This window comes from Falco rusticolus, chromosome 9 (genome assembly GCF_015220075.1).
Source record: "Falco rusticolus isolate bFalRus1 chromosome 9, bFalRus1.pri, whole genome shotgun sequence".
Lineage (NCBI taxonomy): Eukaryota > Metazoa > Chordata > Aves > Falconiformes > Falconidae > Falco > Falco rusticolus.
Window position 1 is genome coordinate 23,783,436 of NC_051195.1, and position 144,179 is coordinate 23,927,614.

Genomic DNA, 144,179 nt, shown 5'->3' on the forward strand with positions numbered 1-144,179 from the left:
CATGGTCTTTTGGTTGACTTTGGTTCCCCTCTCACTGCTGCAGAATTGCAGTAACATTATTGAAGTCATTGTAGCTATGCCAGTTACACGGGTAACATGGCAGTTGGTATTCAGACCTCTGTTTGTGTACATTCAGATGGTTTGGCGGGCACAGCAAAGGTATTTGTGTCTCAAAATGTTGACAAAGGAAAACTGAGGCAAAAAGGCATGAAGTATTGCTTTCCTCTATTGAGGACGTGGCCTCCAGTCTCTACTCAAGTACCTATAGTCTTCATCACCTAAGCAGACCATTGGGAACGCTTTACCTGAGCACTCACTGCACCCACAGGCGGGAGCAAGGCTTTGATAAATGGGTCTGCCTGGGACAATATGTCATTCAAGGTACAGATGGGTCGCTGAGCCAGATCTCACGACAATGTGGACATTTACACATCCTCCCACCCAGCCGGATGCCAGCTTCTAGGACCTGTTGAAGATTTCACAGCTACTGGGAATATGTGAGAGGAATTGTTTGGGTTTGTATTTATTGTTTGCTTATACAACAGCTGCTGCTTTCTAAAAGAAACCAAACTATTTCACTATTTGTTTTTGTAGTAACAAGAACAGAAAACGGGGTAAATAATCTTATAACAAGAAGATTTTTGCATTAAAGGAACTAAAACCAGCAATAGTTCTGCTAAAATGAACAGCCAGTTATCCTTAAGCTGAGGGCTGTAGTCTGGCTGTGTTAGTTGAAAATATTCCAAGTGTTCAAGTTTTTTCTTGGAGACCTGTGCCAGATATGGGGCTGGGAGGGTACACACACCTAAGACCAGCCCCTCTGTGAAACTGAGGTGATTAGCATCCACTGGGTCAAACCAGAGGGGATGTGTTCAGGGTCATGGTAAGAGAAAGAAATCAAAACAAGCTTTCCCAAAAGCCAGACTCGCAGTACCACAGGGTCTCGGTTGAAGAATGGCATGAAGCATTCACTCATGCCTCAACAGACTACCTTGTGCCCCAAACTGTGGGTTATTTTCAGCAGCAATTTTTGTCACAAAGGTGATAAATGAGGGCTGAACGTATCAGACAAGGAATTGTCATCAGCTCATAAATCAGCTCAGTTAGGTGCAAGAACAGAAGGGAACTGATAGTCAGGGCTTGTTTGCCTGGAGGATTTTACTCTGCACATGTCTCAGGGTTGATCTGTGTCTCTTTAATAGGGATGTAGCAACCAGGTCACAGCTCACCAGTGAGTGTTGCCTGTATGAAGTGCAGTGCAGAAAAACACAGCACGGGCTCATGCGCTGCTGCGTCACCAGCTTGACTCTGCGCAGAGGCTGCAAGAGGCAGGGGCATGGCCAAGGAAGTGGTGGCTCTGTGGAAGGTGAAGGAAAGAGCCCGGCAAGAGAGACTGACCATGGAAGGAGCTGAGGGGGGACTGGTTGTGACAGAGGTCTATGAGTGCTGAAAGGAGGAAAAGTGGCACTCCCCAGGTCTGTCCCACGCTTCCTTCATGGGCCATCCTCCAGGAGAAAGAGAGAGCACTGAGACCAGGCTACAGTTACCTCGCTGTGGTTCTGCTGTTGGATGGCCCAGAAATGCTGAACCCATCCTGGTCCAAGAACCGAAACTTAGCGGGAACCATTAGCCATCAGACCATTTTTAATTGCAGAGAGCTGGTTTGGTGCAAGACCAGGCTTAGGAGACAGTCATCTTCTGCAGTGCAAGCATTAGGGAAAGTATCACATTGCCGCGGAAGCTGTGTGATGTTTGGGGGATTACTTTTGTTAGATCGGCATGTCTGGTTCTGGTCCTCTGAGCTTTTGGGAATCTCAGCAGAGACTTGAGCAGTCCTATATAAGCAGCAAAAGTACTGCATTGCATCCCAAGCTAATGGTAACTGGGAAACAACTGAAAACTTTTATCCCAGGGGACTTTTACAATTGTAGTTTCCAGTTTCCATTTCCAAAATGGCATCTCTCCCGATGTGAGCACACGCGCTCCTGGCGTGCATCTGCATGAAGCAGTTCAACCACATAGACACACACGTGCGTGAGCTCCCTTCTAACATTACAGGTGCCCAGCATGACCTACAAAAGCATCTGACCTACCAGGGTGAGCACACACTTCCAGCAGCCAGCTGCTCCCCGCTCCGTCACTCCGCCAGCCCAGCCGGGCGTGTGGGCCGCCCGCTTGCGGGGGCTCAGGCGGGTGCCGGCCCAGCGGTGGAGGTGAGGTGGACCAGAGCGATGTGACCTGCAGGTTGTGCAGCCAGGGAGCTCTCCCCGGCAGGGCAGAGGAGCGGAGGGCACCTGGGCGGCACCTGCACTCGGTGGGCAGCAGACGAGGCTGTTGCTGGAGCGGGCACTGCGGGTTTAGGCAGGGTTTCCACAGCAAAACCAGACTGAAACCGGGTCGTCGTTGGTTTAAGGCAATGCCAGTTTCCCACTCTGCTCTGGAGAAGTGCGGGTGGGCTGCTCTGCTGTGGGAGATAGGCTGTCGAGCCTTGCCCTCCAGCGGCAGCCCGGCCCCCGCCGCCCCCCGCGCCCCGGGGCGCTGCACCAGCTCCAGGGAGCCCCTCCTGGCACCAGCAGGCTGCAGCTCAGGCCCCCGGGGAGCAGGCAGCCACCATCTGTGCGTGCCTCAGGAAAAGCAGAACAGGATTCATGACTGATGCAGAAAACTCACCTTCCAGATATACCTTCCAGAGCCGCTGCCTAAGGCCACCTGGGAAGCATCCTGCTTGCTCTTCCCAGGGCGGTACTGGGTCCGGCTGGATGGGTCAGAGGCAGACCTGCTCCTTCACTCCTGCATGTGGCTGGGGGGGAAATGAGCTATTTCCTATTTTGACCTGTGAGTCACTTCAAGGATATAAACCATTAGCATTGGCAAAAATAGTCAGAGGGCTGGGAAACTCCAGAGCCTGCAGGGAGCCACAGTTTCTTCCTGCCCACTTTGTCCCCTGGAGAAGGACAAATGCTGCGAGGCACCAGCAGTATCTGGCCGTGCCTGCTAGCTTGGGAAGAAACAGACCCACCAGGCTCTCCATGACTGTTCTGGTGGACGGGCTCTCACTTGTGGTGTCTCAGACACGGGCTGTATGCATTCCTGGAGCAGGTGGCTCCTAGTGACACGTGGTAGACCCAAGTTTACCATCATGATGATGATGGCTTGTAAGGATTATTAAATACCTTCTGGAGGCACCTGTCTGCTGAGGACATTGCAGCATTTCCCAGTTGGAAGCAGACCCAACAGCCTCACCGCTGCACTGGCATCCCCTTATCACCAAAGATCCCAACACACCTTACACAGGTGGATCAGAAATCCAGAAAAGAATAGAAAAAAGCCCTAAAGCTGATCAGGACTAATCCCTACCTCTAAGCATGTTCACTTTTAAGTAAGTTATTCCTGCTGCACAAGGAAAGAGGGGCACAAAGCAGCCACAGTGTTTTTGAAGAGGATAAGCTGCCACATATGCTTGCCATATTTTCCCATTTGTTTTGGTTGGCCAAATATGCCTTTGATGATGGAGGGGAATCTTGGGAGTCCTGTTTTCAGTTCAAAACATCTTCCTATGTACTGAAAAAATGGAGACTAGGTAATGTTTGAGGGCACTCGGTATTTTACCCTAACAGTGCATCAGGAATGATCTATAAGGAAAGGGTAATTTTATTTAAGTAACCTGTGTCAAACACATGTGTGTTTATTACATGTGGGTACGTCTTGGCTGGTATCAGTGTCCCCTTGTGCACTCTGGGAAGACACATACTCTAAATCCATACCCCTCTGCCATCAGAGGGAAAAGTGTACAACTCCAGTGTGAGGTGTTCTGCATCACAGGACCTAGGATATTTCTGGAGGGCCCCTTTTTCTATCATGATGAAACAGTCTACACCCAAGAACCATGGCCCAGAGGCTCAGCAGGATGCAGGAGGACACTAGCACGGATGAAGGGCAACTCACCTGCTACATGGCAGTGACAGGCTGGCAGGAGAGCTCACTTCAGTGAACTCTGTGGCAGACACACAGATAGGGTCATCTAAGGACTTTCAGTGAAGTATTTATCCATGCACAACAATCCTGCACCTCTGAAATCTTAAAAGGGAACATTTTTTGATCTATGTCACAGGCAAACTTGTTCAGCAGAATGTTCCCTTTCAGGGAACTCTTTCATCTCATCTTACCTCATCTCATCTCATGGGCTCGCAGTTCTCCTCAGCTGCAGTCAGAAATCAGAGTAATACTTGGCTAGGAAACTCCCAGTGTAACCCCCTTTGCAGTGAAAAGGAGGGTCCTCAGTGTGCAGGGAAGGGGGGAACTTTGCTGCAGAAACAATGAAGCTTGAGATGAGTCCCAACCTAAAGGGCTAAGCACGTTCACAGAGCAAAGATCAGACACCTTCCAGCATGGGCAACATGGTCTGCCTGTGGTTTCTTAAGGAATGGGAAGACAGGGGGAAAGGGCATTTTTTTCAGTTCCTGGCTTAGATTGCTGAAGCCAGTAAAATTCCTGCCGCTTACTTCCTTGTAGCCAAATAGGGTAGGCTGGTGTATGTTCACATGTAAATGCCACTCCTGAGACTGTGAAGTATGTTTGATGAAAGATGCTAAATCAGCACTAGAGGCTATTTATAGACAAGTCTGTAACCAAAGCCCTGGATCTGCACATTCCCAGTCTCTGGGGGAGTTCAGGTCAAATCTGAATTTTGTCGTCTCAGGCATGCATAAGCCTAACCAGCCACAGCTGCAGCCAGTGTTGAGGTTTTGTTAATGCAGAACAAAAATGCCCAGAGCTTTGGCTCCAGGACCACTTTTGTTTATCTGATCTCTTTTGAGAGCTGGAGCCTGCTTTTTGCATAAGAAGCAGATGGAGGAACAAAAAAGAGCGAAGGCCACAAAACCATTCTGGGTGAGTATTGTCTTGCCAGCTTGGGGAGCAGAGTGAGAGCAAGCTGGGCTCTTTGTCAGAGCCCCTGACTCCGCTAGGGAGGAGCACAGCTCCAGGAGAAGGGTTTTGGCTCCCATTAGCATCACAGCCGGTTGGAGCTGCCAAGGAGGGGGATGCCTAGCTTGGCCACCACACAGCTTCCACCTGCTCTGCCACCATGACTTCATGTGGCTACCGGACCCCCCAAAATCAGTGACCACCGTTTCTGCAGATGAGGCTCACATGGGCTCAGGGGGCTGCGTATGTGCAAGGACCAGCTTCCTTCCCCATTGCACACAGGGCTGTGGCTGCCATGCTGGGCAGACTGAGTGTGTAGCACAGCTCAGCAGCTTTGCAGCAGCCTTGATTACCCATAATTGCAGCCTGCTGGTGTTGGACATTTTTGTGGCCTACTCCTGTTGACCTTCTTGCCTGTCTTATGTTTCCAACAGCCCCCGCCCCACCCCCCACCCCCACCCCCAGTCCTCAATGGGGCTCAAAGAGATACAGAGGAAGCATTACAAGCAGGGAGGGGAAAAAAACCCCCTAGCTTCAGAGACAGTGAGGGAGAAGTGGTCTTATGACAGAGTCCCGTGTCCTTCAGGCAAGACTCCTAAAAATCAGTAGTTGTGTTTGAAGCCCAGTGACTCCAGTGTTTTCGTAAGTGTAGGATTTACCACAGACTTTCTCTTTGCTGAAGTCTTGAGCTCTAGCATCTTGCACAGCTTTTACTTTGTCTCTACGCATTAGACAACTTCTCTTCAAGGCAGCAGCAGTAATTTCAGATCCTGCCCCTTGTGTTAATCAATGTTTGAGCGCTGACTCCAATGGAATTTACTTGGCATTTCTACCCTGCTACCTGAAATCTAAAAGGGTTTCCAACAAACGATGGCTTACCTTTGAATTACGGAAAGACTGAAATGCTCAGGCTGGAAGGAGGAAACTGAGGCACAGAACAAACCCTTGTCTCTAGTCAAGTAATGTATCAGTAGCAACTCGGGGATGGGAATTCTGACATGAAACCCTGTGTTTTCCTCCTGACCATGAGATGGCCGAGCTGCTTAGAAACCAGGTACAGGCAAGTTTATCCCCTCTTAAAATGACCCTGCAATGAAATTCTCTGTAGTGTTTAACCAGTAAGCACTTTTATTGTTGATTTTGAATCCATTAAGACTACATTATGTTGGATTATAAAACTTTGGCTACATCTCCCACATTTGCATGCAGGCATTACATTTGCAAGGTTTTCTCAGAAAAATGGAGCAGGCGGATAAAATGCATAAAGGTTATATGATTATAACATGGAAGCGGCATGTCAGTTACAGAAATTTGTACCACATGTACCAGTAACAAACCCACACCCCCATGTAAAACTTCTTTGTCCCTTATAAATCCAACTGCTTCCTCTGTCCCTCATCTCCATGCCCTGGCTGTCAATCAGCCTGCATCCCCACTGTTTATGAAAACACATCTTTTTCTAAAAAAAGTTTAGTACAGTACATTTTTTCCCTTAAAAACTAAAACATTTCTCTTTCACTACCCCCTCCCTCCCCCCAAAATGAAAAATCTATCATAATCTACATATCTGTTCAAGCACTGTTATATGTTAGGAATCTCTATTGCATTACTCAAAAGTATCAGATCAGTAACAAACCTCTAAACAAACTAGGATGACCCAAAAATTCCCCTTGCTCTAAAACTACAGAGAACTGAAAACGCTATACTGCATTATCACACTTGCATGCATGTATCCTGAGCCACCTGTATTTATTTATTCACCTTAAGCCCCTTTTAATAAATAACTGTCCAGCAGTAACATCCAGAAGTGTGCTGTCTCCTCCAAATTAAACTCTATATTTACAGAAGTAGGGCTGTTTTCTCAGTGAAATGTGTAAAAAACAAACAAAAAAATAACAATAATAAAACCAGCAAACAATTAAAGAGAGAAAGCATATTACTGATCATGTTGCCTAAAGACCAACAGGAGTAAAAAGCATTAGGAGCAGCAGGTGCACATGCATTTGAACTGGTACAGTTCATGAAATAGTGTCATTCATTGTTATTCTCACTAATTCAGATGAGGAGCTGTTTCTTTTCCTTCCTTTCTTCCTTTTTTTTTCCATTTAGGACTGTCTGCTCTGCAGGCTACTCCCACAGATGGCAATACATGCACTGAGGTTGAAAGGTGGCCATAAATATGCTTTGACCAATATGGTTCTGTATCATATTTAAACACATGGGGTTTCCCTACCCGCTGCTTTGCACCTTGTGTCATTTCACATCTGTGCTAAGTGTGAGCCAAAGGTCTTCCAAATCCACATTTTTCTCTTGGATTTGGGGAAGCATTAGATACTCACTTTTTGCAGGTTTAAAATGATGCCTGCTATATGCTGGAAAACACAGGAGAATCATCCCACATGAGAACATTTCTTAGCAGTGTAACTACTGTAATTCCAGCTGACATACAAGCACACCAAAACATTGAAATATCAAGCCAGTTAGAGGGATTTTGTCCCTTCATTTATTTTGAGCCAGCTCTCAGCAGACAGACACCAGTATTACTGCCTTGGTTTCAGCTGGCCTACTTTGATTTATACCAGGTAAGGATCAAGCTCAACAGACAGTAAAATACTAACCAGTTTCTTCTACTGCATTGTTACAGTGCCTGAGATCACTGTGAACAGGTACATTTCTATACAACCAAAAGGCCTTTCTGTAGCCAGTGCAGCATATTCATCGCCCCCACCTTTGCAAAGGCAGTTCAGTTCAGGTTCACTTGCTCTTCTTTCCGCTTTATCAGTAAACTCAATCTGCAGTGCTCCCATCACAAAAGCTGCAGCCAAAACTAGTGTTACACATCAAACGCTTAATTTTATATAGTGAAAATGCTAGGAACTCCATTTATGCTGAATACAAATTTCCAATTCATGGTGGTTCCTGTTTTATCATACATGGCTCTGATCACCTGGAAGCCCAAACCACTTCTCACTGCACTTGCAAGTTATGCAGAAATTGTTAGTATCTGTTACCTCTGCAAGACTGGCTGTTCCAGCAAAGAATAATATTCCCCTCAACGGCAAACAACAGGCATGTTGGATGTGTGATTGTGAGAAGCCCCCCTAAGCCAACATCTCCATTCCCACTGGAAGTGAGTCAAATTCTACCAACATTAACATCAATGCAAATCTGCAACAACTCTACGGACCCCCTTCAAGATCTGTACAGGTGCAAGACAATAGAAAATCTGGTTCCCAGGCTTTGCATTAGCTAAAGTTTACTCCTGATCCATCAATTTGACTTTATTAGCAGATACTAATTCTGTACACAAGTTTTTCCTTGTATCATTAGACCATTTGTGAGCTGCACCATTGTTTCAATCTCATCACCACCTGCTGATCAGAAACTTGGCATCTAGAGAAGTGGTCTGCCCCACTCCCTCAAGCAGCTAAAGCTCAAATGCCATGTTTTGTCCTGGCAGAGGAATTGGTTTTATTATCCTCTGCCATTTCAATTCCTGGTTAGCATTTGTTGGCTAATTATTCTTAGACAGCCAGCATGAGAGGCTGGTACGTTCAACTGTACATACACATTACAAATGGTCTTAGACCCAGCAAGTTTATTTCACATAGGCGTCCATATAACCAAAATAAAGCCTGCCACCGACCTCTGTTTCTAAAGCTCCTTCCCCCACATCCAGGTCCCTACTCCCTCACTGCAGTCACCCAGTTTCTTTCACTAGTATTGAAAGTGGAGCTTCACCAGAATTGCAATGGAAAATTGGACATGTTTTAGTTTCACCTTTCAACTGAAAGAAACAGAGGTGAGTGAGTGACAACTGTGTGTTGTCGCACTGGCTGCAAAAGCCTTTCCATTCACAGGAGTGTTGCTCTCCAAGTAATTTTTGTAAAGGAAGAGAAACCAAACAAGACCGCACACAGTTCCCACATACAAACACAGACACACGCACACACATACACACACACTTCTCTCTCTTCCAAAAAGAAATCCACTCTTATGGGCCAAATTATGCAGACCCTATTCAAGTGACTAAAAAGAATGAGGATAGGGTTGACTGCATCCCAATTCTCCCTTCTGATCTCAATAAATTCATAGGTCAGCAAATTAATAGGGAATAAGGATGCTCCTCTTGACCTGCAGGAGATTTTAATGCATGCAGAAGCACTTTGCTGGCTCAGACCTAAATTAGGAACAGCTCCAAGGCCAGCTGGCACCCACAACTGGGATTCCACTACCTGCACCAATATACATGAGGTAAGAGCATAACTCAAGAGAGCAGAGCAGTGCAAGAGAAGGAGGCTCTGTGGTTCTTCTGCATACACACAGCATGTCACAGCGATCAGCATAGACCAATGACAGCTTGGTATGGCGTTCTGCAAGTGGGACATCCACTGGAAATAGTAAGCCTGATTTCTATTTGTACCAGTGCAACTTTATATGCCTGTAACAACCGCATGAAAAGCCCTTAAATCTGGAGTAACTGCATGATACAGTCAGTGTTTTATTTGGATTTATGTGCCAATAACTACTGTGATGTGCTACACACCCACACCTACACACAGATGGAGAAATAGGTATATGCTGTGTCATAATGCAACATAAACATCATTTCTACAACTACTCTAATAACACAGCCAGTGCCAAAGTGAACCAGCACAGGGATTTGCAGCCACCCTCTCCAATATGATAGGTGGTGGTGGTGAAAAAGCAAGCTCAGGTGTTATTTTGATTCATTAGGGAATGATCTGGGCACAACCCACTCAGGTGTTGCTTAGTGAACACTATTTATGGGCTGGCCCGCAGTCCCGCGTCATATATTCCCACATCTGTGTGGGTGCTCACATCACTTTCTGGTGACACACAGAATTGAGGTCATGGGCGCACAGTCAAAAGGTTTGGGAAATCCTCTAGTGAAACACTATATAAAACAGGGATAAAAGCTCATACTGACACTTCAGGCCATGCCTCTGAGCCACGGGTAGACTGCAATGTCAGGTGTTGGTGGGATCCGGGCTGCCTAAAGAAAGCGATACTCAGAGAGGAATTCATGTCTGAATCACAAAAGGATCTCGTTCTGGTTGGCAGCAAGATCAAAAGGAAATTTATCCAATTAAATAGCAATGAAATCAGTCCCTCAATGTTGCTGATAGAAGTAACACATGCTGTTTGCATATTACAGCATTTATGCTCAGATTGCATGTATATTTGCTCCATTTTGGCCCATGTTTTCTATAAATGAAAACTATACACCTTGCCAAAACGTTTTTTCTAAAAATTCCCCTGAACTTTGGGCAAATCTGTACCCAGTCTCATTCAAGGTTTGGGTTTCTAGAACCAGTATCTGGCCTTCAGTGGCTATCCTATGCAAAACAGTCGAAACATAAGCAGAGATGGCAGGCTCAAACCTGATTTTCTCAGGAGAAAAATGCACCCTTTTTCTGTGCTAGATTACTGCCTCTAGATAATTGGCACATAGTCTCATCTTACTTCATTATCGTTCTTATAAACTTTCATGGAAATTCCACTGCAGAACCAAAATCAGAAAGTTATCTTTGCAAGTATTGTTCCATATTAACATCTGGATGCAGTACTGTTGGGGAAAAGAAAGCAAATTCCTCAAAGAACTATGTTTAACCGACTTGCAGGTGGCAGCTATCAAAACAACTGATGCGCATGTACCAGCTAAAATTATTAATGAATGATCTGACATACCAAGTCAGACAAATGTCATATGTAAATAGATCTTCAAATGTCTACATACAAAAGCTGCTACTGTATCTAGATGAACATTTTGGTTTGTTTCTATACCCCATAGCTCTGAATCCTACCCACTGAATGTTTACTCAGCACGTGTGGTATAAATATATTCAAACACTAAAATTGACACTTGGCAATTTTTCATTTCTTTTTTCTTCTTTTTTTTTTGCTGACCAGCAACAAATTCTGATATCTTTAACTGTAAACCGATACTCAATAAATATGCCGTGCTCAGCAAAGAGACATGTTTTGTCAATCAGGATTTTGCCACACTCTAAGCTATGGGCTGTGGGGGTGGGCGCGAAGGAGGAGGTCCAGGAGGCGCTCGGGATGGGGGTGGTCCAGGAGGTGGCTGCCTGGAAGGGGGCTGAAGAGACACAGGAGGAGAAGGATTCCTTGGAGCATTGTTGAGAGGAACATCATTGCGCTGCGGCAGCTTTAGCGGTGGGCTGTAAGGGGCAGAGGTTCCATCTGATTTCACCCGAGTGAAGTTTATGCATCTTCCCTAAAGGGAAAGAAAAAATCATTACTCATAACAAGCAGATGTTTTGATTCAGCAGCAGCTAGCCAAAGGAACTAAAAGCAGAGGGGCCAGGCTGCACTCAGAAATTGTCATCCAGTACCGTTCACTGGGTCCTAGAAATAATATTCAGACCGTGCTGTACTAAAGGTCGGTGCTAGAAACCAATGCTGTCCTTGGGTTTCAGAATCCTGCCTACAGAGAACAGCCTAGGACTGGTTTAAACCAAAATGGACCTCAGTGTAACTCTGCTCACATGTGCCCCCTGCTCTGCTACTAGAGCTACACAGAATACGCCTAAAGCCACAGCTCCACCAAAGTCATGGCTGCCTTGGTGAGATCCCTCACGGACAAAGCTGTGCTTGAAAAAAACTGATAGCAGAGACAGGATTATATCAAAGGAACACCCTTAGCAAAGACACCTCCTGTAGCTTTCTTCTTCACAGTGATGCTAGCCTAGCTAGTGCCCATGCTTTGAGCACTACACTGCAATAACACATCTGCCTTCTGTGCTCTAACGTAGATGCGGCCTCCCTCACAAGCACCGACAAGGTGTGGGACTTGCACAGAGGACACTCCACTGACTGTATTTTCAGAACGGATGTGGGATGCAGGCAGGCAGAACCTGATGAGAGAACTGTGGATGGAGATTTTAGAAAAGTAGCAGCTTGGGTTTGAAAAAACAGCAAGCACTGAGGATGTCCTAGCCAACCAGGGGAAACACATCTGGATTTCCTTTAGCCAAAACCTTTTGCATAGGTTCCCACTAACCAAGTTCCAGACAGGAAGAGAGACAGACAGACCCAAAGACCACCTAGCCTTTCCTGTGGGGAGCAGCCAGAGGCTCCTGGGCACTTCAAAACTTACACGGCAGCCTCAGCCACACACCAAGATCTCTGCTGTCTGCTGTACTTGCTCCTCCACGTGACCTCTCAGTTTTGTTACAAACTGCCCCACTGTTTCTGTGGAGGCCTTACGAAATCCTGTAGACACAAACCTTGTGTGAGGAGATGCAACACTTGGCATCACTGTCTCCACCTTCTCACCTCAGGAGGTGGGAGGAGATGCTTATGCAAGAGCCCAGCTGCCACAAGCTTGGCAGAAACCTGCACCTGGAAGTCAAAAAGACCTCTTATCATCACATACAAAGGCTGGAGACTAAGACTGCCTGAAAATGCAGGAGGGACACTGCCAACAGCCCATTTACAGGAGCTGGGATGTGGTTTCCGAATAAGTAACTGTGGGCTGGAAAGTACCCATCCCATCAGTGATGAACTCCATTTGCAAGCCAGCACCTTTTCTTTTGTACGGCAAGCCTGGTTTGTTCCATGTAGCCATCATCCTAGTGAAAATGGCCTCTGTGGTTTAGCATGGAGGGGAATGTTACCTGTTTCTCCCTTTTCAAGGCAAACACTGTCTGGGGGGAAAAGGAAAAAAAACCCATTTAGTTTGTTTAAAAAATATCTGTCCCAGAAGGCATTTTCCCTCCATTGTTCTGAAAGATCCACAGAGCCACAATGCTGATGAGAGCCAGAGGTTTAGGTTGCATGCTGGCATCAACAAACCAAATTCAGGTGAAGATTACGTCAACATCCCCCAAGCAAAAGGCAGGAGAAGGACTCCAGATTTAGAAAAGCTTATCTCAGAGTTCAGCCGCTGTAGATCACGGTCCCCACAGCTACCAGTGGCTGTGATACCAGGGGAACACTGGAACCCACAGCAGTGACAGATCGCTGCCAGCTCAGTGCTGCCTGGCATGAGGAAAGTCAATCAAGAGAAGCTTGTATAAGCTCGAGAGCTCAGAAAATTATTCAATAAACTTACTAACTCCCAAAGGGCACCCACCCTACCCCTTCGGATCAGATGGCTCAGGGCTTCAAGAGCTCAGCTGCAGCTAAGAGTTGTTTGAATGGGCATGTTGGTGCCTGTACATGAAACGTACTCTGTAGTTCTGCCCCAGCTTTCACCATCACAATTCACCACTACACTTATACATCAGTGTCAATAAGTAGAATAAAATCCCTTTTCTAAAAATATAGGCTTGTTACAGCAGACTTAGGTTATGAACTAGGCTCAAGGCAATACTATACTGGGGCCAGAGCCCTTGCATGGAGGCAAAGGGCAAAAGTCAAGGTCTTGGTTACTTCTGCAACAAAGATAAACCACTGGATCAGAAAAACCAAGTTGACACTTTGCTCTGCCCCGTCATAGAACTCTAGTCCTCACCAGCATTGCAGTGGGCAGCCGTTCTTGTCAGCTCTGTCTTCTGCTGTGCTCCATTGTATTCAGAACTCATTTGGAAACTGAGCAGTATTTACTGTCATGCAATGAATGTTACAGATATATTTAACAACTGTACTGCAAATACATTTAAGAAAACTCAGCCTTGATATTTATAAAGTTATGAATTTAGAACAGCTAAATAATAACCCAGGACACACAAAAAAATAAAATGTTGGAGGTATTCAGATAAGATGCACTGTATGGGGAGGGAAAAAATTAAGAACAAAACTGTCTCCCTTATAGTAAATACAAAGCTGCAAACCCACCACTAGTGCTTTTGCCTACAAGCCTTTCCTGTGTCTCTGTTGTGTCTCTCTCCCAAACATCAATTCCAAATATATTCATAGTCTATAATCAAAGGGGATCCCATAAATCTGTTTGCATTACTTTCACTTCAGTTAAAGTGATAGGCGACGTCAAACTGCTGCCAGTTTCTGCCACACTCGCTGATTTGTCAGACAGATGGGTAATTTAAAGGCCATGCGCTGCATTGTGTCATGAAAAATACGGTTGGGCTGGGAGACTCTGACAGACAGAGGCTTGGATGATCGATGTATGTATTGTGACACTTCCTCACAAAAGATTATCGGTGTTAGCCTGCAATCTCATATATCAAAGACTTCTGGTGAATACTGGAGCAAATCCTCCTCAGCAATTCATGCAGCCATTGATAAAATGAGGCTGAACTCTTAGCCAGTGTTAGGATTAACAGCTGAAAGGGAAAAGGAAGAACAAAGGATAATAAATCATAGTTCATAGTTTAGACTTATTAAGTGTATTTCACCAAAGGATTTCTAGGTTGAAGAATTAAGTTCTCCACTCACCACATCTCCTAACAACAGTGCCACAGCTATTCTACCTAACATGCACATCCCTCCGGGGTTAGTTTATAAAAAAACCCATGATGTTTCTCAAATAAACATGCTAACCACAAGATTTTTAATATTCTGTGTTTGAAAGGATTAAGTAATTTCCTCTCCAACGACACATAAAGGCTTTTAAACCATAGAGAACATGGACAGAAATCAGGTTTCCTGCACACTCACCTACGCACTCCCCATAGAGGGATTCACAGGGATCAAGCGCCACCACCACTCTAGTAATGGTAACAGTATTTTTATTCCAGAAGCATGGTATACACTGACTGTTTTAGGGAAGGTGTCAGAGTTGCAAGGTGCAGTAATACCACAATGATCTCAGGCACAACAGCTGTTGGTAGCTGCTTTATTGTTTTCTAGGAAGCAGATGATCTACATAAATCCAGTTCTGTCTGCTTTCAGCCCCACTCCCAGTGCAGCATCCCTCAGATGGTGCGACCCACATTGAGTACTGTCATTCAGGCACCAACTGAAGGTCAGCAATGTGCCATATGGAGTTACGCCCTTGTGTTGTGCTCACATCTGCACAGTCTTCCTAAAGCACAATTATTTTGCCTCCCCATATGTCCATCCACTTGTTCGGCTCTTGTTATGCTGCTTGCCAAATTGGCTTTTCAAAAAGTACAAATACTGAAGCAGCGGGATCTGCCCTTGTCCTGACTCCAGCTTTTATCCCAGTGTAACAATCACATGTGCAATTTAGGCATTTTGTACTTCCAGGCAATGCCTCCTCGACCACCTAGGATGTGGTTTTTTGTGTCGTTTAAGGCGGGGAAGGAAGGGAGGAACCTCTTGAAAGCCACCATCTTATTTCTGGGCTACTTTCGTCACAGTGCTCAGTACATCACTCCCCAGTGCTTGTTGCCCCAAAATCTTTAGCTGCTACTCAGCAAGTTTTCAATGGAAAGGAACAACTGTTAAAAGGATCCAGGCAATTCAAAAAGTCTCTTCACCCATGATACTAAGAGCACTTCAGCAAAAAAAAATTTAAAAACCACCCCATTTACCAGTAGACGTCACTTTTCTCTGTTCATTTTCATACATACATTGGTGTTTACTTAACAAAATCAAATCCAGTTTCATCTCTGTGCATGCCAGAGTGTTTGTGCACACAAGGTATGTCTGTTTCTTAATTTTAGCTGCATTAGTTGACCTAAATAAAGACAGCCTTCCTATTACAAATTTTTCTGAGTTTTCATTCACTCTTGTTTTTGCTTATGAAGTCTCAGTGCTGCAACTCTGACAGCAGAGGCGGGTATCTGACTGGGGAAGAGTTGGCTTCACTTAAATATTTACTGCAATTTTTTTTTTTTTACTTTGTAAGAATATGATACTTGCTTTTACCTTTCAGAATGGATTAAAATAAAATGATTCGTTTAAAGTTTGAGCATAGCAATCCAAAACACTGGGCCACCAAACTAAAAAAATAAAGTGGCTCTCAGTCAAAAGTAGTACATTTAGGATGCTGAAATCTGTAATGAACGTAATTTCCTTGGGCTCAAATGAGCAGTCACCTTTCTCCCCAATTTTGTTTATGGATGTCACAGGGATGACTCTGCCAGATTGCTAGGGACATGGTTTGTCAGCATGTAGCTTCACTTCCTAAATATCTATGGGTAGTTCATTGTCAAAGCAGAGCTCTCAAACTCAAAAGAATAGGTTCAGGTTTTTAGGCTACCTACAAAACCACGAGAGTAAGCATCTACAAAAAGTCATAATCACTTTAGCTAAGTGAAGGTTTTGATACACACACCCAGAAACCAATGGGATCATTTTCAGATCAGTGACTTTTTCAAAAGCTGAAACTTGGAAAAATTAGAGGACAGGGTAATCCCTGTCCTCTAATATGGACCAAAAGTGTTCTAGCGGAAACACCTACACTGAGCATCCTGAAACAACAACAGCATGGTAAACTTGTTTAGCATATGCATTTATGAATGAGGTAGATTATGGATACAGTAATTTTACAGAGGTGGTACAGAGTTCCCACTATTTGAGTTCCCTGGACAAGTGTCAGGATTAGGAGCTGACTCCTCAGGAGCCAGGATCTATGTGCATCAGCCTTTGCCAAAAGCTTCCTCACACTGCACTGCTTCATGCTGACTGTGCACTGAACATGTCACAGCTCATTAAAACCTTCACGGATTTCCTGGGAATTGCACTGATTACCGTGCAGCATACAGGCTAGAAATTAGTGAGCCACTGAAACAGTTTGTCACGTAAAACCTAAGCCTGCCCAGTTTTCAGGCACATTCAAGTAACTTTTACTAAATCCTACTCTTACATTTGGGACTCAGGTACTGGTTTGGTGTTGAAAAAGTACTGGAAATTTCAGAGATTCCCATATCAGTAGTTTGGTGGTTGATCATACTTTCAGGTCAATAAATATGTAATTTATAAGTAATTTCTAATGATATTATTTAACAATTAAATTTGAATCATAACCATTAATCATACTGTGGCTATTGCATTAATCATGAACAACTAATTTATTAACTGCAATTAATTTTTATATGTAGCCATTTTAAGTTATTAGGTCTCAAATCAAAACATTAAATATCATCAAAATAAAACATTTGTTTGCATCAGAACATGACTCTTTAAATACCTTCCAGTTTAATAAGTCCTTTCTTGTCAATAACAGCTTTCTGGGCATCTATTTGGCTATATCACTTAGCACTGATGCCTAAAATGATAGTAATACAAAACTATGAAGAGATTAAGAGAAAATGGGGTTGACTGAAGAGAGGAGTATTTCAGAAGTAAGGTTCAGTGAAGTGGCAATGTCCAACAAGGAGAATATAATTATTATTTTCTTTAGTGCTCCTTTTAAAAACGAGAATCAGTTCAGCCCACTCTTTATCCAGTGTATCATCTGGCCTCTAGAAGTAAATTTATCATTTCTGTTCCCTCCTCCTTTGATGCGGTTATTGAGGGGAAGGAAATCATTGCATTGTGGGCTGTGAATCACTCATAATGTAACAGTGAGACCCTATAATGGCCTTAGGTACATCAGATAATTTCAAATTGAGAATTACAAAACTATGAATGCAAATGCCCAAGGATGATCTAAGCAGCAGAAACCTCTGTTTACCGCACCGTGTGAGTGAGACGGGGCTGCCAAGGGCTGTAACTTACTGGATACACTCAGTGTCCTTCACACGGCAAAAGGAATTAGACTGAGCTTTAAGATGTGGGAGGTAACGTAACTTTAAACCGAACACATGTCCTGACCCAGAAAGGGGCAGTGATACTTCAAAGCAGATGAGGCACATGTGGAACCTTCGCACAATCCTCAAATACACTCTCATAAGCAAATTTTGTGCCTTTTACTTTTTAGCAATCAAACTAAACCGCCCAGAAGCCTCAGCCACTGGCTCACAGGTGCAGCACCAGGGAGACACAGCACATGAAGTTAATCCCTTCTTCGGAAACTCTGGTGCCCGAGTCGCAAAGGAGAAGACAGCTGCACAGGGCCGAGAGCAGAGCGCGCACTGACAGTGAGACACAGCCAAGCAATGCCTCAGGCTACTGATACGTTCAGAATAAAACCTGTTAGCTTAGCAGAGACATGGTTCATGCTGCTGCCCAGAAAGCCCAGGTGAGAGCCAAGCTGCCTGAGCCCCTCTCACAAAGGGGGACCAGCCTTGCTTCGTAGAGGGGCTGGGAGAAGAGACCCTTCAGAAGCCCAGTATGCCCTCAGACACCCTGGCTATGGGAGCCTGATAGCTGAAAAAATAGGATTTATGGAGTGGGGAAGGGAGGAGTGAGCACAGGAGCTCTTCTGACACCAAGTGTGCAGGGGATCCCCCTGTCCAGGGGATCCCCCAGGGGCTGAGGGAGGTATGTGGCCAGGGCAAACTCACTAAGAGGCCCATGGCATGACCACATAAAAACAGCAATAGAAGTTATCTTCTGGTTCACTTGCTGGCCAAGGGAAAAGTCAACAACAACCAAAAGTCTTCATTTTTCAGGTAAAAGTAGTATGTTACAGTAAGTTTCACTTGGGCTTGAAACACATACGTGGTTCAATTTGAAACACCTTTTCTGTCCAAAACTCAAAGACAAGATATTTCAAAACAAAACCTGAAAATATTGAGACTTTTTCAAGGGTATTTTTTCAACTTCAGCTAATTCCATTAACATGGAAAAATATTTACAGCCCATCTAAAAAAGCAGCTTTTAGCCAAAATGAAGATAGTCACGTGGAGAATGGTGTCCAAATCTACTAGGGAATGAAGATAGGAACTGTTTTGCAGTAATATTAATAGCTGCAGTATCTCAGGCTTCTTTACTGTGTACTGTATTACTACTGTAGCTTATTTAATCACAATACTGAGAGTTGAATACAACCAAGTATTGATAGGTTCCCACGACACATGTCTGCAGACACTGCTCCCCAGTTCACAGCCCCAGCTGTGCATGGCACTGCTTGAAACCAAGGACGGGTACTCTGGGAGCAGTCTATTCAGTTAGCTTTAAGACCAGTGCAGGAATACACTGAAAAGACGACGGCTACTTCCAATTTACCCCTGCAGAAACCAGCCAATAATGAGGCATCTGAGGGAGGAATAGCTCAGTCAGGGTAATCAGCCTTTTAAGCTAGGGCCAGGACCCTTCAGCAAAATAAACTTTGTGCTGAATACATCCCCACCACCCAGCTCTCACGTGTCTGATACCACTTTTCCAGCTTAGGCGCAAAAGGAAAGTGATACAGAGACATGGAGCAGGTGACATGGAGAACCCATCCCAGTATTGAAGGCAGGGCTATTCAAATAATTTGTATCACACTCTATTCAGCAGGGAGCTACATGTTGATTCCAGCCCTGCCTTAGAAGGAAAAGGCAGCAATGGGCTGCAGATACCTCCTGAAAGAATGGCCAGAGTCACAAGATATCTTCCAGGAATGCACAAAACATCACATGTCTTGGACCTTGCTGAGATTGTGGCTGAAGTCACAAACAGTGCAGATCTGTAACAAAGCTTGTTGATTCTGAGCCCTAAAAGTGGCAAAGGGAACAGAAAAGGATAACCGTGGGCATAATCAAAGTTGAGGTCTATCAGGCGTACTTTCTACTCAGTAATGATATCAAAGTACAATCAGGACAGACCAAATCTCACCCAAACCTGAAGCAAATATCTTAACTGAAACCTGCACTCACAATGCATGATTTACTGCCTTCCTCTTTTCTGACAGCTTTTATAGATGAGGCTCCCAGAGCAGAGGAAGTGAGGAGAGCTACTGTCAGGTCATGCCATCTATGCAAGGTTATGCAGCAGCTTTGGGGAAAAAAAATATGGTATTTACAAGTTCAGGACTCGTGACTCACATCCCTTGTTTTACCACAGCACCACACATTTCCACACTTGAATGCTGACCAGACTAGAATGTGGTTCAAGAAAAGAACAGTGGTTGGTTTGCAAAAGAGTTTTCTCTTTCCTTTGGCGTTTTCAGGGAAAAGGAGATTGCATTTGTCCATCATCCGCAATAGGGAGGGCTTTGGAGCATAGCAACAAGAGCAACAAACATTTGCTGGGTGCAACAGACTCATCCTTGAGGTATTGGTGGCTTGCTGGGAGGAGCATATTAGACCACAAAGGACCATAACTGGTCTTACTCAAACTGTAATTAAGTCTCATCATGCTTTCCAGGGTGAATTATTTGATTGTCTCTTCAGGAGCAAGCTGGGATTATGGTGTGCACAGAGGAAAAGCACAATGTTCTTTACCCACCTAGGGTATAAGATAATGCTGGAGACTCATGAGATATTTCTGGTGAGAACAGTTATCATTTTTCCTTGCCACAGCCAAAAATGTAAAATCCTGGCCTACCACACAGTCAAGCTGCCTCTTTGTTTAGGGTCTGGAAACAGATACAAGTACCCCCAACCCATCCCTGGGTACCTGGCCCTTAAATGGTTCTGCTACTACCTAGAGCAAGTAGATGGTAAACCTCCACCAGTTCCTAGGTTGCTCTGGGCTTGTCTCACAACGATTTTCTTCTCCTGGGATGAGACTCATACAGTTCGTTATCATATTTACATATTTACAAGGCACAGAAAACCTCTTGTCCCCCAAAAGCTCCTATGTTAAGTTGGATGGAAGAGCTCCTTAGGACACAAGCACCTTACTGTTTCTAGGAGTGAACACACAGGGAAACAAGTACTAAAATCCTGACATGGAACTCTCCTTCCCATTTCAGGTATGCTACCAAGACCCAACACTCTATGCAAATATCTCGCTGCCATGTTTCTCCTATGCAGCTTGACCAGCCTACCAAGTACCAGCTCTGCATTCTGAAGTTACTCTTTTCCATGAGCACCCCATTGCCACCTCTCTCATACAAACTCTGTTATACACCCAGGTTTCAACTTACCAGAGACAGTGACCTGTTCCCCAGCAGTAGAAAAAAACCCAGGTACACCTCCTCTCATTTTTCAAAAGTCTGCTCCACTCAGAGTGCCCACCCAGCCTTTAGCACTGCAAGAAGGGACACTGCTCTCGGCAGGTCTCGCTTCAAAGTTTCTGTATACCCCACTCCTTAAAGTTACCAGCCACTGAAGACTGAAGTGCCTACCTGGGTAATTGCATTCCCTAGAAGAATCCCCAAAAGGAGGGGAAAAGAAGGAATATGTTTATGTGTGGGGAAAGAAAAAAAAAAAAGAAAGAAAAAAAAAAAGGCAGAAACATCTTAAACGCTGCAGAAACTGCCACTGTTGCTGCAAAGAGCGCAAAGTGTTTGCAGTCTTCTTCCAGGAACAGTTCCTATCCAAGACTAAAACTGGCATATAGAATTGGAGGATTTTATTATTAACTTAATGTTTATATTCAAAGCAAGATTAAGTTAAGACTAAGACTTAAGAGACATAGCTCATAAGCTCTTCAGGCTGCCTAGTATCTTTGCATTACTCACACAATGGCAGACACAGTGATTTGAGTTTTCTTCTGGTGCCACAACATGAACCACAGTAGTTTGTACAAGAACAAAGGCATCCAGAACCACAGCTCCTCTGTAGAAAGTAAGGATGCAATATCTTTTGATTTTTAGTTATCACTCTGTACAATAACTTTAGTATGAATAATAGCATTAATACATTATCTTACACTTTTTTATTTCTAGAGCTCAAACACCTTCAGAGGAAGGCCACAGCATTACATTCTGCATTTGGGCAATCTGATTCCTACACAGTTACTAGAAATACATAAGCAGGGAGTTAAGGAAGGCAGGGTAAATTAGTTTCGGGACCGTTACCCAATGCAGAAGACAATACAGGATGCACAGCTCCCAGCAACCCAACTGGAACAAGGCAATATGGGGTTCAGCACTGATTCCGGGGTGCTGCCAAGAAACAAATACATGTACTGGCCGCAGCACATCTGTTTCATTTGCATGTGCAAATCGTGGATCTGTACAGGCAGTCCAAGTAAGCAACTGCATATGCATTTGTGCACATCTCAAAAAAGATGTATCTTCATTTGTGGGTTTCCTCCTAAGCCCCAAGATAGTCATCTGACTCCAAGCCAGGCCTGCATGGCTTAGGCACACTGTACTCCCAGTACTATTGTGGAGCACCAGTGAAGTGCTGCCTGGAAAACTGTGATAACGAGCCTATTCCCCCAGTCGTGGACAGATCACTAGTTCTACCTGGGGGCAGACAGGCAGCATCTATCCCCAAACCCTATTTGTGAATTCTTCCTCCACATCAGAAATAACATGAGCCTCTTACAAGTGAGAGGTGATGCCAGTCCGTGGGCTTCTTGCCCAACAGGAAATTCATTAGTCACTGATTACATGTTTCCAGCTGCAGTGCTCGGCACATCCTGGGAACTGTGCGTTAGGACATGGGTCCCACACCAGGGAGCTTCCCCCCCCCACGCCATAAGCCTGCTACAGCAGGAATGAACCTCACAGATACTGGCGTCATTTGCAAAAAGTAAAAAATGAAGTAAACCAGGAGCTATGTGTGTCACATTTTCATTGCAAGTGACAAAGGGAGATCACCTGCTGTGGCAGGCAGAGCTCCCCTCTCTGATTTTTCACCAGCTTATGAAGGCAATTGGCTCCACAAAGGTTAAGCAAAGGGAGAAAAGCCCCAGAACCCAGCAGCAGCCACTGAAGGAGCTCAGTGCTGCTGTTCCAGCACCCCCTGTAGCTCTGCCAATTACTACTTGGGCGATGACAACACATCTCCAAGCTAGTGGCAGAGAAGCCTATTAAAGACCATTACTTGAAAATAAGTCACCAGAATGAGCTTCTAACAGCACTGCTACGTGGGCAGCTAGTGTGGAGTGACTGTCATCCTCGTGGGCTGCATTCAAACTGCTGCCCACCTGTAGGTAGCAGCCAGAAAGTAATTACTAGTAATTAATAATCCATAGGTTTGGTGTCCCTCCATTCATTTGAGGAGTCCCAAGTGCCTGGCAGGACTTAACTAAACCTCACAGCTGTATGGAATGTAAATACTGTGTTCTCATGATTATTTTGCAGCTGGGAAATCGAAGGCACATAGAAGTCATGGTAGCATTACAAGGAATCACTCAAAATTTGAGGGTAAACAGACCTTCTGAGCTTTAACAAACCTATCAGCTTAAGAGTGATTACCTTGAAAGGGATGCACAGACTAAGGAACCCAAATAGTCCTCATTTCGGAGGCTAGTGTTTAAAATCCCAGCTGCTGTGCCTTGTTCAAAGTCATGCAGTAAATCAGCAGTGAACACCTGAAAGAACCCAGAAGTCCTGGCTTCCAAAATGACCAGCAGCTCTTATTTTGTGAAATTTTTGGCTGCACAGCAGCCTTTTTACTTTCAATTTTGTAGAACGAAGAAGAAAAATAGGCTTTCAGTTTTTTGTACAACAGTCTGCTTCTAGTTCCCTTCCCCAGAAAAGGGCTTTGCATGTGCAAACCACAGGGCAGTACTGCTAAAGCATTGCTTTTTTCTAAGTAACGTCCCATGAGTACAAAAGGGTGATGGTGACAGCAAAATCCAGCCTACACTCTCACCCCTTCGCAGGTAATTTTCAGTGACAAGAATGAGATCACTTTCTAAAGCTTTAAAGTAAACAAGAGCAGTTCTCTCTGAGGGAAAAGTTATCTTTTTTTTTTCTTAGTTGAGGTTTTTGGTAAACCAAGCCTCTGAGAATTTCCTGTGACAGTATGCGTGGCAATGCTAAACGGAATGGATTGGCTGAAAGCAGCAACTAAGCAGACCATCTGAAAGAAGCATCTCACCTTCCTCTCTGCACATATTGGGGCTTTTAATGTTTACTTGCTGGCATTGGTAACAGCCCCACTTTTGATCCATGAGGCCAAGGGGAAGAGCTTGAAGTTCCATTTCGCAGAGACTACTGACAACCTGCCCCACCAGCTGCTGTGGTTTCTGAGAGACACTTCAAGATAGCCAGACATTATTATTTCCCAAGCTCTAATCTCCATGGCAGTCCCCTGCAAGCTCAGAACGACACCAACACAGTGATGGGGATGTCCTCAAGACAACCTGTCTTCAGCAATACATAGCTCACCAGGCCATGTGGCCACTCTGATATGTTCCCTGTTTCTGGACGAGTAGTGTCCCTGCCACACAGCTGTCAGTCCTTGTCTTGGGCCAAAAGAGTGTCTGCTGGTCTTCTAAGCCTCAAACTTCTGGGGGAAGAAGCAAAGAATGGCAGCCTGGCTCTAAGGGATCCATCACTGCAGCAGTTGCACAAATACCTATAAAGGCTTCACCTTTATACATTACTGCAAGGAAGAAAGATCAGCAATCCACCGCAGAACCACTAGCCCTTTTTCATTTCTTCACTCTTCCGCTGATGCTGTATGAGAGCTCAGCAAAAAGCCATCCTACAAATAGCAGCCTATCTGCTAATGATGGGGTAGAGCTAAGTGTATTTATTCCTTGTTGTCCCATCCTGGTGGAACAGAAGCTCCTGCTAGAGATGACCTGCAGACATCAAGTGAGTGGGGTCCTACGACACTTTACTGAGATACTTGCCAATCTAACAACCAATTTCAGTGGTGGTGCTGTGACATGATCTTGAGTAGAGACCAAGGGGAAAAGCTGCCTGCAGATCCAAGCCAAGCACCATGGGCACAGCTCCCAGGCAAAAAGGCATCAGGGCTTGTGCTTGGCTGTTCCAAAAAGTGCCTGTGATTTTCACAGCCAGTCCTATTAACACAGTCCTGCCTAATACTGATGGGTCATCCATCCCGAGATCCTTTTCTTGATCCACAGAACTCCGTGGAAGGCATTAGCCATGGCAGGGGAGCTCTCAGGAGTCTCAGCCAGCTCTGCAGGGAGGCCATAACTCAGGGCATGCTAGAGTGTGAGAAGAACAGGGGAAGGAGGCTGGTCACCAGCCCATTGCTCCCAGAGGGCAGGACTGCAGGGCACCAGTCTGTCTCATCACGGGGAGGTGCAGGGAAACAAGGACTGAGACAGATATCAAGGAGAGGAAGAAACCACAGAAGGGAATGGAAGGGAACGTGTAGGGCAGGAGTCCAAGGGAGGCACAGGTAAGGAAAAGAGCAGGCGGTTTGAGAAAGAGAATAGGATCATGACGAAGGAAGAAATAAAGATGGAGGATGGACAGCAGCCCTGCCCCCCAGAGCAAAGGGCAACAGAAATCCCCTTGCATCAATCAGCCCTGTATTCTTGCACACATGCTTCAGCCTGAATTTGCACTGCAAGGCTCACAAACACTTTGGAATGGGCCTCACCACATGAAGACACAAAAAACATATGAACAGTGCCATTTTTAACTTTACTTCATGATGGGAGTGGGGGAGAAGTCACGATTTGAAAACATGGGGTAGCAATACCGCCTTTGCTGTATGGTTTGCAGACCCAAAAAGAAGAGGGCTGTGTTGTGGGGGAAGATGCTGAACAGCTCTGAAAAAGTCTAACAGACTTTTGCTTCTTTGTGACATAACCAGACACATTGGTGAACATACCAAAACCATTAACATATTTTGTTTTCCACCAAAACTATCACAGATAAAATTTTCCTACAAGTATTTTTCAGATTTTTTGCGAGAGAAAGCTCAGTACTCACTACAGAAAACCACAGTACTCATTTTCAAATTATGAACAAAATTACAATTTTCAGAAGTTTTAAAGAATGTTTTAATGCCAAAAAAAAATTCTCCTTTGTCATCTTTCCCCTATCCCAAAGCTTTGTGAAAAAAATTTTTCTCCCTGTACTGTGGATATTCTTATCTCTATAATTAGTACTTTCATTATGCAGAAAAAAAAGTGTTTTGCTATAACTTCTCCCAATGGCTACAAAAAGCAAACATATGCCCAAGTGAAGCAATAAAAATGGAAAATGAAAACTGTTTGGTTTCTCTTTCAATGGAGGTAAACTGTGAAACAGAAATTTGGAAAATGTAACTTCAGTGAGTTATCTTGTTCCAGTGGGAAACAACCTCTATCTCTTGCAATCCCTGAAAATGTAAAGATAATAATTTGACTGATTCTGGGAAATTCAGAGATAGGAATTTTCTGAGTTATGAATCTAAATGCCACTCTCAAAACAGTGTTAAATTGTGTTCCTTTGCTTTTCCTGAACAACCAAGACAGCTATGAAATTACCTTCAAGCAAACGATACAAGGCAAACTATAAAACCCAAAGAACCCTTCCCCCTGCTCCCCCAAATCTCTCAAAACCCCACACAGGAAAGCAATCCCTCTCCAAGATCACCGCATAGGCACTGGCCTCTGGATGGCACAGTCTGGAAGAACACCATGCACTGAGGCATGTTGGGCTGTACTTTCATGTCTACCTACCCAACAGTAAACCAAAACCCACTGACTGTGCAGAAGTGTCCTTGTCCCTGCTGGGGATGAGTGGAGCAGAGCTGTGGGCTTGCTCCTGGGGCTGCATGAACGATTTCCCCATTCTTCAGCCAGAAAGTAAGTGTGTGCACGTGTGCATATACTCCTATATACTTAATGTGTACGTTCATGTATATTTATACACTTATCCCCCACCAAAAGCATAAGGAGCCAATTCTCCACTGAGAGACTGCTACTAGAAAAGTCAACCAAACAATAAATAATAACCTTGATCTTTCCTGTGCTAGCTTTCTTCATGAAATACAGGCCTGTGATGTCTTTTTTTTTTTCTTTTTCCGAACAGCACAAGGATGTCTAGTCATTTTTTGTTTCACTTTCAGTATTCTTCAGCTTTAGTTAATTTCACAGGCCAGGGAACAGAGATGATCCTATTCTTCCACAGAATCTAGCTCAATAGGATTCTTTCCACCCTATTTCCCAGATGTACATTTGATTTTTCTAATGTTCTCCCTGATACAATAATCCTTCAGCTCACTCTCTTTTACATTGCCTCTTTTGAGCCCCTTGCCCTCCCTGCAGCAGCGCTGGAAGGCGAGGAACTGAGGATCCCTGTTCAGAGCCAGCCCCCTGCATGTGCCTTGACTGCGCAGGCTAACAGAGGCTCTGTTGTGCTCTGCACTGATAGAAATGTACCAACCGAGGGAGTGAAAGGCAGAGGATAGATTTGTATTATACAACGTTAGCGCTATCAAAATACAGCTGGGCCTAAAGAGCCTATTCAGAAGCTCTAGATCGTGCTTAAAAAGTAAATAAGGTGTCTTGAGCACAGCTGCCTCGAAAATGCAGCTTAGTGCAACAGTTAAGACCACCTTACAAAGTAGCATAGGAAGCCGAGTTTGTTCTCTTAGTTTCCTTAGGCACCAAAAGAAAATTGGAAGAGACTGACCTTCAAATACTGAAGCTGCATGCTTGGTTAATAGCTAGACAAATGGCATAATGGTATTTTGCCAAAAGCCAGAGGGATGCAACATATTTGCCCAGGTGATTCAAGTTCGGGCTACTTTTAAAATCTGTTATTAGGTGTGAAAGTCACCCAACCAAACAAGCCCAGCACAAGGGCCTCTGCACCGCTCCTACCCTGCAAAAACACTTTATGGCCCCTACTGCTGTAACTCTATAACTCTCTCCTGAGAGTAAAGGTGATGACTCTGGCTGGAGAAGGGCCACAGTGGCGAGAAAGCTGCTGCCATCTCTGCCCAGTCCTTATGTTTCAAAGAGCCATAACCAAAAGCCAAATCTGAAAGTGTAACAGCACTCAATACTTATGATAGAACAGTTGGGGTTGGAAGGGACCTCTGGACACCATCTAGGCCAACCCCCTGCCAAAGCAGGTTCACCTACAGCAGGTTGCACAGCACCAAGTCTCAGCAGGTTTTGAATGTCTTCAGGGAAGAAGACTCCACAGCCTCTCTGGGCAGCCTGTGACAGGGCTCTGTCACCCTCAAAGTGAAGACGTTCTTCCCCATATTCAGAAGGAGCTTCCCGTGTTGCAGTTTGTGCCCGCTGCCCCTTGTCCTGTCGCTGGGCACCACTGAAAAGAGCCTGGCCCCGTCCTCTTGGCACCTGCCCTCAAGATATTTGTAGACATTGACAGGTCCCCTCTCAGTCTTCTCCAGGCTGAGCAGGCCCAGCTCTCCCAGCCTTTCGTCACAAGGGAGATGCCCCGGTCCCCTCACTGCCTTTGCAGCCCTGCGCTGGGCCCTCCCCAGCAGTTCCCTGTCCCTCTTGGACTGGGGAGCCCAGCGCTGGACACAGCACTCCAGCTGCAGCCTCCCCAGCGCAGAGCAGAGGGGCAGGATCACCTCCCTCGACCTGCTGGCCATGCTCCTCCTAATGCACCCCAGGGTCCTTCTGGCTGCCTTGGCCACCAGGGCACACTGCTGGCTCGTGGGCAACTTGCTGTCCACCAGCACTCCCACGTCCTTCTCTGCAGAGCTGCCTCCCAGCAGGCCAGCCCCAGCCCGTACCGGTGCATGGGGTTGTTCCTCCCCAGGTGCAGACCCTACACTTGCCTTTGCTGGACTTCATCAGGTTCCTCTCTGCCCGGCTCTCCAGCCTGTCCCGGTCTCACTGAACGGCAGCGCAGCCTCCTGGTGTATCAGCCACTCCTCCCAGCTCTGTGTCACCTGCAAACGCTCTGAGGGTAGCTCTGTCCCTTCATCCTGGTCACTGATGAGTAAGTTGAACAGGACTGGGCCCAGTACTGACCCCTGGGGAACACCGCTAGCTACGGGCCTCCAGCTACGCTCTGTGCTGCTGGTCACAACCCTCTGAGCTGTGACAATCAGCCAGTTCTTAGTCCACCTCACTTGTCTCCTCATCTAACCCACACTTCCTCAGTTTACGTGTAAGGGTGTTATGGGAGACAGTGTCAAAAGCCTTGCTGAGGTCAAGATAGACAACATCCACTGCTGTCCCCTCATCTACCCAGCCAGTCATTCCATCCTAGAAGGTTATCAGGTTGGTCAGGCCTTTTCTCTTTGGTAAATCCATGTTGACTGGTCCTGATAACCTTCTTCCCCTCCATATGCTTAGAGATGACCTCCAGGATGAGCTGTTCCATCACCTTTCCAGGGATGGAGATGAGGCTGACCAGCCTGTAGTTTCCTGGGTCCTCCTTCTTGCCCTTTCTGAAGGCTGGAGTGACACTGGCTTTCCTCCAGTCCTCAGGTACCTCTCCTGTTCTCCACGCCCTTTCAAAGATGATGGAGAGTGGCTTGGCAATAACACCTGCCGGCTCCCTCAGCACTCAGGGGTGCATCCCATCGGGCCCCATGGATTTGTGGGTGTCGGGTTTGCTCAAGTGATCTCTAACATGATCCTCCTCGACCAAGGGAAAGCCTGCCTTTATGGATTTATCCCCCCCGAAAAACAAGATAGGGACAACCATAACAGTGCCAGGCTCTCATGGGCAAATTGAGAGGCCTCTGAACTAAGCATTACAAGTGGCCAAGGGGCAGCACACAGACATGTCTGTGGCTCTGAAAGGCACAGACCCCCTGCTTCCTCCCCAGAGAAATCTACTCCTGACCTATGTTTGGCCAATAGACTTTAACAAGGCAGGAGATACTTTCTACTTACGTATAGGATATGACTGAGAAATATGTCCGTGCACAGAATTCTACAGAAACTTTGTTCTTCATTGACTTTGCTATGATTTTTTTCTTCATCATCAGTTCATGATTTCTCTCACTAATCACTTAACACTATCAGTAAGTCTGAGAAGCTTTTTTATGAATTTGGGTAGGAAGGATAATTACTGTTGTAGAACAACTACTGCATAGTAAATTCAAAACAAGCAGTCCCCAGAACCCACAAAGAACCTATCCTTTAACTTCAACACATGTGCCTATTAAAAAAAGGCTAAGAACTTATATGGCAGCAAATGGTCTCATATGTTACTGTGGCTGGCCAGCTTCTCCCTCAGCCTGCTCAAATCATCACAGGGGAGACATTGCTGTTGACCTCTTGGGGCAATACTTTTAAACAGATGCCACAGCAAACAGTTTACCTCATTTTGAAATCTCTGGTTCTCATGACAAATTTTTAGCCTTAAGTTACTGTGAAAAGAGACAAGCTAACCCCCCCCCCCCCAAAAAAAAAAAATAAATTAAAAAAAGAGAGATGGAGGAAAAAAAAAGGTGGTTGGGAGAGAAGAGCATTGCTGCTCCTAACAGAGAAGTGACATGCCAGTGTGTTTGTGACACCTTACCTTATCCCCTGGCTGTGGTCTCATAAGAGAGACTTGATCATAGCCTCGTCGAACCAAAGCCCACAGTGCATCAAGTTTGCCCTAGAATTAAAAGAAAAACCCAAACAAACAAATTAAAAAAAAAAAAAACATTCACCACTCAACAACAAGACATGACCCAGAAAGATCCAGCCTTTCTGTATTAAACGGCCTGCACAAACATTGCTCCTGTGTCCTTGCGTTCTGTATACTGTTTAGTGGGACAGCCAGAAGACAGACCTCAACGGGGTAACATGTACCTGATATGGAAAAGGGTAAATTCAGCCTGCTCAAAACTCAGAGGATGACTGTAGTTTAATGTGAACAACTCCCCTGAGAGGCACAATTACACAGGTGTTACATTAACAAAAGCGCTGTACTGATGGGAGGCAAGCTGGAGCGTGGATAAACAGCCACAAGACCACCTACCTAGGCAGGCTTTAAAATTCACAGGCACTTCCCAGACAGTAAATTTAAGCACTGTTAAACTGATCTGCGAGCATGGGGGACGACGACGACAATGATCTCATCCCCCAAAGCACTGGTTTGGGACATGGCCACACATTTCTGGGTTGAGCGCAGTGTGCTGCTCACTTGGCCTGCACTAGCCCTCCAGCTTCCTTCTCTGTAAGCGGAGAGAAGGGCTCTGCCCTGCCTCAAGGATGCTGTGAGGATACATACATTAAAAGACAGGAAGACACCAGATAGTATAATGACATAGGAGAAATGGGGATGCAAGTGTGGAGAGACTGAGCGACTTGCCCAAAATCAAACACTATGTCTTGTGGCTAAACTAGAGGGGAACAGAGCTGAATGCCAACCCAGGGCCTTAGCCACAGCGCAGTCAAAGCAAACACGGCACCTTTTATCTGATCTTCTCTGTGTGCTGCCTTCAGATGGCATGGACCAGCAGCTGCCCTCCCCAAGAGTTGAGGTATCTGCTGTTCCAAACCAGGCTGCACGAAAGGACCTGAAAAGGCGGCGTGAGCTGAGAGAGGGAAGATGACCTCATGACCTCGTATTCTCATGACCTCAACACCCTCCACTCTTCCTCAAAAAACTATGGCCACACAGTGCCAGGTGAAATGCACATTCCAAGGAATGGGCAAAGCTGAGGGTTACTGGCCATTTTTCTAAACAGGCTCTCCCAGCTCCACCATAAGAAAGGCGGTGCTAAGGAAGTGGGATGTAGTAACACGCACAACATACGAGACCCGGTGAAACAGAGGGGTAGAGACATTACCTTGATTGGAGTGTACCATTTCCGCTGGGAAGGTGGTTTTCTCACATGGGGCTTTTTTGGCTTGGGTTCCCATGGCTCATACTCCTGTTCAGGCAACTTAATAATAGCATTTTTAGGCTTCTCCAATTTTGCTCCTTCCTCTGTTGACCCCTTGTCTCCCCATCGCACCTGAAGCCAGGAGAGCACACTGTAAGTAGAGGCACTTCAGCAGTCCCCACCAGCAGGTGGTTTTCACAGGCTTTAATCTAGTTCCCATCAGATGACCCAAAGCCATGAGATATGAAGCCAAATTGATGAAGGCACCAAACTCTCACTAATCAAAAATACACATTTAAGAGTCAAATAGTCTCACTCAAAAGCTACTTGAACTACTAGGCTTTGCACCTTCCAGTAACCTAAGACGTTGTTATTCACAGCATTCACATTTGGATGCTGGAATTCACAGCATCCAGGGCAAATTAAGCCATTTTCAAGTGAAATGTGAGGCACTCTGCCCAGCTCTGCGAGGACACAGGTGCAATACACATCCCGTAGTTTCATACAAAAGGCAGGTGGCAGCACCAGATGAAGGCAGGCAGTCTTTACAGCTAGCCCTAACAGCTCCTGCTGTTCAGTTCAGAAGTAAAAAAAGCACCAGTAGAGAAGCACGTGAATGGTGTAAGAGCATCAGTGCTCAAACTTGTGCAGCTACTACTAAAAACAGCTCTTCCAAAGACAACCTTGCATAGTCACAAGAGAGGTCAGAAACTTCATCTTCCCACACTACCCTACTTATTTCAAGCTGAAATTCTGATTTTGTTGTCTGACTTACCTCAAACAGAAATATGACTCTGCATTCAAGGATATATGATCCGTAAGGTTACTCAGCACCAAGGATAAAATTCTCCCAAGGAAAATGGTTAAGGATATTAAGATGAAATACTTCAACTGAAGACTTGCAGGTACCTGCTGAGACACCACTGCTTTCCTTCTGTTATCCCTAGTTTGGTCCAAATCCTCAGCTGGCTTACATTAGCCCCTTTCCCTCAGCTATCAATTAAATCTAGTGGGAGTTGCTGGTGTGACATCCCTAAAAGTCATCATCAGGCCCTTGGCTGACTCCCTGAATGTACATACCACAGGACAGCACAAGGCAAATTTCTTTCACACACATCAAGACTGGCTTGTGCATGAGTCTCAGGGCAGGATTTGCATCATTGGCCAGCTTCAACACAGATGTGGTTTTGTGCATTTGGAAAAAGGGGGGTGGGGGTGGGGCACGGGACATAATTGCTGTTTTAAATTCCCCAAACCAACTGCATCCAGCCAGCCAGGCACAGTGTAGATGGTACCCTCAAATATTCAACACCAGTGTAACTCTGCCTGAGACAAGAAAACTGGACCAGACTGCACTGAAGAGTTTGATTCAGTAAATTAAAACTTCTTTCAGTGCTTATTCCATCTCTTAACCTGCAAATTTTGGTGGCTCATAATTCTAGATTCGATTTATTATTCACGTGAATGATGGCAGCTTGATGTCTGTTACTTGGACAGCAGGTGCAATCGGGTGGTCAAGCCCTAATTAAGTCTCAGTCTCTAGTCCAACAAGGCAGCTTTTTTAAAAAACACGTAAAAATATATTGTTACAATTTATAATTAAATGTGCTGATTTTTACACTAAAGAATAAGCCGAATACCTCCATCCTCTTAATCCCACCAACACCTCGACCTCCATAATAAGACGCATCCACAGTTGGCCACTTTTTCTTTGGCAATCCATCTTCATCATCCGATTCCTATGGAAAAGACAGGAAGATATTACTGCTGTTCTCACAAACAGCATAAACTACAGAAAACAAATTAACATCCTATGATCCAATCCTTTGATATCTAGCTTTGTATGTTACACTTATTTGATGACAAAAAAACAGAAGGCTCTTGTCTCTGCAGCTGCAATTTTAACTAGGGAGGCCAAAGAGGATTGCCTATTCCTCACTCCAGGCAGCTTTTATTTAGTCAAATATGCATTGAGCTTCAAAATCACAACTGACTTGTAAGGGAAGGCAAAGTTTAGCTGAATCGTACATTATACTGGCTTGCCTCTATTCTATGCAGAAAATGCAGCAATCAGCCCCAAAAAATTATTATTAATTGTACTTTTAGAACTTGATGTCACCTAACAGGGAAAAAGGCTATCACTATGAGTTTTCTAACATGTGTATCAGTCCCTCTACTCATGGCAGCTGTAACCAGTAACATTGCTTGATTCTTTGTAGAGCCTGGCTCAAGCTGTACAATTTGGAACCAGGACTCAGACCGGAGCATCTCCAAATTGTCAGGAAGCTCAGATCCACAGGTTTTGATCTGCAATTATAAAGACTACCGATTATTTTTCTCAAATGTGGGGGAGTCTGAATAAGGGATTTACTTCAGGCGCTTTGTTCTGTTCTTGCCTAACTGAGAGCTGGCAAGTGTTTCTGGTTCAACAACCCTGGAAACACATCTCCAGCTCTATCATCGTGAGCCAACAGAAGTCACTGGGGTTTCTCAGGCTCCCTATCATCACACTGAGTGGAGGCAGCTGAAAGTCACATCATGACACTCTCCAAGTACACACATAATTGAGGAAAGGGCCCAACAAGCCTCGTACAATACCATCCTCATTCCTCACACTTTTTAATAAGGAGAAAGAACTACACCTCATGCTGATAGGCAGATGTGCATGCTGCTCTTGAACTGGCCATGCACAGTGCCCTCTACTAATATTCAACAGTACAAGTATGCTCCTAGAAACATTGCCTGGGCTTAGTTTTTACTGAAAAAGAAAATAATCAAATGAAATCCAAATACTGGAGAAGGACACAAATTATTGTCAGATTTCTAGGTGACCTTTTCCTCAAAATTGTCCTACATGTTTCTACTGGAACGTAAAAGGAATTGAAAGTCCAAAAGCCAGTAACTGCTTTTAAAAAACATGCCTTAAATTTTGTTTGTTCATATTTAACTCTTAGATTATACCCTGGAGAAAGGTATTTCCATCAGTTATTTCAGTAACATCTGATCTCTCAGCTATGGCTCATGGGTCAGTTCCTCCAACAAATTCTTCAGTATGGGCAGGCAAGACCAGAGCTGACAACCCCAGTAAGGAGGTTGGGTTTGGGGATTTTTTGTTTGTTTGGGTTGGTTTGGGTCTGGGTTTTTTTTTGTTGTTTTTTTATCCTGTCAGGGAAATAAACATACAAGGAAGGCATTGTGGTTTGTGTTGGGTTTTGTTGTTGTTTTGGTTTAGTGGTTTTTCTGGCGGGTTGTTTTGAAAAGCCTAACAAATACACAATTTTTATCCCATTTTGTGCCACATCTGAAACCCAGTTAACAACTACAGCAGTTTTAACGAATTTATATTTTATTTCATTGTCAACTCGAGTGCTACATAAAATAACCAGCCTCTTCCATACAATGTAACACAGATTTCAAGCGTTCAGGTCTAACAACCCTTATTGCTGGCAAGCCTGGCAGTAGCAGGACACAGTTAATAGTGATGGCTGATACTTTTCCAGCTGGTAAAGGTTTTATACCAAATATCCCCTACAACGAACACAGAAAGCAACATCAACAGCTACCACATACATTTTGAAAAGCAATGGAAATCTAACGCTTGTGGTTTAGAATAAATTTTAGATAACTATATTCAGTTTAATGGACGTAATACCAGATTGCATCAGGTAAAGAGCAGGTCACCATACCTAGGGAGGCTAGTGGTAAGCATAATGAAACAGCAATCCATACTGGATAAAGACAAGGTCAAGTAAAGGGGTGGGTAACATCTGTGTTCAGTGTTATTCCTGGAGGCTCACGTCAGCTCACAGTCTCTTTGATTCCATTTAAAAATCTCTGCTGATCAGAATAATCGCAAAGCACCTGGAAACCCTGCTGCAGGATTGTGATGCTCTCTGAAAGCTCTTTCTAACACAGCATGGCTGCAATTGCATGCTTCATGACGATACTAATCACCCTAAAAGCAGCATGATTTCTGGTGTGTATTCTGAAGTTAAATTGTGACAGTGCTGCTGCCCAGGACAAGCAACAGGATCACATACACAGTAATGGTGGCCTCTGGCAACCTCAAAACAGCAGCTGTGGTTGCCTCCTTGTATTCATGCCAAGCTACAGCAAATCAGCAGCAAACTGTAAGCGTCTCTTGTGGGTTAGGCAAGTATTTTTCCATCATTTAACTGCCTATGCCTAGGAAAGAAATAAAGGGAGGCATGAGTTTTCTCTGGAGGTACTTTTATTTATTACTATTATTTTTATTAAACAAGTACAGTGAAACTAAGCTGAGTTCAGGGCTACTGTCCAAAAAGAACTAAATACAACCCTGCCTCAAACAGCTCACAACCTAAATGGATGAAGGCTAAATGTCCTTCCAAAGGTCACTCTGCAGCAAAGCCACAGCCAGGGCAGGCTCTCGTCTCCCTCTCCTGTAGCAAAACCACAACAACGTGGCTTTGCTGTCCTGTCCTCCAGCTGCCCGATTTTGTTTCTTACTAATAATCTGGGCTAAACTGCTGAGAGCAATGGCAGCTTTACTGGAAGAGGGACAGGTTTCATCACAGCTTGAGAAGCAAAGATTTGCTTACACACCTGTTTGATGTGCAGCAGAAGCAAAAATGAACAACACAGGAACTGTTGTCCGTGGACTTTGAGTTATTTGACTTTTCTCTGTGGATGGAAATAATCTTGCTGTATGTATATAAAGAGGCCAGAAAGCAGAAATAACTGTCCTAACGCAAGAGCCTTCCTCTCACAGCCTTCAAGGTGTCATTAAGACACCTACAGGGCTGACATTCCTGGGCAGCACAACACACTACAGTGGCTGCAGCAGCTCAGAAACAGCACACTTACAGGCTCCGGAGGTGGCGGTGGCGGTGGCTCCTTGATCACCTGCAATATATAAACAATGGGAGAAATCTGAGATAATGGTAGGTTCATCCATCTCAGTGCTATGTCCTTTCTGCTTTCTTGCTGATACCACAGACGGGTTGCTGGGCTCCATTCCCCTACATTCAATCCTTGTTAGCCCCATTACATTTCAGCAGGCATAAAATAAATGTGGACGAGAAGCTAAATCCCTAACATTGAACTATCTGATTAGTCAAGAAGTGCCCTATTAACTCATAATACAGCTCCATGATGGTAGCTCTGCCTAAAAAATGTCATACACCAAGCTAGTGCAAAATATTCACTCCGCATCTGCAGCTCCTCTGAATAAAAGAGAAAGCCTAACTCTTGTCCCTAAAAAAGACTGTTAACAGCTTATGCACACATTCGTAAATCAGTTCCACTACACTTTTCCCGCAGCAGGTTTAAAATCTTTTTCTAAGAAGGTCTCGATCCCTACAGAAATTTGGGCCATGTCCATGAGCTCACCTAAACTTCTCATTCAGGGTCGAAATCATGTAGGCTTTGCAACACTCCAAAACTCAGACCAGAGCGGCTTCAACACATGCCTTCAGCAATTTGTTGAATCAGGGCCTTACAAACCTGCCAGCATTTTTCTTAAAGTTAACCACCCACTCCAACACTGTAACCGTGCTTCTGCAGAGAAGAGATGAAACCAAGTCAAAAGAACAAAACCCTGTACTTACCACTGTGCAGCAAAGGGGCCAGAACCACCACAGAAGAGCCAGAGCCAGCAACAGAAAGAGGATCAGGAGAGCAATGAAAAGGATGGTTCCAGTCAGCTGCAAACAAGATGATTGCTTCTGAGTGACCTGTGCGTGTCACGAACAAGGCAGGAGCCCTGACATCACACATTTAGACTGGGCAAAGTGAGCCAGGTTTCCCTCAGTACAAGGTCTCAGGTAGGTTGTGCAGTCACTCACTGTTATCATTAGGGTCACATCAGCACTTGGTGTGACACATCTGTATTTGAAGTCACAACTCCAGGAAGCACCTCCTGTTTGTGGTGTGTATATATAAAATATATAAATGTATTGTGTTCATAGCGCACTAGATTCAAGGGTGTTGAACTTGAATACCAGCCATTCCCAAATCTGTGCTGTCAGGTCCCTTCATACTGTCAAAGGGGCATTGCAAACTACATGACAACAGACTCTCAGGTGTGAAGAGTAACCTTTCATCACTAGAGATACAGAACATGCAAATGCTGATACTCAAAGAATGGGAATACTGCAGCTAAGAGCTTACGGGTAACTCTGCATATCAACAACAAAGAACACAGCACAACTTACTCGCCCAGGCGCATCAGCTCCCCAGCCTGCCCATATGGCCTCTTGCCTCAAACTGCGCACACAACCCCAGCCGGAATGATTAAGCAAACTAGTACTTAATGCTGCTGGTTCTTGGTATGCTTCCTAGGACTGGTTTGACTATTTTTAATGTGATGCTGTAATCACGATCTTAAGCATTTCTGATTCTTATATTCCATCTATTTCTCTGCAGAGAACAGTGGGACTCTTGGGCTGGATAGCTAAGGGTTTACATTAAAAATCAAAGTTAAATTTTCTTTAAAGTGACTATAATCCAAAAAAATTTCAAGTGTTAGAAATTAGCTTTTGAGAGCAGCCAGGCAACCAAAGATAATCACGGTTTTGATTTTCCTGGGTACATCTTGAGGGATTCTTTGCTTTCAGACCATTTCATGTCAGCGCGTTCAGAAGAGATATTAACTCAGCGTATGCTCTGATGACTACAGGAAAGCAGGTCTTTATATGCTTCTTGGCCCCTGCAGAACATACAGAGCACATGGCTTTTTGGAAATTAAAGGATTTGTGGCAAATGGGCAGCGGCATGCTGGGACATGCTCTTTCCTTGGACTGCACTGGGCTCTGGGATGAGCATCTCTGGTGCTTCAAATATTTCTTTCATACTGGGAAAAGATACCTCTTCAATGATACATTATCAGAGTTTGAGAAAAGGTTAAATTCACCAGCAACAGGAGTACAAGAGAACAGGCAAAATGTGGCAGCAAAGTAGAGGAGAGCCTGGGACTAGAAAGATGTGAAAAGAGCTTGAAGAGAGGTCTGTGAATCAGGCTGAGGAAATAGGGGCTGGTTAGAGAGGAAGCTGCAAGAGATTTATGGAGGATAGGTGGGAGGATAAATGGAAAGAAAGCAAATTCCAAAGAAGATTTATGGAGGATTAAAGTCCATGACATTCACCTTATTAAATCTGAAACTACTTGCTGAATTCACATGACACCAGAAACAGGAGTCCCCTTCACTGTTCCTAGTGGGCTTGTTTACCCCTCACACAATGAAAAAGCTGAGGATGGAAAAGGAAGTACCGGCTGACAAGAGCTTTGCAAAGCCTGGGTGAGATCCCGAGTGGCTAACCTGGGTGGTTGTTTGTCAGGCCAGATCCCAGAGCTATCAGGACCGACATGTTGAAGATGGGACTAACACAACCACAGCTTCTGCTCCATGCTTTTAGGCAGGTAGCCTAGTATCCCATATCTCTGTGTCACAGCATCACCATCCATCCACTGCTCTGTGGCTTCTTGTTATAGATGCCACAAAGTGACCTGTTTTGGGATATGCTATTTAGCTCACCTCATTTAGCTGAAAGCCAAGGTGGCATACTGCAACATGTGCCAAACCCCTGCCCAAAGGAGTCCTGTTAGAAAACAGTTCAGTGCTGCAGCCCCCTTCTCAGGCCCTCCTATAGCCCCCTGCAGCACGAACGCATCTGGAAAGCAGACACTTGAGAGACATGAATTCCCAGTGAAGTCAGTTTGCTGAGAAAAGGACGAGTAAAAGTCAAGCATAACTTTACGGGGTATTGCTGCACTCTTTAAAAACAAATCCAAGCACAGTAGAAACACAGTGCAGGAGCCACAGATGCACATACCACTCCTGTTGTTACTCCAAATACACATTACCTCCTTGTTTTGTAGCCTTTGTTCCCAAGCTCGCTTTTCCCATGCTAAGAGTTCATATAAATTGCTGAGACATTTGCCAGCCGCAGCTCAGGAGCTGCTGGCAGCAAGAAGCTAAAGAGTCTTCTTTTAACGATTAAATATACAAAGCATCATAGTGAAGCTGGACTTCGAAAAGGAAATAGCAGACTTCATGCAGCTGAACAGATACAAGCACAGGGCTCACACAGAGGCTTTAGGAGTAAAGTAGAGAAGATACTTACTGTACAGAAAGGACAGAAGGGCCAGCTGGGGAGGAGAGCTGAGCAGGCCAGCTGACTGCCACCCACAGAAAAGGAAACGGGAGAGGAAAGGAAACGGAGGGAGTCTCTAAAATGAGAAGAGTGAAATGCATGAAATTAAGACAAAGTTGGAAACTGAACTGCCAACCTCCCTACTTATGGGATGTAACTGGAGTGAGACAGTCTTTTTGTACCAGCTGAGAATCAGGCTTCCTGCCTCTTTCACATTCAGTCTGCAAGACTGGTCAAAAATTGTCAGATTGACGGGACTGGAGATCAGATTCCTCTCTTTATCTGAAAGCTACCAAGAGGAAAGCTTCCTCCGTCCATGCTCTGGCCTGTAGGGACCCCAGCTAGGGCTAAGACTTCACTCTTCATCAGCAATAAGTTACATATGGGTAACTAAATGCACCAGTTAACACTCGTGTTTCCCTACAGACACAAAAGGTTTTATTGTACCCAAGGTAGAAGAGGGGAATAAAATGTGAAAATACCAGTCTTCAATGTAGAAAATTTGGAGGAAAGTTTTGGAAAAATGAAAGCAATCAGGTGAAGCAGCAAATACATCTCTGCTAAATTCTGAGTCCCTGCACCCTGGACTGTTCCAGCAACCTGGCACGAGGCTTCCCAGCTTCATTGCTGAAAACATCAGAAAATGAGATTGTAAGTTCCAGTCACTGCCTCTGTCTGCATTCCTGCCCTTCTGTTCTGCAGCTGTCAAAAAGGCCAGCAATGATTACAAACCAATATGACAGCATTTGGCATAGGCTATAAAAGTCCTTTTGACACTAATAACAATAAAGCTCAACTTTGATACCAGGTACTTCAGCCAGCTTGGTTTAGTCCCAAGTACAAGGCCACATCTTTAGCTACTGTACCTGCTTGCACCAGCTATGGGTGTTGCCTATTTTAACTCCAAGGCAAGGAAAAAGACTAATTAACTATTAGCTTCTTCATTTTGACTGATTCTAAAATCTGATTTTGATAAAGGATCACTTCTAGCTGCTGGTCCCTCATGCTTTACCTGGTATTTTTGACCAGCTGATGCTTGTACCACAGCAGCACATTCACCCTTGGCTGGACTGAGCAGCAGCCTTTTATCAAGAAGCTCATCCCAGGATCTGAAGCTGCTGTCTCTTTCTGGTCATCTCCCATGACGCCAAAGAAAAGCAACCAGCCCCTATCACTAAAACTATAAAACCACCGTAGCAAGTCATGAACTAATAAAGGTAAATTGTTGTGGTTTAAGAACAAATGCTGTAAGCACCAACCAAAAAATAACCACGTAAATTTAAGAGGACTTTCCATGCTGTGGCCCTTCCAGATCCAAGTCCTGGCAGTTGCACCTTTCACCCCAGATCTCACAACAGATCCAAAGCTCAACAGTATTGCTTCCTGCTGCTCCTTCCCTCATTTTCTCAGGTTCCCTTGCAGTTGGATTCTAGCTTTAAAGTTCTCCCTTTCCTGGAACAGGAATTGCCAGGGTGCCTTTTGTTGTCATTTTTTATTCACTAAATCTATCATAATCTACCCATCATCAATAACAATTAAATCTTAGCTAGCCATGGTTATTTTTCACAGAACAGCTGGGAATCCAGTCAATGACCGTGATGCAGAAGCTGCAGAGAGCTCATGCTCACTCAAGGCGGCTTTGCCTGAAGAGCTACTGCCTCTTTCCAGGATCTCATGGTTTCTCTGTCAAGCCCCATTGCAATGACTTACACACTGTGTGCTGGTGATGCTGACAGAGCTGGAGATGAATGTTAGCCCGCTGTTCATGCTGACTTGTAGGAAAACCACCCTAAAGCACAAAACAGATACATTTATTTTTAGTGTCATCTTTATACCCATTGTTACCTTTATTCTGGCTCTGTTTTAGCCATTGGCTCATGAACACGCATGGATAGCATGTCCTGCTGAGTCAAGGCATTTTCATGGCTTCAGGTGCTTACCTGAATTTGCATCTCTGCTTGCCCACGAGCTACCCTTTTTATGTTGGTTTAATTGAATTGGGGCATATGCTCGTTATTAAAAAAACCTTCATCCCACCTGGGGAAAAGGGCACCAGGACAGCAAGTCATAACAAAGTCTTAGATATTTGCAATACTACCCTATATAGCACAAAAAAATTTAAGAGCTTTTTTTTTTTTTAAACAAGAACAAAAAAACCTTTTACAGCTCAAAGAGACAGAATGTGCTTTCTTTTATATCCAAGCAAATCCAGGATACCTGTACTGAGGTCAAGGATAAAAATACTGAAATGACGGTGAAATTAAAGAAGAATTTGGCCCTAGCCATTCTACAATATCACAGAAAGGGTCTGAGTAAAGAAAAAAAAAAAAAAAACAAACCAAAAAAGCCAACAAAACTTCACCAAACAACTTTTCCTCACCCATGGACAGGAAAGGAGAAGGAGGCATTCCCCCTCAGCCAGCTATGCTGGCTCACACTAGGACAGGATTTGGCACAAAGGGGATGGCTGTAATCCTGCCATACACACAAAAAAGCTTATTTACTTGATACTTTGGGCAAAATCTGAGCCCTTGGCTCAGCAGTGATATTCTCATCTAGAAGTCCACTCTCTCAACACATCCTGGAAAACAATACTTACTGTCCAGCATCTTCTATCACTGGGGCAGGACAAAGTAAGTAAGTATCATGAACAAGGGTTGGCTTTTCATCTGAAAAGAAATGAATATAACTTTCAGAGATTAAAAACAAGAAGTCGTCCCAAGCAGGCCACCCCCTGGAGAAGTGTTGACACCAATAACAGCTACAGACAAATTCAGTATATAGGCAAGTACCAATATTCCCCAGTGATACTGATTACAAAGCCAAGTACTAGGATGACCATTCTTGTTGACGCCAATATAAAGTTAGCAGGCTAGAGATGCCACAGCTAAGAAATGGAAGCATACCTCTGGTCCTGACAGCAGCGATCAGCCTTTTGGAAACCAGCTTTGAGCAATATTCACCTTATCTATCTGAAAAGTGCACGCAAACTCTGCTCATACTGAATACTCTGACCCCACAAGTTTCTTGAGGGCAAAAGTATAGGGTTTATTTTTTGCCTACTCGCTTCCAAACACACAGACAAGAGAAGCCATGGCTGCACTGTTTGAGCCCAGAGAAAAGGAAGGACAGAGCTGGGGTGGAGCTGAAGCAGACAGACACTAGAAAACAAAACGCCATGGTTGGTCACATACAGGAGACATGTAGAGAGGGGCCATGACTGAGGTTACCACGAGGACCTATCCTGCAGTACCTGCTGCTTCTCCTGCCCCCCACCACCCATCTGTGGCAGCACCATCTGCAAACAGCCCATGTTTATAGGGGTTTGGTGCAGGCAGAGTCAAAAGCAAGGCAATGGGTGTTTTCCTACCCCCTTGCACTCCACTGCTCCAAGAGTCAGCAGTGCCCATCCTGTTGCTTTCAAAAATCACATCCACAAAGCCAAGTCCCATGAACACAGGGAGGAGGCCCAGCAGCAATCCTGGAACAACACTCTACTGAAAGTGTGCAGGCTGAGGCACAAGAGCAGACAAGTCACCGCTGCGACACAGAGCTCAACTCTAAATGGCCAGCAAAGCAGCTACAGTGCTAGTCCAAAGAAAGACTAGTCCACCGGAGTCCAACCCAGGTGAACAGGGGGCAGGTAAAAGATGGCAGTTTATTTGCATTTTAAAGACTGGATTACTCTTTCTACCTAGGGAAAAACAATTATGCAACAACAGAGGTAACAGTTGTTCTTTCATGCTTCACTCACTCCAAGCACACCTGAAGACAAAACTCATTTCCCTGTTTTGGCAGGGATGAGGCCATGAAAATCACAGTGATATGTTTCAGGGCCAGCCTGAGAGCAAAAAGCCAGCAGGCATAGATCAGTGTCTCATCACATCTGTTGCAGATGTAACCCAAGAAAAACACAACAGGGAGGAAGGAGATGTAAAATCAGGGTGGCTTTCCTCCTCTGTACTTCCAGGCCCAGATCAGTGCTCACTGTGTGAATTCCAGTCAAGGTGCTAGTGGATTAGGGACAAGGAAGAAAAAGCAAGAAGGCTGTCTACCTGGTAAACCACAAGAAACAAATCCCTGGCAAAGGGCATCTGTAAGTGGAATCGGAGTGAGACCACCAGAGTTTATTTAATGTAGCCTCCACGTAGGCAACCAGGATGGGAAATGAAGGAGTAATTCATGTGCTCCCTCTTGCAAGTGAATTCACCACTAGTGAAGGTACCAGCCTGACCACGAAAGGATATGAAAGCCTCTACTGTGCTCAGCCAACAAGGGGAGCATATACAGAAAGGGAGCAGAGCTCCTCTCCCCATGCTGTGCTTCACCCTGCCAGGCATACACAGCTCCTCAGGAATGAGAGGACTGCTGAGAAACTGGACACTCGATCTTTTTTGGCCATTCAATCCTTCGCCTGGCTGCTGAGACAGCAAACAGAAGACCCTGTTTAGCATGGCCGTGACAGGGAGTTTGTGTGTTACACACTTGCTGTGATGAGACCAACAACCGGTGTCAGGGAGGAAAGGAGCAGGCTCGGGGGCCCTGCTTCATGGTGAGTGTCTCCTGAACCAGTGAACAGTCTGCAAACATCACCAGGGGATGAAGGCAGCATTATTTCTTTTTAGTAGTGATGAACAAGGGAATAGGGAGCAATTTTATTTCTCTCTCTTCAGTCTTGACACCTGGTCCTCACTGGCTGTATGCATCACTCACATCATTACAATGATGCTGATAATTGTGCAGCTCCACGTAAGCACTCACAACACAATGCTCACAGGTCACAGGACTGAATAAGGGTGAATTTCAAGCTTCTGTTAGGTGTAGATCCCTACCCAGCTCCCCCGATATTCACTGCCATGGACTCCCCTCAACATGGATGAGAGCTGGCCTATGTCTGATGAGGTGACAAAGCCACAGAGGCACTGGAATCCACCAGCCTGCAAACTTACTGATCGTAAGGCTGTCGTTGAGCTTGAAGCTGCAGAGTACCTGGTCGATATTTCTTGCATGATAAAAGCCATTGCCTCTTACCACAACTTGAAAGGATTCTGTAAGTAAAAATACAGAAAAGTTATGAAAAATAACTCAAATACAGCATTTCTGTCCAGAGTGATCTGAAGTACAACATGACAACGGTCGTTTTCTGCCCTATGCCCGAAATAAAACACTCAAACCAACACTCTCACTGTTCAGCAGCAGCAGCCAAGAGTGCTATAGTGGCATTAGGGCTTCACAGCCTTCTTTTTTGTCTCGTTCGCTCCTGCAAGCACACCATATATCACCAATGCCTTAATTAAAGATGCCACAGTAATACTCCAAGTCTGACTTGGCTGATGTCGTCTCATGGCTCCTCCATGTCTTTTGGGACAGACATCTTTGCTAACTACAAGCACCAGTCCTGCCTCCCGTCTCCATGGCAGATGGCACTCAGCTTTCAGCAGCAGCTGTGTTCAGGCAGATGCTGACAAACAGGACTTCCCTCCCAATCCCCTGTGAATCAGAGGGGAAGCTTTGCCTCTGGTACAATCCCTGGAAAAACACAATCCTTCTGCCTATACAAGAACTCTGCCTGTGCACAGTCCCGCTAGCTCCTGCTGCACATTGTAGTAACTAAGAACCCAGGCACTGCCATCTTGTCTATGCTCTCCCTGCGCACCCCTGCTCCAGCAGCAGAAACCACCAGTGGTACAAGACACCTGCTGTGTCCTGATAGTCCTGATAGGGAGGGAACCTGTGATTTTTGTCATTATCATGATAAGCAACTGTGATTTATTCATTCAAGCAGGAGAAGCATCATCAGTTTTTTCAGTGAACTTTCAGTAGTCTTTTTACTGATAGAGCAGTTTTGCATTTAAGTAAAGCCATTCTAGGAAGGGTGCTGTTGGAAGTGACATCCCAGCTGCACATGTCCTCCACCACTGGCGCCACAGATCATGATGCAGTGCACTGAGCTAGCTCAAACACCCGAAAAAGGACCCTGTGTGTTGCCAGAGAGATCAGTAAGGCGATCTGCCCAGCTGAGCATCTGCCAGGAATAGAAGTGTGGAGAAGGGAAGGGATAGAGACAAATAGTGGTAGTACCAGCTGAGTTTATGTCTATCATGAAAGCAGCTGGAGTCACTGTACCTAGAATAAACAGAAAGGCAAGGTAATTGGAAGAAGAAGGTACGTGGGGGTGCACTTCTCCTACTTTTCTGGGCTGTTCTACCACCCCAGGAGCTGCTGGCTAGGCACTCAGCCTCAGCGCCTTGAGTCATGAGTTGGGCAGTTGAGCACCCCTTCACTGTACCAGTAACTCTTACTCGACTAGGGCAGAGAATGGCACTGCCTGTGCTGGAACTCCCATGGACTGGCCAAAGCAGGGAAGAAGAATGGAGACAAGCGCTTCTTCACTGGCAGCCCTGGAACACTCCTGCCTGATTGCAGCCTGAGTGGTACACCCAGAGGAATGGTAACAGTGTTCTTGGAATTCTTGAGAAAATTACGAACTCGGGTTGCAGCCAGGTTGCTGATGACCAAAGCCAACCATCTCACAGCCCCATAAACAGCCGTCCTAAAGTGACACCCCTTGAGCTCTCCTGGACCGCAGCAGGCTGTGCCCAGCATCCCCCTCTGAGCGGGACGCCACTCAGAGCTCACAAACCACCAAGTCTGTGACAACAGGGGGACCGGCGTGGAAAGTCGATGATGGGGCCTGGGCTGATACCCCTGCTCCTCCAGGCTCAACCCTTCAACCGCTGAGGAATGCAAAAGGCACTAGATATATTTCACTGAATGTGGGGGCAAATTTTTAACAGGTATACTGTTGTTATAATACGCATTGCAAGCTTGAAGTAGTTAGGTTATTTTTGTGATTTAAAACAAAAAGTATCTCATTGCTTTGTAGCTAAAATCTTACAGGTAATCTTGAATTGTGAACAAAATTTCTCCTCCCCGCCCCTCTGCCTCTTCCCTTTACATCCAATCCGTTGTCCAAGTCTGAGACTAGGAATAGACCCAGCCGCACCCAAACTCTGTGAGAGTTTAGAAGGGGGGGTCTACTCCAAACCTCGTGACTCAGCAGGAGGATCTCCTTTACCCTCTTACGGCTTTGATATGACTCACTTTCAACTTGATTTATCTCTGTGCATTTATTCCATGTAGTAAGTAATAGAGTGAACCTTGCCATCGAATCTTGTGTAGTCACATTTTCACAAGTTCATATTAAACCTATTTGGCTCAAACTCTTTTGTGGTAATTCTTTAAGCAACCTGACCTAAACCACTCCTTTCTCAACAACGTATTAAGAAATCTGACTTTGTTTTCTCAGCTTCTCCATAGCAAGCTTTTAAAATTATTTCTTAGTAACCTATATAGGTAAGACTTCTTGGAGCCCTTAACAGCACAACTGTTTGCTGCTCCTCCTTCTTTTATACTGCGCACAGGTGGAGCCCAACACCAGGCCATGGTCTTCCTTCCTCTTGGGGCCAATCTGAATTGCTAGGCTAGGCAAAGATGCACCAGGAGGGGAAGCAGCACAGGAGACTTCCCTCTAGGACAATAAATACATCACAGCTACCACGCTGACCACAGAGAAACAGGCAGGCAGATGGAGAGACATGTTACAAATTTGTTCTGTCTCAAATGCATTTTTGAAACTTGCCTTGATGCTACATGCAAGAAGCCAGCTGACAGCCGAGACTCACAGCATGCAGCAAGGGAAAGCACAGAAGTTGCTCTTTCACATATAAATCTACTACTTTAGCCGAATCCTTCACAGGGCTCACTTACATCAGCCCCTGAGCAGCATGTGAGACCAGCCTGATACCAGGGGAACACCAGCACAACACAGGACCAATTAATCCTCAAGCTACACATAGAAAAATAAGAAAAAACTACATAGATGTTCTCCATTAGCAGCAAGTAAAACCATGAACAAGTCCATAAGCATTATAAATTATACTTTGATCAAAATACTAAAATTAGAGGAAAACAATGTTGATAGGGTTGAGGGGAGAAGTACCTGATTTTCAGTGATGTGAGGTCTGACTTTTGATAATGTTTTATACGATGCACTGCCATGTTATTTGTATGCTTTGGAGGAAGGACTTATTGGATAATACTACGTGAGGGCCAAAGGCAGCTGAAATATGTATTCAGCTTAGTCTTCCTGCTTTTCACTACCAAGTTACTGCAAGGCAAGCTAGCATGAGGATGTGGACTGCTGTAACTTTTCCGTACAAACAGCTTGTTCTTGCCAAAAACACATTCTCACTACATTGATGTCTAATGCAACTCTGTGTGAATTCGATAAGGGCACAGACAAGTTATGATCAAGCACTGGAAACCCACACTCTGTTTTCTTCATGGTTAACTTTCCCTCAGAGCTCCCTCTCTGAACTGACACAGGCTGCAAGGAACATGGGAATCGGAGAAGATATTTTGGGAGGGGGAAAAGAAAATATCTACTGGAATTCATACTAAAATGAAACACGTGCTTTGGCACTTTGCTAAAGAAAGATGATCAAATTTGTGACCTCACTGAGCACATCAAGAGCTGAATGCACAAAGCCAACATCAGAATTTGACCTCTTTTTTAAGGGAAGAGTGATACCTCCTGGTTCCCACTGGGGGTGGAAGGCACTTTAAACAAACAAAAATGTACCGTAGGGCTGATACAGCTGCTTCTTACTTCAGTAAGAATGTGCAGTTACTCTGATTCATGCCTTGAGCCATTCCACATCTCACCCAGCTGATATGCTGAGACTTATTCTTTATAAGCATCCCTTTCTTTGCCAGCAGAGCTAAGAGTCATGGCCAGCCTCTGGGGCAAGGCCCCCCACCAGAGCTACCTGCCTGGGACCACACATTACCCCAGGCCTGCTCGTTGCCAGCCCACTCCAGTGTGACTTGAACATCCAGCTAAGGTGATAATATATTCTTTTCTCTTACTTTTATATTAGAAAAGCTGCTTGCTGAAAGAAAATTGCCTGTAGATTTTTCCCCCCTCTCCTGAACTAATGGTCTTCAAAGGCAGCAACCAAAAAGGCTTAATTGATAGCTATTTCAGTGGCTTTAAAAAGATGTAGCCAGTAACACAAAACATCAAAGGTAAAAGCTAATCTAGAATTTTAGTCTTGTCAATACGGTTTACCCCTCCTGCCCTTCTCTTCACTGTCACTGCCGCTTTGCACAGCCAGTTGTGAGTGACTGACGGGGCAGGAACCTGCTCACCAACACAAGCTGACAATGTAGTTCAATACCAGACTTGCATGGAAATGTGAAGAGCTGGTACTGGATTTGGTATCTGCCGTTAAGAAGCCTACCCCTTCGGATGCTCTGGAGCATTAATGTGTTCTGGATGATGGTCTGTTGAAATGGCTAATTCCATTTAATTTTGCGCCCTGGCTCTGGCTGCGTCCTTTTCTTCCTTAGTTACTGTCAGATTGTAGATTGTAGTTTTTGACAAGATAGCGAAGGGAAAAAGGTCAGCACTGAAATAACCGGGCGGTGCTGGCAGCGAGATGGTAGGTTGAAGCTGGTGTGTGCTGGCTGCGCTGTCGGCTTCGCTTCTGTGACTCTGATGAAAAGCTGACGGCTTGCATCCACACCTGGTAGTTGATGTGGCCAGTAGGATGCCACACACAACAAAACCTTTCAATCACATCTGTGTACCATAAGCATAATCAAAGCAATGATGCTGTCAAACAGGATATGAGGCACCTCCAATTCTGCACTGATAGCCTGTTTACAGGCTGCATGTCTCGGTCACTTTATATCAGAGGGAACAGGAAGGACCCAGCTACAGTGCTCCACACTGGCGACGATGAATTTGCAGGGTCAAAAAGCATTAAGCATCAGATAGCTGTCACAACGTGATGAGATCTTGCCAGATTGCTTCGTCACAGAGAGCCACAGTCTCAACTGGAACTGTCACCACATGGAAATAGTTTCACCAGCATTTTACTAAACCTCTGGCAAGTCAAAAATGAAGCCAAGATCACCAGCACCAACACAGCAGTGATTATGAGGTTCAAGAGCAGTTACAAGGAGTGGGTCAGACTCTGCTCTAAGCTCTGATCACAACTGGCTTCCACTGAGCAGCACAAAGCCCTCATGATCTCATACCAGATTCTACAAATTAGTAATAATGCTAAATAAAAGTCAAACTGATTATCAGCTCCTCACTCAGATAAGTTTCATACAAAAAAGCATGGAAAGGGACACATTTCAAGACTATAAACAAGCAAGCTTCTTTGCTGCAGAATGTAATAATGTCTAGCACTCTTCCAAAAGGTCTACTATTTTCAATGAAAAAATTGAAATGCAAATTTCAATTACGTATGGGGTTTTTTTGTTAAAAAAAAAAATCTAACCTCGAAAAAGGGGAAGGAATGTTGCATTTCTAGAAAATACTACATTCTAATTTTCAGCCAGTTCTAAATGCAGATGCATATAAACTTTCATACACGATTCAACGGGTATGTATCTCACTTATACATTAGCAGTAAACAATATTAGTAATTACCCACATTTAAAATGCATTAAAATTCTGAGATTACTTCATAGGCATCAGTATTTTTTACATTGAAGTCCAGATAAAGTACTTATAGAGTAGAACCGTATCTGCCTGCCCAGTGAACTGGATTCAGGATCTGGATTCACACTACCATGAAAAAAGCTGTTCAATCCCAGGAGATTGCTTCCAGGAGATGGTGGTGCACACAGCTATAAAGATGAGCCGCTGGCTACACTGAAGCGGAATAAAACAGGATAATGAAGCCAAGCACAAGAGTAAATATTTGCAGCCTCATGTTGTAAAACCTCTTGCAGAAGTTCGCTTCAGCTAAGGCTTGCAGGACTACATTCATACTAAAAGCTACCACAGGCCTGTAAAGACCATTTAACACAACAGCATGCACCATTTGGATCTGCAGGTTTGGCTTCCTCCTATTTTCAAGCTCCCTGCTGCTATAAACAAACCTTCATGCATGCCAGATCCATGTTTTCATGCCCTGGTGATCACCACCCCACTTTGCTGTGTGCCAGCCTTTGCTGGATGGCTTTGTCAACAGAGTGGACAGAACACACCTCAGAATTTAAGTGAAACAAGTGCTGGTATTTTGCTGAATCAGCAGCAATGCACAGAAACTTGCTCTGCTCGATTTACATCGGTTTTATTTGAAAACCACAAAGACAATGAAAAACTTCTACAGATGCAAGTAATGCAACATATATATATATATTTTTTTAAGAAGGACAAACTATTTTTAAGTGCGCTTGTGTATTTTTAATCACGTCTGTGATAAACTAGTTACTCAATAAGCTTGGCAAAAAATAAAGTGGTTTGAACTCATGAATCAGGAATAAGACTGATTCCCTTTGAAGAAAGAAAGTTTACTCTTTTTGCTAAAATATACCATTTTAGAAAAGCAAATTTTTCCTGAAAATTTATTTTCTCAAATACTTATTAAAAATATTCTTTTAAACCAAAACAATGGTTTCAAATTCAGCCTTTCAACATTCTAAACACTGTTCCAGACAATTACAAGGATACTACTGAAATCCCTCCTATTGGAAACTCATATTTTCATGTAGCTAAAAGCAATTTTTGTTGAACAGGAAAGCTTGCAATAAGCTGTTGCAAAAAAATGTGCCTGGTATACAATAAACAAGCAAAAAAGAAAGAATTTATCACTATGAAATTAAAAAAAGCTTTGAAATGTCAAAGCTTTAAAATTGTTTCTGATCAACTCCACAAGGAGATTTTTAAAAGCAAAATAATTCCTTTTTTATTTTTTCCATAGACTAGATTTAATCACAAATGTCTCGTTCACAATTATATATTTAAGAATAGTTCAAAAGATACAAGGATATTTCATCTTAAATTGAAATACTCAGGGCAAGATCATATTGTGATCGACATGTGGAAATGAAGGGTGAATAATTTCTCTTCTCTGTGATATTTATTTTTGCTGAGTTTCCTATTTTTATCTGTTTTCAAGGTCAGCTTTCATGCATCATTGCTATTTCATTTTTCTGTGCTCATTTTTACAGTGTCTAGGGAAACAAACACAAGACAGTAACATCAGATCTAAATAACCACGCTTTAAACTCTACCTTCCAGCAAACTTACGGTGTCACTCTTACTCTGCTGCAATAGCCTCTTAAACAGACAAAAACACAGCGAGTGAATTGCTAACGTAAACCAGAACAAATCCATGTTAATATACTAGACATGAAAGGCATGAAATTATCAACAGCTCCTCTGGGGATTCTTCACGTTTACCATATACACCAACTGTCCTTTCATTGCAAAAAAGTAAAACGCTAGTACTTTGGAAAAACACATCAGCTATCTCGGCCTATGCAGTCAATTACACCTGGGTCAATAAACCTGAAATTTCTGTGAATGTTTTGCAAAATCTTGTTCTAACTGCTGATGAGCCCTAGCAGATGCCAGGAATGCAGTCTTCCAGAAATTTGTGAGAAGTCACTTTTAGACCTTGAAACACCCCCGGCATCTGGCTTTACATCACTTTTGTCATCTCTTTGTCTCGGATATTTAAAAAGAAGTGGTAACGCCAGTTCCCTGAACACTACCTCAGCCAACTCTCCAAGCTGGTACTCAGTCACTGCAGCTACACGTTTACTGGCACATTTTTTTTACTCAAGCTGAGAAGAAACACACAGGGCTTTAGCCATGGCCTGAGGGGATGCGCTAACACACCCACAGGCTTCAGCTCCCCACCTTAGGTAGGTACTGACATTTCATCAGTGCCACTCATTTGCCTTATCACACTGTTCTCGTGGCAACTTACCTCCTGCACAAACACTCGATGGTTCAGCCGCTAGGATCTCAATGCAAGATTTCTTGAGAATCTAGAAGATTTAGATAATGGCATTTTTGGTAATAATTTTTATCTATGCTTTATTAATACAGGAAAGGGTGCCCCTCTTCTGTGATTCAGAATACCCAACTTACTGAATCAATGGTTCCTCTGAGGGCATAAAAGCCTCCCGTAACTGGAAAAACATGATCGATGCTGTCAGCAATTGTTGACAGCTGCAAAGAAAGACAATCATAAATCATGAGGAAAACAAAATTACAGTGAACAAAACTGTGCCCTTTCATACTTGCTAAAAGACATCATACTGACATGAAATGATTTATGTCTCAAGTAATTAAATAAATGCTTTTATCTGACGCTGCTACTTGTGCAGCAGTGTAACAGAAAAAACAAGAAGAAAGCAAGCAAGTTACCTGAGTTTCATTGAAATCTTTTACTCCAACACAATAAACAATAGCTCCAAAGCTTCTGGCTCTGTTGGCCTAAAATAAAAATAATTGCCATTAAGTGCAAAGCCATATAATCAGTGAGCCAGCAGCAAATGCCTACAGGTTTGACATAAGCTAGTTTGGGTAAACGTGAAGGTGACTTACTTCTTGTTCTGCATAATAAAACTGAACGTCTTGCAATTCTCCATCCGTCAGAGCAATAATCACACTAGCGGTCCGAACTCCTACATGGAGGACAGTTAAGAGATTGCATACATATGACACATGATTCAGCAATGAAAAGCAAGTTTTAAGTGAAGCATTCCTTTTTTGCTGACAAATAATCACAAAACTGTAAGGCCAGACTCTCATCTGATTTGTAGGGACTTTATTGCAGGTATACCAGCATAAAAACTTGCTGCATAAGCCAAAACTTGCGCACCTTCGCGTCACAAGCACCACTGAAGAGGGAGTGCTGCTCTCACAAGGTCTATGCACAAACTTTTCTGTTCGGCATAAAATATAGCACATCCCAAGATTACACCTGGCCTTTTCACATGGAGAAGTGGCAAAATGGATCTACAGAGAAGAGGAAGTTTCCTCTCTTCTCTTAACAAACTTGCCTCTACACAAACCTTGCCAAGCGGTTGTAGCAAGAGATACCTCTGCGAAAGGAGCTTTACTGCCATCCCACCTCCCCCTGCAGTGGACTTTGAAAGAGCAGCCCCACTGAACATGGCACAAGATGTGCCCCTGTAAGAGGTTCAGTCCTACACTTCTCCAGCAACAGCTGTCGCTGAAATTCACAGGAATTGAGTGTGTGAAAAACCTTAAGATCAGGTCCACCGGAGAAAATTCGTGTCTTGTGATAAGACATTTCATACCCCACCTAACCTTAAGTGAAAAGGCCACACAGACTTTGGATAGCTATATATGTAATGCGGTACACAGTACAATACTACCTAGAAAAATCCAACATGTTAACAAAATTAAACCAAATTAACATGCAAACTACAGCTCAACCAACCATTCTGCATCCAGTTCCTAAGCAAAGTAATAAACATACATGTTACTTTCCGGGAACTATTGTTATTTTTTCAAAATAATCTGTTACAATTTCAAGTGTCTTCCCTCATACTGTCTGAAATTAAAGACTGATTAGTTCTGACAGGTTTCTTATGCCATGCAGGCCTTCCCATGTCATGTCAGACACAGACATAAATCTTAAAAAAAAAAAAATGACCTGCAACTTGGGGGGTGGGGGGGGAGGGAATTGCTTGGATTCCCTTATTCCTCTTTTATTTTTTCCCAGCATGTTTGAAAGACTAAAAAATGGGAGATCTTACTTTGTTTTCTTTTGAACGTTTGTTTCTTCGCTGATACTTTAACTTCTAAATCCAGATCTCATCTACTCCTTTTTCCTTCCTAATCAACTTACAGAATACTTGATTAGTTCTTAGCCATATGTTATAATGAGGTAAAATAGTTCTCAGCTGGACTCCTCAGGACTGCTGACTTCACTGGCAGAAGTGCCTGAGAAGCCATGCTGAGCTGCTGTTAAAGACTCTACACTCACAGCCCATTTTATTAAAAAGGCACTGAGTCGTTTCTCCACCTTCCAAAGAGACCATCAGCCCACAAATGAGAACAACCTCATAGACAAGGCACAAACCAGGCAAGAAGTGTTCAGTTTAACTAATTAGGCCTTCTTTTGGCACTGACCAAAACCACAAATACATTTCCGTCTTGAAATTTAGTGAAAAGTTATATTTTAGGAACTCAGAATCTGATCCCAAATCATTCACACTGATGCAAAAACCTCAGCTGGCTGCATTCATTCCTATACTAATGGGAACGAGGACTTGGGCACACAAGGAAGACAGGGCCAAGTGCAACAGGACAGAAGGGTGCAGGAAAATCTGGGTATTCCTGTCCCCTGGGCGCAGGACAGGCAGTTCTGGCTGTAATGTTTTGGTCTGTATTCTTCACTGGGTCAGATCCGTGATCATACTGGTCTCCTCTGGTCTTAATAAATCATGAATCATGCATTTAAAAGTAGGGCTGTAGTCAAAATGGAATGTAGCGATTGTGTAACACCAGTTTCTTCTCCAACACTTCTTTCAACGGGTTTACTGCAGGTCATATAAAGAACTATCATCTGTCTTTTCAATGCAGACATATAACATAAGTGATATACAACATATACCTCCATAGGTTTCATGGTAGATCTGTTCATTTGCCTGCAACGAAGTGTAGAACATTGTTAGCTCTTAAGTACACTGGCAGCCAGCAAAGCAAAGTTTGTATGTATAAATCAAAGAACGGAGGTACTGTGATGTGTACCCTTTTAAATCCTTCATGCATGAACGTGTCTCCTCCAGGCACTTCATACTGAAGAATGTCGAGCCCTCGTCTTATGGCTTCCCTTTGGATTATTAAAAAAAAAAAAAAGAGACAATTTTAATAAAAGTTCTTTTTTTCTTTTGTTGAGATATTCCTGTACCACAGCACCCTGTCAACACATTCTGCATACACATGTATGCATACACAAGAGTACATACACATCAGCTAAAACACTGGTAACGCCAAGATTTTTCAAACACCCCAATTTTTCAGCCAAACACCCATGGGAGCACAAAACCAGATACATGATACAATGTTGGGATTAACATGTTTTAAGGGTGCAATTCTGTCTGTGCTTCCTCATTCCAGTATACCATCAGTCGGAATAAGATTGAATTAAAGCAAATGCCAGATATTAAACTCTGACAAACTGCAGATGGAATGAGAGTTTAAAAGCTTATGACCCTGTCATGAAAGTGTGACAAATTAAAAGTCTGCATTCTATCAGTTATCAGGACAGTGGGATTAGGACTTTTCCATTACAAAGACAGAGGCCAAAAGATAAGAGAACAGCATGGGAATTATGAGAATTTCCTACCCTAGACCAAGGACTTATCAACCCTCCTGGGTCACAGATTGCTGCCTGGTGAGAGGGGGACGTTTATACCATGACCCCTGTTGCATAGCTTCTTACTGCACAATACCTGTTAACCAAGAGGATTGCTCAGGGAAATTTAACTGATCGCTGATCACTAGAAGACCCTGATTCTTGGCAAAGTATTTGTTATATTAATGAAACACAAACAAGGCACAAATATTCAACAGACGAGATGTAGGCAGCGCAAGCATCAGCCCCAGATGCCATGGGACCATCCTTCTCTAAAAAAGGATAGCAAGAGCCTCTCTAAGCTCAATTTTGCAACTGGGTATTTTAGGCAGCACAACCCCAGTTATGCAGGAAACAGGAGTCTGTGGGATGAAGGTAAAACCAGGAGCCGGGACTGGCGATGTCCTTAGGGCAAAAGCACATTCTTACCCTCTCAAAGTGCAAAATGAGCTGGAAAGGCACACCTGATGACACAGAACAGGAATTTTGGAGAGAGAACATTCTAATGCCATAATTAACACATCACCACAGGGTTCCTGGCTACTTTCTGCCTGGCAAAGAGCAAGCTGACCCAGGAGAAGTGAGCAAGTTTGAGCTCTGTTGCCAAGGTACAAGGCAGAGACCTGAGCCAAAACCCAGTGGAGCCGGCAGAAATGCAAGACCCTGGTGAGGTTTCTGGCTGTGGGCAAGGCCCCAGTGTACAAACCAGAGGGAGTGCTGCTCTTCCAAGCTTGCTCCAGAGCCCCCTTTACTTACGTGGTGCACTGTGCTACCTAGGCCCTCTCACACAGACAAGCAGCAGCAAAAGAAAGGGCTTTAAGCTGAAAGAAAATACTTAGTAACGCCTTCAAGAAAAGGATTTGTGTGCATCAGGCAAATTAAATTTAAAATTACTTGGGTTTTTTTGGTTGGTTGGTTGGTTGGTTGGGTTTGGGGTTTTTTTTGGGGTGGGTGGGGGTGGGGGTTGTATGATGTTGTTGGTTTTGTTGGGTTTTTTTTTATTTTAAAAAAGAGGATTTGGTTGTGAAGGTGGCAACAACAATTTTTCTCCAGGGTCAGACTCTCTTTCTCTCAAGAAGACTGTTGCCTGGCTTTGAAAACGACCTCCGGGCCAGGTGCTGCCCAAAGGCAGCCCAGGAGAGGGATATGCTAGCCTGGCAAGGTAGCGCTCCAGCAGCGGGCACAGCCCACGGCTGGCGGAAAGCTCAGGGATCTGGGTCACTTCGAAGGGCACTATAGGACTTCATACAGTCTTTTGCTCATCAGCTCAGAGTCTGAGAAGTCTTACACAAGAACTGCCCTTATGTGGGTAACTGGGGTCAGCAAGTATGGGGATGTGAATCCATGACAGGAAACAGTTTCTCCCCGAAATACTGCTATAAAGAACAGGCAGCCCAGTGCAGCCTTTCTTTTATAAGGCTGGAAAAATAATGGTAATGGGAATCCCAAAGGCCTTCTTTCTAAGCCCTCTTCCAGTTGGGAATGGTGGAAAGGATTTCAGTTGGTGCCCCACTGAAGACAGAGACAGACCTCCAAATTCTGGCTTTGGGGCCATTTGCTTCTTGAGAGGAGGGATGGAGGATATTTCTGGATGAAAGCTGTGGGGAGTACTTGCCTGTTTTCTGTTAGTTTCATGACTGTAGTGCCTCGTGAAGAAAAAACAATGAAAGACATTCGCAACATTGGACTGAAACAGAAGAAAAAACAGATCCACGTCATAGACACACATTACTTCAGCACATTTTCATTTGCTAAGAAGCAGTGAATGAAAATATAAATTTTATATATAGCAATTGAAAGCTTTACCTTATGAACTTCTCAGCTAGGCTTTCCACAAAAGAGTAAATTTCAGTCCAATGATTTCTGACACTTCCAGACCTGTGTACAAAACATAATTGATTATATTAAACTTATTTCACAGTGAAATTTCTTGTTCCACTCTGAATTTTATGCCTGGGCTACTCCAAAGGCGGTCAGGAACAAAAATTACATAAAGGTCTCTGACAATGAGGCAGCCAGCTCTTCTACAGCGGTTGTGTTGGAAGCTGTAACAGGAACCATCCATGACAAAACCCACTGACTCAAAGGGAAGTAGAAATAGGTCTGAAATGATTTACCATACAATTTGGAAATAAATTTGGTAACTCTTCCATCTGCTTTTGTTCCTTTTGTAACATAAAATAGAAATATTTTCTTCTAGTTTAATTTTGAATTCACTAAACCATCTGCTAGCAGATTACTTTCCTAGAGCACAGCTTTGCCCTCGCAGCCACACAGAAAGCAGAAAGTCTTGACTGAGCTATTCCTCCCAGAATGCGTAGGAGAATGTTTCCATGAATTACTGTTTGTTTCAAAAGAGAAAGCTTTTCAAGTAATTCAGCAGGGAAAGGCAGTACTGGTAGCTGATTCGCTGGATTAGCATTCTGGAAGTCACTCCCGGGTTGTGTTACAAATTTCTTGTGAAAACTTGAGCAACTTGGTAACGTGCACAAACTTAGACATTCATGACATTCATGCTGCCATTTCCCATGTATGAAACTGCATTACTGACACTCCCTGGCTTTTTTCTGCTTAGTCTTACATCCTCAGGGACCCCCACAGTCTGGTGGGACTCAGAGCCTTCCACACAGCAGCTCAACTGTAAATGACAGGTGGTTTCTACCATATGGATCTATGCCATACACTCTCAAGCCATTAAAAAGGCTACGAAGCATGAGAAATCAATGGCTTTAAAAGCCCTGCGTAGGACTGTGGTGTTTAAGAAAGAACAGTTCAATTGCTTTCCTTGCTAGGCAAACTCACATATTGGGCGCCTTGGGCCAAAAAAGCAACAGCACATCCAGAAGTATTGCAAGGGCTTAGAGAACTAAAAAATTTCAGAAATTTAACTACTAGTAAAGCAGTAGGTTCCTTCTAACTGCTGCTAAGACATTTTTCTGTGTAAATATATAAAAAAAATAAGTGAGAAAATGATCCTGTATCACAATTCTCAGTTCTACCACAGGCTTTCCAAGCAACCTTACGTCAGTTGCTCATGCCCATGTAGGTCAGGTACAGATCAGCATACAGAAGCCCATGTATGCAATATAACATGGCACTGCCTGCCCTGCCAGCAGTGCTGGCGGAGTGGAGGAGAAGAGCAAAGATAAAGGAACAAGAACCAAAAGGAGACCCCTGAAGTAAATAAGCTAGAATAAGCTTGCTCATGTAACCCTGTGCTTTCATGCTGCTCTTCTGGAGAAATGGCGATTCATTTGCAGAAAAACCTGGTGATCAAAGAATGCAGAAATTGCCAGGCACTGAGGGAGGGCAAAAACACACTGGGGGCTGCTCAAACCAAGGCTCTAGAACCTCTGCAGTCTCTGATTTATATGTGCTGCGCAACAATACACTTACATATTCATGAACAGCAACCAATGAAAGGTGCTGGCACTATTAGCAAATAAGCCCTTTTCTCGTAATTAAAAAATAATTCATACTGATGCAAAGTATGTACTTTAACAACTGCTTTTCCAAAAGGAATCTGAGGCAGCTCAACACCTGTATTCTCCAGGATTTTTCTGGAAGTCCCAGACTAAATCTCCAAACATGATGAACTCAAAGAGATTTTCCTCAAATCTATGCATTTACAGTTCCAAATATTATTTTTATTTAATTCTTCCCCCCCTTGCCAGAGTTGATGCTTTCAGTTTCATTCTGAGCTTGCCATCCCACTTAAATCCAATGCCTGCAACTTCCAGCGGAGCCACTTCCCTACACCAAATAGCCACAGTTTCTTACTTGGCAAAGACCGACCTATGCTGGATGCAGCATCACATTTCTGTCGCCAGCTGCAGAGGCACTGATGCAATCCAGAAAAGAAAGCAGCAGTGAATTTTCTTTATAACAGTAACAAACCATCCTCTCCAGTACCTTCTTAATTACCCCCCCACCCTTCCTTTTAGACACCGAAAATTCAAGAAAATCATAAGCCACTAATGGCTGAAAAACATGAAGACTTTTCAAGTGAAAATGCACAGATAACCTTACTTAATACTGTGCACTTCCACGCACTCTGACTACAATGAGACACCCCTTCTTGGAACGGCTACTGCCAGTGACACTAGGAATTGGTTGTAGGCATCTATAGATGCTCACCTCTGAAAAACTAGGGAGGTCTCTCTGTGTCATCAGCTAATCCTCACAGGAAGCATACTGCGTTCTCAGAGTGCCTGGCTCTACACCACCGAGCTACAACCCCACTGAGCAGAGGTACTTCAGCATGGCAGTGGGTGTCCTTCTTCCCTAACAGGAGTTCTGCACCCACATGTCGCTTATCAGCTGAGGAGTGTTAAAGTGTCCTGATATATCAGCCAAGAAGTGTCAAAGCCAGACAGAAATACTAGCAAGAAAATATTACTGTTTCAAAATCCCATTTAAAGAGTACCAGTGAAGTGGTCAGCACTTAATCACTTCCCCCACCACACTCCTCCAAGCCCAGGTGTGTCATTTCCCACTGCAAATGACGCCCAAATGCCACCAATGCCAGTCATGTCAAGCCCCTCATGCAAACCCGTAGGGGTGGCCTGGGCTATAGAAGAACCCGATTTCCCCTCCCTCCCACCCAAGTTTACCTCTAAAAATCCCTGTTTGTAAAATATTTTTATTTGCTGTTTGATATATATATATATGAATGTACGTATGTAGGTAGGTACGTTTTAGAGGCTTCTGGAGTTTGTCCTGATAGTTTCATCTGTTGCCCCAGAGGCCTGACCCCACACCACCAGCAATGGCAGTTTTAATGGCAGATTAAACAAAAAATTACAACAATAAAAATGTTTGCTAAACTATGTACCAAGTTGCTAAAGGCTGTGAAATATTACTCCCAACACTGAAAGAGAAGCTGCCCACCACTACTGAAAATACAGAGGCATTTCACTGCCTTTGGGATCGACCTTTTCACACTGCAGAACCACTGACAGCATGAACTAACTTGCTGCCATTAATGGCTGGATCAGACTAAGAGGTTCTTGCCTTGGTTTCGCATGGCAAGTGGGAGGCTCTAAGCTCCTTTCTGACCATGGCCAATGCTTGAAAGCCATATTAATTTTTAACCCCACAGTTACAGAACCCAGAGAAAGCCTGGGGTCTTTCAGTGATGCTCTACACCACACATCATTCTTGGATGTCCACACAGCATGATTTTTACAGCAGTTTTGGTGCTTTTGTTGTTTCCCTTAGCACCTTACAGTAACTAAAACCAAACTCCTGCTAATCGGTGTACCTGAGCTGACAGGAGCCTTAGACAGAGCTCCGTGTTGTCCCAAAGTGCTGTCAGTAGACAACCACAGACAGACTCCTTGCCTGGCCTGTCTGGCCACAAAACGATACACTCCTGTAAGATTTCAGAGGAACTGTGAAGACTTCTGAACAATGAGGAATGAATAAATAGAGCATGGAAAAGATCAGTGCTGTGCAGAAGAAGCACTGGGCATGCAACTCGCTCATTCACCCTCACCAACAAGTAGGAGAAGCCTCGGGGAAGAGATGCAGCCAGCGAACCCTATGTACCCTGCTGTGCAGGTTTGTACCAGTAGATCCACCAAGCCAGTGCTGTGCCTGTCTGCAGAGGAAGACTATGTTACAGCCAGACGCATCTTGCTGGCTCACACCTTAGAGATTCCCTGCTTTCAGCCATCAGCTACCTGGTCCAACTCCTCACATCAATCAAATGGCCACTGCCACCCAGCCAAGCCCTGGGCACCTCTCTCTCCCTGCTGAAGAAGCCCAGCAAGCCTGATGTTCCCCACGAAGTACCAAGCCCACAAGCTAAAGACCTCTGCGGATAGTGACCCACAGCCACAAGCTGTTCATGCACCTTTCACGGTGAGGTTTCAGCCCCCGGAGATTACCTAATTCTCATGGTGAAGGAAAATGCAAAGCAATACACAGCTGCTGCGGGCTGCCAGAGCACCACAGAAAGTATTTCAGGGTCTCCTTCTGCTGCCGGTTCCACTGGGGTGAACCTGGAGCGCATCCAGAGGAGTAGCAGAATTTCCCCACGTTCATGCCTATGCAATTAGGATCAGAATTAGGCCCAAGAGAAGTGGAAAAATACCCAAAGCAGCTATTCCCTGGTCTGTGAGCTGCGCTCCCTTTACACATGGGACAAAGAGAAGAGTCAGCAAACCACAACACAGGAAGGAATGTTCTCCCTCATCGGCACTCACTCAGAGGAGCAGCTGCTGCTGCTGCAGCTCCTACTGCTGCTGTTTTCCTGAATTTCACATTGCTACTGCTTGATGGGAGGAGAAAAGAGGAGGTCAGTGAGTATTTCTGGTGGTGAAAGGAAGTGATGCGATTGCAAGGCTTGGTTCTGCTCCTGCTTGCTTTGGAGTGACTCCTCCTAACTTAGCAGAGCTCTATGTCAGTATGAAAACAGTAAGCATGTCAGTCTCATGCCTACTTGTTGTGCCTTTAGCCAGGATAGAGTTAATTTGCTTCCTAGTAGCTGGTGCAGTACTGTGTTTTGGGTTTAGCAGGAGAATAATGTTGATAACACGCTGATGGGTTTGGTTCTTGATAGGTAATGTTTCATACTAAGTGAAGGACTTCTCAGTTTCTCAGGCCCTGCCAGCGAGAAGGCTGGAGGGGCACGGGAAATGGGGAGGGGACACAGCCAGGACAGCTGGCCTGAACTGCCCAAAGGGATATTCCATACCATGGGACATCACACTTAACATAAATGGGGGGGTGTGTGATCGCAGCTCAGGGACTGGCCGGGCATCGGTCAGTGGGTTGTGAGCAGTTGTATTTGCATCACTACTTCTTCCTTCTCCTTTTGGATTTTATTCCTCTTTGCCTCTCTCTCCTTTTCATTACCATTATTATTATAGTTCATTTAAATTCAATTACTAAATTGTTCTTATCTCAACCCCTGATTTTCATGTTTTTCTTCCTCCCCATCCCACCACAGGGCAGAGGGGGTAGTGAGTGAGTGGCTGGTGGTACTTAGTTGCCAGCTGGGGTTAAAACACAATGCTACCCCGATCCGAGGTATTTCACTGCTGTTTGTGAAGACAAAGTGCAAGATGAGCTGGAAATCTCCTCTTCTTTCCTAATGGGCTCCCAGAGGCAGTAGAAGCTGGAGCCCAGAGAAATCCAGCAGCACAACTCTGGCATACGGGTGCTGCTCTCGGCTCAGTTACTGCAGCAGGCACAACCCAGGAGGGTCAGCTGTGCCAAGCTGCCAGGAGCTGACACAGATCGACCTAGTGCAACACACATCAGACTGGCAGCTTAGCAGTGAAAGTTAAAACCCCAGCACTACCCAAACAGCAAATATTTTTATTACCACATGTACGCAGAGAGAAGGCAACAGGACCCAAAGCCTTTTCTCCCTGCTTAAAGTGAGACAGTAAAACCCCTTGAAGGTACAGAGCTGCTCCTTGTCCTGTTGTACCACCCACGCACATTTGCCTCTGTTACAGATTCACTGAAGGCAGCAATTCCAGAGATACTGGAGCAAGAAATAGACCCCTATTACTGAGGCTGGGTTCAGTCTGAGCATGGTATCAGGGGAGTACAACACCCTCTCAGTTTGCAGGTCCCTGCAAGTCTCTGTCCCCTGGAGCTAATGGTGGCCCTGTATACAAGATGCTGCTCAGAGAAGCAGCACTTTGCTGTTATTTGGAGGGCTCTTTGCAGCCGCAACCATGTTGTAGACAACAGAATTCTTGCACATGGTTAATAACAGCTCTGCAATAAAAGTAAACCCTGGGGCATCTAGTTTGTTGTGGTTTCAGACGCGCACATGTGTGTGTTCATCCACGCCTCTGCTCCCTTCTGCGCCAGCAGAGCATTCAAAGTGACAAGAATCCTCCCCTCCCAAACAATGCTTCTTGCAAGCATGGAAGGGACCTTGACTGGGCGATTCATCCAAGCAAAGAACTAGTTTATATTATCTCCTCCAGAGGCACTAGAAAGACTGGCGGAGACAACCATTCTGAGACAGCCTTTGCTTCAGAATACTTGCAACATTAATGGACAAGACAAGGGCTGGAACGGGCAGGGGAAGATGCAGAGAAGTGACTGGAAAATGGATTCTAGTCCTAGACCAGCACCCAAGCACAGGACCCAAAGTACGTGAAACCAAAAGGCTCCATGACCAAACCCATTAATTTTAGAGACAGCTTTTCTCCTATAAAACTACTGACAAAGTCTGCAATGACATTACAGACTTCTCTAAGTCATTATTAATTAATCTCAAAATATTGCCTTTTGCTCCTGCAGTAAGCAGTCTAATCCACAAGTCCTGTCCACCTGGTGCTATAGGTCTTGCTACACCCGCAGCCAACAAAAGTGAAATTCAGAAGCCTTTCTCACCCTGCATCCAACCACTTTGGATATTCCTGTAAAACTCCAGAGCTGCTCTGAGCAGCAACAGGGCTGGAAGACCCACTCTCGGCATCCCAGTCTTTTTCAGCACAACATGAAGAGCAAAGCAGGGCACTCAGTCCCAGCCACTCTGCAACACTCATAACAAGGTGCAAATTACAGGCAGGAGCAGGAAGATACAACTCTTGAGCTGTGAATAACCGACAGGGGTCAATTCATCCTCTCCACATTTTAGACGAAAAGGTTCAGTCCTATACCTCGTGCAAACTCATGATTCACACCAGCCTTTGGCCTGCAAGCTCAGACAAAAGTAAAGAAATTCTCAATCTCAAGCACACACGAACAAAAACCCTAGATAAGTAGGAATCTTACGGTTTACTTCCTTGGCCCAAGTCCCAAATAAATCAGATTTAGTTACATGCATAAGTAGACTGCAAATGACAAGCTGCCATGGCTTTTTCTTCCCATTAACTGTACACATTTTATGTCAAATAACCACTACCCATTAGCTTTGCCTTGTGTTTTATAAAGAATTTTTTTCTTGGGGCAGAAGGGAAGAGAACTGGTTTTCCTGAACATTTTTCCTGCCAAAAGGCAAAGCTGGCAGAATAATATCAGACAAAATACAAACAAATAAAACCTGGTTCCAATAACATAGGTATGTCTGAAGCTGAATAAAAATTTGCTTTGGAGCATTCCAAGCAATTATACCTGACAGTAAGAAAATCACAGCACTGGCTGCAATATAACCACAACAAAGAAAGATGCAGAGGCAAAATACCAACAGATTATGTTTGGACAATAAAGAATATTGCTTATGCGTAGAGTTTGAGAGTGTGAGAGGTGTCATGTAGATGATGTGGCTACATTATAAAGGGGAAGCAGGAAAGTCAGCAGAGGAGGAAGACAGACACAGCCACAATTTTTAAATATACATGCATAGTAATCAATGCCATTTAAGGAACAAAGCTGGTACTTTTGTTCAGTGAGAACTCTCCTCAATCTCAATAGGCAGCTGACCTGCATCAGGTCCTACATTTTTCAATGAACTGAAGTCGGGCTGCAGTAAGTAGATATCCTTGCTTACAGAAAAGGGAGTTCAGCAGTGGTTTAAACAAGTCAATGTAAGATTTTCAAATGCAATTAAGCTGGGTGACATGTTAGAACATGTGTTCAGGCACCCATCCTTGCCAGCAGTCTGATTTCCAACCACGATAATGTTAGTCACACCCTTCCCCTCCTCACACACTACATAAAACCAGAACAACATCAGACAGAGACAGCAAGGACAGAGAAGCTCCCACAGGTCCAGTTCTGTCCTAATGTGCTCGGGCTGGGACCATGTGGGCGCAGGAAGAGAGGCAGAGGGCTGCAGTGAGAGCCCAGGGCCAAAAATACTTCCTCTCACTAGTCCTTGTAATTCACGAGTGCTAAATGCATTCAAATCATTGGCAAGGAAATCGTCCAGGGAGGGGAGCAGAAAATGTGTTTACCAAACCCTGTTTGCTTTAAAATATAGCATAGTGTGAAAAAGCATAGTATGCAAAAGCAGCAATTCACTATAGCTGCCTTAAAAATTGTAAAAGTTGACCTGGCCTAGAACAGTAACCCCCAAAATGTTCTGATGGCTTTTTGGCTTGCCTGAGGTGAATTAGGAAATATCAACCCGTTTCCCTCCCAACACCTCCCTCCCCCACAAAACTAGCTTTACAAGGGGACATTGCAAAGGGAGGCACACACCCAAAACCCCAAGCCAGGAAGGGCATGGGGCAGGGTAGCTAATTTCCCATCTAATCAGAGGTTGTGCTCTTCCCCACCAGCTCCCTACCAGCGACACCTCTGGAGTGAGACTTACCAAGTGAGAGGCTGGCCACGTTGTACTGGTGTAATTACCAAAGCTGCTGTTGACAGGGATGTTCTTGGGAGCACAGGAGACAAAGCAAAACTGATGTGAAAGACAGTATGGTTGTGGGCTCAAGAGACAAGAGTACCATGCAGAGGGACTCCCCAGAAAATCAGGGAGAAGCTGAGGAGTGGAAAAAGGGTAGTTAGACCAGCTTCTCCCCAGAAAGAGAGTTACAACCACTGCTCTGGAAGAAAACCAGCCAGGGCTTTACTCAAGCCATTTGTAATGCCATGGTCTGTGCTATGGAAAAAGAAAACATTTTCCCAAGGCTGTGCCGCCCATTTTTCCTCAAAATCCAAACAATTTCTTAGCAAACATCCCAGCAGGAAAAATGAGAAGATACTTTTGTCTACTTCACATTCTGCCTCCACCCCACCCCCATTTTCCATCCTGTCTTACAGTCAAAAAGTAATCAAAGAAATTTATTCATATTTGGTAAATATAAAATACAGACAGCTCTGCAGCTCAGATCTGTCATGTCAAGCATCGCCGGCAGCAGATATTTATGGCAGTTATACGTCCTTACTTTAAAAAGGTTTCTATTTGTTGCACTAATAAACAATCATAATGATGCTACCAGGCACTGTTATAATTAGAAAACACTAGAGGTCAGACATCCTTTCCACTGTGCAAGTGCATTTCAATATGATTGCAAACAACAGCTGGATGTTAACGGCAATGCAGGGATGAAAGGGAGTTATTTACATACTCAAGCACAAGGATGTCACTACAAGACCTGGTCGTTAAGCAATCAAATCCCTAAGAGGACCGGTCCCCAGCAGTTAGGGATGGGATTGAGACCAGTTCTTCCTGCACCTGGACAACCAAACCAACTGAGAACTACACAGCTATCAGTTACGTTGGGCTCAAGAGCTATGCTTGTTTAAAGGTAAATATGAGACCTTTGATACCACGCATGACTTTATTTTACCACACGCCACAGAAGAGACGGGTATGCCAACTGCCTTACCTCATGCAGAGGGAGTGACTTAGCTGCAAACAGAAAAAATTCTGCTGCTTCAGTAAGATACTTTAAAGTCTTCCATTACATGTCCAAATAAGCTCAAGCCTCCATAACTTGTAACGTATGACATACAGACAGCACAAGCTTGCAGACTCTAGGCAGCTGCCACTGCAGCCAGCAGATGTCCACTCCTAGCTTCAAAAGACTTGCTCGTTTAAGCATCCCCAGAGACAAGGCACTCCTAACGTCCCAAGGCTCTGGCAGTCAGACAATCCTAAGGAAGACGGTGGCAGGTCTTCCTCCCACACATGTTGGTTTTCCCTTTCATCACATCAGCTTCTTGGGCATCTGAGGCTTAGTTCCACTGCTCTGATCTTGCCTATCCCATGGAGTTAACATAAAGAGCTGCAATCAACTTCAGGCAGAGAAAAACCGTAAGAAATCAGCAAGCTGCTTTTTCTAATTGGCAGCATATATATTATACCAATAACTTCACCAGCAGATGATCTTTTCCATCTGATGGTTGTTGCCTGCAGGATTAAATCCCCACAGACTTGGCCTGGCAGAACGAAAAGGAAAAATCATGTCCCAATAAAGTCATTGCAGTAACACGGTGCTTACATGCATAAGGAGAAAGGTTTGTCGTCTTCTTCCAGTTTGCCTCCTATTGATCTGATATTACATCTTTCTATGGGGAAGCAAAGCAAAGCAGATTTAAAGTCATTTTTGTTCACCCATGCTGGTGAACAGGGGCTGTCGTTCAGCTATAGAATGTGCTACAGGGTCACAGGATTAAAGCCTGGAGTTTTCACAGAGCAAATGCTTCAATCCCCTTCTTTGACAGCTAATTAAAACTGAATGTATCTAACTTCAGACGGGCAAGGCACCAACGAAGGGAGGCAATCCCCAGGCCATGTGGGGACACTCTGTGGTATATAGGGCTGGATTTTTCTGGGAATTCTCCCATTAGAAATGACAGCCAGAATTCTTCACAGATACATATCAGCATAGAACCAATTCTAAACAAAAAAAAGAAAAATAAAAAACCCCTCCGTCCATTGCATTTTCAGATTCGACCAGCCTTCTGACTGGCTTCCTGCCTTTTCCCTACCAGAAGAACCCTGACCCTTCTCAACACTAATGGATTATCTAGTTTCTTCCTGGTGAACTGTCCCAAGATCCAGACTATCCATTCAGTCAATCCTCCCTGCCTCCATAAAGGTCCTTGTGTTGTGCCAGATGTCACAGAATACAGCTGGGACTAAATACACCCTCAGCCAGCATGGGACCTATGGCTCCAAAGATCTGGCACTAATATTACCCATATGGATTGTAATGAATATTTCTTTTCTGTAATGAAAAACTTCGTAGAAGCAGGGATGGATTCTAAAACCACCTGGGGGCCCAAGTGAATTTACTAAAGCATTTTACCAAAAAGGATCTCTTTGGTGTAACTCTTGAAGGTTACAAAGACTCAATTTGCCGTTGAAGCCAAAGCGAATTTTCCCACTGGAACCGAAGTGCCGGACTTTTACTTCCACCACTTCTGCAGTGGACCACTGTACTGAGTGGATAGCACCTGAGCCACGGCAGAAGACCTGCAGCATGCTAGAAGAAAACATATGATTTCATGTCCACAATACTGAAGAACTACTTGCTTACACAATCACCTTCCTATTGCTTGACATATCAGTAACCGAGCAAATCTCTCCCTTCTCTGCCTTGATTTCCCCAAATATAACATGAGTGATAACGATCACCCCAGTAAAGTGCTTTCTGATCTACAGGTGAAAAGGAGCATAGGAGTGCAGCATGGTGATTACTAGGGGTAAGCAATACCTTGTAAATGATGTCACGTCACAGAGAAAACCCTATTGCAATCACCAACAGTTGTTGTCACAGGGAATTCAATATGAGAAGCAAGCATAACAACAGTACCAGTCACTTCTTGAAAGCCTGGTGAGAATGACTTTGAGAACTAACACTAGCCCCCCACAGAGCTCTTTGTAGACACAAAGGTTATTTCAGGAACAAGCTCTTAGTGAAAGGAAACAAAACAATGATCACATCACACATGTTAGTGCATCTATTAGAAAGGCAGAATGCCTTTGGTCTTCAGAGCCTTTTGCTCCAAAAACAGAATCACTACCTAATGATACTTTTTTCTTCTTCTTGAATATAGGAATATATTGGCTCCTGAGTGATGGTGGCTTTTTGCCTCACGCAGGCTGTGCAGAAGGCCTGATGGACTGAACAGTTCTCCCAACAGGGAAACAGCACAATGCAGACTTCATACCAGGCTCGTGGGCAATACTCATGAAGAAAAGGCCTCAGACTTTCATAATACCATGTCGCATATGTAACCTAGGATGTATTAGATACATCACACTGAGTATATGTGGGAGACTGACAATATAATCCCCGAGTTTAACCCTTGGCTGTCAAGCCAGAGCAGTACACCAGAATAAACAGAAATCTGCGCCTTCTGAAAGGCACCTATGGGTGCACCAGTTTACCACTCACTTTGCTACTGCTTGCTACAACACACCTTTAAGTGGGAGCTTAACCATATCCTCTGGTCAGACCTAAACTGAGCTAACACAGTATTAAAGAAACGTATCAACCTATTTTAATAGATGTAACACAAACACAGGTAGACAATTCCAAAGTAGCTGAGCAGAAACAAGTTTCATAAACCTTACAGTGAGTCTGTAAAAAACCAGCCACTTCATGCAAGCTGTCTAGTCTCAACTTCAGGTAGCTCTGCACATCCCTGGCACTGCTAAATCCCACAGGTGACATGTCAGCGCTCAGCCCAAGCCTTGACAACAAACTCCATGAGCGTGGGGGTCGCTGACCAACACCCCCTCAAATGCAATGTTCACAGCCCGTACACCATGCGCTACAACCTGAAGGTGACCTGATTTCCAGGGTTTGCATCTGCAGTTAACCCAGGATAAAGCACAGTGCTCCCCTAAACGCTTCTCTAGGGAAACGTGCAAGTTTTGAGGAGCAAAAATAAGGACCCTGCCCCACACATCATGTTTGGCACCAGGGAAAGTGGCGGAAGGCACCCGGGGAGACGGCGGAAACAACGTCCCTGCTGCTGTAAGGAGGCACTGAAGGGTGAATAAGCGTTTTTAAATGCGACTGTCACTTACTTATCCAGGACGAAGTAGAGATCAAAGGCACCGTGACAGGAGCGCTGCTCTTCTTGCCCTTCTTCCTCCTCCTCCGGCCGGGCGCAGGAGGTCAGGCTCCACATCGCCACCAAGAAGCAGCACAAAAACGCTGCTTTCTCCACGTTGCTCCTGCAACTCGCCATCTTTTCCCTTCCTTAATTCTTCCTCCTCCCCCAGTCTTTCTCGCTGCAGACCTTACGGGCTTTTCGAAAGAACGCGCGGGGGGGGGGCGGGAGGAAAAAACCCACCAACTTCAGGATCTGAGCTTAACCCTGCGGGCTCAAGGCAGCCCTGCCCGCCGGGCACTGGGCTGCTGGCTCAGGGCTGGGGGTTGCGCCCGGCTGCACTCCCCCCGGAGCCCCGTCCCCATGCCCCGCCGCCTGGGCGCTGCCCCGAGCGGCTCAGCCCCGTCCCGCACCGACAGCGGCGGCTCCTCTCGCAAGGGCCAGCGGCAGGAAGGGGAGCGGGGGGAGGGAGACAGGATCTTATGGGGGCAAGCTGAACCGGGACTTTCCTGTTCCGGGATAGCGAGGTGGGACAGGCTGCCGCGAGCGGGGGACCGAGGTTGGGGACCGCTGCGCCCCAGCGCCACCGCCCGCCGCGGGCACAGGGCGGGTGTGTGTGCCCCACCCCCCCGCGGGCTGCCCCGGGGCGCCCGGCAGCCGCAGCGGGCAGCGCAGCCCCCCTCATCCCCCGCGGGCGCTGCTCCGCGCCGCCTGCCCTCGGGGCTGGGCAGCGGGGACGGGGGCTCCGCCGGCGGCGGGGACGGCGCGCAGCGCCCCGGGGCATCTCCGCACGGCCCGCTCGGCCGCAGCCTGGAGGGGTGCCAGGGGTCCGGGGCTGGCAGGAGTCCTGAGGCGGCGGGGGGGGAGTAAGCCGCTGTAGGAGCTGGGCGTCGTTCCGAAAACCTGTAACAGACCGGAGGTGGGAGAATGAGGGCAGAGGGCACTTTTAATTGCAGGAGATGAGCGCAATTAAAAACGTTATTGCCTGGGGGCGGGGGTAAGGGCAGGTCTGCACAACCCTCTCAGGCCACAGAGAATTGTTTCTCCTCCGAGGTAAACCACCCCCCCCACCCCCCCTTATTTTACACCTGGAGTCCGCACACATCCTGCAGGCAATGAGTAATGACGAAACGAAATCTCTTAATGGGGGCTTTGCACAGTAGCTTAACCGCTCCCAGCCCGATACACACAGGTTACAAAGCACTGCCCTAAAGAGCTAACCCAGCTCATCTGGATGCTGTCTCCAAAGTTCGAATAATTAGTGGCTTCCAGCCGCTTCCCCCTCCCCCACACCCTTTGCGGCCCCTAATTAATGAAAAGAGCCACGGGGAGGGATGTGAGCAGAGTCACTTTACATGACAGAGTTGGAACTAGACGTTTCTCTGTTTTGCGGGGGGGCGAGCGCTTCCCAACGCAAGTCAAGGTCGAGGGAATCCATCCCCTGCGGGGTGCTGGCACGCTGCCCCAATCGGGCAGTAGCCCCCCCAGCACCCAGCGCTGCGCTGCGGGCCTCTCCACCCGGGAAGCCACGCCGTAACGCTCCAGCCAGGAGCCGCCTCTACGTGCCCACAGCAGAGTGACACCTCCTGCCCACGGGAAAGCTGGCACCCGAGGGGCGCAGGGCCCACGCGGGCGGGGCTCGGCCCCTTGCCCTGCGGGGAGGCAGCGCGGCCCCGGCGGGAGGCGGCGCGGTGCCCCCGGCCGGCCCTGGCCCCCTGCGCCCCGCAAGGACGCGCGGCGCCCGGTGCCCCCTCCAGCAGCCCCGCGCCTGCTCTGTGCGGCGTGGCGGCCGCCCGCAAGTCTGAATAAAGTTTGCGCTGCGGGGAAAGCGTCTCGGTTTCAGCTGTCTGTTTCTGTGCTGGACAAAGTTCAGACGCATGCAACCGCGGCGGCGGTCGGGGACTTATCAAGAAAAGATTAGAGGGTCCATCGGTTTTGAGCCGCTCGCCCAGTTTTATCTATGCACAGCTAGAAGCTGAATGCACTGCTTGAGCTAACCACTGTAAAGGTTTTTGCGCACTGCCCAGTTGAGACCCAGCGATTATTTAGATCATGGAGAAATACGAGAAACCCACATCCTCCCTGGTGACATTCACAAAAAATGAGCAAGCGGCTGCTGGGCAGCGGGAACCCCCCCCTTCCCCTCGCACCGCCGGGCTTCGGCCTCGGCGGTGCCCACTAGCGGCCGCAGCCCCGGCACGGCGTCCCGGCCGCCCTCGCTACCCCCCGCCCGGAGCCGTCCTCCCCCCGCAGCCACCGTGCCCTTGCAAAACGCAATAAAAATGCCGATAGCTAAAGATTCCCTCCGTGCTTCGTGAATATCACACTGTTTCGTAAAATACGCTGCAGACTTCAAGGGAGTCTCCAAGGCACCACAAAGAAAAAAGCCGGCTGCAACTATTTTCTGACCGTGTGCATTGCCCTCCTCTGACCGCTAACAAATGACCTTGCCCTCCGCAGAGCGCGGACTGCCTGCCCTGCCCGCTCCGAAGGGTGCGCGGTCCCGGCGTGGGCGGCGCGTTTGAAGGCTCGTCGGGCGCACGCAGAGGCGGCGGCAGCGCCGCGACGCGCCGGTTACCGGCGGCCGCGGCTGGTGCCGAACACACCAAACACCGGGGACCGGGAGGGCCAGGCGCAGCGTGGGGCTTGCGGGTTGTGTCTGCGGAGCCGCCTCCCGGGGCCGCAGCCTCCTACTTCCAACAAAACAGGTTTTCCCATCTGCCTCAGCCCCTCCGGTGGCTGTCACGCACGGCGGGCGAGCCTGACGGCTCCGGAACCGGAGCGAGGGGTGTGTGTGTGGGGGGGCGGTTTAGTGCTCTTGTCCAGGGCAGGGGAGCGGGGTGGCGGGGCTGGCGAGGGGCGCCGCCGGAGCCGGAACCGGGCCGGGGTCGCAGCCCCGGGACTGCCAGTGGCCCGGCTGCCCGCGCTGTGGTGCCCGGGTTTTGTTCGGAGGAAAACTAAACGGCCCGTCAGCTGCGCTGCCCGCGAGGTGCGGATCTCGCCCTGGGACACGAGTTACCTCGGTGCCCGGACCGTTTCGCAGTGATTCGGGCTCCGTCAGGCAGGTGACAACGTCTGCTCATCCCTGCCTGCGCCTTCTGTGGCTGTCCGCATTAAGGCTGCAGAAGTGTAAACCTTGCCATAAGAATTGTGCATCTCGGTTTCCTGCCACCCGCACCCCAAATCAGCGAGTGTTCCCCAGGAAGCCTGAGGAGATGCCAGCGGCACACGAACGCGCCCCCGGGGGCGTCCGGCGCGGGGCTGCCCGCAGCGGTGGCTCAGCTCCTGCAGCCCCGCTGTGCGCTGCAGCCGCGCTCGCTCTGCCTGAGCTCAGACGGAACAAACTCCGGAGTTCATCCTCGTCAATCCCTGTGGCACAGAGCGCGGGGAGCGTGGGTCACTCTCTCTCCATTGGGATAAGATTACTCTTTAATTGCAGCGAAAATCCGTCCTTTCAAAAGCATTAAAGGGTTGACGTTTCTTCTCCCGATACAAGCTAATATTCAGATTACATGGACACTAATCAAATAATCCGGGTTATTTCATTTGTCAACATGTTCATAAAAATTTTCTACCAGGCGTTAAAGGCATTTATACGGAACGACATCTTTCAAAAGCAATGTCGCTAGTCCAGGTTTAGGGAATATTTGATTATGACAAGACGTTTGATGGTTTTATTTCACATACCAGCTGTGCCACAAACCGTTTCATACCTCAAACAAATTCCTAATTTTGTATTCTGCGAGTACTTTGTATGAAGAGGTAATTTTCATTATAAACCGCTCTCATCAATAACCTGCAGCTCCCAGAACAGCCTCACATGCAAAACTGTCGTCAGAGGCTCTAAAGGACAAGCGGCAAGCAGGCTCTGCAGGTCTTTTTGTTTGGTTTGGTTCCCCCCCTCAACTTCAAAATAAACTCTTTCTGGAGCACCGGTACAAGGGGGAATCCCGTCCACCCCCTGAGCCCCCGCGGCCCCGCGCCCGCGCCCGCTGCGGTCCGCAGCCGCTCCCGCGATGGCTTCTGCCTCGGGAAGGGCTCCGCGCCCCCCGCGGGCGCTGGTGGCAGCGGCTCCTGGGGGCGGGGGGCGGCCGGGTGCCGGGGGGAGGCCGGGGGCAGGCGCTGCGGTAGGCGTTTCCCGGGGTCTGCTCTGGGCGGGGAGCCGTGGCGGGGAGGAGGATGCCGCCGTGCTGGGGCGGTGCGGCGGCGGGGGGCTGCCGGCGCAGCTCTTGGGGGGCCGGGCGGCCCCGGCGGTGGGGTGAGGGCTCCGAGGGGCCTCGGCCGTAGCGGGATCCTGGGGGAGGGCTGCGCCCCGCGAAGCGGGCACGGCGGGGACTCCGGTGCCGGAGAGCCGCTGTCCGCGGACAGCCCGGGGCTGGACCCCCAGGTGAGCGGGGTCGGGGCAGAGGGGGCTCGGCGGGTGGGTGCGGGGCCGCGCCGTGCCTCCCGCCCGGGCTTGCGCGGCCCCCCCCGGAGCGGGGAAGGGCGGCGGCGGGGGCCCGCGGCGTTCCGGGCCGTGCCGGCGGCCGGTGCGCACCGAGGGGGCGACGGGGCCGGATAGGCGGCCCGAGGGGGCCCCCGACCCGCCCGGGCGCTGCCGCAGCGCCGGGACCTGCCGTACCGGGGGCCGGGCTGCCCGCGGGGACTTGCCGGGGAGCAGCGAGGGCACGGGGATGCCCCGTGGTGACCAGTGCTTAACCCCGACCTTGTCACAGCCCGCTCCGATGCGGCGGCGAGGGGCCTCGCGGAGAGCCCCCGGTGCGGCGGGTGCCGTCCTTAGGCTGCCGGGGGGCGATGCGGGGGCGGCTGAGGGCGGAGGGCAGGCGGCGCCCCCCAGCCCCGGGGGCAGCGGCCCTTCCCCTCCCGGCTCCGCTTCGCTCGCCCAGACCCGCCGAGCATCACTCGCCCCTCTATTGCTTCCAGCTCTCCGCAGCTTCCAGCTTCGGCAGGTGATCGCATCGTGGTGGCTTTAGGTACTTACTGAGCGTCTAATTGCTTTTCAGAAATTGATGAACTTTCTTTGGAATTGCTCGCATTGTTATTCTCTGTTTGTATCTAATACAAGGATATCCATGTTCCTTGGCAGAAATTTCCTACTAGTTAAGTAAGTTACAAGCTGTTATTGCTGGCACTTTAAAATGTCACATTGATCTTTACATTTGCAAATCCTTCCATGAAAAGGTTTCTGTAGGAATTCAGTCTAGTAGAAATGTTTGAAGCATTTTAATGACTATTCTGTGATCCGACAAGTACTAGTTGGGAGAAACGTTAATAAAAACTTGATGGAATACATTATTTTTACATATTTTAGATTTTTAATATAGTTGCTCTTAAATAAAAAGCAGTTGCACTTATGCATGAAAATCAGAATTTAATAATAAATCCTTGCTCAGGAGCTATCTCTTATTTTGGCTTTTAAAAATGAAAAAAATAGTGTTTGACACCTCTTGTTACCATCTATTGAATGGTAACTAGGTGATATTATTGATGGTGAACATTATTGAATCGTACTAGAGACAGGGATTTGTTTAGGCAATAAGAAGATTGGGAGATTGAATTTAAGATTTATTTCTTTTCATGTGTGAAACCACACCAAAGCATAAGCTGCTCTTTGAAAAAGCAAAATTGTTCAGTATTTAAGCATTTCAGTATTTCAAAGCAAAGTAGGACTGCCTTGTAGAACTCTGTAGAGATACCACCTTATGAAAAAAAACAGCTTTATAACCATAGAAATATTAGTGTAAAGTCAAAATACTACTTTAGCTTCTATTATCTGAACATAATATAACCAGATGAGAAAGTACAAAAATAAATTCAATGTAAAGAATTAGAGATTGTATGGAAAATTTTGCAGAGGGAATTACTTGGCTAAATCCTAGTATGTTATATGCAGATATTTCCATGTCTGTCATGCTGTGAATCAGTTAGTATGGTTTTCCTGCAACACAGACATATGTTACTTGCAAATGCTATTAATAAACACCAGGTCAAAGTATTTTGTGGGGGAACATTATTTTATAAAGTCAGACCTATCTTAATTTACAGAATTCACTTTCCATTAAAAGGTTTCTTTGCTTCACTGTAGTGTAAAATCTGTTGTTTATGTTGTTCCTCACAATTTCACATTTCATGGTGTTCCTCAGCTCAGTTACTTGCTGTTATTGGGATTGACATTATGTAGTAAATTTAGCATTAATGTAAATAAGGTTAATGTAAGTTAATGTTACTTAGTATTGTTGAAGAAATCTCCAGTATTAACCACATGAAATTGAATGCTCTTAGTTCTAAAATGTTTCTCTTCAAATACAGATGAACATGCAAAACCACAGAAGATTATATAGCTGTATGTATAGCTATATGTATAGTTGTTAATGTATATGTGCGTGTATATATATGTGTACATATATATGTATATGCTTGCACACCAATATATTAGTTTCATAAGAAACATTTGAATAGAATAACATTTTTTAAATCAAGAGCTACCAAAAATTAATAGCAGGATTGTTAAACAAGAATGTACCTTATATATATTGAACGTCGATCAGATAACATAATTCTTTTGATTTGTGAAAAGAAGACACGAATGTGAGCTATAAGAGAGAGGAAAAATGATTTGTGACTGTTTTATCAAGTTACACCTTTTCGTTCTGTCTGTGTTTGGATTGCGTTGGTGGTTCAGCTGCCTGGCTGGTTGTTCCTGTTTCCTGTGGCTCCGTGTAGGGAATGGTGGTTTTGTCTGCATCGATGCCTGCCTGAAGGAACAAATGCACAAATCTGTGTGAGAACAAATGTGTTAGCACAAGCGCTGTGGTTGGTGGCAATTTGTTAGCACAATTTGCCTTGGTGCCATGCTCCTATTTACGTGAATCAAACGTGGATTTTGCTGAAAGTGGAGACACATATCTGTGTGACAAGTAACTGTTTTACACTATGATGACAGGTGACTAGTTGCCTGCTCTGTTCCCCCTCCCATGGAATAACTTTGTTTCTTTAAAACACGGGTTTATTCTGTGCTTTTTTTGGTGTTAGAAAAGTAAAGGCATTTTTACGTCTGCTTTCTCTCCCTTCCTGGTTGTCCCCTATAAAATTCAAAACTGCTGCGACATTTTGGGGTGTTGTGTCTGTTGCTGAATGGTGAAGAATGCCAGAGCGGCGGGAGCAGAAATCAGACCAAGTCTCTGAGGTGAACACTAGCAGGGTTCAGGTGTGGAATATGAAATACTGTGTGCTCTGAACTGAAATATATCCAAACATTGTACTGCATGTACTATGCAGCTGAAATTATGTTAATTCATAACATTTACAGTCTGAGAATCCTCAAGCCTGGCTGAAGAGTTAAAACATGCTCCCATTATCCTACAGGAGCTCTGTTGTTTAGGTCTTAGGCCTTGAAACCACAAGAGCAAAGCGGTGGATGAAGGTAATGCTTCCATTAGACAGAACAGCTGTAGCCCAGTGAGGAGTCAGCCCTTCAGTACAGTGCCCTGCATGCAAAAATGTAGTCTGTGAAAGCCAGCAGACTACAGAGCTGTACAAACTCCTTTCTATCCACAGGTGGATTGTCTGACTTATGGCTGACTTGTGCAAGCCAGTACCATCCACCAGGGTCCATTAGATCAGCCGCAGTGCCAGACAGAAGCACTAATTCTGCCTCTGGGGCCAGCCCAGCTGGAAGGGGGCATTGACATTTTATGCAACATGGAGCCAAACTCCTAGACCCAGTCTGTCTGAACCACTGGGAGAGCAGAAAATACAGATATTTCATCCTGTCTAATTAGAGCAGGATGGTGTTACTGTTGCTTATCGCCCAGCTGGAAACATCAAGAGCCCTCCCAGTGTCTGCCATGCATTTCTTGGATTCAAGCACTGGGAGGTGTGGAACAGAGACCTCAGCGACTCTGTCACTCATGTTCCACCAGATTGAAACCCTCCAGTTTACTACAAGGTCTGCCAAGCAAAGAAGGCTTCACGTGGAGCTATGCAGGCATGGATGTGTCACACATCCCAGCAAATCAGTATTAACCAGGTTTTCTTGCCATGTGGGACAGTCCATTCCTCTTCCTGCCATGGAAGATGGTGGCAGTAGAAATAGGGTTCAGTGTGGAAATTTCTTAAGAACATAGGGAAGTTTGGTGCTAAGCTGCCATTTGCAAGTCAGTGGGGCTAGAGTACATAACTCTACTGGGACTTGTTCAAATCTCTTTTATTTTTTTAGATCTGATGCTCAGTTGCAGGCACTTTGTTCCTAGGCTTTAGGTAAAGAGTGGAAATTGCATCCTTGTGGTGGTCTTGGAGAAGTGATTCAATCTGCATCTACTCTACGCGTCTGTGAGCTATCAGGCATCGTGAGTGAGCCCACTGCAACTTTCCCTTTCCTCAGTGAAAATAAGAAGAAACTTGGAAGATGTTCTTTTAATCTGCATTTCTAAATGGCTGCTGTATTTCACAAGACTTGCTTAAGGCAAATGTGGAGCTTGAGGTATTTACTTATTTCCAAGCAGGGATTTTAGCTCTGTCTTCTTCATTATTCCCACTGAAGTTTGAGAGACTGTTCATAATAAAAAGATTTGGCAGCTTCATGATTCACTAGGCTGGGTATCCAGCCAAGATACAATGATGGTTCATCAAGAGCTGTCAGTTTACATTGCATGTACTGGGGATTTCAGGTGATGGAAGACAGTCTAAAGACCATAGAGCCTTAAAATAGTATGAATTGGAGAACTGCTCCCTGATTATACAACAAAATTGTGAGCACCCCATAAGCTTGGAGGTCTCTGATTCACAATAAAACCTCCAGAAGGAGCCAATTTCTGGAATCTCAAAGCAGACACCAGGCTCTTCACCCTGAGCAGCCTCGTGTTGTTTTCAGGGGATGCTAGGCAGCGAGTTTCCCTGTTTCTACCCGCTCTTTTTAGGGGTTTGTCAGGTCAGAGTTGTGCAGCTGCTGTACAGGAAGGTATGGTCAAAGCTGGGGATGCCTGGTATGCCAAGGGAAAACCATTTTCATGCGTCAGGCTAGTTCAGTCCCAATTTTATTCCACGCTCTTTAGATTCAGTTCATTTTTGCAGTCAGCTAATTCCCCCTTGGTGCATAGTTGTATTTCCTTCTGCTTCTTCCCAGATGCCTAGCTCAGGCAAGCTGCGGGGACAGTCATCCCAGGAGTACAGGGCATATGTTCAGAGCAGCAGTACATCAAGGGCTATGAGGAACTGAGAAGTACTCACAGTATGCCCCAGTTGTAGCCCTGGACAGTAAAAAAAAAGATCCAGTCTCCACAGGTTTTATTACCATTATCTCAGTTATTTTATCAGTGCTAACTGGGCTCTTCTTACGACATAGATGGGAAGTGGCTCACTGGCAGGAAAGGGCCCTCTTTGGATCAGCTGCTCCTTTGCTTCTGTGCAGAATCACTGGGATCCAAATTTGCCACCAGTGAAAAAGGGAGGATGAGAGACCATACCCAAAGCTTGGAAATTCAAGGAGTATTTTCTATGGGCTGTTTCTCAAAGATGGACAAGTTGCTAAACTTGAGACTCAAAAATAAGTGACATGACTCGTGGTTGTTTTTTGTTTGTTTTTGTTTTTGTTTTTGTTTTTGTTTTTTTAATCAACAGCAATTGCTTCCTTTCTAAGGTAATCTAAGGCTTTTGTATACACTGGTTCAGATACAATGGCTGTCTGAGGGGTAGCAAACCCACAGCTCACTTTGTGCATCCCAAACAGACTGGGAATGGGCAGCACATAGCTATATCTGCCTGTTCTCTCCATGTATACTTGTACAATTTTCTTCATGTATGCGGGATTTTCAGCACTATGAAGGAACCCCTTCATGCCCAGAACGAAGCAGCTCCCAGACTGGCACCCAAGCTGAAGCACAGAAATTCTGTCTTGCAGTGGCAGTGAGCTAAAAGAAATGACTTGTTTAGACTTTTCATGCTTTAAAAGAACCTTCTCAGCTTGTGATTTAACACGTTTAGGAAGCAGGTTGCAGTTTCTTTTAGGATTTATTTTGTGCGTTCTGGAATTACTTATTTTCTCTTTTAAAACAAGAATTCTCTATTCCTTTCTTTAATTTCCTGCCAGTTTCCTTCAGTTTTAGTTTTGGTTCTTCTTTGCAGTTCACAACTTGAATGAAAATAAGAATAAAACTTTGCACAGAAGGAAAGGAAATGTCTAAAACCCAGGAAGTGGATTTTCTCACTTTTCCATCTCTGATTCCCTTAGAATTCCCTTCATCTGTTAAGAATCCTCAGTTCCTTATAACAACAGAGAATAATAAATGCTGCAGACAGAAGCACTCTGTCTGCATCAGCTCAATTCCTTTAATATTTGTAGTTTATTGTGCATGACACTGCATGTCTGATCATGGATTCCTCAGACCAACAGACCTCCTATTGAAATCAAAGGCAGTTTTGGCAACGGCTACAGGAGTGCATTGGCATGAAGTCACAGGTTACGCGCTTCAGGGAAAATGCAGTCATGCTTTTTTGTAGAGAGGAGTAAGTTAAAAGGTGGAGTAAATGATGGTTCCAGTATTTATTATTTTTTTTTTCTTTCCTTCAGATTTGTTGACATGGCAAATGCAGAGGCATACTCTTTACATTAATCCCTGCTCTGGAGAAAGTCTGGAGTAGATGTAAGAATGGTTGTGGAGGCTGTGGAATGATGCTGTCCAGGATCAAACGTTTTCATTAGTTTTTATGAGTCACTTTGGTGCGGGTTTTTTTTTTCCAACTAGGATACTTGCTTTGAAAGTGATATCACTGTATGCAAATTAATCCACAGATAAAATGGAATGTAAAGGTGAAATCAAGAAGCTATTGACATTAAAAAAAGTCAAATTCTTTTAAGAGAAACAATTTTTATTATCTCCTTCCATTTATGATTGTGAAGAGCTGAACTAACTAATTAAGTTCTGACTGAAAAGGTTCCCCTCTTGCAAAGGTGATTGATTCGTTTTCTTAACACTTGCAAAGTCAATCGTAGTATTATGCAAGGCTACCAGTGCTTTTATGACCACCAAGAAACTCCAAGTGAGGCCACAGTTCCTATGAAAATAGGAGGCAGGGGAGTCCTTGCTCAAACTGGTCTTTCAGCTTTTGGGAATTTTCAGACATTTCTTAGAAGAGCTTGCAGTGACATCTGAAGGCCATATAGTAGAAAATCAGGGATCTGAAAATTAGCTCAGAACTGTTACTATGCCCTTCTCTGGCTTCCCTGCTCTAGGAACATTTTTCTCATGAGCTGAGGGAGCTACGTAAAACTTTTTCAGGAAGGCAGAAGCTGCAACCCTAGTTAGTTAATGGGATGATATGCAAGTGCTAGGAAATAGGGAGAGAGGAGGAGAAGGCTTTCTGCAGGGGTCCAGCTTGGAAGAGCATTCAGAGAACCAAAAGATGACTAGCAATTTGTGTGCTGCTTCTGGGAGTGCGCAGGCTGGGAGAGTTGCTGTGAGCACTGTTTCATGCGCTTTTTGATGGAACATCCATAATTGCATAATGCATAGGGAGTTGCCTGCCCACAGGTACTTGTTGTTTGACAGATCTGTCACACTTCTCAGAAATCAAGATGCAAAATCCATCACTCAGGGACATGGTATATGTGTATCAGATACTCTCTGGGGGATGAAGAGTCCATTAAACAGCAAGTCCCTAAATTCATCCATATGAAGAATCTGCATCTGTGACAGATAGAATATGGAGAGTACCCGTTGTCCAACAGGTGATGTGACTCTAGTGTGCTTCTAAAGCACTATAAATATTAATTTTATTTCAGCCTTTCAGAGGCATGTGTGGGTGAGCCCAGAGGGATAGGAACTGCTTATGCAGAACACGAGTGAGAACAGCAGGATGATGTTGCATGAGGGGGATCGTGTCCCTGGGAGGCAATGGCACTCCCAGCACTGGCGGTTTGAGGCAAACATATCATTGCCTGCATGACACAGAGCTGAAGATATGACCTTCACAAAGAGGCTTGTGACAGAGTTCTGTAAACTTTGCTATTTAGTAGAAGAAAAGTGAATTAGTTGGATGTATGACAGCTAGCAAATCTGTAAGAAATTGGAGCACAGTAGAATTATAGCTCCTTAAAGGAGGTAGCCAAAATGTGGAAATCATTAACATAAGGCAGGAGTAATCAGTTATGTGAAGTCTTGGAGAATTCTCTTGTGATGATCATTTTCTCAGTCCTTCACTCACTGTGAAGAATCTGAGAAATTCACCTACTTCAGCCCATCAGAGGAAAATGCCAGGCATTCTAGTATGCTTTCTCCATTTCTCATCATGACTCTATTTGTAGGTTCTTAATGACTTGATTTAGACTATGAAGACTGGTGGCAAAGATGTGAGATTTGCATTGAGACAGGATTTAGAATTAAACAAGAGTTCAACTACTGGATTCATGGGTTGGTGTAGAATTCTCATTCAGGTTCAAGTCTGACGTTCCTGAAAACTAAGGAAAATTTGGCAAAACCCAAGAATTCTTGGCTGTGGCTGGAGTTTTGTCTTTAGATTATAACCACATGAAAAACATGTAGAGGTTGTTTTAGATCCAAATCAAACTTCCTTCCAAACTGAGAGGCATTTCAGATTTATATTCTGGCCTGCTTGCACATCATCTTACTTTGTTTTAGCTCATTTCCGTCATCTGCTTGAAGCGTTGCAGGCAGTGCTGCTATATTTCAGCAATGCCAAGCTATGTGCTGGTGCTTTCAAGCTATGAGGTTGCATTGCCTGTTATGCAGCAAGCCTTCTGCACTGCATGCTGCCACAGCTCAGACACCTGCTGACCCCTCGGAGAATCCAGCAGATGCCCCTCCGGCAGCTGTCGAACCTGACCTTACACACAGTCATTTCTCAGCTGTCTCTGTGTTTGCGATGAGTGGTGGTAGGACTGAAAAGAGCAGAGCTGATTAGGCCCTGGGCAATCTCATGCCTATAGCCCATTGAGATTTACTCCTGTAAAGTATCAATAAGCATTTCACTGGACATACTAGGGGAAGAGCCCCGGGCAGATTTAGGCTTGGGATACCGCTAAACTTTCCTGAGCTTTGCTGAAAAGGCACCTCCATGTACACTTTTCAGACACTACCATCCTCAAATTTATGGGACAAAGGTAAAATCTATGTTAGCAAATTTTCTTAAAAAGTGCCATGCAGCCTGGTAAGTTTTTTTAACAGCAACGATTAAAAAGTGATTTTAAAAAGTTTGCAGTGTAGAAATGCGTTGCCTAGGTTGTCTGTGTGTGCATGCGTGTGTGTACCCTCTTTCACGCTGCAGCTGCTGAGTTGCACAATCCAGCCACAATATTGCAGCGATGCTTGTGAAGCTTTCATAGATACTTAGTTCCCTTCACCTTTTACTCCTGTCGTCTGTGGTCCTTTTATCTCCCTTCAGCTCACCTGTTGTGTTTCCTTTGCTCCACCAGAGTGTTCAGAAAGTAAATCAATTCAATTTCTCTGTCTCCTCTCAAGTCATGTTTCAAGACTTAGTCTTTACTTCTGAGGAGATCAGTGTTTCAGTTCGCCAAGATAAGGGCTGCAGTTACCACACAAGCCCCTACCACCCCTCACCTGTGCAGGAGGCAGGACTTGTTCCAGTACTGTCCTGTGGATGAATCTGCACCTTCCGATGGAGCCCTCTGAATGAGTGCTGGCCCAGGTCAGGACTCCCCCAGGATGCAGCACATCTCTTTGCAGAGGTAGTAGCTCATTTTTGAAAGCTGTACAGTCATGCTTGCTTGCTGTTACCCCTCAGATGGTGCACTTGCCTCTGTTCCACAAGCTGAAAGCTCGTCCATGCAGAGGGAAGAGCTTTCTCATGCTGTTAAGAGATGGTAGGAAAAAGATTCACCCTTTTTCTTCTAAAGACATTGCAGAGTGTAACCACTCTCCACTCTAAGTACCAGCAGCACATCTTCAGCCTACCTTCTCTGTTTCAAAAAGGCAACAATGTCAATTTAAATTACACTCCCTGCCTGACGTAACCATGACCAGACCCTATAAACCCCCGTGCCTTTGGAGGCACCTGGCCTCCTGTCTCAGCAGAGGGTGGCAGAGAGAATGACTCTCTCAGGAGAGAAGCAACTCATGCCCGACAAGGTACTCAGAAGCTGCAGTCATGCAACACGCTAAGGACACCAGGGACTCGGGGACGTCCTGCTGCTGGTTAGTCTTTGTGTTATACTGAGATGTTACACTAGATGGTGCATTCGACAAATTATTGGAGGAGGTTGATCTTCCCATGCTGAAAGCTTTGGGCACAAGGCTAACGGTTAACGAGCCCATTTGCTGTGTACACATAGAACATCCTTTTCACGACTTTTCAAAAAGTTGACCCTTCTGTGCAAGGGTTGAATGTGACTACAGCTGCCAAGGCATCACTTTGAGACTTTAACATTTATACCTGTAGGTTCTGGGGATTTTTTTGCCCATTACAGATTTTGACTAATTCAAAAGTCACAAGTCACAAGCAAAACATAATGGCATATTGCATTTGAAGGATGCTCAAGTTTGGATAGAAGAAAGATCTGTTAGAAAATATCTGATATTCCTTATTAACCTGCATTTCCTATCTCCCATCAGTCTAGGCAAATTAAATGGAACTGAGGACATGCATACACTGATTTGTCTGCTGGAGAATAAATATTTATTTACCCTGTGGCCAGATACCTTTGCCATAGGGCAGTGTAGCATAAAAATTGGTTAGGTCAGGTCACTTAAAAAATTACCACCAAAGAGTTGAGTGAAATAAGTTTAATATGAATTTGTGAAAATGTGACTACACAAGATTCGATGGCAAGGTTCACTCTATTACTTACTACATGGAGTAAATGCACAGAGATAAATCAAGTTGAAAGTGAGTCATATCAAAGCTGTAAGAGGGGAAAGGAGATCCTCCTGCTGAGTCACGAGGTTTGGAGTAGACCCCCCCTTCTAAACTCTCACAGAGTTTGGGTGCAGCTGGGTCTATTCCTAGTCTCAGACTTGGACAATGGATTGGATGTAAAGGGAAGAGGCAGAGGGCGGGGGGGGGGGGGAAGAGATTTTATTCACAATTCAAGATTACCTGTAAGATTTTAGCTACAAAGCAATGAGATACTTTTTGTTTTAAATCACAAAAAATAACCTAACTACTTCAAGCTTGCAATGCGTATTATAACAACAGTATACCTGTTAAAAGTTTCCCCCACGTTCAGTGAAATATATCAAATGCCTTTTGCATTCCTCAGCGGTTGAAGGGTTGAGCCTGGAGGAGCAGGGGTATCAGCCCAGGCCCCATCATCGACTTTCCACGCCGGTCCCCCTGTTGTCACAGACTTGGTGGTTTGTGAGCTCTGAGTGGCGTCCCGCTCAGAGGGGGATGCTGGGCACAGCCTGCTGCGGTCCAGGAGAGCTCAAGGGGTGTCACTTTAGGACGGCTGTTTATGGGGCTGTGAGATGGTTGGCTTTGGTCATCAGCAACCTGGCTGCAACCCGAGTTCGTAATTTTCTCAAGAATTCCAAGAACACTGTTACCATTCCTCTGGGTGTACCACTCAGGCTGCAATCAGGCAGGAGTGTTCCAGGGCTGCCAGTGAAGAAGCGCTTGTCTCCATTCTTCTTCCCTGCTTTGGCCAGTCCATGGGAGTTCCAGCACAGGCAGTGCCATTCTCTGCCCTAGTCGAGTAAGAGTTACTGGTACAGTGAAGGGGTGCTCAACTGCCCAACTCATGACTCAAGGCGCTGAGGCTGAGTGCCTAGCCAGCAGCTCCTGGGGTGGTAGAACAGCCCAGAAAAGTAGGAGAAGTGCACCCCCATCGGCTGTGCTCCTCATGAGGAGTGATGGCTTCCCACTCCCACCCCAGCAGGGAGGCTTAGCCTGCAGCAGTGGGACAGTGTGTACGGGCAGTGCCTCCTGTGCCCAGGGGATTTGTTCTTGCCCTTCCCTTTGGGTGTGTGGAAGCCCTTCTGTATCCGGGGTTTGGGACAGGGGAGCAGGCAGCACAGCAAGCGGTACACAAATGGCTGGTAACTGCTGCCACCTTCACCAAGGAGCTCCCAGGAGCTGCCCAGGCTGGAGGTGTGGGCTCTGCCTGTGCTCTGGGAGCTGGTGGTTGCAGACCAACCTTGCAGAGTGCTAAAGCATGTCCTGCCCCGGGTGAATCTTTCTGTTATGGCCGAAATCACTAGATGGTGCTGTTACACGTAAATCTTAGGAGCTTTTCTTGGGTATCTGCACGTTCTGAGTCTTGGAGAAATGGTTTGTGTTAGGGTTGGGTTTATGGTCCTCTTTGAAAAGCTGCTGCAATAGAGGAAAGCAGCAGGCAGCGTAGGTAGCTTCTTCAGACCCTTATATCTGTGCTTGGGCTGAGATTTCTGGAGGAAGAGGCTGATTGCTGACAGGTAGCACCCACCCTCTTCCCAGGGGAAGCGTGCGTGCCCAGAGCCAGCATCCTTCCCCAGCTGTGAGGGCCCTGGCTTCTGCTTCCTCTGGATGACAGCAGTGTGCCAAGGCACAGCATTCTCTGAGTTTACATGGAGAAATTCAGGTGAATTTCATAGGAAAGGAAATCTTAGTAAGAGGAGTTGTCTTCTAGGCTCATAAGTGGGTAAGTAAAATAATGTCACCAAAGATTAAGAATTCCCTGAATGTGAATTATTTAGAATAGCAACTGGCGCAGGTTATAATTTATTTCTAAACTTTTTCTTATTTAGAGAGAGTTTTAAGCATTTTAGACCTCAAATTTATTTTATGATTGGTTTTTGGGTTTTGTTTTATTTAAAATAAATTGACTGTTTACATTTATTAAAAATTGATATGTAGTTTAAATGGAAACACACACATACACATGAATATCATTGCATTTGTTTAGGTAGATTTGATATATTATAGAATTGTATACATAGATCCTATCATTCTGTTGTCACACCAACAGTAACTTTAGGAGATTATTGGGATACCAGATAATGAAACTCACCATTAACAGAAAGCAGAAACCAAATTTATCCTTCTTTGAGCAACTAATCTCTGGCAAGCCTCCCAACCTTTTTTTTACCTTTTATGTTCCACTCTTTGCCTTGGTTGTCTGATTTAGCCCTTCATCCTTCAGATGTTTACTACTTACTGAATATGTAACCACGTATTTTAATATTTTCAGGGTAGGGCCATAGACCTTGCCGACCAGGAAGAAATTATACTGGATTAACTATAGTGATTTAGAAATTGATTTAGTTAAATCAGTGCAACTCTCCTGAGCACTTTATATCACTTCAGTTTAAGTCATGAGCCAGTGAGTAACAAATCAATTCTGTTGGCAGAGAGTGAGAAAGATTAGAATGGATCTTCAGCCCTTCTATCTCAGTATTTATTAGGCTAAGACCTCTTCAGGGCTTGTTGCTGTTCTCTTTAATTTTCTCTGCCTAATGGACCTGATCCAGCTCTTGATGGCATAAATGAAGGTTTTTCCATGACCTCCAGCTGGGAGCTGGAGGTGGCAATATCTTTATTAGAAACGTAGAGAAGCTTAGAATGACAAATAACTCAAACTTGCCTCTTCGCTGTATGCAGAGTTCTCAGATAGTGGCTCATATTGTAGAAATCACCTCTGCTCCGAAAAATGTAATATTCTATATTCAGGGCAGAAAAAATTGTCCTCTAAAGACAGCAAACTCTGCTGACATTATGCAAAGAGTATCACCATGCAAAGAGCCATAGTTGGGTGAGATTTTCTGAACAGCAGCAGATAAGTAAGATCTCACATGTATTTTGAGATGGGATGAAATTAATATTTTTGTCAATCTCCACAGATTGTGTGCATTCAGGTTAGATAGACTTGGGACTCAGGTTATTCCTGGTTTTGTACTGGCTTAACCAGAAACTAGACTGATGTTGCACACTCAAATCAAAAAACACAGCTTTTTCAAAATGCACTTCAAGAAATGCTTGGGGTTCTTTGTGTGTGTATGTGTTCTGCTTCTCTACCTTTCTTCACACTTCTACAAACTACTACGAATAAGTAAGAAGGATATCTAAGAATATGCTGAAAAAGAATAAGTTGAGTTCCACTCACTGAAAATTTTGCTTACTGTTCCCAAACCTTCTTATTCCTGGCTGTGGAGAGTAGCAGTGTAGCAGGAGTTGAACTCTTGGAGTGCCTGCCTATTCCAGAAAAGAGAAACTCACTTGTTTACAAACCTAAGATTTTGGTTTAGTGCAAAGTTATTTTTTGCTTTCTGAACTGGATGCTAGTATAGCTGTAAACTTTGTAAGCAAAAATGTCCTGGCATGCTCTTAAAATTCACCTACAGCTCCTGGAAGTCTTTACATTGTAAGTAGTGATGCCCCCTTCCACTTCCATCTTTAGTCCAAATGTGATTTCTTGTTTATTTTACAGGTTTATGATGGAACTTACATCTTTGCCTAAATTCCTTTGGACAAGTGACAACAAACTTCTGCATCACCATTTTCCGGACATATTGGCTACTGTTCATACCACACAAGATATTCCTGAAGAAGTTGTTTTTGGACCATGCATGCTCCAGAACACCCTGCTGGACACTGTAGCTTTTATTGCTCTCAAATGTTCTGAGAGAAGGAACATCCACTATGTATTTAAGGTAGGAGGAAGCAGCATTTAACGTTAATCATACAAAAAAGGGTTACACCATCCCTGAGAAGGTAACTTTGCTGAGGGGCAGATTTTTGTTTTTTTTTCAGCACAACTAACAGCTCCTTCGAAAGGGGAAAGCAGTGCCTTTCTGATTTATGAGCTGTAGACTGGAGGGATCTCAGTGAAAACTGTTTCTTTTGCAGGAAGAATACGACCCACTTCTGTGCTGACGTTTGATGGCCTGCTTCAGCACTGACCGGGAGTAGGAGGAAAGATGGACAAGTAGTTTAGAAACTTCACACTTTTGTTTCGTCCTTACAAAGGACACAGGAGGCTTATCAGGAGGTGTGACACCCTGTAAAAGCAGAGAGGGAAGACTGTGGCATTGTACCGATTCATGCAGGTGGTACATTCACAGCACTTACTGACAGATCTGAGCAAGCGTTAACCCAGTTTCCTCAGTTATCCATAAAAGTAAAGCACGATGGCAGTGATCTCAGGCTGGATGAACTCTAGAAGATACCAGTCAGGCAACTAGTCCTCACAATCTTCAGGCAGCCACAACTTACAGCTATTAGTACATGGACCTCTGAAAGCTACCTTCGGTATGCTTGTCTGTGTTACAGCTGCACTTTTCACTGTAGAGAAGCTACAGAGAGATGTCTGTGAAACAAAAGGAACTGTCCTGTAGGGAAAGTCAGAAACCCCAAGACTGTGATTGAGTGTTAATTCTCCAGCTCTAGTTCCCATTTCTTTTTGTTTCCTAGCCCCTGTTTATCATAACATTTTCATCTGGACAATGCATATTTCTCATGCTGGCCTCTTACCTTGCTTTTCTGGGTCTTGGAGTGCATTTCAGTCACCGTTGGTCTAGGTGAAGACAGGGAGGTATGTTTTACGAAGGCAAGCAAGTTTCTCACACACTGTGGCATGGATGGATCTGGGAGAGATCCAGGTTCTGCTAAGATTTCTGTGTTCTGGAGAACAGAAATCCCAGGGAGTATGTGTAATATGGAAGATGCAGCTGTTGCGAGATACCTGTTTTGACACTTTTTGCTTTAAACAAATTAAGAAAAAGAAGAGGCTTCAGGGTTTTTCTGACTGTTTGTTTGAGTTTCCAGCAGAAGGTTGCTTGCTTGTGCAGTGTTATTAGTACTCCAGGAGAACTGCAAGCTCTTTGGAGAAAGATCTCTCCTGAAAGGAGGCTTTATTTATGGAATATTTCTGTATTCCTCCTGGGAGTTTTGGAATGACTGTAGACTCAAGAAAGAGCCTCAAAGGGTTTCTACATTGGAGGAGCCCCCCAGAGGGATGACTTTAGTGTTTTGCTACATTTGAGCAAAGTAATTGTTATGCAGCCATGAAATTGGATGCCTGAATTGGCTCAGATCTCTGTCTTTTGGCAGTAAATACATAAATTCCGTGCAAGTAGCTGTTTCAGATGCAATCGGTGGTCCCATATCCTGTTAGGTACTCATAAAAAGTAAACCTTCCAGAAATCAGGAACTATTGTTAAGCTCCTAAGTCTGTGTGTAGACAACTAAACAATTCAATCATGATAATACGTTGTTATCATGGCACTGAGGTGCAAAACAAGAAATGGGTTTTGATATGCTGGCTATGCTACATACACAATACACACAGTAGTAATTTGGCAAGTGGGTTCTTCATAGCTGAAGTGCATGTTCATCACAGTTCGGCAGCACTCCTGCAAGGCTTTGGGAATACTATTTCTAACAATGGTTTCCTCATCTTGAACTTGCATGTTTAGTACAAAAGGGAGCTCTGTGTTTCTTCTCTCATCCTCTTGGAAAACCTGATTTGAGCTCCTTGGGCCAATTTGTGTGCTTGGGCAAAGAAAATGCCTTGGCCACCATTGGCACAGGTGGCTCTTTCTGGCCAGTCATTTTTCTCAGCAAAGGAAACTGGCCCCTGACAAAGCTACCTGTCCCACTGAGGTCCTCTGCCCCTTGCATTTGGTGGGTTCCAAGGAAGAGTCTTGTTTTCTCCCTTCTCCTCCAGCCTCGTTCAAGTCAAGGAAGCCACATAGCCTCCATAGTCCAGCTGTGATTGACCTTGTTGGGCTGTGAAGCTTTTACCTGATACATGGTTGCAAAGGATTCATCTGAGGGATGGCCATCCCCAGAAGAGAGTGGACTTGCAGTGTTTGTAGTGTCTTTAAACACATGGGAAGACCGAAGCTGGAGCATGCTTCTACTTGACAGCACCCAGACCTTATGTTCTGTCCTTTACTCCACTTTCTTTAAGCTCTCTCAGCTCTTTCCTTGGCACTCTGGTTCCTGGAGCAGCTGTGTTCCCTTTGACTTTGCTTAGGGCATTGGGTGGATGCTTGGTATTTCTGAAACACAGAAACTAATAAATGACAGCCTCTGTCATAGCTATTAGTTACAACCACTGTGTGTGGGTGGGTGTGCTTGTGTCACTGTCAGACTTTTGTATTTCTCAATCATTGTTAATTACTATGGCATTTAGAGAGAACTAGTTGCAGGGCATGCTGATTTATTTTCTATTTTATTCTTATTAACTCTTACCCTATTTGTCCCTTAATGTTTCATTCTTGTATGGAGCTACTAATCTGCTCATACTTTTTATGGTAGGTAATAGTCGGACAGAGTTAAAAACAGAGAAAGAAATAGCCAAAATACTGTTTCTGATACCAAACACGAACAAGTGGCTGCCTTGCAATTAGTGAAAAACAAAGAGCTATACATTGCTTGGGGTGAAATTTAGATCATGCTTGTCACTGGACATTTTTCATTTCCAAACTTCTTCCTTTCTAAACAATGACTGAGTGCTTCAAAAATTAGTTGAGGCTTTTTGTGCATGTAAATGTTGCCCTTGATCGCCCTGTGTTTCAGCCTCCAACCTATGAAAATCTTCCTCATCTTTCAAATACTGCAGAGGACGTAGATCTGCTGTGGTAAACACCAAGGAAAAACCTATAAAAAACCAAATAATTCCCTGTTCAGACCAAATGCAGTAAAGTAAGATGAGAGCCACACACTGAATGAGGAAGACAAAGCCAAATGTTTTGTAGCTGTATTATTTCTGGAGCATGGTCAGCCTGTGAGTAAATGAGTCAAGAGTCCTGTGGAGAAAAGAGTATATGTGAGTGAAGATTGTGCTGTAATATACACACAGAAGGGAAATTTAATTTGAGCAGTAGACTTAATATTATTTTTTTGACTTCTGAGTGCCTGACCTTACAACCCAAACAACATTTTTTAACTTAATTTGTTCAGTATTTCTGAATGCACACATACTGAAAGTAAATCAACCCCTCCCAACTCTGAGAAATAATTTATTGAAAAATAGTATTCTGCTGAGTTTTTTTCTGTTTAGATACCTTGAAATGAATGTAATCAATTTATTAAAGGCAGGAATAGGAATGTATAATTTTATTTCTGAAAAAGGAAAGAGATCCTGCAAGTGCTTCTTAGTTGTATTTATTAAAATCTAATTTTTATGTAATCTATCCAAACATTTATATATGCAGATGTTGTCTCCTTGGGGTGTTGAATCAAATAACCAAGATTATTCTTGCACCTCCTGATCCATACCCTCTCGTGTCAGTGAAAAACTCCGCATGCAACTGCCCAGAGTGTGTGTTCCTTTCCAGGCTCACACTGCACTGATCCAGGGGTCTGCACATCTCATGCCCTGCAGACCATAGTGCTTGCACTTCTCCTGACTCAATATCCCATTTTCCCATGGGACTGAGATCCCTGCTTGCAGAGGAGCACACCTTACGTACCTCTATGATCCACGCCTGATACAGTCCGGTGGGACAACCTTCATCAGACAGAGGACATCATCCTTGCCATGAGTGAGCTAGAGACTGACAAACATACGAGCCCTGGCATTGCCATGAGATGTTAAGTGTAAACATCGGTGTCTCCTCTCTCCCATGCAGCTGTATTCCCAGAGCTCCAGCGCTCACGCTAGGGAAGCCTTCTCCCTATGATGACTTTGGATTTGGTGACCCTGGTGTATGAATTGGGCTCACAGCTTTGGCATACTGGCTCTGTGTGAGGCAGAAAACAGGCTTTGGTCTAGAATTTGATGGAAATCTATTTTGCATCCCAAGACCTGAAACTTCCCTTTTTTGTGTCCTGTCTCACAGGTAGATGTTACGTCTGTGCACAGTCCCACAGGACTGCCTTGGATGAGACTTGTACAAGCAGCTGCCAATAGCAAGGAGCAGAACCTGGAAGCTTACTTAGAAAACAGTCAGTTATATTATCGCTCTACCAGGAAAATCAACAAAAACGAGGAACTCCTTGTCTGGTATGATGAGGAGCTTTCCTGCCTCCTGGGTTTCAATGAAATAAAAGCTCAGAGTCCCCACAATGGTAAGTACCTAACTGCTGACTGCAGGGGTCAGTGAGCACTGAAGCGATTCTGCAACTTCTTTAGTATGCAATAATCTTGTAATACAGGAAATAAAACCCGTCTAAATCCTTAGCTGGTCAGCTAAGAGAAAAGACCTTCTGCTTTGGGGATTGAGCTGGTGGCGTAGAGCAAGAACAAACTTGCAGTTCTCAGTGCCATTGTCATTGCTACTTTCTAGCAGAGGATGGTGCGCTAGTGACTAATGCTGAAATTTTTGAGCTGTGTAATGAAAGTCTATGCACCTGACTACCTTGGAATCTAAAAGCCTCAAATACCAATTGGAAACATGCCTTTTTTAGCTCCTTGAGGAATCAGGTATAGGCTAGTGTTCAGCTTTAATCTTGTAAATGAAAAAAACACTAGTACTTAACCACCCAACCAGTACTGCATACAGCACAGTCTGCCTATTTAGAGTGGGACACAGTGGGAGTGAGAAAAAGGGCATGATTTTAATTCTGAGATGTCGCTAGAAATTTATGGATTTAAAAGAAATTGACTTAGAAATTGTTGAAAAAAAATATCTAGATTATGGAGAGACCAAGCAAATCACTGTCGGGTCTATGACAGGGTTGACTCCAGCTGTCATTTGCTCCACTAACTTTGATCTAGTTAGATTGGAACAAACCCCTTTCTACATTCCCTTTGGCTGGTTTAAACACAGTTGGTTAGTAAAGGTGTAGATTGGTAAGAGTATGAGTCGGTAAATGTATATGGTAATGTACTTGCCTGTAAATTTATATTAAATTAATATAGACACATTTATAGCAGGAACCCACTAAATAATTCTAACTGATTTCAGTGTATTCTGTTAGCTTTTGTGTAGACACACACTGTCAGCCCTTCAAATTTACCAGGGCAAAGTGTTACCTACACAAGAAACACTGTATCTAGACTCAGGACTGTAAACTAGCAGGTATAATGTTCCACCCAAATCAGCAGCCTTATTTTCTTGTAAGAAGTTCAGTTTCGGTAGTCTGGGAAGTGATCTAAGCTGTGGTGAGCCTACAAATTAGGGGGTTGTAGTTCTGCACAACCAATGTATGAACTTGCCTGCGTATCCCAGGCCTCAGGTGGGGTCTGGCATCATGTGCATTTAAAAATTGCTGTGTGTTGTGAAATAGCGTAGCGTGGATGCTGTTTGCAAAGGTTAGGATGTGCCATATGTGTCTCGGTCCCTGAATTATGTACTGTCTATTCACGGGCAATCAATCGTTGCGATGAATCAGAGATGCAGTACATCTGAAGGCCAGAAGGAAATGGTGTTCCCCATTCCTCCTGCCCACCGCTGCCATTGTTTCACTTTGAACATTATTTTCTGTGCCTTAAGACAACAGCAGTTTGCCAAACTGGCATGAGTAAGGGTTTCAAGCATTATAGTCAGATGATTTGTGAAAGGTATTAAACTTCTGGAGTATCCTATGCAGAAAATAGAGGCTCATGTCAAAATCTTTGAGTCCAGGTCTAAAAGACATTATTGTTTGGGTACACAGAATTTAACATTCAGCCTGTATTAAAGCCAGTGACTGACATAGGGAATGTAGACCAAAATCTGGGTTCAGACCTCAAATTATTATAAAGTCCATATGGTTTTATCTAGAACGTTGTGTACTGGCCATTTTAGGTAATACAAACTTGGCTTGAAAATCTAAATGAAAGCATTTCTGCAAGTAGCACATGGATGCAAATAGGAGTGAACCATTTTCCACAGCAGCAAGGGACCTGATTCTGCACTGGCATTAGCTTTAACGTGTAATCTTGTATGACACAAGGGATGTCTCTGGTGTTTTGTTTGTGTTAATGACAAGGTCAGGATCAGCATCCATACATGATTCTACCTTTGCAAAACTTATCATCTGTTGTCTGTTTCTGCAGAGTTGAGATGCCAAGAATGTGACCGAGTCTTTAAATGTGAGCATACCTATCTCTCCCATGTCCGCTTCCTATGTGCCCCAGAGAAGAGCACCCTGCTATGGAAAAACTTTCAGAACCCTAAGACTGAAAAGAGCAACTTATCTGAGCAGACCACGAATTTCCACAGCCTGGCAAGGGATCTAGAGGTCAAAATGGCAGCTTGTAAAGATGATGCCCGTGGTCTCACAGGAGAAAGAAGAGCAAAATCTGAGGAGGCTGAGAACAACAGGAGCAGGAAGACTGTGTTGTTGGAGAAAACCAATAATCTGAGTGAAGAACATAACTGTGGGGGCAAGGAAGAAGCTGGGGGAGAGCATGTATTGGCTGGCTCTTTCTGGAAGCTTAGTTCAGGAAGGCAGTCAGTTAGGAGGGATGCTTTAGATCAGAAGCAGAGTGCTTTCACCGAGGTCAGGAGGATGAAGGAGAAGGTGAGGAACGAGAGACTGAAGGAGCCAGAACAGGAAGATAGCACGGTTCCCCTCGGTAAAGAGCAGGTATCGAAGGAAGTGTTGCTGAACTCTTCCGGTAGTGCATTCTCCTTTGTGTGGCCCACTAGAGCCCGAGGAGAACAGAAGAGTGCTTTCAGCAAACCCAGTAAGTGTCTAACAGAAAGAGCTGCAATAAATTCTTCTCATCCCATAAGTGAGTCACCAAAGAGCCTGGGGGAGCTGTCTGGCCTCATTGCCACCACAGACATTATGTGCTGCAGCACTCTTCTCAATTCCAAGTTCTTTGTCAGTGATTTGTGTAATGCTCAAATGCTGCAGACAAGCATCACTCGGAGCAATGTTTTCCCATATACCTCAGAACCATGGCCCAAGCAAGCAGGAGGACAATTACAAAACACAACCACCACTACTTCTTCTTCTTCCTCCTCCTCCTCCTCCTCTTCCTTGACTCTTCTTCCTCCCACCTTCATGTCCTTTGGAGTGGCTGCCCAGAACTGGTGTGCCAAATGCAACCTGTCCTTTCGCATGACATCTGATTTAGTCTTCCACATGCGGTCACATCACAAAAAAGAATACTCCTCAACTGAATCCCAGTGCAAGAGGAGGCGAGAAGAGAAGCTAACATGCCCCATTTGTCATGAGTACTTCCGAGAACGCCATCATTTATCCCGGCACATGACTTCTCATAATTAGAGCTGTGCAGAAAGATGTCACCAAGTGACTGGGCAGGTTGGATAAAGAAGGGGAACATAAGTCACTTGTATCCATTTCTTTTTGAGTTTACATTAATTTCTTAAAGGAAATCACTGTTTACAATAATTTATAATAGATGCTTTCCAAAAAAATATAAAACTTTTACAAGAGTCTGCGTTGGTTGTAAGTTTTGAAAACTCAACCTAGCCCTTGCCAATCTATTTTTGAAGAAATAAAAGAGTGAAATGAATACACATACAGTATTGATTTGAAAAGACTTGGGAACAAAATTGTTGTTTTGCAAACAGTTTTCTTTGCTTGTATTTGATTTGCTGGTGTTTGTGCAGTACAATGTAAATACAGAAGTAACAACCACCTCATTGAATGAGGAATCTTTAAGCACTAAAAAAATCAGAGCTTGTATGCTAAAAGAAAAGAAGTTACTGCTTCTAGCAGCTTTGGTGGACTTTTACTCCTTTATGTTAGCTGAATCGGCTCTCTCATCAGATTTGTGAGTCTGAGTAAAATGCTTCTATCTTACTGTCTCCTTGGCTTTGAAGTTAAGACTGTCTGAACTTTGTGATCATCAACAACTGACTGATAGACCGCCAAAAAGGATGTGACTTATAAATCAGTATATCTGAGTTCTATCCTATGCTCTGCCACTTTTGCAATATCTTTTATAAAGTCAAATCAACCTGGATCTGTATCAAAATGTGACCTATTGTCAATGTTATTGTCTAGGCAGTGAGCACAAATTCTGGCCTGATGTGTGCTTGCAAGATCTGTGTGACTTTAGCAGGCATACAGATCTGATGGGTGTAGAGTGTGGCCTGTGGTTTGCAGGCTTTGGATATTCTAAAGGAAGCAACTGGAGTATTTGAGTTACTATTAGCCACTGATAGATAGAATCTGCACAGTAATTGTGGATGGTAGGCTCTGTTCTGCTAACACCTAGAAGAGGAACGTCCTTCGCAAAATGACACAGAGATACATGAATTGCATTGTATTAGACCATCTTGTCTTTCCTCTGTTTTCTACATGGGCCAATTCCAGCTTTTTTTAAAAGAAAGTGCCAAATCCTCTCTATAGCCTGTCCATTTGTGAGTTTTTTTTATTGCCTACTTTGGTTTGAGCTCTGCTTAGTCTCAGAAGCAGATGAGCTTATACTGTTCTGGGTGCGTGGGGGTAGCAACAATCCTGTCTACTGTTACTGCAGCTCACCTAATTAGCCTTTCCCTACTTTTTTAATCTGTTAGGGGCTTACTCTTGGTAGCTTATGACGTGTTCTTCAAGTGAGCATTCATCTCTCTTTTGGATAGTATTTTTTCAGGTTGTCTGATGTTTTTGTGGCCTGTTTCTGAGCCTCATCTGCTATTATTCCCTTTCAGATAGAGAATGATCAAACCCCACTCATTTCCAAGCTAAAAGTAAAGGACATTGCAATATGCTGCTTATTATTTCCCACCATACTGATGATAGAGCTCAGTGTTTGCTGCACAGTGGACAGAAGTTTTCTCTGAGTTCCTGTGATGATGCCTAGGCTGATAATGCAAGTACCAGCAAGTAAACACATCTGAATTATAAAAGCCAGCCCAAGAGTCAGTTGGGTTCGCCATATTACACTCATTGTCATCTCTTTGAAGATTTCTATAAATCAGGAGACTGTGTTCTTCCCAATATATTATTGGTGAACATGGCTGCTGACTATTAACATAAACATTTGACTTACTGCAGACCAGCCACTGGCTGTGCACCCCAGCTTTACTTTCCCAACATAAAGTGATTAAACTGTTTATATTATGCCTTTGAGTTCAGAAGATATACATTGAGACTGGAGGTCTGGTTGGATTGTAACACAGCTTTCCAAGGTCAGTGGTGGAAGCTCTTTCACTGGAGTCATTAAAAAGCAAAATGAACAAAAGCTTTGAAACATGGAGCACAGGGAAAAACCTTGCATTGAGCAGGGGATGATGTGGTTTCCTTCTAATCTTTCCATCTCTATTTTGTGTCCAATAACATTTACTGTGTAAGGAATATATTTATGGCAAGGTTTAATGGGCCAAATTTCACTCCATCTAGTTTTATCTGGGTGCCAGCCAGTTTACTGTGAAGTCAGTGTCCATAAAGTGTAATGAAGGACTCCATGGTGTAACAGCATTCGTATGTGGTTAGGTTTACAGTTCCCATTAGTAGTTTAGGCCAGATTGTGATCTCATTTATTCCAGTGCAAATCCAGAATAATTCTATGTTGCTACTCCTGATTTACATCAATTACTTTACGATCAGTCTGGCCCAATATAAATAAGTCTAAAGGTTTTTTGGTACCTTTGCCGCAAAATGTTCTATTCTGTACTTATTGAGAGATGCCATGTTTTCTTAACAGTTTTATTATTAGAAACCTAGCTTCAGATTTCTTCTGGAAAAAGACAAGACCAGCTGTGTAATGCTCCCCAGTGTTATGCTGGTGCATCGCTTCAGTGTTACTCTGCTCCAAGGGCCTGCTTTTTCCAGGGTGCTACACCTGGCATATCATTTAGATCAGAATGAAGCAGCAGCAGATCTCACTGGTTACAGATTTTCTCTGATTTTTTGTTGGTGTAAGTGATCTTGAGAAAGTGTGGAAAGTCAGCCACTGATAAACAACTGCTGAATCTCAAAACCTCTTCCAATGGTGTGTTAGATCTACATCCTTAGAGGTCTCACCAGTGATCAAAGTTCTTCGTGCTGCTTATGGTATGAGGCTTAAGCAAGCAACAAGGCTACAGGGAGAGAGAGCTTTCCTTTATGTCACGAAGTTGTTTTCTTTGTGAAAAAAAATATGAAAGGTTAGAACTCTTACCCAGTTTCTTTATGGGCGTACCTCAGCCACAGCAACTTACATACTGTGCTGACAAGCAATGCATAAATGCCTCCTATGCACAGACAAGCAAGAGAACCAGTTCCGAGAAGTGGCAAAGTTGATTCAAAATGCAAAAATGAAGAGAAGCAGTTTTTAATCAGCTTTATTTCTGGTACCATCCTCACATCCTCCAGCTGCAGGGGCAGCGCAGTTTGGTCTGAGCATGTAATGACTGGGGTTTTCCCTCCTGCAACATGGAATTCACACTGCAGGCAAATGTGTTCAATACTGCCCTTGCTACTTTGCAGTGGCTGCTGGCATAAAAATTGAGTGAACAGATTGCTTCTTATACTTGACTGCTTTGTGAACTAAGCCTTGTTTACACACACAGCTGATCAATATGATATTCTGTTGCCTGCTGCACCTGTGCTGACATCACAGCAAACCAGCACAGATGCCAGTGGAACCAGGACTTGATTCCTTATATGTAAAACGAGCTCTTGTGTAAAGCCCCTTGTGCAGGCACAGGGAATGTCTTACGTGTCTCAGGTTTAACTGAGTGTCTTACCTAAGTTGGCTTACATAAACCAGGGAGCTTATCCAAAATTATTGCAGATCTTATGTCTTTAAACAAAAATTTTCTTATTAAAGCTGAGTGAACCAAATATTGCACAGGCAGAAGGAAACCTAACGAGACAAAGAAAACCAAACTTCTTATAACTGAGTCATGCCGGAAGCTTTTTTTCCATTATGTCTAGAAGTCTGAACATTTGAATTGGTGCAGATGAGAGGAAATCCTGCTGGAGGAAAGGCACTCTACTAGTAGAGCAGGGGGTCATGAAGAAGTAAAGCAACTTAAGGAATTCATGAAAGGCTGCATTCTGCCCCAGTGCAATACTGTGATTTTACAGCAGGGATCTGTATCTTTTCTACAAGTAGAAATGCTTGGAAGAAAAGAAATATAAGATTTTGATTTTTTAAACAGGATGAGACAATGCGAACTGGTTTGTTTCCTGTCTTTGCTAGCAACTGCCTGTATCATCTTGATCAAACCAGTTTGTCACAACATCTGTTTCTGGATCAGTGGAAAGGGGCATAACACAAAGCTTTCAAGCTTAGCTTTTCAGGCTGTGTTTCTGCAGTGGGATGTGAGTTTACTGATAGAGAACGCCATGTTAGGATATTTGCTCACTCATTGATCCCTGAACTTTTTCCATTGTAGATGTGTTTCTCCATCAAAATGGCACTCAGACACACTTCTGAAGAATATATATTTACTTGGTTTTTTTTGAGGCAGTTTTCCACTAATTGATGCAGTCTGTGGCTCTCATTGGTCTACAGAGCACAGTTTGAAAATCACTGGATTAAGGCAGCTTTTGTGGTATGATCAGGGAAGACTACATGAAAGGCACTGTCCAGAAAGCAAGAATGCATCATTTTGTAGCAAAAAAAAAAAAAAGAGTAAGATGGCTGCCATTTCTTGGTTAGAGTTCTCTGGAGGAGAACTCTCTGAAGGAGAAAGATCATACTGTCAGGAGGCCTGATATACCAACTCCTTCCTTCCTGCTTTTAAAGGGAACACAATTAGGATTAAACTTTAGGAAGTTCTTCTAAGTGGGATGTTAAGGAAATGGTGCTATAAACTGTGGAGTGTCTGTGTCAGCTCTGGAACCAGAACAGAGAAGGGTGGCAGTTTCAGCATGTTCCTGTTATGCTGTGGAAGAGCACTTCTGAAATTGCTTGTCCCTCCCTAACAAAACTTCTTTCTCATTTAAACCACAAACCATGGATTTTCTATAACTAATTTACATTTATAGTTTTCTGATGCTCAAACCTTTCGGTGCAGTGTAATTTTCTATACAATTACAGTCTGGTTTTTTGTGAGATCTGTTGATCACACTGTGCTGTGGTCATGGTTTGGTTCGAGCTGTTTTACACATCAAAAATGCCAGGTGGTGCCAGACCTGGGGGACATACATACAAAGCAGGACTCCGGATCTATGTCTTCCTTGACACTGTAGAAGAAGGTGGAAGATCCATGCAGAAAGCAGCTGTGGGAAAAAATGTTCTTGACTGCATAAGTGATAGAGATCTCTTTAGTTCTGAAAATGCACGTCCAGATTTCAGGGAAAGTTCTGTTACCTATCGTAATTCTAGATGTTCTTGAAGTGTTTGGTACTTCTAAACTGTACAATTGCACTTGCTTCTCTTGCTTCAGTAAGTCCTACAGGCTCTGCCTTTACATGTATTTCCTTTCTGTCAGTTCTGAATTTACCACCTTTCAACTGCGCTGTGTTCAAGTGAGACAGGATAGGATATAGCTTGTCTGTCCTGCTTGTTATCCCTCCATTCTGAGATAAGAAAGCTGGTCTTTTCAGTATCTTCAAACAAGAAGTTTCCTGTGGTCCTACTCTGAGCAAAAAGTACAGTCTAACACAATTTACACTACACTGTGTCCAAGTTCTAAGCTCATGGAGATGGGAATAAATATGATATAGCTGTTTGTGAAGACAGGAAAAAGTTGTTTTTTAACACACTGGCCTGTATCATGCCTGACAGTTTCAATGCTAATTAGCCAGTAGATGACCTATGAAATAGTAAATAATACTTTGCCAATTAATAAAGTTTGTCAAGGTTGCACATTAATTTTCCAGTGAAATCAATCACTTCAGTAAACTAACAGTGCTACTGATGTCAAATGGACTCACCAGCAAATGCATCTTCATTGTTTGTTTTCCCAGCTGGATTCCAATTTCTAGACATAATTATTATTCATAATTACTTACCATATTACTACGGGAAGAAATTATTTGCTATTTGTGCCCATATGGTATAGCTTTTGGTTCTTGAATGGATGGCTAAAGCTTTTAAATGTTGGGTTTAACAACTACTATTTTTTGTACATGACAGCACAACTGATTGTGTTTAGGAAAACAAAGTATATCTGGATCATTTAGATATTAAAGAGGCTTAAAAGACATTAGAAGAAATACATTAGTGTTGTTTACTCATTCATTGACTACTCCAGTCTTTTCCATATTAAGAATCTTTAATATTCTTCAAACATATATCACTTTACACAAAATTCCGTATGAGTTAATTCATTGAGTTTAATTAATTTAAGTATTTTTCACAACACTGAAAAGTTCAACAGCTAGTTAATGCACAAATATCAGAACATGAAAATGACTCAGAAGAGTCCAAGTTAGTGATCACACTGAGTGTAGTTGGTAAGACAAACAAATAGTAAAAAAGATGGAAAGTCTATCTGGTTGGTAAAATCATTTTCCTGTAAATACTGAAAGAGATTCTCTGCAGTCAGGTGTTTAAACATGATTCATTAAACAAAATGGCAGTAACTTACAAATGAGCAAGCGAACAGCAATGTGTAACTACTACAGACTAAATGTCAGGGGACCATTTTCCTAACTTAATTACCTTACAGCTGCATTTTGTAGAGATGAGAATTTTTGAGATCTAGATTACAGTTATATGTATTTCTAAATAATGACAAAGACAGACGGTTAGATAAGAACTGTAAAAAAGGAATGTTATGCATTGATTAAGCTTGCACCAATAACTGTTAGTTGCCCTGGAATACACTATTACTTAATACTTAGCTTGTTAGCAGGGTGTAAAGGATATTTCTCTGCTTTCTTTTTGTCTTTGGGGCAGGACACACAGAAATCTGTTTTTAGCCTTAAGTAAAAACATATGATTCTTTTCCCTGAGTCTGTTATCTAAGCAATGGGTGAAAGAGTCAATGTACTACTACCTTTCTCCTGCTCATTCCCACTCCCTTTGCCAGATACTAGGGGAGAAGCAGGCATGTACCTAAGAAATACCAGGAGTCTGGTCAACCCCGACAGACTAGGAATGGTTATTTTTGGTACTTCTAAATGATGAAATGGGGACGAGGCTTAATTAAGCTCTTGCAGTTTGGAAAACACACTCTCAACTACTGTTAATTCTTCTTTAAGATGTATAAATATGAATGTACACAATTTCCAAAAGAACAGAAGTGCCTTTTCTATCTTTGCATAAATGTTTTGAGGTGACTTCCATGCCTTCAACACTGACAGCTGTGATTTTCTAAGGGACTGAAGGAAATCTGTGATTTAAGTGAGCTAAATCTTAAAAATAGACACTGCAACAACTAACACTTACAGAAGAGGAATCCAGAAGCCCCAGAATTATACAAGTATCTCAACCATGTCCAGAAAGAGCTGGGTTCCACAGAACAGGGTAAAAAAGTCATCATGAGGAACAAATCACTGACCGTAGAGACTGAAATTACATTCCCACTCCTTTCTAGGGTTTACATTTGGGGAGGTAGCTTGCTTTCCCTAAGAACTAGGGGCATGTTCCCCCACTGGGCTATCTAGAGCTGTGCAGGTGAGCACTGAGCATCTCCTTTGCTTTGATGAGTGCAGTTTCAGCTGGTGTTTCCATGTGAGGAGGCACCCCTTTCCCTTCCCAAGCAGTGCTCTCTTGGGTAACCGATCTGGAGGTGGGGATGATGATGTAGAAGTTGGTATCATCTACTTGATATGTCTGCGGGGAATGGCACCCACCACTGGTCTGTTCTCCAATGATGAGAGCTCTGCCCAGCCTCTTCATTATGTATACAAACTCCTCAGCAGCCCCAGCTGTCACAGCACTGGTAAGGATTATTAGCCCCTTCTGAGAGCCATACCTCTCCCCTGTGGGATAGCACAAAAAAGTCAGAAATTAATCCATTTTCAGATATTTGTTTGCATAATGGAGCAAGAGGGGCCAAGATACAACACACTTCATTTCCTACCTGCTATTAACAATTAAATAAGTTTGGAAATATACTTTGTACCTATGATGGTATTAAAGCACTTTTTACACTAGCCCAGCCTCTATACTGTAAGAAAGACTATCGCTCTACATGGTACTCTTGTGCCATCAATTCCTGGTTATAAGCTCCAGCAGCTGGGAGGCCAGCTCATGGTTACTACTGCTGGCTCTTCGTGTCTTTGACTTTTACAGGAGCTCTAGATCCCTCAGACAAGTGGGAAAGGCAGGTGAAGAAAGTAACATTTTCCACTGCTCCGGCAGGAATACTCAAAGCTCAGCCAGCATCATCTTCAGTTTCACTCTCATCCCTGCTCTAGGAATATGGGTGTCATAGAGCTTGGCCTGCAAACTATGCAGGCAACGTTTTATGAAATTACAATTATAGTGGTTTCCCACAGGCTTTTTATAGTCTATAAATGGAACCTGTTGCAGGGCCTTTGTCCTAAACCCTTCAACAAATACCCCTTTATTATTAGGATCGAGCCAAGTTATCTCATTTTCTTACATAAACCAGCTGACAGGAGTAGAGGTTTTTTGCACCTTATTTTCAGTATGTCTGAATATGCTAGATACTTTTTGAGTGCTTAGTTCCTTTGAAAAACTGATCAGTGTGTCATAGCTGAGACCTGATAACTTGAAAACTAAATTGCTCTAAAAATGTCATTCTTAAAGTAAGTTACAGTATGACATATAATTCTCATACTAATCTGTAAGAGAGGGGCCAATAGCATGGTAATTAATTTCCACATCATCTTTGCTCTTCTCATTTCACTATAGATGTAATATCCATTAGAAGACCCTTTTCACAGTATATATATATATATAATACAGGACCAGATCCAGCTGCTTTGAAGTTAATATGAGTCTGCCTGTTCTTTTTGACGGGAACTGGAATGTGCCCATAGTAATCATATCCTTAGCACCTCCCACCTCTGAATGCCTGGGAAAATAGATGGACCCTGCAGCCCGTGACAAAGTTTAACCATTTCAGCGTGATCCAAGCCAATAATTGCAGACAACATTGTCACACCTTTTTTGGTACTGTCTTAGCTTTAAAGGGGAAAAAAAATAAAACCAATGTTTAAAGCTCTTTAGCACTCTAACTGCACTTTATGAGCACTGGAGAGCTCTGTTCCTGCATGTTGCAGCACCCTTTCAACTTTCACAAACTGTGGGGCAGGGTTGTGTGTGCGCGCGTGTGTGATACATTGCCAGATGTTCCAAACTGACTCAAATGTGCAAAATTCAGTGCTTTTCTTTCTCTCTTGCATTATCTGGATAAACTGGGCCATTGTGAGTATTTCCATCTACTGAAATAGTGGATTACACAGGTAGACAGTGAGGAGCTGCATATAAAACTATGTGTGAGTATTGGAAGAGATATTACTAGAAGTCTAGGCAGCACAGGATTTATTTTTAATTTTGGCAACTTTTAAAAGCAACAAGTCACAACTGTTGTACACAGTATTCAGCTAAACTTCTGGGGACCAGTTTACAAACTGCCATGCTTAACATACACTATTCCTAGGAGCAATAAACTATTATTTATAAATGGCATTGAGGGACATGGCTGAAACTAATTTTCTTTTTTTTTAAACATTCTCTGCCCAGCTTGAGCTAATCATGGCAGATGCTTTCAGCAAATGAGTTATCGTGTCTAATGGCTCACTTTAAAATACACAAGGAGGGACATCTGAAATGAAAAGCTACGCTAAAAAGAAATTGTCACATTACCTTTGACCTGTGGCTGGGTCCATATTTCCTTTACTGAGTCACTGGGCCTGTCATAAACTTTGTCCAAGAGAATTTGGCGTCCTTCATCAAAGAAGTATGAGCATAGAATTGCTATGGAAGTGGTGGAGCCTCCAATATTGTACCTTTTCAAAACCAAAAAATAGTAAGGAAGCAGTTGAAAATTTGTGGCAGACAGTAAATCTCCCTTCCAAGTATTGTTCCTTAACATCAGTACTGAAAGAACTTATGGCTACATTTTGATACATTTACATTCATTCTCCTCTATCAGCATTTGCATATTCATCGTAGAAACAAAATCCTGTCTAAGAGTTTTGGACTGTTATTGCCCACAAATGACTTCAAAAGCAAACATAAAACTGAATTGTCTATTTTTTATTCAATCTGGAAAAAATTCAGAAAGCAAGCAAAGACTCTTCATCTGAAAAGAAACATCAGATCCTTGTTATTATTCTACTCGGAATAACCCATGCTGTTACTGACATAGGCAGCATAAGTAAATACCTAAAACCTTACATATATGTAGATGTTTGTAAAGTTGTGTTCTTATTTCCTGCTGCACACAATGAGAATACTTGGTGTTTGGCACTTCATAAGATCAGTTCATTCCTTTTGGTGCCTAAAGATTGCTTTAGCTGTGTCATTTAGGACAGCCGTGTTTAAAAACATCATTTGTAGCTTAACTTCATACCAGTCTCTGAAGATTAAATTCACTGAAGAACCTAAGCATCATTGGAGAACCCCTGCTATGAATACACACAATGGAATACCAAATCATTTTTTGTTTATCACTTTTCACTAATACTAGAGCACATACAGCACTGGAAATGTTTGTACTTTGCTTACTAGTAGGAGATAGATACAGTGCTTTCCTGCAGCTGATGTTAGGAATGCCTGGCACAGACATTCCAGCAAAAACCTGCTAGAAAACGAGTTTTGCTCAGTCCAGTCTGTAAGTTTTTACTTCCAGAAATGGAGTACGTAGTCCAGGAGGTCTCTGTGCCAAAGAGTGAAGCTACCTGTTTATGCTGCAGCATTTGGGAGCTGTATGCTGGATTCACACTCTTGACTGGTGAGAACTGAAATAAGCCTTTTCAGTGTGTCCCAGGTAACGCTGTGCTGCCAGGAGCTCCTGCTGCTGCTGCGCAGCCCAGGAGGCAGCTAGACCCAGCAGAGCCCAGTTTCCTGCAGCTGCCATCATGGCTGAAGTGAGTGGCAAGCAGGCAGCTAAAGCAATGCTGGAGAGCTCTTCCTGGGACTCCGGCAGATAGTGAACCTGCGGAAACTTTAGTCAGTAATGACTGAGAAGTTGTTAGAATTTTAGCTTAACTTTTGGACGCAAGTCCTTCCTTCATTACAGACTTCTTGTGTGACATTGGGGAGGCTGTTTAGTTTATAAGCATCTCTTCTCAGTGCTGTGAAGGTTAAAAATACGAAGTTTGTGAGTGGCACAGCTGTTCCACAAAGGCGAGAGACATTATGCCTTATGGTTAATTCCATGCAAAATCGAAATTATCAAAATATGAAATGTATGAGTGGCCCAGCTGTGTTCCAGGGAGGAAAAGTTGTAAGATGAGAAACATTATTCATTGTAGTTAATCCCATGCAAAATTGAAATTATCAGCCTTCCCTTAAAATCTTAAGATTGGTTTAGGGAGAATTTCAAAAGTTAAAATGTTTGGAGTTATCTTCTATATGCCTTCACAGACTGGGTCTTTTGTGTGCACTGAAAAGGCTGGAAATACATTAAATAAAAACAAACCAAAGCAACCCAAGAAAAAAACCCGAGACCATCTGCTACCTGGGGCATGACTTCACCTTTGTTGTTTTATTGCTCCTGGCCCTGATATAAATGGGTGAAACTCATGAAACTCTTGGGTTTCAGCTGGAAGAGAGTTAATTTTCTTCTCAGTAGCTGGTGCAGTGCTGTGTTTTGGATTTGGTGCGAGAATAATGTTGATAACAGATGTTTTTAGCTGTTGCTGGGAAATGTTTATACTATGTCAAGGACTTTTCAGTTTCTCAGGCCCTGCCAGTGAGAAGGCTGGAGGGGCACAAGAAACTGGGAGGGGACACAGCCAGGACAGCTGAACCAAACTAGCCAAAGGGGTATTCCGTACCACAGAACATCACACTCTGTATATAAACTGGGGGGAGTTGGTTGTGGCTTGATGAGAGCTGCTTGGGGACTGGCTGGGCCTTGGTCAGCAGGTGGTGAGCAATTCTATTGTGCATCACTTTTTTTTTTCTTCTCCCTTCCCTTTGGATTTTATTCCTCTCCTCCCTCATTTTCATTAAAATTGTTGTCATTATAATTCTTATTATTGTTTTGGGTTTTTACCCTCCTATTTTATTTTACTTTAAATATTAAATTGTTCTTGTCTCAACCCTTGAGTTTTACATTTCTTTCTGATTCTCCTCCCCACCCCTCTGTGTGGTGGTAGGGGAGTGAGTGAGTAGTACTTAGCTTCTGGCTGGGGTTAAACCATGACATACAAGTTTTAGGTTGGGAGAAAACCGGGGCAAGAAAGAAGAAAGTCCCAGTCCTGTCTCAAGTCTATTGGAGGATGGTGGTGCCTTTGCTGAATTTTAATTCAGTCATAGGTGTGTTTTGTTGGTTGCTGCACTGCCCCCTCTGGGCTCACATAGTGAGATCTCTGCTCTCATCACCATGCACTTTTCCTGCACGTGCTCTAAATCCTAGAAGAAGATTAATTTACCAAATATTGAGACACCCATGATGGCAATGAACATAAATGGTTCTAGCATTGAACCCGAGTTCTTACAAAGGCCTTCTTTTCTTTAGTTTATATTTGTAATTCTGGGCTTACAAACATTAGCTCTGGACCAAGACAAGGGAACAACAGAGTTACCTAAATATTGTATGGGAAAATTGTTTGATATTCATCTGCTTTGATAGCTGGTGACAAATGGATACCATCTTCTGACTCATAAGATTTGGAGCATTGTTGACACACTGGAGTGTACAACAGAATCCTAAGTTGAGAGCAGGCATATGATGCTGTAGCCTGTTGCTGCAGGGTTTAGGAGTGCTATGGTATCTTTAAGCCACCTTTGTGCTCTGTGCACAAGGGTTATTCTGTAAAGGGCTGATTGCCCAGGACAATTTAGTGCTGTAGATATAGCAAAATAGATGTTATAACACAGCTTATGCATGGTCTTGTTTTTTGACTGTTCAATCACTTGACCACTGCCTGCAGTAAAAGATTTAATTAAGCCATATATATATATAATTAATACAAGGCACATGCACAGTTAGATTAGAAAGAAATCAGGGGAAGAAAATAAATGTGTCATCCAGGATTGTGTTCTACAAGACATTCCCTAAATTTGCCTATTTATTTCTAAATATCTGAAGTGATGGTACAACTTATCTTGAGATATACTTCTAGACTGTTATTGTTTTCCTTGGCTGTTTTCCTTTTCTCATTTTATCCCAGCAATGTTAGTCTGTAAACAGGACAGTAACCCATGTAAAGCTGTAAATTCACTGTTACAAATAAAACACTGCTTTGAACGAGCTTTGGTTATTTGCCATTCAAAGGTTTACCTCATGTCTATGATTAATGCATCTGTGTGAACAATTTTCTTCCAAACATGCTCTACCAGTAGGTCAGACACCTGGGTTAGAAGTTCACAGTCTCCAAACATATCAAATCTCAGATAGCCGATGTTGTTTCCAAATACATTTGTGTGGAATGAAAATTTAATCAGATCTTCAAATACTTCTGGGGAAGGGATCTGAAAGAGTTTGGAAAAACAAAACAAATCATTTTCTGGCACTGATAGCTTGGCACAAGATTTAAAAAGAATATTTGGGTCAACTTTAGTCCAGGTGGGACATAAGTGAGTAATGTGACCAAGTTTGAAGAACATAATAAATTATATTAAGATTCTTGCATATTAAACATAGATTAACATTGGCTGCTGCATAGTTTGCCCAGTATAGGGCACATCAATAGCACACCCAGAACCTAGATCAGGCACATATTTGTCAAGGCTGTTTATTTTTGAAAAATACAGGAATTTCCTTAGAACAAAGAGGCTGAGAAGGCTACAAGAACTAACCTGCAGCATAGGCAGCTACCCCAGACCTGCCACCCAGCCCACTTGTTTCCTTTAGCAGCTCTTTCTAAATAAGGCACTTGGGACATTTATAATCTCTTGATTTGCCTCAGCTGACAAAGAGCTTCTGGCTACAGGTGGGATTGCCCCAGCCCCTCTTAATGAGCAAGTCCCTGTGACAGTCAGGAGCCTGATGTGTTGGACATGTGCTAGGATATTCATGAGGTGGATGTGTTAAATCTCTTATTTGGTGACCATGTGCCTGGACTCTCACGTGTTAGGCTGTGATTAGTTTAATTTTGTTTAGTTTTTGTTATTAAACAGCAGGCATTTTTTTAATAGCAATGTGTAGCCAACTAATAAAATTACCCTAGTAACCCCTATATGCATTGAGACATAATGTGCTTTTATTGCCAAACTTCTGTCTTGCATGCATGTACCTGAAAACAAAAGATTCTCCTTCAGCTTAATGAGATAAGGCTTTGGGATGTATATGACTTATGTGACCTTCAGCAATTTGGCTTTTTCTCCTCAGGGTTGCTGTGAAAATGGTATTATATTTGCTTTTTAATCAGTTGCCCTCTGCCATAGCTCAGTCCCAGACAATACATACTTTTACACCTAAAAGAACAAGGAATCAGCAGTGAACCATGTTCTAAAGGGTGCTCTCCCAGCCTGCACCATGCCACAGAATTTGGGAGGCATTTGGGCTCTCTGCAACTGTAGAGGAGTCAGGCAGCCTCCTGCCCTACATGTGCTCTGGTCTGGGGTTGTGCTCCCGCCAAAAGTAGGTCTGCCACAGCAGAAAGAGGGTTTCCAAAGGTGTGTGAATGTAGCTGTACTTGACAAAGCTCAAGCACTTTACATTTACCTGGGGGAAAATTTCCCACCACATCACACTTCTGGCTGCCCTGGGTTACTTTATCATTCAGTGCCTTCTGTATGTCAAAGCTGCCAAAATTTCAAACATTAATTCAAAAGCCCTGTTTGCCAGTAGTTGTTGATCTGATGGTAAAAGCCAACCCTGCTGAGTCTTTTTCTGTACCCTTCTTTCTCACTGTACCTTGTGAAAATAGCCATCATATCTGGACTGTAAACGTATCAGTCCAGCACTACTGAGTTTGTCATTTCCAATCCACTTCCCAGTGACAGCAATGCTACTTGATCTGCCCACTGTAGTTTGATTAACAAATCACAGTTTTGAAGAATATATCCAACATGCATTGCACTGTTCTGACAGAGCTTGTATCTAGTTCAGAGGTACTGGTCCCCCCAGGAGAAAAAAAGTCATCACTCATTGGTAACATCTAGAAATAAAATTGATGTATTAGTCTCAGCCACTTACTAATGATATTTTAACTGAACACGCAGATTTCTTAGCTCTTTTTCCAACAATAATTGCTAGATGCATACACATAAGCATATTGATTCAGAATAACCTCCCTGTCTATATCTGGTAATTTTTCTTTCTACTTGTTCTTTTACTGTGCTGCATCACATCTTCATTCGCTGAGGACTTCAGTACTTGCTAACAGTGTTGCTAACTCTTGGAAATTCATTATAGATTTCAAGGTGGGCAGGTTGCTTTTAAAGCCTCAGGTCTTATGGGGTAAAATGAATATGTGAGGATCTCAAAGAAACTCTTCATCTTCATGGCTGCAGGAAAAGGTATGAAAACATATCCATTCTAAAGGCTCTAAGACCAGAAGTCAGATGAAAGGCACTCAGAAGGTATTTTTTTGTGGGGAGGGGGAAGCCTCCTGGTTTATAAGCAAAAGAGGGGAGGAGGCTAGGACTGACAGTAGAGCTACTATCCTGGAAAACTGCAGCTGCATGACACTGACACGTGGGCCATGTGCTGCTGGTACCTAAGGAAGTAAGTGTAGCTTCAGAAAGCAACAGTGTGCTCTACTTTGAAAAGCAGCGTTCTGTTTGCAGGCCAAGGACAAGCTGGGACAGGATGCAGCTGAAAGTAAGATCAGTCAGGCGTTGTTTACATACAAATAACTTGATGTTAAATATAAACCCTCAGGTGCCTTAGTAATGTGGCTAAACTAAAGGACGTCCAAGCTAACACCGCTTAAGCCAAGGAAGAATAAGTTTTTCATTAGCTACATAGGGTCTCCAGCCCTATTCTGCAGTCTTCTTCTACAGGTGAGTGGTCTAACTGGAACAAGTGATGTGACACAAAATCACATCCTAAAGGACCTAAAATGCTGCCCTAGGACTCATGCATGGAGTTTCATTCCTGGTTCTGCTACCGACACATACCCCAACCATGGGCAAACTACTTTTCCAGCTGTGCCTCTCTTTCCTTCTTTTCTCCCCTTTTACCTCTCCCCTAAGTTGTTTTGTCTATTTAGATGGAAACTATTTTCATAGCTGATTTTGTGCTGACCATTGAAACGTAACCCTGATTTCCATTAAGGCTGCTAAAGCTGTCAACTGCCAACTGTTAAAATATTATCAGCTAATACCCTTGTGTCATTGCAAATCCTGAGACGGGTTAAAGAACCATGAGATCTTGGGGGCTGGGTGGTGGGGTTGTGCCTTTCTTTCTTAGAATATCGTTTGGGTTCCTTGTGTACCCTCACAGGTGGGAATGGAACTGTCCATGCTAGTAGGTCCCCCGGCTCAAGGACTGAGCAATATCAGCTATATCCCTGACAGCCCATCTCACTTGCTCTCAAAATCATCCATATCACTGGGTGATTTCCAGGCAATCCAGTCTAGTACGTCACTAGCCTTACTATTACAAAGATGTTTTTAACATCCAGTGTAAACAGTCTAAGTTCACTACTTTCTACAGTTTAAGTGCATTACTTCTTGGCCTGTTTACCATGTACAAGGGAACAGATTATTCTCTTTGTGTTTGAAAGAGCCTTTTACGTATCTGAAGACTGTTTTCATGTCTCCTCAGTTTTCTTCTCTCTGGAATAAACAACTCAAATCTTTTAAACCTTTTCAAGATGACTCTTCAATCTTCACTTTATTCCCGCTCCTCTTTTCTGCTGTCTCCCCACTTGAGCCGTATCTTTCCAGAAAAGCATTGCCCAAGAATGTGCATAGTATACTCTAGCTGAATTTTCTTTAGAGCTGAATGTAGCAGAAGAATTCACATATCTTACTAATTATATTCCTCCTTATCCATTCCAGTTTGATGATTGTTACATTTTACTGCAACAACCTGACTCTATCGACTTGTGTTCAGCTTATAAACTGAAGAACGCATATACTTTTGTACAGGACTCCCTCTAAACAAGCTATTTTCCTCCAAGAGTTGTGCAGTCTATTACTATCACCGTAGAAACTGTGTAAGAATCCTGCATGTGTTCTTATTTAACCTCAGTTTTCCAGAACTGTAGCTTTGAATTCTAATCCTGCCCTCCATTGCACCAAGACAGCCAGGATGGGGGTGTTACCACAAGCAAAAGCTGAAATCCTCTGGGACAGTGCTCTGGAAAGGATTAAAAGAAGTTACTTAAGGCTCTCAGTCCCCAATGCGGGAGTGCAGGGCAGAGGGAGAAGCTGTACTTTCACTCTGCAAAGGGGGCACTGCACAGCAGTGTGTAAGCCTGCTCTGACAATACACAGCTTGTAACATACTCATTGCCAGCCAGTGAGAAGTTATTTTCTAGGCAGTGCCCTGGAAGATTAGATTTAAAAGCAAAATTTGAAATAATGATTCATGGCCAAATTTTGATTTTCATCCAAAACCCACTGAAAATCCTTAAAACTAATGGCCAAATCTACTGGAACATTAATGACAATGGAAAACAATGAGTACAAATGGATCTCTTTGGTGGGATTGCAACTGCAGACATAGCTGCATTGAGCTTGAGTATCAGGATCAGAAGATAAAAGATACTAGAAAAAGAACAAAAGCAAATAACAAAGTGTCACAATTATTTTCTGTGCCAAATACAAGAAGCAAGCATGAGTTGCAAAAGGTGAAATTTCAATGAGGGTTAAAAAGAAGATTTTTTTTGGCTTGCATAAACTTGAATAGTTTCACTGACTTTACTGTGGTTATGTTGATATAAATCAGCATCATATGGGCCCACAACATTTTTTCCCATCTGTTAGTAATAGCATTTATGTTATTATTAAAATGTTAGTGTAGCAATTTGATTATGTATCTTGACACTTGGAGGCTCAGCATTTTGATCTCACTCATTAATGAAGGGACATAAGCAAACTATACTCTTTTCTCATGAAACATCTGTGACTATTGCCTCCTTCAGCAAGTACAATACTCTGTTATAGATACATATTATTTATCTGGGAAAAGGAGGACTTCAAATGCAGGAAAAATTTATATTTATAAAGGATTCCTTGTTGTCTTTTACTCTGATCACCATTTAAAGCTGCTTATCTAAGACATTAATACAAAAATTCTCTTAGGTGTGAAGACTGCATTAAAAATATTTGGGCATTACCAAGGGGCCAAAAGAGTCACTCAGGGAGACTCTTGTCACTTAAAATTGATGTAATACATTTGCCAAATTCAGGCAGCAGTTCTTCTATAGGTTATCTACAATACTGAGATGTTTATGAACAAAGAATTTCAGTATGGAAAGGAAAGTATGACTGGAGGGGGAGAGAGGCAAACAGAAGAATGAGAAGTAGGGACTACTGAACTGTGCATCAGCAAGTTCATAGAGCTCTGCCTTATAAGCAAAATGCTATTTTCTGAGTTACAAACAATATATACAACATTTGCCTCTGGGAAGACTGACTTTGCAAAATGGCATTTATGCAGCAGACAATTCCAGCTAGCATTGACCTTGCTGTTGTGATAGAGGAGACATACTCACTATCCTGTATTATGTTCAGCAGCTATTCTAGTGTAGCAGATGCAAAGGTCTACATGCATTTCACTTGTCTGTCTCCTATGTCCCATCCCATCCTTCCTGCAGTTATCCATCATCACTTTCATTTAATTGTGATGGATCTGCTTCTCTGTCAAGGTCATTATCAGAATGATAATCCCACTGACAAGGGAAAAGGTGGCTTGGAAGGTAGTACAAGAGAAGAACTAGCCTTCAGGTTTTTGAGGAATAAAGGGGATACAGATTAAAAGAGCCACTATGTCCACGTATAAGGCTGTCAAAAATTTTTTTTTAATTTACAAATGCAATTAGTGCCACCATGTAAGCTTCACCGTAACCTTAAGGCATTTGTTCTCTGGGATACCGGTATTCCTGAAATGTTTCACAGCAAACAGCCCTCTTGGCCCTGCAAAAGCAAGGCAGGAAATTAAGGTACTTTTGCTGCCCAGTGCTTGGTGGAATGGGTAAACTTTATTTTACCTCTATCACAAGAAGAAGCCTTTACTTCAGTGACTTCGGTGTCTTTGTTCACTCACTCTCTTTCACCTTAAAATGTCTTACCACCACTCTCTTATCTCTTTGCCTCCCAATTTCCTCAAGCAATATCGGGGAATGCATATGCCTTTGGAAACCATTTTAGCCCTATAGGGACCTATGCTTCTTCTCAGTTATTTATACATTATTTCCTCTTGAAGAGTCTCACATTTGTTGTGATTTTCATCCACACTGATGGGATTTCTTACTTATGTATGTATCCCCAGCCTCTTCCAAGCATTTTGCTTGACAAAGAACTGAAGTAAACAGAGGCATTAATTAGTGTAATGGCATTTCCTCACTAGCTCTATCAGGATCAGAATTTCACGTCATGTCACAAATAAGATATTTGTCCTGTATGTACTGTTCTCAACATTCAAGTTCTGAATAAAGTAAGTAAGGTTTGAACAAGTAAAAATAGCCAACAATATCTGTTAACAGCCTTCAGTGAAAATAGTGACTAATTTGCAAGATGGGCCAACTTTGCAGAATGAGAAATTATGATGTATCACTACTGATATGTTGATAATAATTTAGCAGGGAGCTCTGTGAAAAACATCTTCAGAATGAAGTTTTCTACACCCAACAAATGTAGGAGGGAAAGACTGATGGAATAGAAAAATCCTTTAATTAATTATTTCCATTTCAGCTTAGAGGCAAAAATGGGGCAAATATCTCTTGGCTAACAAACTTGAAAAAAATGCCATCCCCTGGCAATGCTTGGACTTTGTCCTTGACCTTAGTGTTGGAGATAATACCACAAAGACCATGCCCGCTTTAAATCATGCATGCCAAAAACTTCAGAAGGTGGAAGCACACAGATTTCCTCCCCCAGGAAACATTTAATAGTTACCTGACACTTAGTATACTCTGGTTCATTGCAAAGGCAAATGCATTCTCTTCAAAAAGTAATTTTATGAGTCCCTGGAGAAAAGACGTCTGATAGCCATGTTAGAGCAGTAGCCAGAAAGGAGCTAACTCCATCCAAGAAAGGGATCAGGTTATGCTAACCCTCCCTTTAATTTGAAGATAGAATTTTAACAAGTGCTCCTGGGAGCTCCCTCCAGCACAACAATGAACAAGAAAGATTGCCAAGGCAGACCAGTGTATAAATATCCAGGCTCAGAACAAAGCACAGACTGTTATGCAAACCACACAGCAAGGGCAAAAGTAGATTATTAAAAATCAATTTCTCCCTGGGGTCACCTAACTTCCACCCAGATACTTCTTCCAAAGTATTTCTAGGTCGCTGGGAAACTGTCTGATGCTGAGCATGAGACGCAATCAGAACAACTTCCCACTGTCACTCCCAAAGAAGTTGCTTGTTATTCTGGTGTAATAGAAATCAGATACAGCAATTTTATACAGAAAAATCCATTACAGAGTGTTTGGCTGCATGTTTTCTGGGTGTACACATTTACCCTGGTACAACCAAATCTTTCTTAAATTACAAACTCAGTTTGTAACCAGTAGGTTTCTACATTATATTATTACAGCTTGAAAAGCCATATCACTAAAAGAGAGGGGATCACAGAGACAATGAGACATCTCCCCTCTGACCACAAAGCCCTACAATATTTGCTTGTGGCAAAGGGCAACTGAAAGAGATTCACAGTCTGCAAGTTGTTGCCAAAATGCATACATCTAGAACTACCATGTACTACCACAAGCTACTATCCTGACTTGTCTTAGTGTCAGAAAGAGCTCAGCCTCCAAAACCCACTCAGGCAGTGGCTTTTCCTCTTGGTACAGGTAAATCTGGTGGGTTTATGATATGGGCTAGAAACGCGATAGAATATCTAACTCAGTGCTCTCACTCTAGCTGGCATCAATGCAGCTGGGTACAAGAGAACTGTACCTGTTTTGGCATGTTCCCTGGGATGCTGTCCTTGGCCTGTTCAGCAATGTAGAGTAATTTGAGGTGCTTGTCATCAGAAAGAGCTTGCAACTTGGCAGTCACCTTCCTGGCTAGCTCCTCTTCTGTATTAATCCTTTTATAATTGTCTTTGTTGAAGCTCTTGGTGAGGTTAGATGCTACAACAGTCCCAATATCCACAAAAGCATAATTATCTGCCACAAGCTTGCTTACAGTTTGCAGTGTCTGTGGCACCTGGGCACGCAGATTAGCAATGTGCTGAGCTACAGCCATGGCTTCACTGGCCTGGATGGTGATGTGTGGTTCCACCCCAGACACACTCCATACTTTGCCAGTGACTGGGCTGAGCACCACTTGACTGGGGATGGAGGCATACAGGGAACTGTTAGCAACACGATAAATGCCAGCTGAGAGGGAACCACCTACTGTGGGCTCACCAATAACTGTGGCCCGGTGTAGATCCTTCATAGAGCGAGTGAAAGCTTCAGCTGCTGAGCCACTCATATGGCTTGTTAGGATGTAGATATCCTTGAGGGAGCCGTACCTCTTGCCGATGACTTGGGGGAGAGTCCACGCCTCTGTGCTGCGGGAGGTGCTACGATCAAAGACAGTGTAGAGGTGTTGCCGAGGCTCAGGCTCAAAGAAGTAGGAACAAAGTATTGGGATGGCAGTGGAGTAACCACCTGTGTTGTACCTCATGTCAATAATCATGGCATCTGTGTCCACCAGCTTGTTCCATACCATCTGCACCAGCTGAGGCCCAATGGCCTTCACTGTTTCTGCCTCAGCCATCATATCAAAGCGAAGGTAGCCCAGGTTGCCTGGCAATACCTCAATTTTGAAGAGTGCCTCAATAATGTAGCTCAGCTCCTTGGGGCTGGGAATCATGTTGGGAAACTGTTCTTCTGGTGTTGGTTCCACATGGCTGTGGAAGACATGAAGCCGATGATCCCCTGAGGCCTCCTGCAAGTCACTGGTAAGCTGGGAAGCCAATGTCTCAAAGTCTACAGCTGATCGATAACCTCCATGGGCCCGTTTGGTGCTGAGCATAGCCCTGGCCTTACCAGCCACTTCTGGGATGGCATAGTGAGCCTCTAGGAGTTGCCCAGTACCCTCCAAAAGTACTCCCATGTTCTTGTGGAAAGCTAGCACCTCTTCAGCCTTCTCCAGTGCATCCTCAGCCAACACTATGGCATCAGGAACAACTCCTCCGCCCATCCAGCTTTCCCCATGGTTGTCAATGAGGGTGATAACAGGAACTGTGACAGTTAGGCCATGGGTTATTCCCTGCCCAGGCTGCAGAAGAGGGTAGGTGCGGCTGTGTAAGAGGCTTCCTGCTGTGATCTCACCTATCACTGTGGCACGGCCCAGGGACTGCATGAGGTAAGCAAACTCCTCAGCAGCTGTAGCAGTGTGGTGACTGGTGAGCAGGTAGATGCCACGCTGAGCCCCGTAGGATTGGCCCAGCAGTTCTGCCTGGCTGTTGTGCTCCTGTGTTTGGTTGGTGCGCCTGTCATACGTTGTGAAGAGATGGACAGGGCCAGCAGCAGGATCCTGGAAATAGGAGAGTAGCACAGGCACAGCAGAGGAGGAAGGGCCCCCAGGGTTGTAACGCAGGTCCATGATCAAGTTCTCTGTATTTTGGAGAGGCTCCCACACTTTATGGACAATGTAAGGTCCCAGCTTAGCAAGCACAGAGGCATCTGCAAACTCATCGAAGCGCATGTAGCCGACATTGCCTGGCAACACTGACACCTTGAAGACAGTATCCACCAAGGCATGCAGCAGTTGCTCATTGTCAGGTAAATTGGCTGCCACTGCAATTGGCCTCTCAGCAGGGGGGGCAGCAACTTTACCTGGCATCAGGACTTGGACCAATAGGCGGGGGTCTTCAGATAAGGTCTGCATCTCAGTGTTGAGCTTGGTGGCCAGGTCCTCTGCTGACCGCACAGAAGAGAAGTCAGAGGTGATCAGGTGCTGGAGCAGCGCTGGCACTCTCTCCACTAAGCTGTAATAGTCCTTTAATATGTTTGTGAGGTGCCTTAGGGTGTCAGGCACTGCTCTGCGCACTGCCAGGATGTCTAGGGATTTCTGCAAGGCTTGCTCTGCCTCAGTAGACACACATGGCATCACCCCATTCACCTCCCAGCTCTGTCCACCTCCACTCAAGGGGCTCACAGATCGTGATACAGGAACCATCATATAGAAATTGGAAGGGCCAATACGCAGCTTCTGGATGTCCAGTGAGCCCCCAGCTGTCTTCTCCCCAACAGTGATAGCCCTGTTCATGTTCTTGAGGATGTAAGCCACATCTTCAGCCACTCCTGTGGTGTGGCGGCTGATCAAAACAATGACATCCTTATCTTTGCTGTACCTCTCTCCCAACACCTTTGGCAGTGTCCATATCTCTGTGGTGGTGTTGGAAGGTCGATTGTATACAGTCTCAACATGCAGCATCTTGTCTGCTTCATGCAAGTATGAGATGATGAAGGGGAGGCCAGAAATCTGTCCCCCAGTGCTGTGACGAAGATCTATCACGAGAGCAGATGTCTCTGTCAGCGTCTTCCACACCTTGTCCACCAGAAAAGCTCCAACTTTCTGCACAACTTCCTGTCCTATGATATAATCGATCCTTAGGTAGCCAACATTGCCCTCCAGCTTGTCATACATGACCACATGCTCAATAAGACTCAGGAGTTGTTCACGAGTTGGGGAAGCCTCAGCTTCTTCTTTGGGAGCTGCATGCAGTGATGGCTCATACGAGATCACTAGTCTTGGGTCATTCAGAGCACCCTGCACTCCAGCTGTCAAGACACTGGCCAGCATTTTTGGATCTGAGATGTCCAGGATCTCCCCGCTCTTTATCGCTTGTTCAATGGCTTCTTGCATTCCTACTAGGTTTTCAGGATAGCAGTAGTTATCCAGAAGGACTTTAGCCATGTCCAGCACTAGAGCTGGCTGGAAGATTTCCTCAGCAGGTATGCTGCACATGATCAGTGCTGAAAGCAGGAAGAAATGTGTTCTGATCATTTTGTCTTTGTATGGAATAGAAAAGAAGGAAAGAAGTTGGAAGCTCTTATTGATCACGATGAATGCAGCTCTCCGATGACTCTCTGTTTGTGAATCACTCTGAAATCCCTGTGTTGAATCCAGATGCACTGAACAGATAAAAATCTTTTATCTGCATTAAACCTTTAATCTCATTAAAATGGAGTGCATCATCCGGAGTGCACCAATAGATGAAGTTCAGCTCCTTACCACTTCACAGCCCTCTTACAAAACAGTAATAAATTCAATCATCAAGGAAGATTGTTCTGGCAGTTAATTGTTTCCAAAAGGTAATGCATTGCCTGTTATAAACCCATCCTGGCTTATTCTAACAGTGGATTGCTTAAATGCAAAACTTTGATTTTAACCACAGTTAGAAGAACAGTCAATCAATCATACCATTATTTATGAAAAGCTTATACCAGGAGATTCTTCAATGACTTAGTTGTATCAATATTTAATATTTTTTCAAAAGTTGTTGACAATACATTGTCTTTGGTGTTTTTCAGTCTGAGCTGCAAAGGACTATTCTTACATTCTGTGACTAAGGGCTTCAAACAAGGAACCGCGGACATTTAGAACAGCTCATAAAATCAAAGGTAATGACAGCCTGTTAATTTCCTTGCTGAGAATTGCCAGCATTTTAAACAAGACTTGGAAATACATTTGCCTCAACATAATACAGCTAAATCTGAGGTGACTTTAATCTTCATAATTTGCACTCAATTAGGATTTACTTGTAATACCATTGAGTAACATATGGTCATGTCTGATGACAGCTCCCAGCCAATAGACTTTAGGCTCAACATACCAAAATAGAACATAGGGGGTTGTTTTCTTCTGCTTACAATACATTGGAAGACCCTATTGTATTAAGAGTTTGAAATAGGATCAGAATATACAGGATGCAGCTGCAGGCTGTACCCATGTGAGTTGTCAACATTCAGAGCTCCAGAATGACATGCCAAAGACATACAAGAACAGATTCTTGGCTATAAGTCTGAAATTGGTGGCTACCCCAGTCATTCTGCTTGCTGGAGGTAGCTGCAAGAATAGGCTAGGGAATCTGGAAAGAGCACATATTGGTATTGCTTTCAAAATGTTGCTTGACGCTATATATGAATACACGTGTAGGGAAGTCTAAAGATGGTCTCTCTACCCTTATTGGGTGCACTCTGTTGGTGTCATGCGAGTGTCATGAGTGAAGCCTGCCACTCACATGAGCAAAATTTATTACAGTCTTTCTAGGTCATACAGTTGCAGTACTAAAGGAATTTTGTGAAGTTCCTTCCTTTAAAAAGTCTGTATAGGAATAGCATTGTCTATATAAGCAGGCACTATTTCATCCCATGGTTGATTTGTATCTGTGTGTATGTAAATGTACAAATGTAAATCCACCAAAGGGAACAATTAAATTGTTGCAAGAGTCCATTAGAGATTTTTTTTAGATTTTGAATTAGAGAGGACTGCTCTATGGCAAAAGGTGTAAAACTTGATGTTACAATCACAGGTATATCTTGACAGCCAGGCTGTGCTACCATCTCTAAAAGCCCTAGTCTAAAAATGTTGCCACTTCCCTTCTCAAAGGAGAGGCCTAGGATGTAGTTGAAACTGCTGTTGATGATGTATAAATAAGTAATTAAACCCCAGGTGTGCCACAGCAACATTCTGTGTGCCTCATTGGAAGAGAAGCAGTGAGATTCAGATCTGTTTTATCTTCTTGATTTCGGGGGGGAGGGTGTGTGTTCTATATTGTGGCAGTGTGTGACAGCCATCACAGACCTAGCTCCAGGAAATTATCACCAGTTTAAATTGCTCTTCTTGCTTTCCTCCTGCAAAGAATAATTCAGTAGTCTAGTGCAAAGGTAGCTGGAATAAAACCTCTCCAGCATAACCACGCTTTCGCCAGAAATTGACTTTTGAGCTACAGGATTCATTGACAGAGCTGCATTAACTACTCCTGTGGCCAATACAGTGGACAGGACCCTGGGCAATTCAATTGCTATTGCTTTTCTAACCCAAGGCTCTTCTGTCTGCCTAGTTTGGAAAGTTTTTGGGGCAAGGGATCTCTTTTGCTACGTTAATGTCTACCACATACCCTACCTTTACTTCCAGCCTTTGATTGTATATCTAAAGGCTGTTACCACAGGAATAATTGCACACACTATTGTGTGCAAAGACAATCAATTCAATAGACAAGACATTGTACTTCCTAAATCCCCAACTTAATTCTTAAGCACCATGTGCTCTGTGCACTGACTAAGGCAGTGGGTGTCCAAAATAAAACCATTATGAGCTGTGATTGTGTGATTAATACATACAACCAAGAGGGGTATAATTCATAGATAATCTTAATTGTGACATTTCCCACTTTGGAGTGCTTAACATTTTAATGTTACTTGCGATTTTTTTGGTTCCAACACCTTTCAATTAACTTGAAAGGGAAGATATAGACTAGCTAATCTTGTTATGATGGAAACAAAACATAACAATGAAGAAAACGTAGGTATAATCTAAGACAATGAAGTAAAAATGTGTAAACATGGAAGGGTAAGATATTTCGCCTCCTGTGCTAGGAAGGTGGGTTGTTCGATGGGTCCCATTTTTTGTTTCTTATTTATTTCTTCCTTTTACTCCTGCTGGGTGCTGGAGGAGGGCATGCCCAGAAGCCAAGGAGCAGTGTTACAAAATGGATCCATTGTGACAGGAATTGGGAAAAAAAGTACAATAATCCATGTCCCTAAGAACATGTCAGGATGGATCTCTGTTTCTGTCTGTCTGTACAATAGCTTTAAGCATGCAGCTTTCTATCCCAGAAACAAGAATGACATTGCACGTTTATGGTGTATACAAAGTACTTTCTTTTTTAACCCTTCAGTACATAGTACCTAATGGACATTTATATTCATATGGAACTATTTACCAAGTACAGAATAATGGTGGAAATAAGGTAAAATTATTTACCATAAAAATCAGAGACATTAATATCTTCTGGATTTCTTGAAAGTAATTTCATTCTGCTGTTTAAATCACAGCAAATCTAAAAAAACCCCAACTTGTATTTTTTATAAGGGCCTTCTTTTTCACTGTATTCTCCTCTGCCACTTTCTGCTTTTAGAATAAAAATTAATATAACTTAAAATGACAAAGCATTACTCAAATTACCTCAGTTTCAACCTGCTGGGCAAAGGGTGTTATAGGGTGTTACAGTTGTTATGTATGGGGTGTTAAGAGCCACCTCATCTTACTCTGAATGTAACAGGCATAGACTAATTGCCATGAAGATGATACTTATAAAGGAGACAGTAACTGAGCATTTTTAACTAGGCTATGTGGCAGATAATTATCTTCCATATCCAAATTATTTCTATATATCCACTGCTAAACTCATTATATGATAATTTTATTCCTAGCATTTAAGGAAGTATTTCCACAGATTCACAATATTCTTCTCTAGTGAGGCCTTCTCTAGAGGTTAAAAATCATGAAATGGCCCTTTCCTGCCTGTGATTGTTGTAAAATCCTAAGATTAGAAAAATAACTTTTCTGTTTTCCTAACATTTATTGTGCATTGTATCATGTGCTGAAGTTTTTTATATCAGAAGACCTGGAAACTGTAGCTGAGGGTTTTATGAAGCTAGGATTTTGAGAAATATATATGGGATTGTGATTAATTTTACCCAGTAAAAGCCAAGATATGGCAACACTTCAAAGCTCAATTTTTATTCCTCAAGTTCAGATACACACTCTTCCTCATGCACTTTTTATCACTGGCACACAGAAACAAAACTAGCATCACAATGTAATGTAAAATATATGCTTTTCCCAACATGCACAATTAAAAAAGCTGGGACAGTGGAAAAAAAGATTTATTCCCACTGAGTCTGTTCAGTGATCTATGTCTTTCGCCCTGAATTCAATATGACACGCATCACTCACTGCTACTTCGGTAATTATTTATATATGATGCTAGAAGGTAAGAATCCCTCCTTATGTGGTGTGGATTCTTCAGGCTTTGGTGAGTGACTATTTTCTTATGTACTTCTTGATAGATATAGCTTAAATTTTCATTAAATTTTAACGCAAGTCTGTTCATTGAACCTCATAGTATCTAGCTCCAAAATGTAACTCTGTCATCAGTTCTAATTTCTTATATAACTCAAGCCAAATTCCTATTTTGATTTTAGTTTTGAGCTGAACTCAATAGCTCAGGCCTAGCTCTAGCTTTTATAACTCATAAAACTTTATGATCTTTTAATAACTGTCTACAAGTATTTCATTTTCTGACTTCCTGTGGGTATGAACGTCCCACATACTATGAGGAGAGGTATTTTCTTTTATCTGTCCCAGACTAGCCTGCATGCACGGTCTGCATCACTCAGATTGCATGCTAAAAATCTGCCACAAAAGCAAGATTAAATGTTTTGCTATGTATTTTTTGCTCTATATATTTCGCTTCAGTACTCCCTGGTTCTCATCTGTGGCTGATCTCACCATTCCCTTCATCAGGCCCATACAGACCATTTGGTCACTGATAGCAGGAGGCTCATCTCAAGCTGGCAGCAAAAGCAGTTTTTTCACTAGCAGAAATGCCAGCAGGATAAAGGTGAAATTTGGAAATAAACTACTTTTCATTTTAGTAGCGCCTTCTAGTACTTCTAATACTAAGCCATATTTTAAATCAGATGTATGAACTAAAATTAATGTAAATGTGATATTTGGCTCCTAAATACTGAGAGGCAGGGTTTATTAGCTCAAGCACAGGACTATGCTAATGAAATATTTAATGCTTCCAGGACTTCGGTAAGTATTTCTAGACAAACCTTCACTGCCTTTTATAGATGTACAAGTCTGGGTCAGTGCTACTTCATGGCTGGCTGTGACGGGCATGACTGGATTGCATAGGTATGGTCTAAGACTGTCTTTTCTGTTCTGTTCTTGTACTGTTTGGTACAAAGGAAACCTTGTCCCTGCATATGCTTTGTAGGCCCCTTAGTAATACAAATAATGAATAATATCAGCCTTAGATTCCTTTATAATTCCCATGCCAAAAGAAGTAACATTACGTATCTGTCCCTAAGTTTTTTAGTCCTTATGCTGTACAAACCTGTATAGATTTAAATTAAAGCTGTTGGAAGTTTTCTTTCGCCTTTTTTTAAATATTGAAAGCTTTCCATCTTATGAAAATGGGAATGGCACTCCAAGTGAGTTCTTTAATGATTTAATTTGTAATAAGAAAAACTTAAATCCAAAATGTGTTGGATTTTTATTTTCCTCTAATATTGCTTTTCCCTTCCCTTCCCTTCCCTTCCCTTCCCTTCCCTTCCCTTCCCTTCCCTTCCCTCCCCTTTCCTCTTTTTACAGTGACCAAGAAAGAGAAAAGAAAAAAAGAAAGAATGAGAAGACTATTTGTTTTATTGAAAGATTGGGTGAGGGTAGAAAACGTGTATTCCTGTTTTGAAACCTCTTTAATTTCAGCCAGGGGCAGGTGGAGAGTCATCACAGTTCACAGAACACAGCTGTGATAAACTCACTGACCAGCTCTGCTGAACAGATGACCTGCCATAATCTAGGTAAGCATAAGGTTCAGGAAGGCTGGAGGAAAATGCACTGCAGCTATTCAACCTGAACTAAATCAGGAATGTATTTTTGAATTTTGGCAAGTATTTTTTTCAACAAAAAGGGGAAATTGAGAACTTGGAGAGTTGGTATGTGTTCCCATGATACTGTCTTTATCCTCTAGGTCCTACATTTCTCATAGATTTACATGTTTGTTCAGCATGGTGCACCAGAGTTAGCTGATAATAAATAGTGAATATTAAATACTTCATCAAGAACAGTGAAAACTCCAGTCATCCATGGCAGCCTTTGTTTAGTGGCCAGACATTGCCACCAAACCAATGTGATCACCACAGACTGAACTGCTGAGAGCCTGACACTGCTGATGGATGGTCAGACATGTCCTGACACTGTTGTCCACCATGTTGACATAGGATGGAAGTGCCCAGTATATCCTGGCAGATCAGCTGTTGGCATCTTAAGCTATGCAGTTTGTTGTAAAGAACTAGGCTTTTCCCCTGCTGCTGGATCAGAAGTTTTGGCTGCCAGCCCAGTACCCAGGCCCAGGCTGCTGGGATGTTGCTCGCTCGGGTCTTTTGGTGTGCTGGGCCAGCATCAAGGCTTTTTTGAGGGCTAGTGGCGGGTCTGCTGGGCTCCAGCCAAACCATATGCCTCAGTGAGGGGACTGACTCGGAGCATGCCATTTTCCAGGGCTACACTGAAGCCATTCTCCTGTGAAGCTTTTAGCCGAATTATGACTGATGGTGCAGCAGAAACTTTAAGGGAGAGGCAAAAAAATGAAACAGGAGCAGCTCGGAAGGCCGACATTTTCCTGAGACACCCCTGGAGGCAGCAGCCAGTGCAGACATGGCAGTGGGGCAGCTTGGAGACACGGAGAGGGCAAAAAAATCTGTAAGCAGCTCAGAAGGAGACGGCAGGAAGCACCTTTGGGCTGAGAGGTTTTAAGGTAGCAGGTGAGGGACAGAGTAAGGTTTGCCTGAAGACGTCTGGGGAGGAACGAACGGAGCCGGCGCAGGAGCAGCGCGCAGCCTGAAGATGGCGCCGAGGCAGCACGGAGCCCCCTCACAGCGCGGCTTTGGCGCGGCGGGAGCAGACTGCAGGCCCCTGGCAGCCCGGCGGTGGCAACCGAGGCAGCACGGAGGGCTCAGTGAAAGCACGGAAAGCTGAAGAGAGGCCAAAGATTGCCCTGAGGTGATTTGTAGGCGGTGGCTCAGTGGCGATTTGTAGGCCTCAGTCAGACCCGGGGCAGCGCAGAGCAGATTTACCTCGGGAACCTGCGGTTAGAGCGTCCAGCCTGTGGGCGGACGGGCCTTTGCTCTCTAGAGACTGCTGAGTGATCTGTCCTGTTTTTGTCTCTGCTAAACACACAACAAATGGTACGTTGGTGGCTAGGGACGTGGTTAGTAGTCAGATGTGATGTCCTGTTAGCTGTTGAGAGCAGCCAGAAGAGGTGTGGAACTGTTGTTAGGCTGTTTTGATAGCGACTTGCCTCATCTACTATGTGTTGGCTTTCCCAGCTTGTTGTGTGTTCCCACCTGTATCTTTTAGCTCTGCTTTGCAGTAACAAACTTTGACTCGGCACTGCCTATGAGGGGCCTTGGCAAGGTACTTACCTTTCCTGGAGCTCACAGTGTATGCCTGTTGTAGATCTACATGGTGCATGGCCGTGTACCTATGTGTGTTACCCGTGTGGTAACGGTAACCTCCACACTCTGAGGAGGCTGGAGAGAATTCGCTGCAGTCTGTGAGCAGCGTTAATTGTGTTAGACCACAGTTGTGTCTGAAATGATAAGCCTCCTTGAGAGACAGACTAAAATTTGTTATTCTGAATATTGGGAATTGGCAGTTCTAGCTTAACATTTCTATATTGTCAGGATCTTTCCAATGTAAAGGTGTCTGAGCAGCTACCAGCAGAATACCTCCCGATTCCTATGAGGCCATTGCTTCTTCACCTGTGGAAAAGAATAATGAAAATAGACATCTTTTTGACTTCCAGTGATTGCTGGTGCTGTGTTGTTAGGTGATAAGTTGCATCACCTGTGTGGGGACATGGCACAGAGGAGTGGATGAGATCAGAGGACATCGTGCCTGCTGTGGTACACACACACAAGGTGGGAAGCTATGTAAAAATAGCAACAGCTATATCTCTTGACCAGCTTCCACCAGCTTACCATGTTTATCTACTAAGGCTGAAGTGCTATAGGGTAGCCTTAAAATTGGCTGTGGAGTCAGCTGGTGGTGGTTTTGATGTTACAGGGCTGTTACACAGATAGCTAATGGGCCTGAGAAGGAGGGCATGCTCCAGCCACGTGTTTGTGTTAAATAAGTTTTAATTTTAACTGTGCATCTGCTGGACAGTGCACAAACCCCAGCCTGCTCCCTAGTAGCAGCAAGCTGCTGGCCGATGTTCGGAATCCTGTGATGAGAGGGGTTTTTTTCAGTGTCTAATGGGGCCCAGCTTAAAGCAGACGGCAAGGTACTTTGCCTGCTTTTTGCAACCTGTAAACCTTCTAGCACATGTTGGCCACCTGCCTGATTTGTCACATTCCAGCTGCTTTGGGATGCAAGGGAACTCGAATAATTGTTTAAAATTAAATGTTCAAAACTACATAAATTAAGCTGCTAAATTTACAATGTAAAACAAAACATCAAGTTGGCACGTGCTTCAGCCATGCTGTAGGTAGCATCTGTAGTCACTACTAGGTTCTCATTTCTTTTTGACCCTGATCATCACCCTATAGAAAGATTAATGTTTTGGTTTACTACTGTACCAATCAAAATGTTGAGCCTATCAGAATGTGATTGCTAAAGTTGACTGGAAGAGCAATTGTTTTTTTGGTTGAAATACGAAAGCGACCTGTAGTCCAGTTTTGGGATGGAATCTGTAGAGCTTCTCTGAAATTCTGGTAGCATAGCTAGGATCTGAGTTTTTGAGCCAAAAATAGCTTTGGATCTTGTTTTTATTTTTTTTTTTTTTTCATCCAAGTAAGCTTGTGGAAAAAAAAATCAATGTTTGACTTCAGAATGTGAAAAAAGAATTGATTCTTGAGAATTTCTCTCAGTGAGGGTGTGGGAACTGATCTTTCCCCTTCCTCGCTTCTTCATTTAATTCTGGACAAAGTCTTTTATTCAGTGAAGTTGAAATATAACTAGGACGTTGTGTTTAGGTGACTTAAGGGCACACAGCTACTATTACCTTGACATATGGGTGAATAACTTTTGTAATGTGATTACACCAAGTGTTTGTTTGGTGGTTTCTTTTACTTAAGAGAAGTTGTGTAAAATGTCATGAGCTTAGGAGACATGAACAAGAACAGGGGGTTCTGAAAGGAGGAAGAAATAACAATGACTAAGATGACAGAAGCCAGTAGGAATGGTAAAATGAGAGGACTGTTACGGGGAGATTAAAGGGTTAATGACATGCAGCTATGGATGGATGGGGTTTGCATGGACCCAGATCTCAGATCTGATCCGATTGCAGCCTAATTCTAAAGGAAAAGCCTATAAATCAGTCCAGGGATTCCAGTGAATTGTGCTTTGTGCTCATGGTTTGTGATGTAACCAGCAGTTCTTACTGGAATTACAACCACCCTGATCACACTCACCTGCTATTTGCTCTGTATTAAGTTAACAATAGTAAATAAACTGTGTATTAGATTTCAAGCTGGCCTGTTCATGTCAAATGAATTCATCTTGCCCACAGGCTGCCCTAATTTAAAACGTATGTATCAATTTAAATCCTGTTGCTTCCATACATTAAGCTACTGTTTAGATTTCTGCCTCATCAATATTCTTCACTGTTTTGAACGGATGTGTAGTTTGCTGTGTGTTTGGATCTAAAATGTTCTCTGATAGATTTTTTTTTTTTTTGAGGGGGGGAGGGGTGGGGTGGTGGAGGAGTAGAAGTGAGGTGGACTATGGTGGCATTGTACAGCACTTACAGCTATCATCTAAAACCAACAGAATACACTTTGTCTCTTATACAGGCCAAACCTTCATTAGAATCAAAGGAAGTTTACTTTAATTGCAGGAAAGATGAGGTCCTTGTTTAGTGAAAATACAACTGAAGTCAGGAGAACTATTGTATGATAGTATCTTTTCATACAGCAGCAGAAGTCTCATAGAACAGAGAAGTTTTCAGTTTTTCCCAGACTTGTAGGTGGTGAAATAATTTTGTATGTAAAATAGAGTTTCTCCTAAGAAGAAGTTAAAAAAAAAAATCGGAGCCTAGCAGCAGACTCCAAAGTACATATTTAGATCTCTAAACAAGTAGCCTGGGCTTTTCAGAAGTGCTGAGCTCTGCCTACCCCCACTGCTCTTAGGATACGTGTCCAAGACTGAAAGTCATTTGACTGCGTGTTCTTGCAAAGAAATACTAAGAATATGCAGTAGGTCAAAGTGGCTCCTTATCTTTGTGCAGAGATAAGGGCTGCTGTTCCTCCTAGGAAACAGTGTCTTAGAAGCGGAAGGCTGCACTTTTTATCAGTCAAGTATGTGCCATAAAGGGGTAAAAATAGGGACGCTGAGGATAAGAAAGCTGAAACCAAGGCACCTGCTACCCACAGAAGGAAACTTGGGAATGAAATAAGACTGAGTCTCTTCTGTTTTGAATACGGCAGATCTTCATTTACAGGAGTAAATAGTTTGCCTGTAAAAGCCTCTGAGATTACTGATACAATAAAAGGTTTGTGGGATTTCGATTCCTATCATGAAGACTAAATTACATTTACTGAGTTTTACAGAAGTTGAAAATATCAGAGTTGGCTGAGAAAATTAGATTTCGATACCTATTAAATGTTTACAGGGCATCCTAAATCCCCATTGAAAATCCTCTAGTTTGTGACCTAAACAGAAAAGTTGAAATTAGGTATTCAAATTGCATCACTGTTGCCAAATAATGCATAATTCATTAAATCTCACAATATTTTAATAATCCAGTATTCACTTTGCCATGATATATAATGCAGACTATTTACAATGATTGCCATTCTTTAAATGCCAGTTTTCCTTTAAAACAAGCAGCAACAACAATCAGACCCATACCCTGCTCCAAACCTTGTTTGCAAGGATTTTCACTTGCATCACTAATGTACAGATTTACACAGAGCAGAAAAAGGGGGGTGGGGTGGGTATATTCTTATTCTGAGATTCTGCCTTGTATGCTACCTGCAGCCACATTCTGCCACTTTCATCCCTTCGTAGTTATATATCAAAGTGGGCACACCAGCATCATCCTTATAGAGAATAGAGATTGAATCCAGTTTGGTTGGAACACAACAGGCCTTGGAAGCTTTCTTTGGGTTTTGGAGATGCACCAAAGTCTGGACAATAGCATGTTTTGTTGGGGTAACGTTATCTGTCAGAGGGAAGAAGCAACCTCCTTTACACTCAAAAGCCTCATAATCTTTTGGTGCAATGATCCAGGAATCCCAGCCAATCTCTTCAAAGTTCACATGGAGAGAAGTTCTCCGACAGTGGTTGGCTCCAATGCTTCTCTTGCTTCTGGAGGAATGCCGGTGGGGCCCAGTGATGGTCTTTTCCTGTTCTTGCTCTTCAGATGAAGTGTTGTTCCCTAGTTTCTTTAGCACACTTTCTTGTTCGTGAACAATCATCTCCCGGAGCTCCACTCTGGTTTCTTTTGTCCTGTTGCTGCGGTCATTGGAGAACACTATTAGCAAGGGCAGATTTTTAGTGTCTGGGGTAACACTGATATCCAGCTTCCCACAAGCGAAACCACTCAGAGCTTTACTCTCTATTACAACCTCCAGCTTGTTTTTAGTCTTCAGTTTGTCTGCCCTGACCCATCTTTTCACAGCACTGGACACTTCAAACATCTCCCAGCCACACTCCTGGATATTGTGGGAGACAAGGAAAGATTTGGTACTTTCTGGGTTTTCCCAGTGGTCACCATCTAGAACATCATAAATGACCATGTTGCCTTCCAGCCTAGAGAGAGACCCAACTCCCCTGTGACAGGAGATATAAATTCTCAGTTCAGCTCTGGTGATTTCCTCGTATCGTGGAATAGAGATGTTGAAGAGCAAGATGTGTTTCTGAAATGGATTTTCTTCTGGTGAAGCTAAAGAAACAACATCTGCAACAGGAAATTAAAACACATGGTTACAGTGATTCTGACTTGCTTTTAAAAGACTAAAGGTGTACTTTGTGGGTAAGGTAAAAGCATGGCTACCCAACATTAAAAATAAAATTAAATAATACCATCTTCTGGCCAAATTTCAAGGTCAGGGAGTAAAAAGATGAAATGCAGGTTCCTGTTGTTGGTAGTATTTTCACCAAGATTGTTTAGAGGGGTGCGTAGAGTCTGCCTAGAACAAGCTGTGGATGATGCTGGTTGGTATTAAGTACATAAATAAGGCATCCAGGGAGTGTTAAGATTTAGCAATTTCCTAAAGAGATTTTTACACAAAGAATTCTTAAAAAACCCTATGAATTTTCTACTCTTATAATCATGCAGTGGGATGAACTGCCCTCCTAATACAGCAAAGTATACTACATATTTAAGTGTCTCTGAGAACTAGCTGTGCTGAGGCTTTTGTTGTTGTCTTCAGATAACTTTGGAAGCACCTTGGATTACTGGGAGTTTGGGGAAATAAAAAAGTTTTTTAAATTCTGAATTTAAGCTTCAGGGTCTGTCTAAATTGGGACTTGGTGATAAACAGCCTTTCATGCCCAGGTGCCAGTCTGTTACAGGCTGGACGCACTGAGCTTGTGTGGGTTTTGGGTTTTTGGTTCTGTTGGTTTTGTTTGTTGGTTTGTTTTTTTGGTGGTTTTTTTTTTTTCCTGCAAAGCTATGTGCAGTACCAGCAACTCTGCCTTGGGAAGTGCAGATATTTGGCTGGAAGATCTGACTGGTACTGTTTAAAAGCCATCACTCACTGATGTCTATTTGATGGTCAATGTAAGATAACTGCTCAGTCATGATTGGCTTTTAGGTCAATTTTAATTGGCTAATATTGACATTTCTTCACAGTGTTTACCCACTAAAGCAGTCAGAGAGTGAGATATGGAAACTATATCATCTAGCTCATATTGTTAAGTTTTCTTTCCATTTCAGGACTAGGGGCACTAATTTGGGAATTTGGAGTTCTCTGTAGTGCTGTTACCTGTGTATGTCTATTTTTCATATAACCAGAAGCTTTGATTCTCCCTGTCTTATTTTTATCACAAGGACTGCATTTACTTCTAACTTTTTTCACTGCTTCTTTTGGAGCTTTTAAAAGTCTACTTAATGTTATGCAGACAGGGTTTTTATTTTTTTTTAGTTGAGACAGGCTTGACTACTCATTTCATTATAAATCTTTCTGTCTAACACAAATTTTGGGGGAGCACTGCTGTGCCTTGCTTGGATCTGGAGACATGTTTCTCAGTTGGCTGCTGTGGTTTCTAAATACGTGAAGAGCCCACCTGAAAGAAGAGCTGTCTAGCATGAGTGTCTCAGTTACAGACAAACACAAATTTACATTCTGACATTAAAAATCAGTTCCAATTCTCTAGCTTTGAGAAACATGATTCATGTAAACCCTGTTATTCAGTGCGTCATCTCAGTTGATGTATTTGAGAAGAGAATATTGTACAGTGAAAATACAATTACCTTTAGTTTTTTTCTGTTATATTTTTTTAAAGATTGAAAGAAAATACAGAGCAAGACTACAATCCTAACTTTTAAACTGTTTAATTCATAAAGTATCTGTGGAAGTTAGGCACATAGTTCCCTCTGAATTTCAAAAGAATCTGAGTACCTACTGTCCATGTACTGTAAAAATTCTAGTCCACATATTTAGGACTTCTCCTACCTTCAGTACTGAAGCTCCTTACAATATTGGATGCAGGGATGGAGGACTTGTCTGCAGTGTATCTGTTGTATAAATCAATCATGAACTGTGGTGGTTCTTCTTTGCTCTTCACTTGTGAGGGGACTCTTGACAAATTCAGACTCCTTAGTAAATCTGTCTTCATATTCTTCACGAAAGATTTGAAATCGAAATGGGTCTCATCTTCTCCAGGATCATGAAAGTGTGCATCAGACTTTCCCATAGCTGATAACTTGTCCCAATCTTCCAAAGGCTTGCCTCTTGTCAAACATGCAATGATATTGAAAACAGACAGTCCAGCTAATACTCCAAAATAATGCATTTCTTCTGTATTTACTTTCTGGTGGAGAGACAAGAGGACAAGGGTGTTTTAGCTGATTAAAAGTCTTGTTTCATTACAGAGGAAAGGAGATGGAAGGCAAACAACTGGAATGTCCTTTGCAAATCACTTTCTTGTGTGCTTTTTGCAGTCTGCTTCAAACCCCAGCCTCTTGTCAGTTGTCAAGCAGATTGGTTGTACGCTTGCCCTTATCAGAGTCATTGATGCCATGCTTCAGCTTCTGTTATCTAGCAAAGCTCTTAGTTAATGAAGATTCTGTAAACATCTGACAAACACATGTGGCTGGTGGGAAGGACATTGTATATTGTAAAGAATCCACATCTCGCTTTAGGGTCATCATTGCTTAATTATACTCTTGTATCATTTCCTTGCCAACACAGAGAGAAGCTTTCTTAGGGACGCAGAAGATTTCATCAAGACTGGAAATTAGAGATCTAGAACAAATTCACTGTTATTAGCTATTACTAAACATCATCTGACAGTCTTTATTACAGGCCCTTCACATGCCATCAGAAAATCGCTGATCATTTGATGGAGACCTGTGGTTTTGCAAGACGCTATTTCATGATGATACAAACAACCTTAAAACTTCTTTCTGTTTATCAGCCAAGAGCTATTGTTTGTACACAGTGAAATATCTGTTTTGCGTCAAGTTTCCTTCATGTTGGTTGCAGGCTTTTCCATTTTCAGTTTGATTCCTTTGGTGTATGGGAATTTAGTCTTGTTTTTATAGCCTCTTATGTAATATATTTCTTAGATTCTTGATGGTCAATCCAGTCTAAAACCAGTCATTATTTCAGTGACTTCATTTTGAAAACATAACTAGGCCTTCTAAGGCCACATGGAAAGTAAAAGGTTTCTGTGAAGATACAGGAAATTATCTGTGAAGATGGGAAGAATGGGCCAAGGCAAACATGCAAGATGATAGAAAGACATGGTAGAATTTCTCATGATACAGAAGAAAAAACCATAGTTTATGTATAGACAAAAATATCACTTGCTATTTATCTTCATGAATGCATTATGTTTTAATCTAATGATTCATATGTTTATCTGTACTATTAATACATCATTTTTTCTAAGCACAACTCAATACATACTGTGCATGTGCCATAAAATCTGAATAGTATTATGAGCTTTTATATTAAAAAAAATAATCAATCTAATGGCAGAGATGTGGACAGGGTTTTGTCTTTGCCAGCCATTCTTCTCCAGTTTTCTAGCAGTGCATGCCCAGCGTTTAAAGTGATCCCAGACTTCTCAAATACTCACTTAAATATCTGTTGAAGTAACAACAGAGGTCCAAGATGCTGGCTAATTATGTTCCTATGATGTCAGAAAGGATTATTTGGCATTAATCCTGGTCTCCTGCATAGCAAGACTGTTATGTTTTACTCGAGGCCTTTGTGTTTCCTACCTGCTGCAGAGCCCAATTACTTGTGTTTGGCTGAAACATAACTTTAAAGGTCTCCAGAATTTATCTACAGATGTCAAAGAATAGAAGATTTCTTCAATTTTTGTAGCGCTTACTCTAAAGGTTTATAACTTACAGTTACAAAACCGTGGTGCTTCATGTATTATTTGATTATGCCTGGCTTCACCTTCTTGACAGGAGTTCTTGTAACTTTCTGCCTGGCTTGAGGAGCCCCATAATGCTTGCGTTTTCTGTCTGTCAAAGTACTTGTACAGTATAATCAAGTTACTTCTCAGTTTGCTTTCTGATAAACAGATTGTGCTTTTCAGTCACATGTTATAAGGCATTTTCTCTAACTGGTTTTGTTTCTTTTCATGTCTCTTTCAGAATGTGAATGTCTTTTTGAAAAGGTGAACACTGGAGCTATACAGTTTTCTAGTGGCAGTCCACTAATGCTACATGCAGAAATAAAATTTCCTTTCCTTATGTGGTTCACTACTCCAGTGTATATCTTTTCAAAGTGTTTATTAGCTCTCTACATACCATCACCCCGGATGCTCATACTGTGCCATAAATCCATGATATCCACAAAAAATATTTTAAGATTTACGGCTTTCGAAGGTGCAGACTTTTTACTCAGTAGAAGCAGCCTCCATTCCTTGTGCCTAGGTACCAAGCTCTGCATCTGTCTGCCTTAAACTGAATTTTGATCACATAAAGTGCAGCTAGATAAGTGATCTATATAAATACCTCTCTCCTAAACACTGTTTTCTGCAAATGCTGTGGGGGTTGTTATATACAGACTTCCAGTTCATATATAAAGATGTCACATAGTGTCAGGCCAAGTGTCAGCTTTGTAGAAACTTTATAATGAACAGTTCCACTCAGTGGCAATTCCTTTTGAAAGCTGCTCTTTGAGGTTTGGCAGTGACACAGTTGTTAATTCATGTGATAAATGAATATATTAATATTGTCCAGTGTTTTCTATTAATTATGCAGCCTTGTGCAAATGAATTGAAATGCTCCACAAAAACCTAGGTGTATTCTAGCTGTTGCTGTTATGGCAATTAAATTGTGGCCTCAAAGAATAAAAGTGGATTTGTTTCAGAAAAAAAATGTCCTTAACACTTTGCTGGCTAGTATTAGCTGTTTTCCTGTTTTATCTGTCTTTAATCAGCCCATGTTAGTATATCCCCAATTCTTTTAGAATTAGTTTGTGGAATTATCTTGATGTGCTCTTGTAAGTATTTGTCAATAGGAACTTTTGTCTAGAAACTTAAACATTGAATTGAATGGTTTATAGGATGTTCGTAAAAATCAAAAGATCCGTTAGAACCAAGAGAGTAAGGGTATCAGTGTCTTCCAGCAGCAGCTGACTGCATTTGTGCTATTCAAATGCAAAGTTTGCTTTTCTAGAGGAAGATTAGACATCCAGGTACCAAAGACCCAGAAAGTAGTATCTTAAACCACTAAACAGATAGTGGCTTAAGACCTTGTTCACGTTAGCGAATTGACTGGTACAGCTAAACTGAATGCAATAAACTTTACTAGTAAGAGAATTGTATTGCTTGAGTAGTAAGGGTGTGCCTTGAGAGCTATGCTACTTAGAGCTATAATTTTGTTTTGCCTATCCTAAAAAACAGAGCTTTGCCAAAAAACTTTTAAATGCAGACTAAACCTTTCAGGGTTCCATAGGTGTCCTGAGGAGTACAGGAGAAGCATTTTTCATTATGTCCTACAGACCTTATAGCAGATGATGTGTTGATGCAAGCAATAAGGAAAGAGATATCGTCCTATCTTGGAATGAAAGTTTGTACCCAAGGACTAATTCAAGATACAGAAATGTTTCCTTAAGGAAAGCAAAATGCAGTAGATAAGAACATAAGCTCACTAGGTTAATAGGTCATGTTGTTCAGAGCTAGTGCTAAATGGGAGCAAGACTAGACCTACAGAAAAGGGTAGATCTTAATAGAGAGCAGAAATGACAGTAACCTAAGATACTTTGAAAAGTTTTACACTTATGGCTGTTGTGTAGGAATAAATGATTAATTTCTGAGAACTTTTAAATTTTTCTTTATGCATTTGTCAGCTGCAATTTAGTTTCTTAGGGTTTGTAAAAACATAAGATCCTACATTTTTAAGGGAGATCTCTAATGGCAACAGTATGCAGAGGTTTGTCCCGGTAGTTCCAGTGTGGATCACCGTAGGTACTTTGTTAGAAATGCCTAGCTAGATCCATGATCTCTTGGCAGTCGTTACTGGCAGTCACTATAAGGTGCCTTAGAACTATTACTTATTGAGAGCTGTTTAGGAGGAACTAGCAAAAACTGCTGTGAGAGTAACCTGGCAGAGACTCCTGTATGTACTGAGTCTTGCTTTTATGTAGATTAGCAGGAAGTATCATATTTACACACCTCTGTAGTGTGTATCTGTACTACATGAGTATGTAATATTGGTGGCAGAAGTTACTTGGCACCTTCCAGGATGGCAGCCTTTCAGTTAGTCATTCATCAGAAGGTAGTGTGTATGGTATCCTTCCCCTAAACAATGCAACTCTTAATAGGATAAGATAGTGCAGAAAATTAAACTCTCTCGAGGAGGAAAACTCAATGTCTTGTGCTCTGTGGTACCTCACAGACTTCAGAAGTTTGTTGTGCTCCTGGTCTGCCTATGCTGTTGTACAGCAGGTGGGTGAAAATGGAATTATGTGGCAAGTGTGTCCTGGCACTGGGGACACTGAGGAAGAGGAATGACAGGCACAGTAATGGAACGTCAGCTCTTAAAGGAGTGCTGCAGTTACAAAGGCTACCATAAATGTATCAGTAGAGAATTGTACAGGAGTTAGAGGGATGCACAGACTTTATTTCTATAAAGACTTCTAAGAGAACAACTGCCAAATATTGTGTCCCATTTCCATGTGCATTGTTGGAAACGAAAGTTAATGAAAGTTCTGAGAAGAGTTCAGAAAAGAGCTTTGAGAAATTTTTTGAGGCTTAGAATAAGAAAGCAAAGTATCTATTTAAATCTTAGCCAAAATGTAATTTGATCGAGCTCTATTTACTAAAAATACTCAGTGACAGTATTTTGGATAATAGATAAAAGGGATCTAATAAAATAGTTTACAGTAAGATCTAGTGAATTGAAACTAAAGCTCAGCAAATTCAGACTAGGATTAAGTCACTGCATATGAACAAAGAGCACTAACTTTTGGAACAACTGCTTGTAGTCCAGTAGGGATATTCTACCACATGAAATCTTCAAAAACAAATTTATGTATGTTTTTCAAAGATGTTCCCAAGCTCAAAACAGAAGTTCCATAATGCATGGTGCAGAAACTACTAAGTAAGGTTCTTTCATCTGTGCCTTGCAGGAGGTCAGTCTAGATGATCACAGTATTCCCTTCTGTCTTTAATCTATTGAGGCACGTTATGACAAGCTTAACATGTATTTACATGTTTCCATCTAATTAACAGAAGGGAACAGAATACACTTATAGAAAGACAAATCAACTATTTTTAGATACTACTGTACCTTTAATTTATTAGCTTTTGTTAAAAGCATGTAACAGTCTAGAGGATATAAAGTATAATTTACAAAAATATAAATCTTGGTTATTTTATTTTTAGTATTTCAACATATTACTATATAGTATGTGTTACTCAGAGAATATGTTTAACAACCTGAAATTATCCAGCAAACAAAAGTGGGGGATATTACATATGCCTTTTGTAGAACAAATTATGTATTAGGGAAGGGTAACCAAAAATGACTATATTAACATACTGTTTATATGAAAGCTTATGCAGTGCAGTATACTTGCATCCTGAAGAAAAGATACATTTTAAGCCCTTTATTACAGCATTTTTCGGTATAAATATGCAGATTAAGAGTATGAGTGTTTTAGGCAAAAAGTTTTGATTTGTGTACAAAAGTGATATTCTAAAATGAGCCCGCCTTTGCAAGTTTACTTCCCATCTTCTTGGTTAACTGAAGAGATAAAATAGTCAGAAAAATAGCATATAAAAACATATTTTAGTCCTTTGATTATGGAAAACTTTACACTTAAAGTTCTCACTAAACACCAGGTGTCTTGGCTAAGTGGGTTAGGAAGATACTTGTGAAAGTATTGAATTCCTGGAAGATGAATATGAAAGACAAATGATGACAGTAAGACATAGCCTTCCAGGTGAGCATGTGTATTGTTTTAGTCTCTCCGCATGCTTTCTGTAGAGGAATTGTAGGCTTGCATTCATCCATCAACAGAAGTGGATTCATTTCCCATTTACAGCTTTGCCAGTGTAGTTGGGCAGGATGCGTGGGTGTTGTTAAAGATGTGTTTATATTAACTTATCGGCAGGCGCAACTTTCGACCGACATATTGGGATATACCTTTAAAACAACATTTTTGTTCTCATCTAAGAACAGGACACTGAGTGAGCTCATTTTGTCAGGAACGCAGCAGGGTTCAGGGATGCCGGGAATGATTCCTACTGCTTTTACAATGCTCTGGATTGTAGCATGATTGGATGGCCGGACAATCTGGAACAGAGAAGGAAATCGTTATCACTTCATTTATGAGCAGTCACTTTCCCAGATGGACTTGGAAAATGACAACAATTACGGTTTTTTGTTGGTCAAAAAAGTGAATATGTGTGATTGAGTCACGGGGCTGTGCAGCATAGTAAGTCCCTCACACTTGGAGCTTTCTTGTGCAGGGTGTATCTCTCAGATATTTTGTATTCCTTATGCTGCCTTCATAAATACCAGAGGAGGGCACTGGTGGCACAGCCAGCAGTCAGTAGCCTGAAGAAAGAATGGCCCTAACTGCACCTACTAGATGCTGGGAGGCAGGCACACAGGAGAAAAAGTCTAGGGTGGGGCACTCTTCTCAGTCATAAATGTTATCTTTTGTTTTCTTAACCTCTTATCTGACTTGGAGAATTGGCTACTGGAAGTATTTCCAAAATAACTGTTCCTATGTTCCAGTGGTATTTCTCCTCATGTATGCTAACCTGGAATGAGTTACTTTTTCGTGGAGTAATTACTCTTTTAAGAGCAGAGTGCCCCAGAAGTAATGTTCATGGGGGAGTTAGTCTGGAATAGTCAGGCAATGCGACAGCCTTTCTGATCATAACCTTGTGATGAACAAGTACTTCATACCTGTAGTCTGTTTGCTTTCCTCTGTTGTCATACTTGAATACTGTCCCAGCAAATGAGTACAGTAACAGTAGGAAAATTGCACTGGTCATATCAGGTTTTTGCTACAGTTTCACAAGGTTTCCTCACAGATCTGGTATATGTGGCACATGAAATCTTTCATTGTTGTTGGTGCGTAGCTGTGTATCAAGTGGATAATGACATCTGTGGGACACAGACAGGGACTTTGCACACCTCCACATGGAAGCAGACACTTCAAGTGAGAAGAATTAATGTCTCCTATATCTTGTCTATTTTTCAAATAAAAATTGAGTATATGCAAACCATGATTTTTCATTTCCACGTGAAAAGTTATGTAGTCCATGGCTATAGCAAAGGAGCCATTTTTTAGGTTAATTCAGTTTTGATACATTTGCTTTAAATGCAATATCAGCAGATCAGATCCAAACCTTAATTGCTTTTAAGGCTTTCAGATGTTCTTTAACTAAAGCAACCCCATTTGGGCCATTACAAGGAGGAATTGTGAAATCCGTCCTGATCCTTTGGGGCTTCAAGACAGCATCCTTATAGCCAAGTCCCAACAAGTGACTGATCCTGGAAAGTGACTTTCTGTAATTAGCACATATTGGCATAATTAGCAACAGCTTGCTCTCTCAGGCCACCCTCCATCTTTAGATTTCAAAGCCGTCCGCAGACAAGCAGCAGTAAATTGTCTCACAGCTGCTATGTGAAGTAGAAATAAGCTTCTGCCTGCATTGGCCATGTCAGCAAATCTGGACAGCAAGAGAGACACAGTAGCTTTCATGTGCTTAAGCAGCTGCAGAGTTTAGAAATACAAAGAACTAGAGCTTCTAGGATCCAGTTCTTTAACCTTTATAAAAAACTTCCTGAAGTGTTCCTAGCACCTTTTATTGTTTCATGTTGTTATTTAAAACAGTTACAGATCCTGAAGTGCTACTGAAACTGAATTTCTTGACCCCATGCAGAGGATAGCCATCATTGCCCTCCGTGCCAGTTACTGACTTACAGGATTCCTGGGTACAAACCTGCAGAAGATCCTGCTAGGATCTTCTCCAGTTGTGCAGTCTCTAATAACCGCAAGGAATAAACAGATTTGAGTAAAGTCTAGCAAGAGCAGCTGTCTACCAAGACAACAGCACTGATAAAATTTCTAATGCCTGCAAGTGTACACACTACGCACAAAAATGCTTAGAGAGAAAAATGCTTATTATGGTGTATTACTCTGTAAAAAATCTGGCTGCCTGAGCCCTACATCCACAGCAGAGCCAGACAGCACACCTATCCCACATCCAGCAAGGCTCTGAATTTTCCAGCCCTTCTGGAAACCTGGCATGAGTGTTCAGTGATTATGGGCTAGGCTTCACATTAGCCTTTGTACCGATGTGCTAAAGTGGAAAGCTTGAAATAATAAATTGAATGCCCAGTAGTGATGGCACTGAGGAAGTGCTAATGCTTTGAATGCTGGCTACTAAGTTGTGTACAGCAGGCCAGGTTCTGCTCTTACTTAACCTCTAGGACAATCCTAGGTTAGAAACGTTTTGGGCCCCAGAAAATATGAGGATAGTGATGTAGCCAGAAAGCAGTTGAACAGTAGGTTTGAAATACTTTAGACCCTGTCCTTCTGCCTAGCTTATACCGCTTTAAAAATCTGTTTTATCATGAATTTGACCCTCAACACCCCCCCCCCCCCCCCCCCATCTTAATAAGCAATACATCCTAGCTTCAGGAGAATTTTGTTCTCATGTTTGATTTCAACTCTTGGAATTAAACTTATGAACTGATGCACTTACATGAAGTCAAGATAATTCTAATTACTGTGGACCAGGGAAAGGATATGTTCCCAGTTCCTTCTACCAGAGGTAAGACTAGCATTCATTTGGCGAATGCAGCAGTACAGGCAACCATTAGTAACTGTATACGCTAATCTTCCCCCTCACAGTTACAGTTCAGGGAATAAGAAATTCAGCAGTAAGATAGGTGAACTTGCTCTGACAAGATTTGTACCAGAGCTGTTTTGTATCAAGATCAAGAATTGCAGTTATTAACATAATATGCAGAGTGATGTACTGATACTTTAAAAAAAAAATATCATACAATGTGATGATTTTCAGTGTGCCAGGTATATAATTCTATCTCCACAGTTATAAAAAGAATACCTTGCAGGTTGGCTGTGTAGACATGAATAGCATTAATCTGGCCTTTGATTTAGGAGTGCCAAGATCATGTGCATGCTCTCCTGACTTAGGGTAAACACATAAGAACAAAAGCTATTTCTCTCTCCATAACAATTCTTATGTTCAGACCTGAAGCATCATCCATTCTGATGTCCTAGTTAACTCTGTTCATTTGGAAACAGTAATTTAAAAAAGTTCTGTGAATCTGCCTTTATTTTCTTTTCCTCTTCAAAATACAAAGCTAACAAAAAGTAGAACTCTTCTAAATCAAACCCAATCAAAGAGTGTGTCAAACTAAAAATCCCCAAATCTATGTATCTGTGATTCAATTTTAAATCTCTTTGGTTTTTTTTGTTTGTTTTGGTTTTTTGGCACCTAGATGCTAGTGCAGCCACGTTAATTTATCTAGAAAACAAGTATCAAAATGAGAACTAAGGTAAATGTTTTTGACTTTCAAGGAAATCTTTATTATATAGCAAGTAATATTGCTAGATAAGAAATTAAATAAATCAGCAATATAAGCCTATTTAACTATTCCGGCTAGAAACAAATCCACTTTCTTTTGGTTCTGTCAGCTTTTGTGTCATGCTAATCTGCTCACAGGAAGCTAGATGCATTAAATGTATCTCCCCCCCTCCCCGGTATGTATGAATGGTGCATTAGACTGTGGGTTTATGGCAGAGGATCTGTACTCCCGGGCTGTTTTTTGTTTTGGATAAGTTAAATGGTGCTTGTGTTGCATGATCTCTTTCTACTACGGTAAAAAAAGTGAAGTTGTATGTGAGCTTGTGTAAGCTTTAATTTTTACCAGACCATGTATCAATTTATGTATACATAGTTCAGCGCTAGCCAGCTACACAAGAACATGTGGTCAGATTCATACAGCTTACTGTGATGTCTGGATTTCCGCTATTTCTGGACTCAAAATAGCCTGCATATCTACTCTTCCTGAAATCATACTACTTATTTCAACACAAACATACATCAGTCTCCATGTATGTAATGTAGGGCCGATTTCTGTCTCGGAGCTTTGAAATTCTTTGCTGTAAAACACTGTTCATTATTTATGTGCCAGGTGATCACATTCAGAAATGTCAGGAGAATAAATAATCAGGCCATTTGTAGGTAGAATTGCAAAATAATTACAGTTTCTAAACATGCAGGTTACACGCTGCTTCAAATCCTCCCCTCCCCCATTACTTCAAGGCCCTGTAAAATGCCAATAATTCTTGTGCTACATAGGATTGCCAAAATTTCTACTTTTTGCCATAGAGTGAGTGAGTGGGAGTGGGCCAAATCAAAATTCCATTGGAGCAGGAGTTCATGTTTGCCTCTATTAGCAAATTTCACACTGCTGCTATAGGAGGAATTAAGTATGCTAGCTTTAGAGTGTTACGGACAGCTATGTGGCATTTCCAGCCACATAAGATAAATCACCTTTTTTGTTCCAGCAGGATTATCTTAATTTTAAGAATTTAGTAAAATAAAAAAACACCAGAGAATTTTGAGACACAAGTATCAGCTTAACCAGCATTCTTATTTTCGAAGTGACAAGCAATTTCTTAAAGTTAAAAATACCTCAGGGTCACTACTCTGCATTTTTCTCCTAAGGTATTTTCAGTGGAATTCAGAAATACTCTGAAACAGCAGCTTGTTTTATTATTAGCATATAATACCTTATACTTCTGCTACCACAACAGAGTAATTTGATGATTTAGTGTGTGTAACCATATTTTAATAAGCTGCATAAGTCTTTGTATTATGGTTTAAAGATATAAGATGAGAAATTGTAAGATAAACCTGAGACAT

General features: G+C 43.4%; 5 protein-coding genes across 5 annotated transcripts in view; 1 reads left to right on the forward strand and 4 right to left on the reverse strand.

Moving 5' to 3' along the window:
• Positions 1-6,031: 6,031 nt before the first annotated feature.
• Positions 6,032-70,545, reverse strand: ANTXRL (ANTXR like). Its single transcript, XM_037400737.1, has 18 exons — positions 69,975-70,545; positions 57,374-57,445; positions 57,183-57,254; positions 54,961-55,042; positions 54,824-54,857; positions 52,783-52,862; positions 52,603-52,671; positions 52,324-52,404; positions 52,160-52,220; positions 44,309-44,407; positions 41,959-42,028; positions 41,070-41,148; positions 36,815-36,910; positions 36,072-36,110; positions 32,867-32,965; positions 31,191-31,358; positions 29,930-30,010; positions 6,032-11,188 (listed from the first exon to the last, which is right to left on the reverse strand). Exons 1-18 carry the CDS (start codon positions 70,136-70,138, stop codon positions 10,958-10,960), a joined length of 1,677 nt encoding a protein of 558 aa, XP_037256634.1. The 5' UTR covers positions 70,139-70,545; the 3' UTR covers positions 6,032-10,957.
• Positions 70,546-74,235: 3,690 nt separating this feature from the next.
• ZNF488 (zinc finger protein 488) lies at positions 74,236-96,995 on the forward strand. Its single transcript, XM_037400951.1, has 4 exons — positions 74,236-74,387; positions 88,377-88,599; positions 92,737-92,965; positions 94,878-96,995. Exons 2-4 carry the CDS (start codon positions 88,381-88,383, stop codon positions 96,056-96,058), a joined length of 1,629 nt encoding a protein of 542 aa, XP_037256848.1. The 5' UTR covers positions 74,236-74,387; positions 88,377-88,380; the 3' UTR covers positions 96,059-96,995.
• Positions 96,996-97,115: 120 nt separating this feature from the next.
• On the reverse strand, positions 97,116-119,939 carry RBP3 (retinol binding protein 3). The gene is made up of 4 exons (XM_037400950.1): positions 116,787-119,939; positions 109,048-109,238; positions 105,459-105,601; positions 97,116-103,603 (listed from the first exon to the last, which is right to left on the reverse strand). The coding sequence occupies exons 1-4, from the start codon at positions 119,832-119,834 to the stop codon at positions 103,278-103,280; spliced, it is 3,708 nt and encodes a 1,235-aa protein (XP_037256847.1). The 5' UTR covers positions 119,835-119,939; the 3' UTR covers positions 97,116-103,277.
• A 9,569-nt stretch (positions 119,940-129,508) lies between these two features.
• On the reverse strand, positions 129,509-133,856 carry GDF2 (growth differentiation factor 2). The gene is made up of 2 exons (XM_037400992.1): positions 133,247-133,856; positions 129,509-131,526 (listed from the first exon to the last, which is right to left on the reverse strand). Exons 1-2 carry the CDS (start codon positions 133,584-133,586, stop codon positions 130,595-130,597), a joined length of 1,272 nt encoding a protein of 423 aa, XP_037256889.1. The 5' UTR covers positions 133,587-133,856; the 3' UTR covers positions 129,509-130,594.
• A 4,674-nt stretch (positions 133,857-138,530) lies between these two features.
• Positions 138,531-144,179, reverse strand: part of GDF10 (growth differentiation factor 10) — a 12,605-nt gene continuing 6,956 nt past the window's right edge. The window contains exon 3 of the mRNA XM_037401414.1: positions 138,531-139,557. Within this exon, the coding sequence (XP_037257311.1) occupies positions 139,366-139,557 (192 nt within the window). The 3' untranslated portion in view covers positions 138,531-139,365. The remainder of the gene's footprint in view (positions 139,558-144,179) is intronic.

Bases quoted from the DNA above. Each gene is read 5' to 3' on its own strand.
- ANTXRL (XM_037400737.1), bottom strand. From the start codon at position 70,138: ATGGCGAGTTGCAGGAGCAACGTGGAGAAAGCAGCGTTTTTGTGCTGC. The intron at 44,408-52,159 runs GTAAGTTGCCAC...TTTTACTTACAG, and splicing joins ATCGAGTGTTTGTGCAGGAG to AATCCTTTCAAGTTGTGGTA. The intron at 30,011-31,190 runs GTAATGTCTCTA...TTTTAATTCTAG, and splicing joins AATGGTACACTCCAATCAAG to GGCAAACTTGATGCACTGTG.
- ZNF488 (XM_037400951.1), top strand. From the start codon at position 88,381: ATGATGGAACTTACATCTTTGCCTAAATTCCTTTGGACAAGTGACAAC. The intron at 88,600-92,736 runs GTAGGAGGAAGC...CCTGTCTCACAG, and splicing joins ACATCCACTATGTATTTAAG to GTAGATGTTACGTCTGTGCA. The intron at 92,966-94,877 runs GTAAGTACCTAA...CTGTTTCTGCAG, and splicing joins AGCTCAGAGTCCCCACAATG to AGTTGAGATGCCAAGAATGT.
- RBP3 (XM_037400950.1), bottom strand. From the start codon at position 119,834: ATGATCAGAACACATTTCTTCCTGCTTTCAGCACTGATCATGTGCAGC. The intron at 105,602-109,047 runs GTAAACCTTTGA...GGTTTTGAAAAG, and splicing joins GCATTAATCATAGACATGAG to GTACAATATTGGAGGCTCCA. The intron at 103,604-105,458 runs GTAATGTGACAA...GCTATCCCACAG, and splicing joins GACCCAGCCACAGGTCAAAG to GGGAGAGGTATGGCTCTCAG.
- GDF2 (XM_037400992.1), bottom strand. From the start codon at position 133,586: ATGCATTATTTTGGAGTATTAGCTGGACTGTCTGTTTTCAATATCATT. The intron at 131,527-133,246 runs GTAGGAGAAGTC...TTCCTGTTGCAG, and splicing joins AAGGAGCTTCAGTACTGAAG to ATGTTGTTTCTTTAGCTTCA.